This window comes from Festucalex cinctus, chromosome 3 (assembly GCF_051991245.1).
Source record: "Festucalex cinctus isolate MCC-2025b chromosome 3, RoL_Fcin_1.0, whole genome shotgun sequence".
NCBI classification, from domain to species: Eukaryota; Metazoa; Chordata; class Actinopteri; order Syngnathiformes; family Syngnathidae; genus Festucalex; species Festucalex cinctus.
In genome coordinates this window covers 27,289,740-27,433,918 of record NC_135413.1, presented here as the reverse complement: position 1 = coordinate 27,433,918, position 144,179 = coordinate 27,289,740, and the positions used below count along the sequence as shown (strand labels likewise).

The 144,179-nt window shown below is 38.6% G+C and overlaps 6 protein-coding genes across 15 annotated transcripts in view; all 6 read right to left on the bottom strand.

The window, feature by feature from the left end:
* The window catches only part of LOC144016312 (high choriolytic enzyme 1-like), a 4,137-nt gene extending 2,676 nt beyond the window's left edge, over nucleotides 1–1,461 (bottom strand). Inside the window, exons 1-3 of the mRNA XM_077517259.1 lie at nucleotides 1,282–1,461; nucleotides 154–199; nucleotides 1–19 (exon numbers count right to left, since the gene is read on the bottom strand). The exon at nucleotides 1–19 is cut by the window's left edge and continues 134 nt beyond it. Coding sequence (XP_077373385.1) covers nucleotides 1–19; nucleotides 154–199; nucleotides 1,282–1,353 — 137 coding nt within the window. The 5' untranslated portion in view covers nucleotides 1,354–1,461. The remainder of the gene's footprint in view (nucleotides 20–153; nucleotides 200–1,281) is intronic.
* Nucleotides 1,462–2,057: 596 nt separating this feature from the next.
* LOC144016310 (suppressor of tumorigenicity 7 protein homolog) lies at nucleotides 2,058–24,836 on the bottom strand. Of its 10 annotated transcripts, none has more exons than XM_077517251.1 (16): nucleotides 24,566–24,836; nucleotides 20,760–20,795; nucleotides 14,442–14,524; nucleotides 12,322–12,481; nucleotides 12,003–12,057; nucleotides 10,746–10,861; nucleotides 10,592–10,667; nucleotides 9,521–9,675; nucleotides 7,917–8,014; nucleotides 7,685–7,814; nucleotides 7,415–7,487; nucleotides 5,302–5,404; nucleotides 5,082–5,232; nucleotides 3,856–3,966; nucleotides 2,995–3,137; nucleotides 2,058–2,284 (listed from the first exon to the last, which is right to left on the bottom strand). In XM_077517251.1, exons 2-16 carry the CDS (start codon nucleotides 20,779–20,781, stop codon nucleotides 2,189–2,191), a joined length of 1,572 nt encoding a protein of 523 aa, XP_077373377.1. In that variant the 5' UTR covers nucleotides 20,782–20,795; nucleotides 24,566–24,836; the 3' UTR covers nucleotides 2,058–2,188. The 10 variants fall into 10 exon arrangements, with proteins under 10 accessions (XP_077373377.1, XP_077373378.1, XP_077373380.1 ...); XM_077517252.1 differs by having other exon boundaries at nucleotides 2,995–3,134; XM_077517254.1 differs by having other exon boundaries at nucleotides 3,856–3,948.
* Nucleotides 24,837–26,031: 1,195 nt separating this feature from the next.
* On the bottom strand, nucleotides 26,032–36,805 carry LOC144016309 (F-actin-capping protein subunit alpha-2-like). Its single transcript, XM_077517247.1, has 10 exons — nucleotides 36,650–36,805; nucleotides 31,899–31,962; nucleotides 31,179–31,230; nucleotides 29,755–29,818; nucleotides 28,311–28,517; nucleotides 27,643–27,722; nucleotides 27,477–27,555; nucleotides 27,333–27,404; nucleotides 27,181–27,243; nucleotides 26,032–26,953 (listed from the first exon to the last, which is right to left on the bottom strand). The coding sequence occupies exons 1-10, from the start codon at nucleotides 36,731–36,733 to the stop codon at nucleotides 26,810–26,812; spliced, it is 909 nt and encodes a 302-aa protein (XP_077373373.1). The 5' UTR covers nucleotides 36,734–36,805; the 3' UTR covers nucleotides 26,032–26,809.
* Nucleotides 36,806–46,840: 10,035 nt separating this feature from the next.
* Nucleotides 46,841–107,536, bottom strand: met (MET proto-oncogene, receptor tyrosine kinase). The gene is made up of 22 exons (XM_077517246.1): nucleotides 106,786–107,536; nucleotides 101,341–102,352; nucleotides 100,194–100,391; nucleotides 81,827–82,030; nucleotides 75,871–75,996; nucleotides 75,605–75,781; nucleotides 73,860–74,017; nucleotides 73,361–73,478; nucleotides 72,744–72,880; nucleotides 72,329–72,493; nucleotides 71,143–71,242; nucleotides 65,596–65,805; nucleotides 61,294–61,443; nucleotides 57,300–57,453; nucleotides 56,869–57,003; nucleotides 55,173–55,427; nucleotides 54,582–54,662; nucleotides 53,157–53,338; nucleotides 52,961–53,070; nucleotides 51,229–51,394; nucleotides 51,004–51,140; nucleotides 46,841–49,247 (listed from the first exon to the last, which is right to left on the bottom strand). The coding sequence occupies exons 2-22, from the start codon at nucleotides 102,349–102,351 to the stop codon at nucleotides 48,959–48,961; spliced, it is 4,263 nt and encodes a 1,420-aa protein (XP_077373372.1). The 5' UTR covers nucleotide 102,352; nucleotides 106,786–107,536; the 3' UTR covers nucleotides 46,841–48,958.
* An 8,559-nt stretch (nucleotides 107,537–116,095) lies between these two features.
* cav1 (caveolin 1) lies at nucleotides 116,096–127,472 on the bottom strand. Its single transcript, XM_077517245.1, has 3 exons — nucleotides 127,212–127,472; nucleotides 124,425–124,607; nucleotides 116,096–118,011 (listed from the first exon to the last, which is right to left on the bottom strand). Exons 1-3 carry the CDS (start codon nucleotides 127,245–127,247, stop codon nucleotides 117,670–117,672), a joined length of 561 nt encoding a protein of 186 aa, XP_077373371.1. The 5' UTR covers nucleotides 127,248–127,472; the 3' UTR covers nucleotides 116,096–117,669.
* A 2,554-nt stretch (nucleotides 127,473–130,026) lies between these two features.
* On the bottom strand, nucleotides 130,027–136,721 carry cav2 (caveolin 2). The gene is made up of 4 exons (XM_077517243.1): nucleotides 136,491–136,721; nucleotides 133,255–133,612; nucleotides 131,716–131,903; nucleotides 130,027–130,491 (listed from the first exon to the last, which is right to left on the bottom strand). Exons 1-4 carry the CDS (start codon nucleotides 136,493–136,495, stop codon nucleotides 130,431–130,433), a joined length of 612 nt encoding a protein of 203 aa, XP_077373369.1. The 5' UTR covers nucleotides 136,496–136,721; the 3' UTR covers nucleotides 130,027–130,430.
* Between the last annotated feature and the right edge of the window lie 7,458 nt (nucleotides 136,722–144,179).

Below are 144,179 nucleotides of genomic sequence, written 5' to 3'. Positions count from 1 at the left end.
GGCTCGTCCGCCGTGTGAACTGTCAACAGTGCGTTAGCTTGGCGTTGGGCTTGTCTGAATATGACCCATGTTTGCATTCAGGATGCCCGGCCAAAGATTAGCGTATTTATTTTTTATTTTATTTTTTTTGTATGACGTGTGAAGAGACATTACCGACGTCTTTGTTGGCCAGCCACAGAAGCTCAGACACCGACGCTTCCTGGAGCAATCAATCAATCAATCAATCAATCGTACATCAGTAATTTATATTATCAGGTTCAAATGATATTTGTCTCAAATATATATTTCAGTGGGATTCATTGCATTTCAACTCAATGTAAAATTTTCTTAATACTATTATTATTATTAGTACCATAATTTCTCAATTACACATATTCGTGTTTAGTTCATGAATATTAAGAAAAAAAAAAAGAGAGCCAGTGCATAAATAAAAATAAAGTTTTTAACATTTTAATTCATAATTTTCATTTTTTTTTTAAATGTTTAATTGAGCCCACCAAACGTTTACATTATATTTACTGTATTAATTTTTTGTTAACCCATCTTATTGAATAATTACTTGTAAATAAAAATGAGTAAAATAAACAATTGTACAAATACATATTTTTGGAAAGAGATTAAATAATTCAGTAATGAATTCATTGTAAATGACAAACTAAAGAATATTAAAACAATTTCACAAATCCCGTGGCTTTTGATGCACTGTATTTAATTGAGTAAGTTGTTAGAAAAATCTAATTAAATGATTGGTTCATTGATTGATGTAACAAGTAACATTAAATATTAGCAAAATTAACATTTTATAAATATTTCTTAAAATGTATTTTTTTTGTTATGTGCATTCATGTAATTTAAATAATTGGTTACATAATTTAATATAAACAATGGCTTTAAAAAAAATAAGACAATTTCTTGCATACAATATTTTAAATGGTTGATGCTTGATGGATTTATTTTAAATTAAAAAAAAGATAAAATAAACAATTGTGTATATATAAGTTAGTTTCAAGTGGATTTGGTTCCATGATCTTAAAAAAAAAAAAAATAATACAGTAACAAAAATGCTTGTAAACAACTTCACAATAAAAAATTTTTTAAAAATTACATCGTGTCCCTTTTAAGATTCATCACATGGAGTTCACGACTCTCGCTAAACGTCTCAACTTTTGCATCACAAACGTAACTGAAATTATACTTAAAGATGTTATTTACGAAAATTCCAAATCCAGTAAAACCTTGCCCAAAATGTTATTTCTTGTGAACACGCATTGCCTGACTGACCTGCTGCGTGGCCGAGCCACACCGACAGAAAACGAGCAGCGCGAAGACGCTGAAGAAGGTGAGCTGCGTCATGATGACCAAGAAGACGAAGACGAAGGTGTGCTCGCCCTTTAAAAAGGTTCCTCCAGCAACCTTGAACGCATACGGCGCATTCCCAGTCGCTCTGCTGGGAATCTGGCCTCTTGTTTTCTTCTATCAGCATGGCATGGAGGCTGGAAAGCAACCTGTGAAATTCCCACATTCTCGAGTAGATTGGGCAGCAAACCAGTAGGATGAACATGATTTACTAGTAATGGCTGCTTTTTTTTCCTACTAGTGTATGAAATTTCAGCATACTAAGTAGGACAACTACAAACTAGTGATGCTACTACTTGGGTCCAGAGTTTTTTTTAGTTGGGCCTAGTTATATATTATATTGGTCACAGTATTTAAATATTAAAATGGAATTGTGTTCTGGTTGGCTTAAAGTGGGACTAGTAATGGGAAAAAAAAAATTTCTGGAAAGACATAAGTGTGCCATAGAGGTGAATTGTGGACAAGAGCCGATCAGTACATGGACTCATAGTTGTATGTGGCTTTAAGAGGCGGGGTCGGGAGTGGTGTTACGCAACTTCAACGAGTGTCTGCATGACTGCGCCCCGTGTTTTAATGTTCTCAGTGAGTTCAAGAGCTGATAAGTGTATTGTCCAGGGTATTATAGTAAATAAGCAAACTGTAAAAGTAAATAATGTGGTATTGTGGGGGGGGGGGGGGGAAGTGATAGATGAACCGCGATATAGTGAGGGAACAGTTGTATTTTGTAATTTTTTTTCCATTTTTTTAATGATGGCAACTTGTTTTTGTACAACAAAGAACATTTTTAAATAATCCAAAAAAACAAAACAAAAAACAAAACCAGTCAAGTTTGTCAGATGCGTGTGAGCTGGTGCCAGAGGCTGGACGGCAGGATGCTCTCCACCTTCTCCATGATGAAGTTGAGCGGCGCAAACAGTGTGCTCAGGAACTGGAAACACATAAGTGGGAATTTAATAGAAAATAAATTATATATATATATATATATATATATATATATATATATACTTTCAGAATAGACGCTACAATATTACAGGAAATAGAAAGTCTGAATTTTACAAGAATATTGCCCTTTTATTTTACTAGGATTTTTTTTTTAAGTATCATGTCACAATCTTATAAAAATGAACTTCTTATTGAAGGAATTAACTAATTTGCTCCCAAAGACGTATTTATACGTTGTTGTTGTTTTTTTTCTAATGCTAGAGCATACAGAAGGAAGAGAATGCTTTAAGCAATGATTGTTATTACAAAAACGGCCAGCAGATGGCAGCAGAGTAAAAGAGATCAACCAGGGCCACGTGGCAAAAAGCTCTTTTCCCAACTGTTTCAAACGGATTTGTGAATAATGACTAAACTTAGCTACATTCTAATGCTAATTGCTGCAAAATAGAAACAGATATAAATTAAAAAAAAAAAATCCTGACTCTAATCTTTCTTTTGGTAGGTTCCATGTTTTTATAGCAATAGAAGACAATAGTCTATGGGCCTTGCACAATCAGTCAAAATCCAGTAAAAGAGCCAGGTGCGAAGGGGGTTGCTTCAGTGAAAATGGCTGGAAGTGAATGAGTTAATAAGATTGCATGATGGATTGACATTATTTCCCACGGGTAAAACATTTCCGAGTGTGTGTGTGCTAACCGCTTTGGCAAAGACGCCCATGAGTTCCGGAAACTGATGCGTGAGCAATGCCAGCATGGCGGTGAAGGAGCAGAGGCCGGCCGTGAAGAGGATGAAGAAGGGGAGCTCCTTCTTGGGGTACACAGACACCTCGTGGAACACTGCTTTACACGCGCACACATACATACACAAGCACAATGTTAGCTACGTGGTCACGGGGCTGGAAGTGGGCGGAGTTAGAGGACTATTTTGCAATTCACCATTTGGGAAGTCAATTACTCGTAAAATTTTCTGCTGAACCTCTCTTTTCAAATTCATCAATTGTCGCCTATTTGGAATTTTTTTGGGCTCTTTCTGTAATGCATTAGGATTCCTAAAAAGGGGCCACTTGCGAAGAGGCTTAGTTTGTGGCAGTGGTGGATGTTAAGAACTTAGCAGATGCTAACAGCTAGCTGCTTCACATAAGTTCTGTTACTAATTTTAAAGTTTTTGATTTATTTACTTTTTGTTGCGAGCCAAAACCGATTACAAGTCAAGGTACCACTTTTATATAAAAAAAATATATGTAGCCAAGCCAAAAGCGTCATAAAATGGCGAATAGGAAAGTAGTAATTGGTGTTATGGGTTGCTCAGTGACGACATACAACTCGGAATCCTCTCACTTCCGTTGCATTGTTTTTTGCAAATCAAGTTATGTGTAACCAAATTATTTTAAAAGAGGAATGTTTTAAGATTAGTTTGCAATGATATCAAAGTGTGGGATCATTGTTTGTGTACTTGCCTATATTAAAACCATTTAAACTGATGTGGCCCTAACCTCGACAAATATGGAGGGTTCACTATAAATCCAGCAATAATTGAAATTGTGTGTGTGTGCCTTACTGGGTAGCAGCTCTCTGTCTGCCGTCTCTGTGCAGATGGGATAAGGATAGAAGAGATGACCTTTCTCCAAAGGATACGGGATCATTCTGAACGCTACGCACATGGAAACGTCTGATGAGTGTTATTTATGTGTCGATGTTTGTACAGTGCATCCGGAGAGTATTCACTGGGCTTCAATATATTCAGATTATTTTGTTATGTTATAGCCTTATTTCAAAATGGAATGAATTCCCCCTCCTCCCATAAAATTATACAGACAAAATCTTGAAAAAAAAAAAAAAAAAAACCTCATTAAAAAATCACATGTACATACTGTATACTAAGTATTCACAGCTTTTATTTATTTTTTTGATGCAGGTTAGATCATTCTGGAAGCCCATTCCTGCCAGTGTAAAAAACTTGTTAGAAATATACGTCAGTGGGGGATTTATTTATTTATTTATTGTTATAATTATTTTTAGTTGAAGACCTTTTCTATCGGACCTCCATTTGGTATGCGCAAGCCATTCGTCTGGGAGCAAAGTCTGATCTGAAACAGTTTACATGAAGACCATGTCGCAATCAACGGGAATCTAAAAATTGATATTGTATAATTGTACTTCACAACATGTATTATAATGATGTGATTTTTTTTTTTTTTTTAAGATATATACAATAATTCCACGGTTTGTGAAACCATGTCTAAAATATTCTTCAATGATGATGTCCATTATGGTCTGCAAAGCTTCGTCTGTTTCACTCTTCTCGAACCGTGGGTTTTTGCTTTTGGTGCTGTAACTGTATTTTTATTTATTTATTTTTTTAAGGAAACGGGCTTCTGACAAGTGATTATTTATTTATTTATTTTTTTATTCTTCCACTGGCGTAAATGAGCTTCTGACGGTATTGGGGGAGGGGGAACTTTTTTTTTTTTTTTCCACTGGCATATATAGGCTTCCGAGGAAAAAAAAAATGTAATAAGATAAATACTCCCCCCCAAACTGGGTTTCCATAGATAATACACTGTTAAGATTTTAAAAAGTAAATAAATGAATAAAAAAAATAAAAAATTCCACAACCTTGGAAAATCTATCTGTGACCAGTTCCTCTTTCTCCCCCTGAATTTCATCCATGATGTGATGTGACATAAGGAAACGTGGAATGGGATTTTTTATCCAAGCGAATACATTCCGGATGCACCTTAAATGTTCATATAGCGCTCCCGGCTGTGCGTGTGTGAGACTTACTGCCCTCCCAAGTGCAGTGCAGCAGATTGAGCGCTCCCTCGACGCGCTTCCAGTGCTGCAGGTGGAAGAAGGCGTACGCGATGGCCTCGCTGTCTCCTCGCTTGAGGATGTGCTCCGGAGGAAGGATCAGACTCTTCATCTCCAGAAGGTACTGAGGGAGTCGCAATGATACATCAGAGTCAGTCACGTGACCACCAGCGTGACCGTGTGTGGGACTAACTTTAGGAACGTGAGGGTTGAACTCCACAGCTCTGTGAATGGCTTCTACTGCATTCATCTCTGCGGTGCTCAAACCTCGTCTCGACGCGGCCTCTGGAGAGAACCTGAAACGTACGCACACGCACAGCAGCAGTGTATAACGTTTGCCCGTGTACAGTCAGTGCCGCAACACCTGTCTAATCTGATTATAGTATTGTCGGGTGTTTTATCAATTAGGTCGTTATTATGTAGTGGAAATAATTCATGTACTGTGGTGTCATTGAATGCAGTTTCAGTGTTTAGGTGAATGTAGTCCTATTTAGATTAGTTTCATCTGGTGTAATGTCATGCTATCGTGGTGTTTACAGTCCCGACTACCACCACAAAAGTCCGCAAAGTAGCGACCATATTATTATATTAACTCATTCACTACCAGCCATTTTCAGTGAAGCAACCCCCTTCGCTCCCGGCTGTTTCACTGGATTTTGACTGATTTTGCAAGCCCCCAGAATATTGTGTTCTATTACTATAAAACCACGAAACCTACCAAAAGAAAGATTAGAGTCTCTTTGTTCAACAGGGAAAAAAAAGTACATTTGTTTCTGCTTCCATTTTGCAGTAATTCGCAATGGAATCGAGCTAAGTTTCATCATTAGCCACAAATCTGTTTAAAACAGTGGGGAAAAGAGCTTGTTGCAACATGGCCCTGGGAATCTCTTATACTCTGCTGCCACCTTCTGGCCGTTTTTTGTAATAACTACTATTGCTTCAAGTGTTCTCTTTAGTTCAGAGGCTGCATCAAATCCTTCTGTATGCTCTATAATTACAAAAAAAAGGCAGCATGGTTATATTTAAAATAAAACATATTTATACAATTTTGGGAGAAAATGACTTAATATTTCAACATATTTCAACTAGGGTTGTCAAAATTAGCAACAACAAGTATTAACTCTAAAGATTCATTTAAATTCTTTAAAGCGTTTTCAAAAATTAACTCTGTCTTATTGACTTCCTAGTCCGGCCTCCACGGGGCCTCGCTTCCCTTCTGGAGTGTGCTGCTCGCGGGGACAACCAAACCTGGAAGTGTAAAACTACCGGTAAGCCTGTTTTTTAATCGTTTTGTTCAACAGTTTTATTTTACAGTAGAAGAATTCTATTGAAGGATATTTTTTCATTCTAAATATACTTCCTATTTGATCATTTCACGTTAATTCCACGATTTTACTCAGGAAAAATATCTGCCACAAGCTTTGTAGAAAATAGTGGAAGCAAATGGAGAAAAATGTGATTATGAAAAATTGTGAGATTAACTAGTTTAAAAAAAAATTCTCTTGACAGTTGACAGCACTAATTTCATTGCTTCCTGCATATAATACCAAAATATATGCATGTGCGGCGCATGTACTGTTCTCGCCATCTTCATGTTGTACAGTACTGTACTATCTGTGCCTACCTGTGACTGAGTGCGTGTGATAAAAAGAGAGGCGTGGCCTGTTGAGAGACGTGAAAGTCAGCGAATGATCATGTCGAATTAGCTGGCTGTTAACTGCTTCAATGTTAGCTACTCTTGTGTTCAGCGACGCTGTCAATTGAAGTCATCAGCAGATTTACTGTACGTTCTTACCGTTTCTTTAAAGGGATACTTCACGTATTTAGCCCATTATAGCAATAAAAAGTTAATATTTTGTCCATAATTAATTGGATAATTTCATTATTTTTCACGTACAAATAGTACCTTTAAAAACACATTTTGCAACTTGCTGTCGACTGAAAATGACATCACAAGGGCTCAGGTAACCAATCACTGCTCACCTGTTTTCTAGGTTTGGACATGTGACATTCACAAGCTGAGCTGTGATTGGTTACGTGAGGTCTTGTGATGTCATTTTCAGTCGACAGCAAGTTGCAAAATGTGTTTTTAAAGGTACTAATTGTACATGGAAAAACAATGAAAATATCAAATTTATTATAGGCAAAATAGTGTTTGACTGCTAAAAATGGCTAAATAAGTAAAGTATCCCTTTAATAAAGCAATTCATTCATACGATAGATTAAAAGTGGGAACTACTGAAGGATTTTCTTGTTGTTGTTGATATATGTCATCGATCTGAGGAGTGTCGAGAGGCGCTACTCACTTGTCTGACACGGCTCTGGCTTTGAGCAAAGCTGCTGTGTAGCATATTGTTGCAGATTTGGGTAAACTAATATCTGTCACGCACAAACACAAAACACACACAAATTACTTTATTGAAGGGGAGGCATCAAGTCAATAATAGTTACTCAGACATTCCTATTTCAAATGATGTCAATTTTTTTTTGGTGTACCCCGTATATTGACACACTGCATGCTGTTATTTCCCTAATAACGCCTAATATGTCCTGACACGTGTCGCGCGTGTTCATACCGTCGTACTTGGCCAGTACGGCCTGCACGTCTGCGTAGTTTTGCAGCTCCAGCAGCGACTCCAGCAGGTTTTCGTGGATGTTGAACATACTGAGGAGAGGGAACTCCTTCATTAACTGGAAAACACACAACTGTTGTTACATGTAATAGCAGACAGGGGGCGACACACAGTCCAGCAGATACATCATGTATGCGTGTGAGCGTGCACGTGTGCGCATGCATTTATGACTTACATCTCTCATCATTTTCACTGCCTCTCTCGTCCGGCCAAGCTTTCTGGAGCACATGGCCAGTCTCCTCTTGATGTACACTAACACGTTGGTGTCTCTTCCTGAGGGAAAACAAAACACTTCCATGTTAAAAGGGTACACACAAATTAGAGTGTTAATTTACATTTCTTTCTAACGCGCAGTTAATGACCACACCCCTTGCTTGGAAAGCGTGTACTGGGGGAATTGCAGTCGCAACGCAGCAGACAGATCCACGTCACCAATTTAGTTGTAATAAATTTATTAATAATGCATATAATTGTGGTGACTGGGGTCAAGTTGTATTTTACAATTTTAAAAATGCGCAACTTACTTCATGATTAGATAGCTTTTAACATGAAAAAAAAAAATGCACTGAGCTGTCACCGTCTAACAAACGTAATTATGCCATCTAGTGGCAGAGAAGTGACCTCAACACAAATCAATATCATACTTGTTTTTTAACAATACAGTGCATCATGGTAGTTTTAACTGAAATTACTGTATCAATGACTAAAAGATGCAGCCATATTTCTATTAGTTTAACATTTGTTTCCACTTATGTTAACAAGAGTATGAAAACTTGGAATAAATATATCCATCCATCCATCCATTTTCTTGACCGCTTATTCCTCACAAGGGTCGCGGGGGCTGCTGGCGCCTATCTCAGCTGGCTCTGGGCAGTAGGCGGGGGACACCCTGGACTGGTTGCCAACCAATCGCAGGGCACACAGAGACGAACAACCATCCACACTCACAAGCACACCTAGGGACAATTGGGAGCTCCCAATTAACCTGCCATGCATGTCTTTGGAATGTGGGAGGAGACCGGAGTACCCGGAGAAGACCCACGCGGGCACGGGGAGAACATGCAAACTCCACCCAGGAAGGTCCGAGCCTGGACTCGAACCAGAGACCTCAGAACTGGGAAGCGGACGTGCTAACGGAATAAATATACTTTATTGTAAATTTAGAACATATAAAATTTGTGACTAATCGTAACTATTGAAGTCATGTGATTAATTACGATAAAAAAAATTTATCGCCTGATGCCCCTAATTTTTACATATAGTTGTAGGTCTGGAAAGCCTGCACACTCACACTTAAAAAAAAAACAAAAAACAAAAAAACAAGTATACCTTTCTGTAAAATGACCTTCTCAATTTCTCCCACACGTAATTGACATGATCTCGCTCATTCATCAAGTTTCTACGCCTATGACGTGGCAGCTAGGCTGGCTGAAGATCCAGAGCCACATTCAAGCAACATTATAACACAGGAACAACCACATCTGACACGGGTGCAACACTCCAGGTGTCACGTCAAAAGCCAAAAAGTTAGCGTTGAGTCTTGTTGGATAGCTAACTAGCGTTAGCTTCCACTAAGCACACGATTACATGATTCATTGCTTAGTGAGTCGGGTATTTGTCATTTCCGTCACATACACACAGTGCCTCCATTCGTGAAAACATTCCCCCCCCCCTCAAGTTTTAGGCTCTGTAAAATATGCCTGCTCAATCTTTTAGAACTCGCACCTCCAAACAGGCTCATTTCAGCAAGACAAGAAATAAAAGTGCGTGGCTACTCACTGTGCTGGGCCTCGTACTGCGTGCCGTGGTGCTGGAGCTGCTGGCTGCGCCGGTAGCATCCCTCGCCGGCTTTCAACGCCTGCTTGAACAGGCGCTCGGCCTCCATGATGGTGGTGGCCTCCTCCTCGGCCAGCAGGATGTACGCCGTCGCGCAGCTGTGCCGGAACAACAAGGTCTCGCTTGAAATAGCACTTTATAAGCGGCTGAATTTTAGCGGAGTGCCACAAGGTTGCGCGCTTCAACCACTACCGTTGTCATTTAATATCCGGAATGGAATTATTTTTATTAACCAGGGCGGGATGCTGAAATTTCGTCATCAAGGGGCGTGTAAAAAAAATTTCATACCTTGGCTTGCAAGTTCATTTTGTTCTGTGACCACGCTCGTATCTCAAATCATTATTGCCCATTGAAATTAACTCAATAAATCCCAGCCATTTTCACTGAAGCAAACCTTTTCGCTACTGGATTTTGACTGATTTTTGCAAGGACCACAGAATATTGTGTTCTATTGCTATAAAAACCTGGCACTTACCAAATAAAGTTGAGAGTCTCTTCTTTCATGAGGGAAATAAAGAGAGTATATTTCTATCTGTTTCTATTTTGCAGCAATTAGCATTAAAATATAGCTAAGTTTCATTATTATTCACAAATCTGTTTAAAACTATGGGGGAAAACAGCTTGTTGCAACATGGCGCTGGTTGATCTCTTATACTCTGTTACCACCTGCTGGCCATTTTTGTAAGAACTACCCATTGTTTCGCCTGTTTTCTGCAGTTGAGAGGCTGCATCAAAGCCTTCTGTATGCTCTAGCATAAAAAAAAACAAAAAACCCCAAAACAAAAAAAACAAAAAAAATACGTCTTTGGGACTGGTAATATTTAAAATAGAACGTATTTACATGTTTTTGGGATCAAATGAGTTAATATAAATGCTATTAATCCATTCCAACATTAGCATCACTTGTTCTTAATAATAACAGCACTTCACTTTTCTTTCAATCCAAGCTATGTCCATCTTTCTTTTCACTCATCCCTTCATCCCCAGAGAATAAATAGAAAAAGTGATACATACTCTTCCAGTTCCAGAGCTTCATGTGCAGCTGAGATGCGTGCTTGCGGGTTTCTCTCCCTCCACGCCTTCTGCATGACTGATGAAAACAAAAAGAAATCGACTTTTAGCGTCAGGAACGTCGGGAAAGGCACACTTAGAAAGAGCAGGCACTAACTGGCGTCGGCGGGCCGCAGGTGGTCCGAGTCGCAGGTGAAGAAGGTTTGGTGGTCCTGCGCCGACAGGTTCATGTCGTAGTACGTTAGCGGCTCTCGGCCCGTCACCCACGTGTACCTGAGGAACACCAGGACAGGATCGGAATGGACGCAAATTTGCTCTGCCGAGTGGCTATTAAAAGCTAACAACTGCACAGGTCTCGTTATTCTTCGACGAGTTCCATTTTATGGGTTGTGGTGCATTTTTAAGACAGTGTTATGTTGTTTGAAGCAATATAAAACCATTTTTGGATTCTAGGTTTTGGTTTATTTATGGTTTAAATTGTATAGGCAGTAATGCCCCCATGAGAATTTGATTCTCGATCAACCTTGCAATAAGTGAAATCAATTACTCATTGTTTTTTTTGCTATTGTGGCAAATTTCTGGCTCTATCCAAGTTGCTCATGTTGGTTCTTCCACGTGAAACTCATCCAAGTATGCCTTGACCAGTAATTTCCCTAAATCGTTCACAATGAGTTGCCATTCAATCCTGTGTTTATAAAGCCAAACATGTATTAAATACAAGACATTTTGAGCCCTCTATTTCGTGAGTGTAATTTCCCCATTAAAATCGTGACATATATGATCTGAAACATGCATTGCACGGATAATCCATTAGAGGGCAGTATCACCCAGCTGATGGCTTTTCCCGCGACCTTGCAAGATTACCAGAATTGAGAAAGAGGAGACATTTATTAATAGTGGGAAATGTTCTTTCTGATTTTTGGAAATACTAATATTTTTTTATATGTCTGTTATAAATGTATGAATTTAAAGCATTGTGACCTGATGTATCAAATATGACACAAATCAAAAGTCATATGTGAAAGTTGTTTTTCTGAAAAGAAAAAAAAAATTGTTCAAAAGGACCAATAAATACTGTATTTACAAAGAATCTTTTCTCATATATTTTATGGCTCAGGCTTTATGTTGTGTCCCAATACTTTTGTCCATCCAGTGTAAGAAGCAGAGCAGAAAGAGAACAGAGAGAAGGAAGGGATCATGAACAAGTGAAGATCACAACACTGAAAGATAAAACAAGAAGGGGGGACCAGTCGAGAATAAAACAAGCGAGCACTATTAGAGGGAACGTCGCAGGCGGCAAGGAGGATGAACGCCTGCGTGAAGGAGACTGAACATGAAAGAGACAACAGAGAAAGAACGAAAGGGAGAAAGAAAATGTATGTAAGATGTGAGGGGTGGCACTGCCGTCACTCACCGATTGTACTCGGCTCCTCGGAATAAATTCAAAGGGTTTCTCCAAACTTTACATTCTACAGAAGAGAGAGCGAGAACAAACATTAAATCCTTCTTTGAGCTGAAGAACGTGAACTAACAGATGTGTGTTGATCACAAAAACTGCTGCTTACTGCAATGTTTTAAGTTGCAACCATATCCAGGAATAAAAACACCAAAACCCTCATCTTAACTGAAAAGTACGAACATTCCAACATGTTATGCGTGTTTAAAAAGAAGTTCACCGTGTTCCCAGCACTAAAAGAAGTTGTGAGTAGCCAGCGCGGGTCGGAACTACTCACCTGACACACTTTGCCGACTGGAGTCAGCGTCGCCGTTGCTGGCGCTGGAGCTGCTGGGGGAGCTGCTGTCCACGCCGCCCAGCAGGGGGCGCAGGTGGCTCACAGACACCTGCTCGATGAAGGAGGTGCCATACTTCCTGAAGTACCACCACTCGAAGATCTGGAGGGAAGGAGAAGCAGCAGCCAATTAAAAAAAACGGGGCAGGGTCTTCCAGTTTTAATCCGGCACACCACAATATTAAAGTATATTAACAAAATAACCTTTTACACAAAGTACTACCTACATACTTGACCATTATCATGATGATGACCACCATTCATAAAGTACAGCAACGGAGTTGGCCTGTATGTTAATCTCAGGTGTCTATTACTTACAAGGCATTACTATAATATTTATTGCAATAATTTGGCCCCTCCCCCAAGTAAAATTGGTCACTTAAAATGCATTACTGTAAAAAAAAATTTTTTTTTCAATAATTTGTTGAATTATTGTGAATAACAGAAGTAAGAATTAGGAAATAATATTGCAGAGAAGAGTGTCCATTATTTTTATTATTTTTTTATTTATAATTATTTACTAATTTATTCTAAATAAATTTATGATAAATCAGAATGAAACACATACCAGTAACTAGCATACACATTTTAAGTGTTGAAAAAAAAAATAATAATTATCAAACAAACAAATATGGCCTGCACTCCTGCATTGAAATGACATCAGCATCAATGCAAGGTGGAGTTCAATTAGATGTGTGGAGTTGTAGAGCAACACGGCATCCATTAACGGAACGTTTGAATGCAGGGATGCTACATGCTAATGTCGTTAATAGCAGAGAATGCTAGAGCACTTTGCCCTAAGTGCACTCCTTGCAAAATGCAAACATAAACGCTTCTTCATCGCTCAACGTGAAACATAACGCAATACTCATACGCTAATAGGGTTGGGCTATATTGCCTTAAAGTAGCACTAAGGAACTTTTCAACCTTAATGAAATATTTTCATAACTTTTTTGATGAAACATCGACTTAAAACTAGTTGAATGGTGCCTTTGTCATGGCCTGAGGGGGGTTGTAATCCTTTTTTTACTGGCACTAAGCAACTTTGAGGATGGTCGGAACACTGCCACACAAAAAACTACAAATGTGCTGACTGCTTTATGGCATACGTCACTTCTCCCTTTCCCCATTCGTTCCAAAGACGTCTAAGACAAAAAAAAAAAAAAAAAAGAAAAGAAAAGAAAAGAAAAAGGGAAACTAAGCGGATAAAAGGAGAGTCAAGGATCAACATTAGCCCAGTTTTCACTTGCTGGCATGAGCTAAAAAAATAAATAAATAAAATAGACAAAATGTGCTTGTCCTCATGGGAAATGTGGTCTTCCTTCAGGAAAAACATTACCACTTTTGTCCATATGGTGGCGCTATAATCAACGTAAACTGAAAGTTCCTTAGTGTTGCTTTAAAACTGAAAAAAAAACAAAAAAAAAACTTACATTAATTGATAAATCAGATTAATCGGTCTGCTCAAATATATACGCCTTAGCATGTTTTAAAACGACATTAGACAAATTCGCTAACATACGGCAACTTGGTGATGTGTTAAGACGGCACCTGACCGCTCACGCTAAAGCAGAAGTAAAAACCTCCGTGAATTGTCTCACTTGAGCGCGTGTGAAGCTGAGCAGCCTGCAGGGAAACGAATGAGCCTAATTAACAGATGAGCTATTTTAAAGCCGCGCGGCGACACAGAAACCGAAGAGGTAAATAAGAACGAGCAGATTTGCTTCAGTAGTCGATTGATCGCCAGTTAATGGCAAGAAGCATACAGACGAACAATGAACAGATCGCCAATCAATCTGGGTATGTATACCCAGTCACAATTGTTTAATTATCCCCTCGTATTGGTTTTCTTCCCATTCACTCTCAACTGACCAATCCACAGACAGCTGAGTTCATGAACTTTCATTCATTCAACTCGTTCAGGTAAACTGACCAAATGGGACATTTCAGGTGAGATATTTTAGGTTTTCCGTTTCCACTTCTGCTTTACACTTTCAGTGGAAATGCACTGAAATGTGCACGGAAACTTGGTGCAAAACGATGTAAACAAAGTGCGTTCTTACCAAAATAAGTCCTGATATGAGGGAGGAGGTGCCCGTCAGAGCCACATAGAACTTGGGTGTCAGGGTGTTAAGAAACATGCTTACTGTGGAGAGAGAGAGGAAAGAAAGATGGCGGATTAGCACACATAAACTTTCAAAAGAAACCTTCTATGAGAGTTTAGCCTTGAAACACTTTTTTAATTGAAACTGATAGATGGGAATACAGTATGTGTTGCAGCGTTTCGAAAAGGTCTAATTAAACAATACTGGATTGTTGAAGTGGACATTAAGTTTAAAATTGTATCACTACATTTGAGACCATGTCTATTTTACTGGCAATACTTGGATTTTTTGTGCCCCCCTCACAAGTTCCTAAGATGTAGAGCATGTACGATTTGTCATTCGTCAAGCGGCGGCGAGGCCGGTCGGGACAAAGGCGGCACTCAGATGAGCGGCAAGCCAGCCTGGTTGACACGTGTGCAAACAGAGTGCAGCTGCTCGGCCATTGAGTGGCGTGGAGTGGAGCCTCTCGTCCTTTCAGAATGAACTCATTGATGACGAGTGACGAATACTGCTGCTGACTCTTCATCCTCTTTCAGTCACACAGTCAGTGGATGCTCCAGTATACTGGTGTTGTGTAACATAGTACTAGTTAGCGGCTACCTAGTGGTAATACTGGACTGGCTAACTGTTAGCCAGTTCAGTATTATTCCATCTACAAATAGACACTCTTCAAACATGTTTAGCTGAAATTTAATTCGCTCGTAAAACACTCGTGACTCGCATCATAAAAGAAAATGGCTTCCCTCAGTGCAAGCACTTTTTAGGGAAGAGCAAAATAAGTGTATAACACTTTTTATTGAACAAATTTAGGCTTTTTATGTTGTTAGCATGTTTTCTATAAGACTCTTAAGAACACATTAAAGTATTGTTTGAATTATTTTAACTGTATTTGAGCCTAGCATTTAAGTTTTAAAAAATGTCCTCTGTAGTGGACACATTATGGCTTAAAAATAAAAACTTTTTTTTTTTTCAATTTTCAATTCCTTTTTTTTTTTTTTTGAAGAGCTCAGAATTGTTCATTCGGTAGTCTTACCGATTCAACGTCTTGTCATCATTGCTCTTTTCCTTTTTTTTTTTTTTTTTTTTTTTTTTTTTTTTGTGTATGTGTGCGTGCGTTTGCGTGCGTGCGTTTGCGTGCGTGCGTGCGTTTGCGTGTGTGCGTTTGCGTGCGTTTGCGTGCGTGCGTGTGCGTGCGTGCAAATACGTATAAATTTATCTCAATTTTCAATTCCTTTTGCAGTTATTCCAGTTACTTCACAAAGATTGGGGAATATAAAAAATATACATGATTGGACAATATTTTTTTCCTGGTAGTCAGGAGGATATTGAGCCAACTGTAATGAGAAAAAAAAAACAGGGAGTAGAAACTTAACAAAAATGTTAACAGTGTTAGCATGACTTAACAGAAGCAACACTTCACATTAAATCATCACATTAGTAACAAAGTAATTTAGTCACAAAGAGTCTAATCAGTATCAACTACAGCAAGAATAGGGAAGAAAACAGGAAGTGGAAACCTATCAAAATACTAGTCAAAGTAGTCACAACATTAGCATTAGCACAACACAAACGCACGACAAAGTGTCAAAGGAGCAGAATCAATGTTTTTATGGTACTTACAAACCAGTCCCATGCTCATGCTAATGGGTATGGGCACAAAAAAAGGCAGTAGAATCCTACCAAAATAAAGCAGTAACAGCATTAGCATGCCTTGACAAAAGTAACACTTTGGTGCATCACACCAGTACCTTATCAAGCCTATCAAACAGAAAATAAATGTAGCCATTAGCTAACAGTGACAAAGAGCCAAATCGGTCTTTTTTTTTTTATTTACAAAGTTGTTCCTGCACATCCTCTGGTCTTTTGAAATCAACACTCCACTGGTGGCCTGCTACCATTGGCTCACTCAGTGCGAGTGGCATCAGGCAGAAGCAATCGCACGCTGCGGTGCCACCAGGAACCCGGCAGATGAATGGGTAACATGGACTGTAATGAAGTTGGGTGGGGAGGGGTGACTCCTGAGTTGTCTTTTTTTGCACAGTACGTAACCACGGCAACCTCCAAACGCAGCGTGGAGGCTCCCCATTGCTCATTTACACACACAAACGTGTCAAAAAGATTAGGAACATGCTATTTTTGTTATCAAGCCATCGCTTGGGCAGCTTCATAAGGCAACACTGTTCTGATATATTCACATCAAATCCATAAGAATATATTAGTATATCTTGCAATCAAACAACATTCATTAACAGCAGATCCAGTCGGCTATATTTTTCTGTAGTAACACAACACAATGCAAATGAAGTCAACGTTTCCGTGCCGTGGTCACGTTTACATGTCGCTTCGTGACATTCAACACTGTTTAGCCTCCATTCGTGTCCAATACATTCGCTTACTTATAAAGTAAGACAATAATCTAAATATGTAAATAAATGGCGTGGGGATGGGGGGGTAAACAACATTAGTCTCTATTACGGGTTAGATCAGTCAGGCAAAATGCAACACTGTTTTAATGTATTAATATTAGTCTATTTTGTTTAGTCTAAGCAACATAATGCAAATTGATTCAACTTTTCTGCGCCATGATCACGTTTATGCAAATGTCATGTCGTTACGTGACATTCTTGCATAACACAACACGCTTTAGCCTTCATTACAATCAAAAGCATTCTTTTCATCCTTGGACTAATAAGATGTATTATTCAGAGCATACATAAAAATGATGATGGTAAATGCAACTGGCCCGATCAGGTTTCTTTCCATGTTGCGTTGTTGACATTCAGGCATAACGTGGCACTATTTTTATTTATTAATATTTGAGCCAATTGGTCTGTTGTTTCGTTTGAATCAAAAATGCAAAATACTTGACCATGATCATGTTCGTTGTTGTTGTATGCTGTTATTATGACATTCCAGCAAAACATTTTGCCTTTATTAAAATAAATTATTATTAGGGGTGTCAGGTCATTAACATTTTTAATCGTAATTAATCGCATACCTTCAATAGTTAACTCACGATTAATCACAGAATTTTATATCTGTTCTAAATGTACAATAAAATATTACTATAATATAAGTTCCTTACACTTGTAAACATAAAAGTGGAAAAAACTAATAGATAGAAATATGGCTGCATCTTTGAGCCATTGATACAGTAATTTCATAATTCATAAAATGGAGTTGAAATAAAAAATGTACTGTAAAGTAAAAAACGAGTGTGCTATTGATTTGTGTTGAGGTTTTTTTCTGCCACTAGATAGCATAACACAATGCATTTTCTTTTCATATTAAGAGCTCCCAGCCATTTTCACAGAAGCAATCCCGTTCGCTCCCGGCTGTTTTACTGGATTTTGACTGATTTTACAAGGCCCACAGAATAGTGTGTTCTATTGCTATAAAAGCATCAAAAGAAATATTAAAGTCTCTTCTTTCATCAGGAAAAAAAAAAGTATGTTTCTATCTGTTTACGTTTTGCAACAATTAGCATTAGAAGAGAGCTAAGTTTCATCAGTTTTCACAAATCTATTTAAAATTGTAATTTAGCTTTTTTTTTCGATATGGCCCTGGTTGATCTCCTTTGCTCTGCTGCCACCTGTTGGCCGTTTGTGTAATAACTACCATTTCTGCAACCGTTCTTTGCTGTTGAGAGGCTGCATCAAAGCCTTCTGTATGCTCTAGCATAAAAAAACAAAAAACAAAAACGTATAAATTCGTCTTTGGGACATTTAAAACATAAAAAAAAAACGTATTTACACGTTATTGGGAGCAAATGAGTTAATATCAAGTAACTTGTGAAATTCTGCACATTTTTTACATTTTTAAATTCAACTTGACCCCAGTCTCCACAAATATATGATTATTGAATTTATGACTGCTAAATTTTGACGTGGACGTGCCTGCTGAGTTGCGACTATAATTCCTCCAGTACAAGCTTTCCAAGTAAGGGGCGGTCATTAATCACACGTTAAAAAAAAAAAAAAAAAAAAAAAATATTGGCTTTAAATGAACTGGGGGGTGGGGGTGGGGGGGGGGGTGATTCTATGTATCAAATCGAGTACTCATACTGGTATCGGTCATAAAGAGGGGGGGAAAAAAAGTGGTACCTAACATTGAGCGTCCCTAATTATCATGTCATGTTTTGTTTCAAAGCAACTTACAAACCCAATACACAATAATGATATCCTGTAAAGGAATGCATATTTGCTTTGTGGCACGCCACCGCACGGTTTTCCTTTATTAATATCCAATCCATACGTCAGTGGCTCCTCCTCTTCCTCTGAGGACTCGCTCCGCTCGCTCGGAGCTCACAAGACAAAAATAGCCCGAGTCAGCAGTTACCACAGAAACACGATCTCGCTCTCTCGGTGTTGTTTTGAATTTTTTTTTTCCTAGTTATTTATTTTTTTATTTAAAGGAGTGTTACCATGGCAACAGAGACAGATGCTCACTGTCATCTTGCTAGGCTAGCCAATGGCGGACAGCCTGGAGCACGCCTGGTAAGTCGTCTCGCCTTTGGACTGTGACGTGAAAATGGTGTCTCCCTGTCACAAGCGGCTGCCAATCAAACAATGATCGTGAGCAGGGGAAAAAAATGCCATTTATTCTAAGCGCTGGCGCGTGCCTTTCACGTTGCAGACTTATAAGTGTGTCAAGACGAGTTGCCAAAAAAAAACAAAAAAACAAAAAAACATACTGGTCACTTCATGATATTTTTCATTCAGGCAACTTCTCAGGCTACTAAATGACATCATGTAAAAAAAAAAAAAATGGCCAAAGTAATGTGTTACCAAAAACGGTGGCGTTTTCAGGTGACAAAAATGCTCATTTGCAGAAACTGACTTGAAAATATTTTCAAATGATTAAGTCTTTACACTACAAATCACAAATGCCAATTTCGTGACAGTTTTCAGAAAATGTCTTTCAATCCAATTTTAAAAACTTGCTCAATCAGGCGACGAAGTAACGGCATCCTTTAAAATGTGATCAAAACTTCTTTTTTTTTAAATCATAAATAATCAGAAATTGTTTGCACCAAGGTTATTTTAGTTAACTAAAACTAATGAAAAAAACTAAAATTCAAAAAACAATTTTGTTAACGAAACAAAATAAAAACGAAAATGCTTTTTAAAAAACGAAAACTAACTGAAACTACATTTTATGTTTACAAAATTAACTATAATTATAGCAAAAATGTCCTTCATTTTAGTCTTTGGTAATTAATTTAATGCTGATGATTTTAAATGTGATTTTAGATCATTTATTTTGATATTAACCGGAAAAAGGACGTTTGAAAGTGTCACACAGAAGTGATGTCATCTCGCAGCAGCCAATAGAGAAGCACCTTCAGATGACGTCATTCCCATGATTTTTTTTTTTTAAATATTGTACACAAGTCATACACATTTAAAAAAAAAAAAAAAACACCCCAAAACTAATACTGAAACTAACACTAAACTAAAAGAAAAAAGCAGAAAGTGTTTTCAAATGTTTGTTTTCAGGTTATAGAACGATGTGAGGGAAAATAAACGGTAAACGCAACACAAGAGTAATAATTGAAATTGTAATTGAATTTCCATTAATTGCACAGCCCTAATTGGTGGTTGATATTTTTAACTGAACCCAGTTCCCTGAGTATCACAAAAAAAAAAAAAAAAAAAAAAGGCAATGAGTATTCTCTACAGCAATATGATGGCCATTTTTTTTTCGACACTAAAAAACTCAATTTCTTCTTTTCCTAATTCTTGGCGCATTGTAATCGGTGGATATCCTTCCCATCCTCAGAATTATGACAGGGAAATTTTGTTATGATGGTACTTGGAGAGACATCAAAATAAAAGTGCAAAAATGACAAATACCGCCGGTAGGTGAGTTTACAAATACCTACAGATAAAATCCACAGGGAGGGGGGAAAAAAATGCAAATTGGTGAATTTTTGAAAAGCGAAAGTTGGAGCTCCAAAACTACAACACGTGTTTGGATGGGAGGCCACAGCATCAATTTAGTGGCCACACACCACACACACACACACACACGCACATACGGCACACACGGTAGACGGCGGCGAGTGGGAGAATGCGAGGCAAATCTCGGCGGGACCGGCGGCTAGCTTGGTGTGGCTAAAATGGTAGATCCCATATTTCTACCACCACCATGAAAAAGAAGAGGATGAAGAGGAGATGCACGACAGATGGGCAGATCGCGAAATGCATCTCTCCTCCCTCCGTTGACTTCAAACACGTAAGAGGCAGGACGACGGCGGCGACGGTGGTTACTTACGTGACGACTCTGTGCCGAACATGGCTGGATCGCGAGCTGTGATGGAGAGAAAGGAGGATGAGGAGGAGGAGGAGAGGAAGGGGGGGGAGGGTGACAGAGAGAGGAGGGGAGGAGGTAGTGAGCAGGCAAGCTACACAGCAGGGGTCATCAAAAGAAACACAATGCAGCCGCCCGCCAGACGCGTAAAACGTCCCCGATGCCAAAAAAAAAAAAAAAAAAAAAAAAAAAAATACAAAAGAGGGCTCCGGCGGAGCTTCACAAACGATCTCGAACGCCGACACTCCTCAGCCCCGGTCACATCCAGTTAGCGGCTGGCATGGCGCCTCTCTCTCTTTCGCTCGCTCGCTCGCTCGCGTCCATCCTTTTGCTTTTGTGCTGTCATTGCCCCCTCTCTTGAAGGAGGGAGATCGAGGGAGGGAAAGGGGGGGCGGGGGGAGCTATCAAGGAAAAAAAACCCGGGGACAGACGCCGAAAATTCAGTCAGACAATAGACACACGACACACACACGTGTGACGTCACAGCTAGGATGGATGGATGGATGGATGGAAGACGGGACAGAAAGGCATGAAGGGCAAATGGAAAGAAGTGAAAGGGTGAGAAACGAGGAGGTTCACAAGGATTACACAATTATTAAACAATCTACCATCCATTATGCGCGTGAAACGAAATATCAACGTACTAATAACTAAAACAAATTACGCCATTTCTATCAATTTCACAACCCGTTTTCAAATGACTCCATTTTCAGTCGGCATCATGTAATTAATTGAGCGGCCAAAGTGGCACAATTGTCATCCTTTGCACAAACTGTTTTCAGATGTTTGTGTTTTAACGCGACAACACGACGTGCCATGCAAACCAACAGCCAAGATGACAACCAATCATTGTTAGTAGGGCTGCCACAAACGACTATTTTGCTAGTCGACTAATCACCAACAGTAGTTGCGATTAGTCGACTAATCGTATGGTATCGTCAGCCTCCTTAAATAATTGCCCAAAGTCTATGGAGCTAAATATGGTGCAAAAGTAACTCGTAAAAAAAATTGTACCTGTAGAAAAATGTGTCAATTTGTATCTGTAAAAGGCGTGATTTGTACCTATAAAAAAAAAAAAAAAAAAAGACCACATTTACTACTTAGCCGTAACATCGCTGTAACAAAACAAACAAACCAAAACAAAACAAAAATTCAGGTTTATTTCCATTTTTTCCATTTGTGCAGTTGTAGCACCCTCTGATGGCTAGTTTTTTGTTTTGTGTAATTTAATTTTCATTAGGGACATTTTGGCCCTTCTATGTTTTAAAAGTTTAAAATCCACTCTTATGGTTATATGAAGGGGAACGTAATATGCTTGTGAAGCAAGTCAATCAATATGTGGAGGAACATTCGCATGTAAGCGCCTCAGTGTTGTTATTAGAGATTGGAGGTGGTTTATATACAATGCTGCTAGCTTCAGCGGCTGAATTTCCCAAAAACATCAACTCTTAATAAACAATATAGTAAGTCTATCTTAATTGTCAACATCTACCTGTTAAAATGCATTAGTGTATAATTGTTACTCTTCCTTTCACAGGCAAAAAATGCCTTTGGGGCTGATGTTAATTCCACCAGAGGTTCCCTCCCCAAAGAGGAAGCATGTACTAGGAGCACATTTTTATTTATTTATTTTTTTAAGCTTATGCCCCCTGTGGCCCAGCGTTGGTACTGAGTGTTTTTGTTTGCTCTCTCATTTTCCAACAACCTGGATAAACAAACACTCACACAGTAATTATGTTTCTGCACCATTAATAAGCACTTAAATCACATGGCAAACTTTTGAACAGTTTTCAAGTGTTTGAAGGAAAAGGCCAAAGTGAAGCAAAAACTTTCCATCCAGGCATAGCGTCTTGAGACTTGTTTGTTGGTCTACTTATGATGGACATGCTAGCGACCACTTGGAACAAGGCAGATTTGACTCTAAATGTGGCTAATAGCAGCTAATAACATGCGGGCACTTATAAACTGCAATTAGCATTGCAGGTGCCGGTGACTATTCGCCGCTAATGATGTCAGCCAGTGGAGTAGGTGCATGAGCGTGCCGAGTAAAAGCGCCTCAACACGTGAGCCATTAAAAAAAAAAAAGACTTGGGAACAATGGACCCTGGCTAATATCACACAATGACATGCTAGCTAGCAGTTGCCAGGCAACTAAAAAGAAGCACAAGAGGCTGGATGAGGAGGTGGCGGGAAGAAGAACATCGTCGGTTATGACGCCGACGTGACAGTTTAAAATGATAGCTGATAAATGATGTCAGCCATCTTGGACAGCTACCCAATAAAATGTTTATTTATTTGTACAGATTTTTATTTTTTATTTTTTACCAATTACTTGAATCGTACCACCAATGGAAAATGCTTTTTGGTGGATTCTTCACTGTTTTAATAATTTTTTGGGGTAAAAAAACAAAACAAAACAAAAACACACACACACACCCCACTAATGGTTAGCCAGCTAGCTACGACTATTAGCACAACTGACTTTACAGTTGCCTTCCACCAAGTTCTTTATTTGTCATACACAAAACAATGAAAATGATACTACCCATATTTGTCCGTTTCTTCATGGGAATTAAAAACACTTTTTTGGAAAATATAGTATGAGGTGTCGCAAAAGTTGCTAAATTGTTTTTTTTAAACAAGCTCCACTGTTCGCAGCCAGGTTTGTTCGCGTCAGCAGTGCACGTCACCGAAGACAAACTTTGAACTATAGAAGCCCACAAAAGAAAGAAAGAAAAAAAAAGGTTGAGGGCACCAAGAAGCTCAAGTGGGATTTATGAAAAACGTGTAAAGGAGGAGTTCTACACTAAGATGTGAAAGTGAACGAGGTGTTGGCGAGGAAGTGAAAGTTGAGTCAAAACTAAAAGTTCAACATTACACAGTCTTCAGCTCCATGCAGTTGCCATTCAGACATTTTGTGGTTTGTTCTATCATTAGAAGCAGTTGTGATGTGATGATTGAGAATGTAAAAGGAAAAAAAGTTGTTGCTTTTTCACAAAGGTGAACTTTAATATACTGTACTAATTAGCCGATGATGCTGTACTAAGTAGATTTTTTTTTAGGTGTCTTTTACTGTGTATTTATTTTTATGATGACTTTTGCTCCCTACATTTGAAAGCAACGTGTGCTTTATGCTCATATTAGTACATTTCAGAGTCTGTTTTTTCTTCTTCTTCTTTTAAGGGGTTGAGTTAGTGCTTCTACTTTTAGCAATCTTTTTTTTTTATATATATATATATATATATATGAAAACCCATACTTTTTGTTTAAGGACCGAGTGAACACCTTTGCCACATCTGCTTTTACATTTCAATATCTGAAAAAAAAAAAAAAAGACTCAAAACAAGACCTGCACGGTTAAAATATATATATACACATTACGCCAGTTTTCGAACATTAATTTAATTTCTGTGATTTCACGAATGTACAATAGTAGGCTGAATATGAGCAAATTGTTTTGCCATTTAGCTTTTTTTTATTTTTTTATTTTTATGGTGGTCAAAATGTTAGGGACAGCTGTCAAGTACCATACGGCAGTTTGACATTGTACACTACGTGTGTACGAAAACAACGCACAAACCGTACATAGTACACCTTTTACCAACACAGATGCAAACGATCATGCAGCATTTTAAAATGTAGTCGGTGTTGCTCCATGGCCATTTAAACTTGTGTGAGCTATCGAGCCGGCTAAGGAACTTGAATGTGTGGTGGAGTGGAGACGTACTGGCGGCGGAGGGGTAGATTGGAGGGTTATTTAAAGCGCTCACCTTTTCTTTTTTTTTTTAGTGCACCGTGGTTAGATGCCTATTCGTGGCTAGCATTTCTTCCCCCCCAAGTGGTGGCTCCTGTGGCGGCGATGGAGGATCCGAACATTTGTCGGGTATATAGCGGCAGGGTCACGGCTTGTATGCAGGGCGACGTGTCCGTTTGTCTGTGTGGTGTGTGTTCGCTGGCAGACAGGCTAACGTTAGCCAAGTTAGCAGCAGCAGCAGGCAATGTGGATGCTTGGTTCGCTCCCGCCCGCCATGTGGCGTCGCTGTGGGCGTCATTGTCGCACAACGTGCGGACTTTAATCGGCGTAAAACGTCAATACCGTCACGACCGTAGGTCACGACGTCACCCTCTTAAAATAACAAACAAAAAACAAACAAAAACAAAAACAAAAACGGACGAAACTATTAACTTAATTAGTAGCTCACTGAACAAAGGCTTTAAAAACAATCAGTATTTGTACTACTTTTTTTTTTTGATTGTATGTGAATTTTGTATATACCTCCTGGCACATGTTTGTTTAACATTGCACACAACGTTCTTTTTGTATAGGCCTACTTGTATTGTTGAATTTGGTCAATAAAGGGGAAAAAAAGGCGCTAACAAACAAACCTTTAAAAAAAACGGACGAAACTAAACTTGAACAATCTCCTTGTTTTGTTTTTTGTTTTTTTGATCGAGCTTAAATCATGTATTTATTCAGGTACTGTCCATTCATAAGGATAAATCTGAGTGTACAATGTTGTATTTGATTTAAGCTTTTTGAACGTTTGTTTGAATGTTGACTGCAATGTTTTGGTTTTTGTTTGTTCAATGATTGTAGTTTGCAATTTTTGTATTCAATAAAAAAAAAAAAAAGCTAAACTCGAACATTTCTTAACTCATAACCATTTTTTTAAGTCACAACCGTTTAAATCCTAAATAATATTTAGCAAAACATATTTTGATTTCTATTTTTTCACAGACATGTAAAATTACAGATGAAGAACTCAATTTTCTTTATTTTCACTTTTATCACTTGCATACTTTTTGATTTTTCACAGCAATGTCAACATTTCATAAAAGCCCAATGTGTACATTTTCTGCTTCAAACAATTTATTTAAAGTACACAATGGATTTCAAATGACAAATATGAAGTGGTAAGTAAACTCTGCATTGTGTTTAACCTTTTTCATTTGACTGTTAAATTTGTGCACAGGCATGTAAAATGACAAACGGTGCATGTCATCAGCATCTTTTTGGTTTTAATTCAATCTCAAACACTGCTTATTACCAAGTTGATGTATATGTATATATATATATATATATATATATATATTTTAAACCATTGTTTAAAAGGTACAATAGGGGATTTTAATTAGTATTTCAAGTACCTCGATTCCAAATTATATTCCATATTTTCCCATTAAAATAAACAATAGTCACGGACACTTATAGAGCACACCAGAAATTCCGAGACTCTTTGGATAGAAAATTTGTTATTTAATGCAACATAAATGTGACTGAGTTACAATGGATGTCATGGAAATAACCACCAAACTGACAGGATGTTTCATACAGGTATATATTTATAGTACAGTGTCTCTGTCTCTCTCTTTTTTTTTTTTTTTTTAAATTGTCATATAATACAGTTGGTCAGGTTCTGTCAAGTAAAAATAAGCACAGGAGGAGAAAATTGATACTTTGTTTGTTTTTACTTTTTATTGTAACTTTTGATATTAGATGCAGCGGGCAACCGGTTAGTGAAGCTTGTCGGGCGTTTGTAGACGGATGGAGGCCGTTCAGTCGGTCATGAGAGAAAAACGGGACAAGCAGTTGAAGAAGACGAAAAAAAAATTTTTTGGGGGGGGGTTGGTTAATCTTTTTTTGCCAATAAGAACAATAATTATTTTGTGAAAATTAACTAGAAATAATTGTATTTTTGCATACATTTTTGCCTGCTGTCTTCTTAACTTTATTTCCTATGTCAAGTATATATCTTTCCAATAATATAATGTCTGATATAGCAGGGAGGCGCATGTGTGTGTGTGTGTATGTGTATAAAAGAAAGGAACATCAATAAAAGAAGACATCCAATGAGTTAATTTGACATCTTGCATATTCTTTGTCTTCTCTAATTCTTTTGTACAAAGACAAATACAGCTATCCAGTCATGCAACATTGGTTTTGTGTGTATGTCTGTGTGTATGTGTGTTAGAGACAAAGGGGAAAAAGGGGGGTGTTAGTTTTTTTTTCCCATTTAAGCATTCTGCTGCATCTCCTTGCCGAGCTTGTAGCTCAAAATCTTGTTCCAGTCGATCTTGGTGCGCGTCACAGGAAGCTGGCGGCGTAAGGCTTTGAAGGTAGTGTCCGACATGGTCTGATAGTTCTCATTGATGGCCGTCTGTGCGGGATGACAAGAGATATGAGCGACGACTTGAGAGTTTTTCCGAGCTGTGGCTGTTTTTTTTTTTTTGCCTTGACTTAAGAAAATGTGTGTATTTAAATGTGTGTATTTAAATCAATCACATAAGCTTGCTTAATGCTAACACAATGAAAAACAGCTTTAAGCAACAGATATGTGAACACAAAGTACAAAGGCAAAATAAAATGCCAAGCATGACCGCGTACCTGATATTCACTCTCTGCGGCCGCCATGATCTTGACAAACCTTTCTGCAGTTGTGACCTCATTCTGGAAGGAGATAATTGGAAATAGAATATTATTTAGTCAGAGTGGACTGTTTTGGTGTCAGAAGTGGGGAATGAGACGGTGCCACTCACAGAAATGGCCATGGACTCTTTCACCTCCTTGTGGCTCACCAGCTGAACGTTGCCGTCCTCGTAGTAATGAACCTGCACGGACGGACACGGATGGCGTTAGGGGGCGCCAGAGTGCCAATGACGTTAGTTGACTTCCACAGTTACCTGGATCTTCATGATTCCTGCCACTTGGGTGGAGGATGGAGAGATGGTGAATTTCCATTCTGACCTCCAGCGTCCATTCCTAAGCACAAAGGGGGGGGGGGAAGAATGACACATGGGTTCCTGACAGACAACCGGCCCCATCTGCAGTTGAGTGAATATAAGGTACCAGAAGTTTTTGGCCTGAAACTGATGGCACTCGATGCATACGATGATGGTCTGATGCCCATCGATGGTTTTGCCGTAAATCTGAGGGGGGGGAAAAAAAAATTACATATTTGTTGGCAATATGGCTACTGTCTGAAAACTTCATTTTAAAAAAATGGTCAACGTGAGAAATGGTCTAATTTTATGAGGGGGGGGGTCATTTTACATGAACAATCTGATATTCATAATTTTGGCTAGTCACCACAATTCAGAGCACATACCTCCCACGAATATCTTGTTACTTTATGATTAAAAACTCAAAACTATGAGAAAGTGTCAATTTTCTGAGAAATAAACCTTTATATTTTGACAGGAAAAAAAAAAAAAAGAAAAAAAAAAAAGAGTATACATTTAATCCTAAGACATTTATTTGTTGAAAATAGTCAATAATACAAAAAACGAAAATCAAAAAATATGATTTGATCCTGATCATTAACGCAATAGATTCAGAGAGCATGTTAAAAAAAAAAAATTGTTAATAGAAATCTGCGATATGGCAGGGATGCAAATGAATAGTGAGGTAAGGCGCATGCATGTGTACCTAATCAAGTGTCCTGAGATAAAGCCTACATGTTGTGGGGCAAAAAGCAAAAGACTAAGCACGTTAGTGTAAATAAATAAAGAACATACGGTGCAGACTCCGCTGGGGTAGTGCTCCTTGACGTAAGCCCTGACAGCCGCGTCCACGGCGCTCCTCCACTCCTCCATGGAGACGTCCACATCGTGACGACGGGGGTCGCTGGCCTCCCTCCGCAGGTGGTCGAAGGAGAAGGAGGTCTTGTTCTTGGGGTCCAGGACGCGACCGTTTCCCAGATCACCGTGCTCTGTGATTAAGACCTGCCGGCGAGGACCGCACAACATGACTAAAAAAGGAAAAACTTTTTGTCTTAAACGAACCATTTATTCTTGAAAATATTGACTTTTTTTTTTTTTTTTTTTTTAAAGAACAAGATTTAGTCTTGAAAATCATACAATTTTGTTCCTTGAAATATTTGTTCTAATATTTTTTGTAAAGTACACCAGAATAAAAACATAAGCCCTCAAAACATTAAAAAAAATAATTTATTCTTGACATTTTTTTCCCCCTAAAGTACAAAAAAATAAAGTTTTACCTTGCAACCCCCCCCCCCCCCCCCCCAATAAATAAACAAATAAATATCATCATAATTTTCTGGAAAGGTTATAAACCTTAACAAACAAAACAAAACTAATATTACTTTTCCCTCACAAACATTTTTTTTTTCTTCTGGAAAAAATTTACTTACTTACTTTTACTTAATCCTTTTTATAGAGATATTTCTCCCTCAGGACTATTGAGTATTAATTGTACCCTGTCAATAACATACACATATACACACATATACATATATATATATATATATATATATATATACACATATACATATATATATATATATATATATATATATATATATATATATATATATATATATATATACACACATATACATATATATATATATATATATATATATTCCCCGCCCTAAAAAAAAAAAAAAGAAAAAGTTTTTTATATGATTTTTCTTGAAAATATTCAACTTTTTGACCTTATCGCTCAACTTTATTTAAAAAAAAAAATCCACAAGATTTTTTGTTTTTTTTTAATACAACTTTCATCTTAGAGGTAGTTTTTAATACATATTTTTGTGAAACTTTTTCCAGGAGGAATTTATTTTCCTTGAAAATTTAAATTACTCTTAAATTGTGTACCTGAAGAAATATTACATGAACGAGAGCAAAGTGAGGCAGACATTGCAACAACGTTGCCTGTACATCAACATATGAGCAATGCTGCTGGGAACGCGGGCGACGGGGGAATTAACATGTGGCGTGGGAACGCTGAGACATGATGACACATTGAGGTAATGCCCTGCAATCATTGCTGGTGTTGCCCTGCATTTGTTCAGCCACAAATCAACAAGCACCATCAAACGCAATAACGTCCTAAAGTCAGCATTGCGAACCATTTAACTCCACGAGTGTGTTATCACGCCACCTATTGGAACTTTCTAAGAGTACCTTTGGGAGTAAAAAAAGATTTTCAAACATTCACCTGGTCATCGTAGCCCTCAATTTTTGCGGGGGTAAACTGGTCCAAGTTGTACTGTGCAAATGCACTGGAAAGGGAGGAGAGGAAAGAACCGAATACAAATGATGAATAAATGCATACATTTTGCAAATGTCATTTTATGTTTGATACAGAATAATTAACGATGGCATATTTGCAGTCCAAATGGCATATTTTTTTTTCTTCTCGATTTGGATGCCCAATGGACGCTGACACTGTCATCATTTGTACAAAAGTCAGGTTAGCAAACCGAAACATACGCTGCATTCGAGGATGGTCGGAAGTCGGATATATCACAGTTGTGTTTTCCCAGTTCCGACCTGAAAGCGTTCAAGGCAAAAGTAAACAACCAAAATGGCAGATAGCGGTAAACCGTTTTTTATTTTGGTCCTCAAAACTCATTTCGACCTCCAGCAAACTTACCTGCTCACAATTTTGCTTCATTTATTGTTTTTATCTTATTTCATAAGCATTTCATACAGTTCAGTAGTTGACCTTATAATTTCATGCAGGGCGATAGTGGCAATACTGTCACGTGCGTTGCGTTACGCGGAGTTATGTTGAATATTTATGAATGAAGAGAGCTATCTAGTTTTATACTCAAGTAAATTGTGTTTTGCCATTCAGAATGACGTCACATTGTAGTCCTTTTTCCCCCCCCGACTTCACAAGTGGAATTTCCGAGTTCAAGGGGGCGTTCCCGTACACACTTCCTGGTTTGAACTCGGAAACTTCCGATCATCCTCAAATGCAGCAATAGTACTGTACTGAATAAGAACATAACATAACTTAATAAAACACAATGTAAAAGGAACTGCTTTTTTTTCTTATATATATAAAACACTGCTTTTTCAAAATGTAATAAAAATATACGACGTACTTGCAATAACGGCATACCCCGCCCTATATACTGCTGGGGGAATGGCATATACCGCCCCATATACTGCTGGGGGAATGGCAAGTTTGGGTTTCGTCACCATGACAAAACGTGCGAGAGTAAAGCCCAAACTGGGAATAAAGTGAGCACCCATAAAGAAAAAAAATTATTCATTTTTACTTATTGGGGATACTTTTATACATTGGGCCGTATATATGTTGCACCTGGAAGCATTACCAACACAAACTTGAACGAGCCATCAAGTGAGTTTGGCTTATCAGAACCTAATGCAACTCTGTGCAGCCAACAAATACTCAATGCAGCTCTGCTTCTATTTTGGCTTTCAAAGTTCACTTTAAAGTGTCTATGGATATTCAGCCAGATGTTCGGATTGTCTCATGGGCAGAGAAAGTCCGTACGGAGTAACAAGGAGATTCACGTTTTCAATTCAGCTATAGAAATAAACAAACTTTTCTTCCATATTGAAATGTATTGAGATGCAGCATTATAGCAAACGGGGGGGACCACTTACTGCGCTGCGCCTTCCCTAAGGAGATTGTCATTGTCGATCAGAATTCGCACATCTACAAACACAGCAAAGGAGGGGGGGGGGGGGATTAGGGCAAGGAGAGAGTGAGAGTCATTCATAGCAAATGAACAGAGTGGAACAGGGTGTAAAATCCCATAAAGATCCCTGTGGACAAAGTAACGACAGGGGATTGATTGTGTTGAAGAGTGCGCGTGGTTGCGAGTGTCTGTTAAGGAGAGATAAGAGACATTCACACGCACCCATATAGCCCACTACCGATCAACGGGCCCCTCCGGGCGCTTATCATGGTGGGATGAAGCTTTAATGACACTTCTAGCTCTCCCTGCAGGCTAAGCTTACAATTTATCCCAAACAACAATACATTAATCGCCGCTTTTCGCAACCAACATGTATCTGGGCCATAAATCATAATACGAGCCGGAACGCATCTTACTACTGTAATAGAGTTTTAACGTGGCAATAAAAAAGGTCCTAACTTTATTACAACACTCACAGTAATTGGAATTTTACAAAAATAGATTTCTATTTGAAAATAAAAGTTGTAATTTGATGAAAAGTCAATGTAAAACACCTATACAGCGGACACCTGCTTAGAAATGTAACACACACACGCGATGCAAACGACTCACTCGACAATCGTGCTATCCAAACTATATACAATAGGTGCAACTAACAATAATCATAAACAAAGCATAAACTCACCATTGAAAACTTCGTTAAACTCTCCTGGTGGGGCGTGAATGATGAAATTAGCCGCTATGCGCACCTGCAGGCAAGACACAAAATGGAGGTTCAGACACAAATGGCTCTCAGCTCAATATTATTTACTCAAACTCTTACACTGCATGCATGATGTAAAATATCTTTTTTGTTGTTGTTGTTGTGAAGTGAATGAATGAATGAGGAACTGAATGAAAGAAGAACTCAATTCATGGTGTTAGACAAGGCATGTCTCTACATGCATAATCTCGCCTTCTACATTTCTCTCATGCTGCTTTTGCACGACACTTCCTGTTTCTAGGTCACATGACAAAAAGACAATAGCCCCTCCCTCCCTCACATGGCCCTCAACCATAAAAGGGCATGAAAATGTGCTGACGAAGGTGGCGGCGGACGGCTTGGCCAGGTTCTTGCATGTCGGTGAACGGAGGAAGGAAGGTGTGGGTGTCAGTGTGTGTGTCTCGCAGGCACTTTTTCGCTGTGTGTCTGTGTGTTGCACAGCTTTTTGTTGTTTGGGTTCATTAGTTGGAAATCAAAGTGTTTGATATTTTTGGTCTGAAGTGGCAATTTGATGAAAAAGTTGTGGATTCACACCAAACAAACCACTAAGATGGACATTTTGATTTGAAGTGAAAGCCGGGGAATTTATATAAAACGAACCAGAAGTCGGACATTTTGATTTTAAGTCGGGTTGCTCACCAGAACTGTTTTTGGGACACAAATCAATTAAAAGACATTTAGGATTTTGGTTTGGAAAAAAGTCTCGAGTTCATCTAAGAACCGGAGATCGGAGGGTTTCAGTTTAACCTGGTTGGGCGCTACAGCCAGATCTGTACGGTTTAGAACAGACTACTATCATATTAATAAGTAATTCCATTCGTTTAACCAGGTAGGATTCTGGACAGCAGTATGTCATTAACAATGCCAATCGGAATAAAATTTAGGGCTTAGTGTCTTGCCATAGGACACTTTGACCGTAGACAGCTGGAGCCTAGAATTGAACCACAGACCGCTCAACCAAATGAAGCTCAGCAGACCAAGAAGTTAGAACCCTATTTGCTTTTGAACCACATCCTTAACTCGAGCCGGGACCGTGGTCAAGAGCTGCAAAGGAAGAAAACGCACAAGCGCCAACATGAAAACTCAACGCTTGAAAGCCATAGTCGACACTCGACAGTAATTCCTAGAACATTCTTGTGTAGAGAGATGCTTTGTGGTAGGTATTAAATCAGGCTTGGGTTGGTTTACACTAGTGCTTTGAATATCATTATAGTACTTAATGATACAGGCAAATGTAAACTTTTTTTGGGGAGCTGTGATGTCATTTACTTAAGGATTTTGCTATTCTATAGGGCAGGCCTCAGTTTCTATCCAAGGGGGCTGGGCTTTACTGTACAGTACGACAAATCCTACCAAGTTGTATCCAATTTTGACACTGCAAACACATCCATTGGGAATACAGCTGTAATGAGGCAACAGCAGTACCAGTGTTGGGACCAAATGAGTCTTTTGCTGTCTGACAAGTCAGACCAGAGTAAGTTCGGCCAGACAAGGCCAAGACAGGACGGATTTGGTAGATATTGATCTTGACGGAAACGATGGTAAGCAGTCACAATTGATCATAGACTTCTCACAACTACATCTGCACTGAAAAAAAATATAATCTTATAGTCAAAATATTAATGTTAATAACACCCAGAAATCAAGCTAAGCACTTATACCTTGGTACAATCCAATCAAAAAACATCTTATCAGACCTTTCCCCAAATTAATATGCATGACACTAATATATAAAAACATCAAACTGAGGGGAGAACTTGCCACTTTTTTAGTAGCTTGATCTCTTCCTGCGTTCATTTGAAGCCAAATTATTTAAGCAGATTTGAGAGGTTGGCTACGCAGACAGCCTTTAAAATGGGCGCGAGTAAGAGAGGTGGTTTATAGTTATTTATGAATATTAAATCGGCAGTGTGCATGTAGAGACAGATATGAGGGGGCTAAAAACCAGCTGCAGGCTAACATTATCTTGAACAGCTTGTCTGAATCGAAAGGAGAAATTAAGGACTTTTTTTTTTTTTTTAAATGACGACAGATGAAATGATTTCATTTCATCTGCGTTTTTTCATGCTGCTCTGATATAAATAACATCAAAGGGGAATTCTTAAGTGAAACCCAGACTGTGGGTTTGTCTGGCTCTTCCACAGGCAGATCTTAACTCCCAAAGGTAGGGAAAAAAAAAGAAGGGAATTTCAAGACAATTCTGAAGAGCAACACAATGAAGGGTGGTTCATAACAAAAGTAACATTGTAGAAAGCGTTGCTACGGATGCAATAGCACTGATGGAAAACTTTTTGACAACATTCCCACATCAAACCTGCCAAAACGTTCTGACGAGACACGTGAACTAACCTGACTTGTTCCGTTCAATTTTCTGGTACAAACAACATGGCTAGGCTACAATTTGATATGACAACACAATAATATCGGACCGGTATTGACAGTTCCGAACATCCAGACATTTCTGATATTTCCGCTTCATTTCCACAATATATTGTATTGCTTTTGCCTGTGTCTAGCATATAAACAAACAACGCCTATTGTTATAAGAGTCAAACTCATTTCATCACATTTTCAAATCCAAATATAATTCTCACAAATAAAATTACAATGATCCAAAGTCTAATGTTTTTCAATGAGCGGAGAGCGTCATTTCACCGAGGAAAAACACTGCATTCGAGGAAAGTAGGAAATCTGAGCGATCCCACGCAGATTGTGTCAGTTCTGACCGACCTCAAAAGTATTAGATTTCAAATGCACAATGTCATTTACAATGACTGCTTTAAACAGAACAAAGAATGCATCGGAATCAGGCATCTTTGTTGTTTACATTTGCCTCAAAACGCTTTGAGGGCGGAACTTGGACACTCCAAGTGGGATAAATCAGACTTCAAACCCTCCTCGAATGCAGCGTAAGACCCGCTATTTTGACTTGACACGTAATTTCGGAATTGTCAATTGCCTTTGCCTGTGACTAGCATACAAATCAGGCAGATTGTTATAGTATTCTATTCAGTTATAGTAGTTTTGAAATCAAAATAATCCCCACATATCAAATTACAACAATCCAAAGTCCAATGCTTTTCGATGGACGGAGAGGGTCATTTCACCGACTTGTGACGTAAGCCAATACGATGCTAACCGGAAATACTATTCGACAATGCGCAGTACTGTTAGGTGAAATACTGTAGGATACAATACAATACCACAGGATATTATAGGACTTTATGATATCCTTCATTACACTAAGATACTGCTTGTTATTTGGGTGAAGTTTTGTTTCTTTATAACAGGTAGACGAGAAGTCCTTTTGTGATGCAGTAATGTTACAGCGCAAACAGATTGGCTCACCAGCTTCCTGTTGTACACTGTGCGTATGTGTGTGTGTTTTAGCTTCTACTTGCCACCAGGAAACATCCACCCCCGCCAATAATGTGCAACACCTTTCTCTGCATCATCTTGGCAAGTTTACCATCCTACTTTAACAGAATCTTGTAACGCTGCTGTTTGCCCAACACCAATCAGCCAGGGACTATCACTAGGCTATCTATTCTTCTGCTAACCACATTTGGGCACCATTTCAGGTATTTAAAAAAAACAAAAAACAAGCATACAAAGGAGCATTTTCCAGCAAATACTTTTAGCTATGTTTTACAAAAAAATGTGGGTGATTGGATTGTACTTTGAGTGTCAGATAAGCTTAGCTGCTATTTGAGTGAAGTGGGGGGGGGGGGGGGGGGAGACGCAATTGCAATTCAGTTACTGTGATGTCCATGCATGTGGACAAGGAGAGCCGCAGGTGCAATGCACTTTTTAGCCATTTATTTAACTGGACAGTCAATGAGCTGCTGTAAGCCACAGCTCACACACAAATCTGGTTACAGCTCAGGAGATCACTCACTAGGCCACGCCTCTTAAAGGACACACATCCAACACACAAATACTACAGTACGCAGGAGTTCGTGGAGGTAGATGACAGTTTCTGTTTGTTTGTTTTTTTGGTTACTCAGCCACTCTGTTTATTAAAGCCGGTGGTTTGCAAATGCGACCACCAAAACACGCAATAATATGCTTCGATGTTTAACTGAATATTTAAGCACGGCACCTCTTTCAAACTTCATTATAACGTCGTGACTTGTTCGCTACACATATAATCAACTTGTTTTGACACGAATGTTACTTAATATGTTGATTTGTGTCACAAATACTGTCGAAAGCGTATAAAGCAGAAAAGCGGCATCAACATCAAAAGGGCGTGTTAGTAAGTGCAGCTAACTGATAGCCACCGAGCAGCTAAATGCTAAACTAAGCGAGCTCACGGAATTTTGGCATGCAAAAAAACTTTGCCAAGACAGACAACAACCAACGAGTGACGCGTTCCGTTCAGCGAAATAATGCGCGATATGTTATCTCCACAGACTTTATAACGCCAACACTAGCTCCTATTTTCAGCCAGCACCGTACAAGGAGTCTCCGTTTGGAGCTTCGCTAAAATGAGCGGAAGTTGAGCTAAAAATAAGAAGAGCGGCGGCGTCAGGCCCGCGAATTCCAGTCGTCTAATAAACACGGTCGTCATTCGAAGCACGCCCAAAACATGGTCAAGTGCCACCTGGGAAAGTCGTCACTCGTCTAATCCTACGTGTGCTTTGTTTGGCTCATTAAAGAAGTCTTAGTACCTTTTCGTCGTTGCTTAACGGCTCGTCTTGATCCGCCATCTTTTCTTCCGGCACCACCAGCTTGTCAGAGCGCCGTGACGTCATCCCATGGGTGGTTCCCCTCAGTTTCGTGTATCAGCTCAGAGTTGCGCGCGCACCGCTACCGTACTTATAATAATAATAATAATAATAATAATAATAATAATAATAATAATAATAATAATAATAATAATAATTCTTCTATGTGTCTATAATTCTTCTTTCGGACGTCAATGTTGTTGCAAATGATGTGATGTGATTGATGTAAACTGTAATGTGTCCGAAAGGAAAAAATGAATAAACTAAACTAAACTAAACTAAATAATAATAATAATAATAATAATACATTGAGTGCACTTATATGCCCTGCGATTGGTTGGCAACCAGTCCAGGGTGTCCCCTGCCTACTGCCCAGAGCCAGCTGAGATAGGCGCCAGCAGCCCCCGTGACCCTTGTGAGGAATAAGCGGTCAAGAAAATGGATGGATGGATGGAGTGCACTTATACATATTCATAGAAATGTACAAGAATTGCCGGTGCAAATCTCGCGCGGCTGGAGGTGGGGTGGGCACATCTTCCCTCTCTGCGCTGCTGCCCGGTGCCGGTTTCCGGGGGGGGGTGGGGGGTTCTCGCGGGGGGCCGGGTTCGCGGGGGGGGGGTGGCGGCCGTCGGGGGGGGGCGGCTTGTTTGGGGGGGGGGTGGAGGTATGGGTGGGTGGGGGGTTGGGTGCTGGGGGTCGGGGTGTGTTCGGGGGTTTGGGGGTCGGGGGTGGTGGGGCCTGGGTCGTGGTGGATGGCGGGTTTGGGTGGGGTGCGGGGGGGTCGTGGGGGGATGGGGGCTGGGGACCGGTGGGGCGCTGTGGGGGCCCGCTGGGCCTCGTTCTGCGGCCTTGGGCTCGGGGGTGTGGGCCGGGGCTGGGGCGGGGGTGTTCCGGGTATTTGGGTCGGCTCGCTGACCGGTGTCCGCTCGGGTGGCTTGGGGGTGGCCTTGGTGCTGCCGCGGCCTGGGGATTCCGGGGGGGGTGGGGGGGGGGGGGGGTGCTCGCTTTGCTGGACCGCGGTTGACGGCTTCTCTCTTTGGTGGTGGTCCTTATGCATGCCAGATCCGTCGCACCAGCATCTACTGAAACTCAACAGAAGTACCCTCTCCCTCCCACAGCCCCTTGAATCAGTTGGTGCTGGTGTCTGTGGTTCTCACTTTTCTTTATCTATCCTTCCCTCCTTCCTCTCTTTAGTTTTTCCTCTGGTCACTTGAGATCTTAATTTATTAGAAGTATGAGGTTTCTGGGGTTGGCATAAGACTCCGGTTTTGTAACCACGCAGGAGGGGTCTTGTTGGTGCTGGACTTCACTTTGATGGATTGGATGTACTGGCTTCTATTGATCTCACTCTGCCTTATCGATCCTTCCCTCCTTCCTCTCTTTAGTTTTTCCTCTGGGCTCTTGAGATCTCGCTAAATTTGCTGGAATTTAGAGGCTTCCGGGGTTGGCGTAAGACTTTGATTTTGTAATCATGGGGAAGGCAGGAAGTGTTTGGTCGGTGCTGGATGTCACTTTGATTTACCTTTCTTTTCTCTTTATTTCTTTTTTTTCTGACCTTTTCTCTGGTCTCCTGACCATTTAAATCTCACGACTCTGGCAAGATTCTGAAGTACCTGGTTAAGGCGAAGGGTAATGGGATATTTATAAGGTTTTAGGTGAATGAATGAGTATAAATTTATACGTATTTGCACGCACGCACGCAAACGCACGCAAACGCACACACGCAAACGCACGCACGCACGCAAACGCACGCACGCAAACGCACGCACACATACACACACACAAAAAAAAAAAAAAAAAAAAAAAAAAAAAAAAAAAAAAGGAAAAGAGCAATGATGACAAGACGTTGAATCGGTAAGACTACCGAATGAACAATTCTGAGCTCTTCAAAAAAAAAAAAAAAAAAAAAAAAAAAAAAAAAAAAAAAAAAATGTACAAGAATTGCAGTGTTTTTTGGTGAGACTATTTCGAGATTTAAAAACAAACACACGAATCTTCAAAGGAAGTCTAAACAAGGCAGTCACTGGATGAAAGCCAGAATATATGAATAAATAATCGACCTGAAAAGAAAACAAGAACATACACGAATAAAATGGCGAAAAATATATTAATAAATTGTAAGTATTTTAAAAATTCCTTTTCCAATCACCTTGTAGGTTACGTGCTTCCTTACGTCCAGTTAAGAAATGAGCGTCTTTCTGTCTGTCTGTCTGTCTGTCTGTCTGTCTATCTATCTATCTATCTATCTATCTATCTATCTATCTATCTATCTATCTATCTATCTATCTATCTATCTATCTATCAAGTTAGAGTGCGAACGCAGACTAACTTCAACTAATTCACTTCACTTCAAATCGTGTATTATTTAAATTAGATTTGTATAATTATTTTAATATGAGCATATCCAATAAACATAATACATTTAAAATAATGTTGTATGATGAATTAAATAAAAATCAATTGAAGTTTCTACCCTGTCAGAGTCTTCAGTAGTGCCGTGATTGTCCACTAGATGGGGGTATACGAAAGGATTTTTGGAGGCGCTCGTTTTCGCCAGACAAACATGACAAAATTGTAATTTAATACAACAGCACAGTCACCCAGAAGAAAAATGAGCTGTGATTGGTCAAATGTCATCTCAGCAGGGAGTTCAAAGAAGTTAGTCATAAGTCATGAAGATGTATTGTCACCTGTATTCCTTAAGACATTTTTCTCTGCTTTGAAATGTTTTTGTTTTTTGTTTTTTGGCCACTTGATCACTATTACGCCTAAATACCTTAGCCTAGTTTAAATTTATTATGACAGTCAACCACTGTTCAACAACACTCGACAAGCTCCATGTGTAATCTTTAATCTCACAATTAGCAAATAACACGATACGATATTTACAACATGATACCGCACTATGACACTTTGCTATATGATACCACGAAATATGACGTTAGTATTCCTTTCGGTGTGCCCAGCTTGGCCACCAAGCGGCACTATAATACTGAATATAGATAGTCATGCGGAGTTGCAGGCACATACAAAGTATAGACTTCTTCTGCTGCTGCTACAACTATAAGTGACTCAGTAAGATGCTGTAACATTCTATTTCTGGAGAGGATAAATAATATGTATGTTATTGTTATATTATCTTTTTATTATCTGTGACAATTTGTGTTTGAATATCTATCAATTCTAAATTTGCGACGATTGATACACACCGTTAGCATGTCAATGGCATTTTGCATCGCTTGTTAGCATTAAGCTAATCAGACTTTGCACAGGTTAAGTTATGTTTTAATACACAGCATTCTAATTATTTTTGTTCATAAACTTCAACTGGGAGCGGCATTATACAGTTTGACGCTTCTTTTGGATAACTTATTTAATATTTGCCAAATTGCTGCTCATTGTGAAGTCAGTTGAATTGAGTTCACTGCAACCATAAAGTGCTCGTGTCTTTTTTTTTAGCGCTCGCAAGTTAAAACAAATTTCGGCTTGAATTACGTATCTTAGGAAATGCACAAGTAGGGTGACTCGCATCTCAAGGAACCATCGTATAGTTGTATTATGTATCCATACAAATGTCTACTCAATATTACGGTACACTACAATACTCAACGATAGGCTATGCCATTGCTATGGCAACGTAACATGTAGTTTTCTTCATTTTTTAAAAGGCATTTTTGTTTTTATTTGAATGGAGAACATTTTTTTTCATTTTTCAATTTTGGCTTTTTTTTTCTTAGCTTTCATGAATATTGTGTGGTGTTGTTTTGTATCACATAGCATAGCATAGTATAGTATAGTGTTGCATGTTATTGTATCACATAGCGTCACGTTACATCTTATTGTATGTTATGACTAGTTGTGGGGCAGTTGGGTGGAGTCGGTGCCTCGCTAGGGGGCACCTCCAGATGCCACTCGGGTTGCCTGGCAACCGAGCTGGGGGATTTGAAATGACGCAGCAAGCCGGAGGAGGTGTTCTAGCGGCCTCAAACTTGAAAATATCCCGCGGATTGCGGCCAAGGGACTCAAAGCAGCATTGAGGACTTGTGAAAGGGGACCACTGTGACTCAGCGTCAGCCTCTGCTGAGTCATGTCACTATTCCCGCCTGGACAATCATCACCTCGAAGTAATATCAAAGACACAGCAGAATGAAGTGTGAGGTTGAAAGACTACAGTGTAACTTTTTTTTTTTTGGGTCTCCCAGAATGTCCTTGGCAGCACTTGCGAGCAGATAAAAAAAAAAAAAAAGGCGGAGACACACCTGATAGTGTTGAGACTACTACACTAACAGAAAGTAAGCTTATTAAAAGGTGAGTAAGAAGCTCCAATGTGACAGATTGATGCATAAGCAAGATGGTGTCTTTTATTTCTACTGAGCTCACCATCTTCTTGGCGTTAGTCAGTTTTCCAAGAAGCAAGCAGACGGAAAAAGCGCTGCAGACCTCGTCAGGATCGCTCATTAGCGGTCAGGAAACTCAGATAATAAAGTGCAGACAAAAGGCAAAAACCCGATACAACCTTTGTCCGCCAGCGACTTCCAGCATCTCCCTGAAAAATCAATTGGGTTCTTACTCTGATGTTTGGAGGAGCTGAAAATGTGTTTCACGTTTTTAAAAAATAGCATTTTACAAACCGTTCTGTATAACACAAGATGACATGGTGAAAAAATTATCTTTTTTTTCCTTCTCCCTTTTTGCAAAACTGAAATAAACAAACACAAATACAGTACATTAACACGGTGTTGAAAATGTCTGCCTAACAATGCTTTCTAGCTACATTAGCATACACCTGTCCCAAAATGTACAGAAATAAAGTACACATTTTCACACCATGAAGTGCATTTTTACGTTATTAAGAACATATATTACACAAAACATACATTCTGAATTAGAATAGATAACATAACAAATAAAAGTATGCTAACATAATCAGTGGAGTTAGCAAACTTCAGGGTCCGCTAGCATAAGATGCTAACGATTGTTAACGTCGTAAATGACTCGTTTTTAATACTTTTTTTTTTTAAGCAACATTTGCATTCCCAAAAACATACAAATTAACTTGTTATAACGCTTTATAGCTTATGGAAAATTACTTGATGTGATAAAACTTAATATGGTATTATTGTATAAGATAAAGTGGAGTAGCAGTACTGCATGATGCCATACAAAAAAATCATATGATAAAATGAACTAGTGGTTTACGAAGATATGACACAAATAATAATTCAATAGTAGGTCCAGCTTCACTGTGTCTTTCTGTGCGTCTCACTTTTGACAAGATATGAGAAGTCATGAGTGGATATGAGAAGTTGTGAGAAGATATGAGCTCTCATCAGGGGTCCGAGTCTGACTGCACTCCCGCGGAATTCCTGGCTGCGTGTGCCCACACTCCCTGTCCGTTTTACACTTTCGGATGAGTGATGGTGGAGTGATTCAGGTGTGGAAAATCAGACGGGCCCACTTGAGGAATGTGAGCTGACCTCATGAGAGGAGCTGCTCAAATGGCACCAAAACAACTCAAAACCAAACCTCAGGTTGAATATGATGTGATGTGATTAAAAAACGGTATGGTATGATAACATAAGATACAATAGTTCCTAGTATGGTACAGTGCAGTACAATATATGACACGGTAAGACAATGCACAATGTGATACCCTGCACTTGCACCGCGTGCCAACAGGGGGCGGTGTGTCAGCATAGGTGTTTTTGTGCGTGCGTGCGCGCGTGTGTGTTACCACCCGGTGCCATCCGCCTCCCTGCGTTCTCTCATGCCAAAGCCCATTAACAGCTTTAAATGGGTGCACGTTGACTCAGTAGGTCAGAATGTTACTTGACATTCTTTTGGTGGCTGTATCTGATGATAACACACAAACGCGGCGTGTCGACGTGTGTGCATGTGTGCGTGAAACTGTATCCTAATTGATTTATTCATTGCTCATCAAGTCCAGCAAGTGTGCTTTGCTCCACAGGTTTCCATTGGCTTAGGAAAGCTTGTATACGGTCGACTTAATCAGCCAGTCCAGTATCTCATGCTGCATTCCATGAACATGAAAAGTTGGAAACATCCAATCTCTGGCCAGGAAACAAAAGGTTTTGGGAAATTGATACGCACCATCAAACTGTGTCTTTTTGTACAGTATCGTACCACAACCATATCCACCCATATCATACCATACTACTATATCTTATTATGCCATATTACTGTATATCCAACTGTATCTTATAATGTAACTATTTTATGGTATCATAGAGTATCAAACCGTATCTTTTGGTAAATATTAGATGTTAACATTTAATTTTGTAATGTCGTAGTTACGTCTGAATTGAGTTCGAGTTTCGACCTTGTAGGCCAAGCGTAATTCTATGTAGGTAAATATTAGGGGTGTTAAAAAAAATCGATTCGGCGATATATCGCGATACTACATCGCGCGATTCTCGAATCGATTCAATAAGGGCAGAATCGATTTTTTTTTTAGGATTCACACCTTGAGCATGGAAGAATGTTATATGAACGGAACATTAAGCCTTAATATTTTATTTTAATGCTGTTCAAACATGAAACAGATTACAACCTCTATAAGACTGAAATTTCAGATAAATAAATAATACATTTTCATATAAATCTTACACTCTACAAGCTTACTGATTAGTATTTTCTAAATTTGAATGAAAAAAAATCGCAACAATCGACTTATAAATTCGTATCGGGATTAATCGGTATTGAATCGAATCGTGACCTGTGAATCGTGATACGAATCGAATCGTCAGGTACTAGGCAATTCACACCCCTAGTAAATATGGTGCAAAAGTAACTCATAAAAAAAAAAAAAAAATTGTACCTGTGTAAAAAAAAAAAAGTATAAATTTGTATCTGTAAAAGTCGTGATTTGTACCTGTAAAAAAAAGAAAAAAAAAAGAAAAAAAAGTGTACGTAAAAAAAAATAAATAAATAAAAATGTACCTGTATGGTAAAATGGTGCAAAAATCACGTGACTGCACAGCAGACTTCTTTGACTACAAGTTGTCATTTCTACATGTATGAATCATGACTTTTACAGATACAAATTTACACTTCTTTCTACAGGTATTTTTTTTTTTTTTTTTTTTTAATACAGGTACAATTTTTTTGCGTAACTTTTTTTAATGTACAGATTTTTTTTTTACGTACAATATTTTTTTGCTTACAAATGTATTTTTTTATAGTACACATTTTCTTTTTTACAGGTCCAAATTGTTTTTACAGGTCCAGTTGTTTTTTTTTTGTTTTTTTTTACGTACACATTTCTTTACAGGTACAATTTTTTTTTACAGGTACAAATCACGACTTTTACAAATACAAATGTACACTTCTTTCTACAGGTACAATTTTCTTTCTATCGGTACAATTTTTTTTTATAGTACACATTTTCTTTTTTACAGGCCCAATTTTTTTTACAGGCCCAATTTTTTTTCATACACATTTTTTTACAGGTACACATTTTTTTTACAGGTACAAATCACGACTTTTACTAATACAACTTTACACTTCTTTCTACAGATATTATTTTTTTCTACAATTTTACAGGTACAATTTTTTTGCATACATTTTTTTATATACATATTTTTTTAACATACATTTTTTTTACGTACAAATTTCTTTTTTTTTATTTAAAAAAAATAAATCTTTTTTTTTTCTTTTTTATAGTGCCTTTTCCAGGTTAAAATCGTCAGCCATGTTTTTTTTTCCATTTACATTTGATTCTACGCTTCAAGTATGGACCTGTTAACTTTAACTTTGTTTCCCAGATTTCCCAGAAGTCACGAACGCACCACGGTTGGCACACTACCTCCTCACTCCATTTTAAGCACACACACACACGCCACTGTTTTCTTTGCAGATAGGTACACACGATGTGGGCGAGTGTGTCACATACCTCCGTTGTTGATCTTCTTCATCTGATGTGGGCGTGTCCGCGAGGATCATGTGACACAGGTGTAAAGAAGGAGTCGAGCGTTTAGCTAACGGCTTTGTGTGTGTGGCCATGTAAACAACACTCGGATGACGACCACCGCTCTGTTGTCGTCGCTCATTGTTTGTGAAGGCCTCCGTAAAAGCGCTTTATCTTCTTAACGTCACCTGCAAACTGTTGTAAGGTGAACATATTGATTTTGAATGAGGTCCAACAGGATGTTTGCCGTAGCTGGGCTCAAAGAGCGCGGTGGTGTGGCGCAAGTTCTTTGGTTACAACTACTCATCAATAAAATGGAGCCAGTTAAATGTTAATATTGGATACCTTCATGTCATAATGTCAGTTTGTCTTAAAAGAGCACCTGAGAATGGCCGAAATGAGATTAAAACTGATTTTGTCCCTAATTGTTGTGAAAATTCAGGCATCAAGAGGCTACATGTTCAAAACATGACAAGTGACGCTCCCAAGTTTGTCTTTGAGGGAGCATTTTGAATTGAGATCTAAAATGGTCGCTTCAATCTAAAATGGCAGAATTCCTGTGTCTTTTTGGGCATCGCTTCTTGAAATTGTATTTTTTTTTTTTTGTGATCTTACTCTGAATTAGGCATTAGAGTCTGACTATGATAACCGTGAAAAAAAATATATTGCGGTTTCATGGGATGAAAATGACAGCAAAAACGAAATAAAAACATTGAACACAATTTATTTTAGTTTTAAACAAAAGATAGAATATTAGTACAGAAGAAACATGTATCGTCATGTTAAATAATTAATCGCTTAATTAAAAAGGCTTCTTTATCAACATTTTTTTGGCCGCCAAATTTGACCTATATGTTACTTCTTTCGACATTTAATGTTATGAGGACGTCAACATTTTTTGATCCACTGCACATGCTCATCCTTCTAATCAGTTAATTAATTGCATAATTTAATGTCATGACTGGGTCATGCAAGAGTTATGTTTAGTTCATGGAAGAGTTATGTTTGGGTCATGCAAGGGTTATGTTTGGGTCATGACCGTGTGGTCAAGTGTCTGTTTTGAACTGATGCAACCAGCATCTAGTTTCAACTGGTCAGAAGCTATGTGATGTCAGGAATCTTTAATCTCTTTATCTGGTCAACAGCCAATCAGATAATTCCACGTCAGTCCTGTTACCCACATGTCTAGCTACAGCCAATCTGATCGATTCGCTGTCTATGTAAGCCTGACTGAGAAGTGTTTGTTTTGTCGGATTATTCCTCTATTTCCCTGTGCATCTCCACAGCCCAAGTTAGCTTAGCATCTCGTGATTCAGACCAAATTTCGTATTGCAAAGTCAAATTATCTTCTGGGGATGATTTGTCAAAACATGCGAAATAAAAAAATTCAAATTTCTCCAACCAAAAATGATTCCTGTTGTCTGATATGACTTTTTCCAGACTGAATTGTTGCCTGTCTACTCCTGATAAACATGCCTACCAAAATTCATGTTGCTCAATGAAACTGGCTCCGGGGGTTGAATTTTTCAAAACATTCCCGTAGGTGCTACAACGCTCCTTGGAAATGAGCCTAAAATGTCCGCTTCAAACAAAATGGCAGACTTCCGAGTCATTTCAAGCATGGGTTTACTTGTAATAGACATGCCTACCAATTTCATTTCACGTTGCCAACTGGCTCCGGGAGGAGAGGGGGGGGGTTGAATTATGAAAAAAATGTTAGTACATACCTGGACATGAAAACATGCATCAGACAAGAGCCAAAAGGCCTCAAAGCCACTGTCACGACTCGCTTACATCAAACAGGGATGTGTGGGGGAGGAGCCTGTCTAGACGCTACCTGCGGGGGGTTCATAAGTCAAGAGAGGTCAAAATGAGGTCATAGGTTGGAGGTTATCCACAACCAATGGGAAAAGACGGACGCTTATGCGAATGAACACAACAGCAGGCATTTGAGTCCCAACAACCACTTTGATGTTTTTGTTATGCCCCCCCCCACCCTCCCACACACACACACACACACACACACACACACACACCTGCATGATTGTCAGCGCATGATTGCGTATGTGTCTATCAGGCCCACAAACTGCGAAAGGAATGACAGCCGCCATAATTCACACGCGTGTAACTACACGAAAGTGTTTCTGCATTCACCTGGAGGACAGGTGTGTTCACGCAAGACATTCAATTAGAGCAAGAAACGCATGCACGTAGGAAACTCGTGTGGATTTATTTGTGACATCGCGTAAGAAGATGAACATGTACCTCCAGGCTTGTTTTGACTCTCACCCACTCACTCACACACGCACGCACAACGTACAACACAAAGCACACACAGTCTGCACTTTTTTTTCCACAATGAAAGTGGCTAACGTCAGGCTAAACATGACTCGACGTGTTTTTATTTACAATATGGCAGTGAGTTCGTCGTCAAAATGTCGCCGCTACAAGTATAATACAGACGTTTTCTTCTCAGAGCAAACATTCAGTCTGTCGATGTGGCAACTTAATAAAAACAAAACAAAAACAAAACATTTGTATTTATTTTTTACAATGTACAACTAATCTTGGATTATTCTGTTTATTTGTCATTTTTTGGCCATGCTGCTATTTTTGAAGGTTATGTGATTTTTTAAGTATGGCCGCGATTATTTTGATGATGACCGAAGAAAAATGTTTTGTTATTACAAATCATCTAATGAATATTTTTAGAAATGAGAACAAAATCACAAGGAGGAATTTTACGGAAGCGTAGAGCTGCCAATGTGGAGTAAACATTTTTGGCTGCCGAGTATGTTCGAATATACTCGCAAATATGTTCGAACATACTCGACTGCTGTGGTAAGTGGTAAGTGCGCAAGCGTAATACCCCATTGCATTATGGGGCGAAAAAAATAAAGTTAAAAGTTACGAATGAATACTGTTTTTTTGTCTACTTAATTTTCTAATGAATTGGTAATGTGACCCAAATGCCTAAAAAATGGGGTTTTGTTTTCATTCGCTCATGCGCAAATAATACCCCGTGGCATTATGGGAAGGTATGCTAACGTTGTAGCATGTAGCCTACAAGTATGTTCGAACATATTTGCGAGTATTGTCAAACATATTTGCGAGTATGTTCGAACGTATTTACGACTCTGTTCGAACATATTTCAATACGTTTGAACATATTTGCGAGTATGTTCGAACGTATTTGCGAGTATGTTCAAACGTATTTACGACTGTTCGAACATATTTGCGAGTATGTTCGAACATATTTGTGAGTATGTTCAAACATCTCGCCAGCCAAAAATGTTTACTCCACATTGGCAGCTCTACGCTTCCGTAGAATTTGTCTTTGACGGATCCCTGGAAATGGCCAAAATTAGCCAAAATGGTTTGCCTCAAAACAAAATGGCCGACTTCCTTTGTCTTTTTGTACATGGTTTCTTGAGACTTTTTTTCTTTGTGCGTCTACTAATGACAGCCTATCAAATTCCTTGTTGGCAAGCTCCAATGGCTGAATTTTCAAATAAAGAATCTTTAATTGAGACTACAGGACATGGCCAGAATGAGCCTAAAATGTCCGCTTTTTTTTTTTTTTTTTTTTTGTGAGTGGACATGTCAATCAAACATAAAAAAAAAAAAAAATCCCAACAATTTTGCATCCCGCATCTTTTCTAGCGTACTTGCCTTAAATTTTTTTAGCAATCTGACGAAATCTTCAGTTCGATTTTGTCTTTGAATGACCACTACAAAATGAGCCTAAAATGGCTGCTTCAAACCAAACTGGCAGAATTCCTGTGCATTTTGGGACATGGCTTCTTGAAACTTTTTTGTGGGTCTACTCATGGTTGACATGGCTACCAAATCTCATGTTGCTAGGCGAATCTGGATTTAGGGGCTGAATTTTCAAAACATTCCAAGGGACAACAGTTTCGTCTTGGAAGAGTTCCTGTAAACGAGCCTAAACTGACTGCTTTAGACCACTTTTCTTTTTTCTTTTTTTTTTGGGGGGGCTGCTGATGACAAACGTGCGTACCAAATTTCATGTTGCTAAGTGACACAGGCTTCACTTTTGAAAAAGCAAAGAAAAAAAAAAGTCTTGAGAAGATGAACCATTGACCATTGTCTTGTTTTTGTCACAGAGCTGCAACATTGTTGTTTTTTTTCACGCAACATTATTCACATTAACAAGAGCGACGTTCTTCCTCAAAGTCTTCCGACTTCCTCCCAAAAACATCCAGGAAGTCAACAAGTTGAGACGATCAACTATCTATGTACATTAAGAGCTCGTCCTCTGTCCAGTGTTGGGACACAACAGTAGTTCTTTCCCTCGCAAATCGTCAGGCGCAACAATCCCGCTCACGGTGGCAAAACAGGAGCGGGTGGGGCGTCGCCAGCGAGGCGGAGGTGGAGGGTTCGGATGACGAGGAGGAAGAGGAAGCCGGGTCGGTGGTGGCGAGCAGGGACGGGTAGGGGCTCATCTTGTCGATGTTGACGTAGGTGGTGTTGAGCAGGACGTAGTGTTCGCCGCTGAAGCTGGAGAAGATAGCCGAGATGCTGGAGACCAAGTCGGAGAAGGACGGACGGCGCTCCGGCTTCGGGTGCCAACACTCCACCATCACCGTGTAGCTGCAAGCAAAGTTCAATGTGAGACCAAACAAAAACATGATTGTCTTCATCAGTTTTTGGCTCATGCGTCGGGAAACGCTCGCCCGTCGGGAGCGGATCCAAAAAAAATAGCCTTTTGACAGAGAAGGGAAGACACGTTGCAAATCTCTGCTGACTTTGACGCTCCCGCCTGATTGATGGGCCTTCCTGACGAGAGTGGCTGGAATGCCGACGCGATGGGCGCTAAGCGACGAGTCGAGATAAGGAAACACGACGAGGGAAAAGAAAGCCGGCGTCCGATTTCCAGGAACAGAGGCGGTTAAGAAGAAAAAGGTCGGTCTTGGCCAGCAGCTGTCATGTCATGTTAGGTTCACGTCGCGTATTTTTGCTTGTCTGCTTCTACAAATCAACACTTGAAATACTGTCTTTGCTTTGAGAGGGTTTCAAAGCTTCACTAAAAGTAAGGTCAAAATGTCATTTTAATAAATCACACTAAGTTGTACCTCAAATTAAGAGTCTTGATTAGAGCCTTCCAGATCTATAATTATCTTTTTTTTCTTTTCTTTTTTTTTTTACACTTTGTATGACAACGGAATATTCAGCAAATTAGACAGGTCTGAAATTTGCATCTTTTTAACTTAAAAATTACATATATATATATTTTAAAGTTCAGCCATTTTAAAACAAGCTATTTTTATTCTTGTTTTTGCATGTATTTTTTTTACAGTTGTAAACTTTTAAAATAAACTTTAATACATTTTATTTCTCTTTAAAATGTAATTACCTATTTTTTTATTTATTTAAAAAATGTATTTCCATCTTGTTTTTAACCTTTTGTGCACAATTTATTTTGTTTATTTTTTAAAAAACATTTGAAACTTACATTAAAAAGACATTCTATTTATTTTAAATTGAATTATTTTTTTCTTTTACATAACTTTTTTTTTAATCTTAATCGTATTTTTATTTCATGCATTCTTATTTTAGCTAAATACAAAAAAGCATTACATTTTTATGCATTTTCTTTCAGATTTTTTTGTTTTGCTGTAAAACCTAAAAAAAAAAAAATCAACAATTATTTTTAACTTTTCTTTTTTTGCACAAACATTTTTAAATAAGTAAAGAATTATTTTTAATTTATTGGGGTTTTTTTTGTTTTGATTTTTGTTTTTTTTAAGGGATACTCAACTCATTGAACCATTTTCACCAGTGAAAAGTTAATATTTTGTCCAGAATGAATTTGATAACTTCATTATTTTTCACGTGCAAATAATACCTTTAAATTTTCGACTTGCTGTCAACTGATGATGACATCACCTGTGCTGAGGAAGTCGGTAACGGCCAATCATGGCTCACCTGTTTATTGGGTTTAGTCAGTAAACTGAGCCATGATTGGTCGTTTACCTACTTCCTCAGCACAGGTGATGTCATCATCAGTCGACAGCAAGTACAAAAATGACTTTTTAAAGTATTATTTGCACATAAAAACTAATGAAGTTACCACATTAATTACAGACAAAATATTAACTTTTTACTGCTGACAATGACTCAGTGAGTCAAGTATTCCTTTAAACTTTCACGTACTGTATTTTCATGTTTCTTTTGATATGGACTGGTCCAGCCCACAAATAGCAAAAATCTACGTATAATTGATAGCCAGCATAATTGCATTAAAAAATAAAATAGATGCGGGGGTCCACTGCTTTACCTTTTTTTATTTATTTTTATTTTTTTTATTTTTTTGTCAATAGGAAGGGATAAGCAGGATGACACTTACAGGGAGTCGGGGCAAAACTCTGGCTGCAGCAATCGGCGCCCCTGCAGGAGGAAAATGGTAATGTCGAATGAGTTGACATCTGAGTAGGGCGGCGCCCCGCGGGTCATCAGCTCCCATAGCAACACGCCAAACGACCACTGAGGAGCAAACGCAAACAAATGTCAAAACACGTGAAATTCCTACATTTCGTTTCAATCGCGTTAAGGTATGAGTGTGTTTTTGTACCACGTCAGACTTGGCGGTGAACTTGTGCGTCTGCAGGCTCTCTAGCGCCATCCACTTGACGGGCAGCTTGACGCCGCTCTTGTTGTGGACGCTGTAGTACTCTTTGTCGTAGACGTCGCGCGCCAGACCGAAGTCGGCCACCTTCACCGTGTAACTCTCGTCCAGCCTGTCGGCAACAGAAGAGAACGCAATTCATTCAGAGCGCGCTGTCATAACAATTGTTTTCAAAGTTAATAGGGACTTAAAGGGATACATCACTTATTTAGCCCCATTATAGCAATAAAAAGTTAATATTTTGTCTATAATGAATTTGTTTTCTAGGTTGGGTCATGTGACATTCACAAGCTGAGCTGTGATTGGTTACCTGAGCCCTTGTGATGTCATTTTCAGTCGACAGCAAGTTGCAAAATGTGTTTTTAAAGGTACTAATTGTACATAAAAAATGAAGAAAATATCAAATTTATTATAGGCAAAATATTAATGTTTGACTGCCAAAAATGGCTAAATAAGTAAACTATCTCTTTAAACTTGGCAACTTACTTGTTGCATTCATTTAGATTATTATTACAGAGGTGATAATTATTTTCTACAATTGTATCGAAAAAGTTGTACTGATGCTTAGAAAAAGGATTTGAAAATTGCAGTTCAGAAATTGTATGTAATTTTCACACATGGCAAATGGATGACTCATGGATAACTCATGATATAATAATAATAATAATAATAATAATAATAATAATAATAATAATCATCCAACCAGACGATTTTTTTAACACATTAAACTTCACATTACACTTGAAGCATCCCCCTGACCACCAAAATAAAATTGGCAATAAATCAGACCATTTTCCTCTGATTGTTCTCTCTGTAAAGTTAACCAAATACTAAGGACAAAGGAATGTAAAACAGTCAAATGTTTACTTATAATTCATTCAGTTTGTTAAAATTTGTTTCTGGACCATAAAGAAGTCATTTTATTCATTATACAGTATATATATCTTGAATGAATTGGCCTCTAGATCGGAATTTTATTCTTTATTCTTTCTTTATTATTATCCAAAAATAATAATAATCTCACGGAAATGCTCATCCAGCCTGTTGGCACAAAAGAGAACGGAAATATCTACACTTATATATATATATATATATATATATATATATATATATATATATATATATATATATATATATATATATATATATATATATATATATATATATATATATATATATATATATATATATATATTTCCTAAATGGCCATCAAGTTTGCTGATATTTCCGTTAAATGTATATGCATAAATAAATAAATACATTTGTATTTAATTGTAAAAAAAATTTTGCATCCGTTTTTATTTTCACTTTCAGCCATTTATTTAGTCATTTATTTATTTTTAATATTGGCAGTATGGACCAAAACTACCACAATTAAAAATAAATAAATGACTAAATAAATAAATAAATACATAAATACATAAATAAATAAATGACCAAATAAATAAATAAATGACTAAAAGTGAAAATAAAAACAGATGTGAAAAATCGAATTCAAAAATTAAATATAAATGTATTTATTTATGTATATATTTTTTGTTCTACTCATTTCCATTTATATTTATTTTTTGGATATCATTTTGACATTTTTTTTTAAATGATTTTTTATTTAATTTTGTCAGTTTCGGTCCTCCATATACTCTGTTGGACCAGTTTTGGGTCATACGTTTGGACTCACATGCAGTTCCTGGCCGCCAGGTCCCTGTGGACGAACTTCTTGCTGGCCAGGTACTCCATCCCTCGGGCCACCTGGAGCCCGAAGCCCATCAGGTCCTTCACCGTCGGGTTCTGCGGGACCAATCAGCGACGTCACACGCACACACCGCCTCTGACTCAACTGGAGGCCGGAAAAACCCCCTTTTTGCTGTTCTTACGTGGCTTTCGTCGCGGATGAAGTTGCGCAGGTCTCCGTGCTTCATGTAGGGCAGGACCATGAGCGGCGAGCCCTCGGGCGGCAGGCAGATGCCCAGCAGCGACAGCACGTTGGCGTGGCTGAAGTCCTTCATAATGATGCCCTCCTTCAAGAACTGGGTCACCTCCTCCAAGTCCGTGATGCCTTTAGGGAGGGGGAGGGGGCAAAGTAAGCACCTCTGTAAGCAGGTCAGCCCGTCTGCGTGAAATGATGGCCCAGCAAATAGAACCCTCCTCCACCTCTCCGTGCACTCATGGCCAACAACGAAGTGCTCTAAAGTAGCGACACCAATTGCACATTTTGCCAATTGAGCAGAATTTATATGAAAATGGGACACGAAGAATGTAATTGCTGAACTTGAGGTCCTGTGTGGCCTTTGACTGGTTGCCATAGCGACTGGAAGAAGCCTCCACGTGGAACAAAAGGCAACAAAGGGATGAGGGATCAAAAAAGGTTGTGATCCCAAGGGAGGAGACCTCATCCCATCCCGTTCTCTTACTGTCATCTTTACGAGATTAAATTCCTCACCAGGCCACGCTAATTCATCACTTTTAGACCCACCCCCCCACTATTAAAAATAAATAAAGTCATTCTCCGGTAACGTGATTGCGACGTCGTACTTTGTTTGATTGGAAATCTCGCTGGGTTGGGAACAGAATGTCTGTTACTGTCTGCTTTGTATGATATATAAATATGTTACATTTTGGGAGATTATTGTGCAAGCATCTGCGTCAAAAGGTAATCCAACAAATAAAAAAAAATACGAGTAAATCAGTGTTTAAAATAAATCATTAATTGACTAATTGATATCAAAAGTTTTGCCGAAAAACCAAACATTACAATGTAGCCAAAAAAATGTTTTAAAAATTTATTAAAAATTGAAAAAAAAAATACTAATTTCAAAATGCATTTTTAAAAAGTGAAAAATAAATAAATAAATAAATGCGTGAACATAATAAATGTGAATTATATAATGACAAATAAATCGTTACTATTAATTTTTAGGGTAATTTTGTATGTAATGTGAAAATAAATATTTAATATAGTACACCATCTATATTTGTTTACATTTTTTTATTTGAAAGTTAATGAAGAAAGTTTAAAACTTTTTAATATGTACTAAAAATAATAATTAAAAAAAAAACTATACAATAACTAAACAACAATTATGTCATTATTCTAACCAAAAAAAATATACAAAAAACAAAACAAAATTAAAATCAAGTAAAAATTATTTGGAACAGAATATGCTTGGAGAAGTAAAAAAAACAACAACAATTTTGCATGGAAGTTCATAAAAAAAAAAGAAAAAAAAGAAATCCAAATTGTAAAAGTTGTGAAGAGTTAAAAAAAAAAAAAAAAGAAAGAAGAAGAAGGAGGATCTTACGGTTCAGAGACTTAATGGCACAATGTTGATTCTGACCGTCTGGCTCCAGTAGAGTTCCATGAAAGACGCATCCAAAGTGACCTGTGGGAACACATCATATTACATACATTTAGGAAATCATATTCACATCATAATTAACATCCACGCAACTGCAATGCATATTGACATCACATTTCATGTTCATACACACAGCATGCGACTCGATTATGACTGTGCAAGGGTAACTCAACACCAGGCTTTATTCATTAACACCCCCTCGATGAATTATAGCCGCCGCAGTTTGCGGGCATGGAAGTTCTCAGGGGGGCGGCGGTGGGAAAGAAATGAGCGCGACGTTCCCCTATCACGCCGTCGCAGATGGCCGAGGGTGTCGGGTTGCGAGCGCCGCAGGAATTAGTCGCGGTGAAACCACGGCGAAAATTGGAGGCTCCTTTTTCCTTCATGGGCTAATCTCAAAAGCTAAGGAAGGGCTGGAGGAGGCGGGGTGGGGAGGCTTGTTGTGTTGCGTGCAAATTTGACCCATGGACGGCCATCTTTGAGTTGTCAGAGTGCCCTAGTTCTGCTTCTCTTAAAACCCGAACTTGTCCTCACCTCTGCCGATGATTTGGTTGAGGTGCAGCAGGAGTCGGTCCTGGGCGATCACCACGTGCTGGACTTCGCTCAGCAGGTCGGGATGCAAGCCGGACAAGTCGATGTGGACCGGCGCCATCAGCAGAGGCGACACCAGCTCGCCGTCCATCCCCAGCCCGCGGGCCAGCGCCCCCAGCCGAGGCGACAGCAGCTCCCGGCTGGACCCGAATAGGATGGGTGCGGCCCGGCAAGTCTCGGGACGCTCCATGCCCTGGTCTATGGGGGGGGGCAACCAACATGGAACTGGATCACTTATTTATGATCAACGCCACAATAGCACAATAGAAATAAATGGACTAGAAATTAAGGTGTGAATTACTTTTTGAGGCCAATTCTGATATTTGGCAGAATAAAGTTCTAATATCAGATTAATCGGCCAATTCATATAAAAAAAAAAACCAAATACTGTATAATGTATAAAATAAGTACTTTTTGGTACATAAACGCTTTTAACGTACAAGCAAACATTTCACTGTTTAACATTACTTTGTCCGTATTTGGTTAACTTTACAACAAAGTGAAAAGTCAGGAAAAATCGGCTGATTAATTGACAATTATTTTATTGTTTTTATAGCTTATGTTGTGATCTGTTAATGTGCACAAAAAAAACTGCAAGAAAAAAAAAAGCATATTTTTGCCGATTTTTTTTAAAAAGAGTTTACAACGGTCGGTCGGGCCACATGAGAAATTATCAACTCTACTAATATTTATTTATATGGTGTTTTACAGAACACACACCATAAAACATTAACAATAATACATTCATAGCAAACAATCCATAGAGTAAAAAAACAAACAAACAATCTACAAAAAATCAACTGATTTTAGGCAATTTTAAAGGGATAATATCGGCCGATTTAATCGGCCAGTGGATTAATTGGTCAGGCCCTACTAGAAATAATCCACAAATTTAAGGAAAAAAAAATCTTAAAAAAATAAATAAAAAATCAGCCAATTTCTTGACAATTTTATAAAGGCTAATAATGGACAATTAAATCAGATGGTCAAATCATCAGTCAGGCCCTGCTAGAAATAATTCATAGAGTTTAAAAAAAAAAAAAAAACCTGAAAAAGAAAAAAAAGAATGTTTTTTCCTCCCAATTTTAAAACCTAAAATCGGACAATTAGTGCCTACTAAAAATAATCCATAGAGTGAAAAACTAAAATTGAACTTTTGGCCTTGGACAATACAACCCAACTGAACTAGTAGTAGTAGTAGTAGTAGTAATTTTAGTATACTAATCCATTGTGTCAATAATGACAACTGCTTTGAACATTTGGAGCCCATTTAGCTAGACGAGGAGGCGAGCTAGCACAAACATGTTGAAACAGGTATGGATGATGTCATATTTGTGTGTGTGGAGCCTCTGTTGGGTTCATCAGTCCTGAGGGGGTACGCGTGCTTGTGCTATTAGCTAATAAGCTAAAGTCATGTTCCTGCGCACCATTGTAGACGGATGAGATCATTGCAGTTCTCGGGGGTCAGGTGAGGAGAGGGCCATTTCACGCCGAGGAAGACGTGTTCACTGGCAGAAGCTGGAGTTCGTTAACCGCTAACTGCTATTGTCTCTGTCGTCTACTTTGCGTCAAAAGCAATTGTTTTTGTTTGGTGAATGTTTACGAGCGGTGCAGCCGATAGCGGGAAGCTTCCACGTACCCTCCAGCAGCGTACTTCTGTAGTCCACAGACTCGTGAGACACCATTTCGTTGGAGGGACTGATGCTTCTGGCGCTCGCAAGCCTGTCCAGATGCTGGATGTCACCGCGGCCGTCATACCACACCTCGGAAAGATCTACAAGAAAGGAGGTTTTGGAGGGAAGAAAATAGGAGGAACATAATTATTCAGTGAAATGTTTTGGGTTTTTTTTTAATCTAGAACAAAATTTTCACCAGAATTTGATGACGATAGCACTTTATTTAAAATTATTTGTGAAAATTCCCATCGACACAAGATGACGGTTTTCCTGTTTTGCAATGCTCATTTCCGCCACCTACAGGAGCGGAGGGGACCACGAGCCACTATTACCTTTCTTTATTTATTTATTTATTTTTTGCTGCTAAGCTAGCGCAGAGTGAAATCCGCCTCACCGTCAATGCGCTTGTTCCTGCGCCACATGAGCAGCGTGGCGAGCATGAGCAGGAGCAGGCTGACCAACACGCAGCCCACCACCAGACCCGTGTAGTCCTGTTCCTGCGCTAGCGTCACCTTGCCCAGGTGACGGATGGAGTCGGCCTGCCGCCACTGGAACAGAGAGATTCGTATTTCTCACTTTTGTGTGCGTGTGTGTGATGTAAAAATAAATCAAAGAAATACAATGAAATTATATATTAAAAAAAACAACAACAAGAAATTCCAGTTTGTGAGTGAATGTTTAAAATATTTTTTAATATAAAATTCTTTAAAAAATAGTGTGATTAAGCTAATTTATTTTGATTTAATTACCAATATATGAAAATGTTTTCTTTTTAATAATACAAAAACATTAAATGAATGAACCAATTCCTCTTTTATAAATATTGACTGGTTCATACATATTTATATATATAAATATAAAAAATACAAAAATAGCATGATGGAAAAACTATGAAATCAATTATATAATATAAATAAAAATATAAAATACATTTAAAAACAAATTTCACTTTTGTGATGATTCACAAATTTTTTGTAATACTTTAATTAATTAATTTACTTTATTTGTAATACATACACAAACAAGGCAAGAGATGAAAATTTCATATATAATTTAGAAAATATGAAAACATAAATATGATTTTATATTTTAAAAACAAAACAAATTCCAACTTATTGTGATTTAGTGGTTATATTAAATTATATTATTATTTTATATTAAATTATATTATATTAAATATTGTTTAATTAATTAAAATTGTTCATATGTTGTATTAAAAAATGTAAAAACTACAAGGATAATAATTTCCATGGCACGTTATTACTTAAAATTGCTAAATCTGATTGAATGGTTTTATTTGGTTTTATTTTTGAATAAATAAACAAGCAGTGTTATGCTCCTTGATGTGATTGGATGAATTTCATCAATTATTTCTTAATATGATTCGAACTCGAAGACAAAGTAAACTATGAAATTAAATAACAGAATATCATCCATATCAGTATGACTGAATGGTTTGCACACATGCAGTTTTAAAACTATACAAATCATTAAAAAAACTGCAAACAAAAACAAACAAGCAAGCAAACAAACAGTAGTCCACCTTAGTGTGATTGAATGCTTCATATGGAGCAGTTTAATCTTGCAAGGTTTGATCCCCTTGAGCCTTACAGAGCCAGCAATATAGACAGATTATTTATACACACACGGACGCACACGCACACAAACACGGAGTTATCCGAGGTCAGATTACATCAGTGATATTGCCTCTGCTTTTATTAAGTTTAGTGGATATGAGGTTACCACTTTGACTTCAGAAATGTGTGTGTTTGTGTGTGCGCGCCAACGCAGCTAAAGGATATTAGCCTGGAGACAAATAAAGGTCTTCTGATAGCGTCGGCTGGGAGCATTTCCGGTTTGAAGTCTGCTTTTGTTAGCTTTGTGCTAACTGCGCACTTTATGAAACGTCATATTATGCTCAATAACAACGTGGGTATGGGAGCAGGAGGTCAGATCATGCATGGATATTACACAACAACTAAAAAAAAAATACAATTTAAAAAAAAATGTGTTCAATTTTGAACTGCTTTTTTCTTGAGCAACTTTTTTAAAAATACATATTTTTCTTAAATTAATCTCTGAGTGTTCCTAACTTCTGCTCGAATAATTATATATTTTATAATAGAAATATATATTTATACTATGCTGAAAAGATGTGGCTGGCCACCATTTTATAACGCAAATTACTACCCCCTACAGGACAAGAGGGGAAAACCATCCAATTGTTTGTTACGTTGAATGTTCCCAACACCGTTTTTTGTTTTCCACTAATGAGTAATCAATTTAATTACTCTTTCAAACATTACAGCATTTTCAGGATGAAGGATGGACAACCGCCACTTCAACGTCATTGATGTAAAAGGCAAGAAGAGGCAACAAGTTTTAGTAGCGAATTAGGACCACATTGTTGGCGCATCGCGATTGAATGCTGCTATTGCTGCCTTGGCCACCAGGAGGCAATATAAGAAACACATGCAGGCACAAATAAAGAAGAAGAACACTTCTATTACTACTGCAAGTGATTCAGACAAAAGAAGAAGCTGTAATTCGTGATTTTCTGTGCAAGATAAAGAATAGATGCCCATTATTGTTGTTATATCCGTCCGTATGTATTGCTACAAAGTTTCTGTTCAAATATCCGTTGCTCAAAAGCTTCGAAAGCCATGAGTGTGGATGCTAACCATTAGCGATTTCCAAATGTTAGCATATCTTAAAAAAATATCATTAATGGTGTATATGATACTTCCTTTTGCATAGTGATTTTTTTATGCTTGTAGATGATACCTCATTGAAATGTATCTTAATTCCATCCTGTTGCAGTTCTAATACAGTTTTTAAGTTGTCTGCCTCACTTTCATGATCTGCGACGTAAGACGAGATTTACACGTCTCTGTGATCGTCTTTATTGACTTTTTTTCTCCGTCATTCCTTCAGCGTTCTGCCTGCTTTTTTACAGATGGCTTGACATGGTAAAAGCCTCCGTGAGGAGACGTGACGAGTGAAAGGCTTCAGCATCCGGTGTCTGATCTCGCAATAAAAAAAAAGAAAAAAGAAAGAAAGTCCAGCGTCGCCATGGCAACAAGTGACTTGGGGGAGGGGGGGGGGGGTGTTAACCTAAGAAAACATAACACAGAACTAAAAGTACAACCTTGGGTCACAATATTGCACCATAATGATATTTTCAATAGGAATGTTTCAACTAAATCATAAAATCCTATTCAGTTTATTATATTGTGCTTTTTAGTGTCAAACATTAAGGACTATTATCACTTTGTAAAAATATATTTTTTTAAAATAATGTTTATGTGAAATGATTATGGAAGGTCAAAAATGATGTAAATATTTTATTTTATTTTAAATAAATGTATCCTTACAACATTACTGTGAATAATGCACTTCCAATAAAGTAATGTAGAACCAGTCGCTGTTTTTATGTTAAGTAGAGTTGTCAGCATCTGCTAAAAATAACTAATAAACTAACTTGTAATCTAACAGTTACTTTTAAAATCAAGTAATCTGTAGAGGACTCAAGTTACTTTTAAAAACAAGCAAATAGTAACTTTAAAGTTACTTGAAAAATCAAGTAAGCAGGAAAGTAACACTTAATTTCATATTCAAGTAATCACTAAAGTTAACAGTTAACTTTCATAATCAAGTAATTAGTAGTGTTAGTTACTTCTAAAATCAAGGACTAATCAATGAATAAAATAATTTTAAAAATCAAGTAATCAGTAAATTAAGTTATTTTCATGATGAAGTAATTAGTAAAGTAATTTAGTTTTAAAATCATGCAATTTAATCGGTAAAGTAGCGGTTACATTCAAAATCAGGTAATTAGTAAATTAACCAAGTTACTTTTAAAGTAATCAGCAATGTAACTAAGTTACTTTCATAATCAAGTAATTAGTAAAGTGAGTTAGTTACTTTTAAAATTAAAAGACTAATTGATAAAGTAACAGTTACTTTCAAAATCAAGTATTACTAGAATAACTAAGTTACTTTTAAAATCAAGTAATCAGTAAAGTAACAAAGTTAATTTCATAGTCACGTAATCAGTAAAATAATTTCGTAATCAAGTAATTATAAAGTGAGTTTGTTACTTTTAAAATCAAAGACTAATCAATGATGTAACAAAGTTACTTTCAAAATTAAGTAAATAGCAAAGTAACTAAGATACTTTTAAAATCAAGTAATCAGTAAAGTAACAGTTACTTTCATGATGAATTAATTAGTTACTTTTAAAATCAAGCAATGTAATTGGTAAAGTAGCAGCTACATAAAAAAAAAAAAAAAATCAAGTAATCAGCAAAGTAACTAAGCTACTTTCATAATCAAGGTGTCAGCAAAGTAAGGTGTTCAGTTTGAAATGAAGCAGGGCGGTGGCTGACCTCCACCTGCAGCCCCTTGGCGGTGGCCGCCTGCAGCTCGTTGGGGACGGTGCACTCCAGCGTGTTGCCCACCAGCGTGAGGCTCTCGCAGCTGCGGTTGGACACGGTCAGCACCTGGCACTTCATGGCCTCGCGGTCCATGCGGTCGCCCTGGCGGGAGCGACAGGGTTACGCGATTCGGTTTGCCGACCAAAACAGCAGCACTCACACAACTCCCAGGTGTGGTTTTCGTCACTGGGAATTATAATTAATTAAAGAATGAACAAAAAAAAAACTAAAAAAATAAATTAAAAAAAACCAGTAGGCTACACAAACTTTATATTTCAGTATAAAATCAGGAGATATATGCATAAAAAATCATTTAAAATACATTTTATTGCACCAATTTTAGCAACAACAACAAAAAAACTATTTCAAACTAAATATTACAAGACTCTTAAATGCTAGACTTTTGGCATCTGCCCCGTCTGCAGTTGAGTAAATAAACATACCACTAAATATTCAAATGAGGGCAAAGCAAAACTCCCATTGAATTATCACCATGGAGACAAGTTGTTGTTAGGCTTATTATAGTCTGGCGACAACACACCAGTCACTCTTTGCTCCTTCTCACTTTCTTACTCACTTTTGTTTTTCTGAAACTTTCCGCACACTCGTGCACGTGCACGTACGCACACACATGTAATAGCCAAGTGGCATGCTTGTTTGAGTGCAGCAGAAGGCAATAAAAAGAATGATCACATTCCGAGCGTGACAGCTCCGGATTTCCAGATTTGACACAGAGTGGAGGCTCGCACCTGTTCTCATATGCACATGTACTCTCAATAAAAGTGTTTTTGTGTGTGTGTGTGCGTGTGTGTGTGTGCTAAAAACAAATTAAGTTAGCTTTCAAACAGTTGCATTTCATTTGTTAACGTTATTTTAATATTCCTGCATTAAAAAAAAATTGATTAGATTTACCTTCAACATAAAAAAATAAATGATATGTCAAAAGGTTATTTGAAACTATTGAATTTTTGATTTAATACATAAATAAATATTTAAAATAATATAAATAATGTAAAAATAAGATAACACTTCGATTATTAAAATAATATTTTGCAAATATTGTCCACAAATAATAATTAACATAAGTTGAAGTTTAGTTTATTAAAAGGACAGTGTGCAGTAACATTAAAAAGTTTCTATCTGTAGTCCTCATAAAATAAAACATAAATGCATTCAATATAATAAATAATAAAGAATAATTAATAAATAAATTACATAAATGAAAAATTAATACATGTAATGAAAGTAAACATATTTTATATATAACTTAATTAATATTGAATTCTAGAAGAAGATGGATGAAAGGATGTAAAATATTGAACAAAAATAAATTAAGAAATATTTGTAAATAAATATTCGACAAAATCACAAGTATTGAATAAATAAAAAAAAACAAATAATGAAAATATTAAATAAATATATCTAAAATAATAAATAAATCCCTGAACAAAATGCATGATAGCTACTGTAGGGAAAAAAAATATAAATACTGAATGAGTACAGTCCTAAAAAATAATTATACCAAAAATTTAATAAACAAATGATATTTTCTATGCAAATGCATGAAATTTGCATGGAATTTTCCTGCCGTCGCCGATAACAAGTTTGTTAGGGAAACTGGCGGGGGACTGTCTCCACCTCTAAATAAAGTGTCACGGTGACAAATGCCGGGGAGTCTCCCATCAAGCGCCATGCCAGAGTTCCTTCACGCCACTCACGGTCGGCGTGTGTTGACCACTGTGTTTATGTGTGTCAAGTGCTCAAGTGGCAAAAGTTTTCAAACCCGTACAGCTTCTTGGAGGAAAAATGATGCTGGTAAAAGCAGAAACACTGATTCAACTCCTGCACCAGGATCCGAACTATGAAACTGAAGATGACGAAAGGCCCGGGCGGTACGTCATAAAATACCAAAACTTGAGGAAAACTTCAATTTCTGTAAAATGTATGAAGAAATTGCCGTATAATTACCGTATTTTCCGCACTATAAGGCGCACCGCGTTTTAAGGCGCACCTTCAATGAATGACATATTTTAAAACTTTTTCCATATATAAGGCGCTACAGTAGAAGCTGGGGTTACGTTATGCATCCATTAGATGGTGCTGCGCTAATGGGAATGTCAACAAAACAGTCAGATAGGTCAGTCAAACTTTATTAATAGATTACAAACCAGCTTTCTGACAACTCCAAAATGAATAAAGAGCTGTTTTATTATTTCCTCTGAGGTAAAGTATTAGTATTAGCTAGCGATCCAAGATGGCGGGATCTTCTGCGCATGCGCGTCACCGATCGTGCAGGGTCACCGATAGCGTCTTGACAGCGAGACCTGTTGCGGCTCAATATTGATCCATATAGAAGGCGCACTGGATTCTAAGGCGCAGGGTCAGCTTTTGAAAAAATTGAAGGCTTTTAGGTGCGCCTTATAGTCGTGAAAATACGGTAACCAAGATACAAATCCCACTCAGTAGCTCAATTCAACCTTATCAGATGCTGCTTGGTTTGTCTGAAGTTCGGCTGAAATAAAAAGTAGTCTCCACCGAAGGGCTGAAGGAAAGAGTCACGCCTGGGAATTAAAAAAAAAAAAAAAAAAAAAAAAAAAATCCAAGCTCTGAGCGCAGCTGCCTCGAAGCGTCTGCTGCAGTCAGCTGAGTAAAATAATACAAAACAAAATAAAAGAATAAAGAAAAAAACCCTGGTTTTATTGTGTTAATTCATTTGACAATGTCAAGCGTTTTGACCTTGGCAGCAACAACAATACGCTCATAAAGGTTGGGTCACTGAGACAGGACCAAAAAAAAAACAACAAAAAAACTGATGGGAAACAAACTCCACTTCCTGTTTTTATTTCTGTATTGTTTCCTTCCCGGTGTGACCCAAACAGGCGCGCACGTGGGAATGTTCGCAAGCGTGCATGCAGTCAGCCGCAGAGTAAACAACAAACTATCTTAGCATTCTGACATATTTGGCCAACTTGTAGTTCTCCTGACAACTCACCAAAACTTTGTTTCCACGCTCCAGTCACAGGCAAAGGCGATTAAATTATTCTTTCACAATTTAGTGGGGTCTGTTGTGTATAAGTGCTTCAAATTTGGTAACAAATGGAAGAATCTGTCTTTGAAGAACATCTGCAAAAATGGGTCTGCTTCAAACCAAAATGGACAAGTTCTTGTGTGTTTTCGGACATGGCTTCTTGAGACTTTTTTGTGAGTCTACTCATGATAGACATGTAGACATGATAGACATCTTCAAATTGGATGTTGCTCAGTGAAACTGGGTCGGGGGGCTAAATTTTGAAAAGGTTCCTCCAGGGGTGAAGTATCTTTTGAAATTAGCCTAAAATATCCACTGCAAACCAAAATGGTAGACCTGTGTCTTTTCAGGCATGGTTTTTTGAGACTTTTTTGTGGGTCTAATCATGATGGTAATGTCTGCCAAATTTGATGTCGTTAAGTGAAACTAGCTCCAAGGGCTGAATTTTGAAAACATTCCTCCAGTGGTTAAGTATCTCTTGAAATTAGCCTAAAATGTCCACTAAAAACCAAAATGGCAGACCTACATCTTTTCAGGTATGGCTTCTAGAGACTTTTTCGTGGGTCTACTCATGCTACCAATGTCTACCAAATTTGATGTTGCTCAGTGAAACTGGGTCTCGGGGCTGAATTTTAAAAACGTTCCTCCAGGGGTTAAGTATGTCTTGAAATTAGCCTAAAATGTTCACTAAAAACCAAAATGGCAGACCTCCTGTGTCTTTTAAGGCATGGGTTCTTGAGACTTTTTTGTGGGTCTCATCATGATCGTAATGTCTACCAAATTTGATGTAGCTAAATGAAACTAGCTCCATGGGCTGAATTTTAAAAATGTTCCTCCAGTGGTTAAGTATCTCTTGATATTACCGTAAAATCTCCACTAAAAACCAAAACGGCAGACCTCCTGTATGTTTTCAGGTATGGCTTCTTGAGACTTTTTTGTGGGTCTACTCATGCTAGCAATGTCCAGCAAATTTGATGTTGCTTAGTGAAAATGGGTCTGGGGGCTGAATTTCAAAAATGTTCCTCCAGGGGTTAAGTATCTCTTGAAATTAGCCCAAAATGTCCGCTTCAAACCAAAATGGCAGACCTCTTGTTTCTTTTCAAGTATGGCTTCTTGAGACTTTTTTGTGGGTCTACTCGTGATAGACAAGTCTACCAAATTTGATGTTGCTAAGCGAAACCAGCTTCAGGGGCTGAATTTTTCAAACATCTCCACCAAGGTCTCACCTTGAGCTCCACGACACTCTTGTTGTCCTTGGACGTTAACTTGGGGTCCTGGAAAAGCGGATCCTCCACGTAGATCAGGTCCCACTGGTCGGTGGGGTATCCATCCAGGATGAACGCCACCTTGGTGACCACCGGCGGCGGCAGGGCTAGCTTGGCCAGGGAGGGCGTGGTGCACTGAATAGAAGTGTGGTTCTCGCCGTATACACAACTCTGAATGTTGGAAAGGTGCAGAAGAAACAATGAATATATGTTTAAGACAAGTACAATCAAGTAGATTAGAAACTACCTCTACTTTAATGTACTTTGCCAAACCGCAAAGAGCAAAAAACACCTGTCTGAAAATGTCTCGCCTGTTTTTGCAGCTAAAACAAGCTTTTTGTGACCCTTGTCCAGCGGGAAAACAGAAGGACATTTTGCCCCTGCGCCAAGTAGATGGATAAAGAGGTCAGTTTTGTCGTTGGCGTCTTTGTCCTGTCAGGTGATCCACTTGCCCCATTGTTGATATTTTCAATGCACAATCGCGCTCAGTTTTGAGGCTAAACGTTCGCATTGTGAAAGAAAACACTGGCTTTTCTCGCAACCGGCCCAAACGGACGGTGCAGGAACCTCCACTGGTGTCGGAGAGGAAATGTGAAATCTCTTTTATGTATGTGGGAAAGTAAAGACGGACGGAACATTCCGGCAGATCCCCTTTCACCCCTTTGGCCCTAACTCTGCGTTTTTTTTGTATCTTCACGCGCAGGTGTTAGGAAGACTAACTTTCCATAATGCATTGGAAATCACTGGTAATACAGTAAAAGTACATATGTTAGAGCGACCTTTTACTACGGGCAGCCGACTGTAAGGTGGATGGATTATCCTGGCAAAGTGGAAGTGCTCATCACTAAAATCACTGAAACTGAGTCTCAATTAAAACACTTGTTCAGTACAGTATACACTCCTATATGCACACTCTAGTGAAGCATGTAATATTATACTATCAACATCCTCGCCCTGCTCAGCATGGTTCGAGGCATCGTCACCCAGCAGGTGCAGTAAAAAAAAAAAAAAAAAAGATAATACAACTTTAAGTGTTGACACGTCACTCTCTGTGGGGTATTCAAATGACCTCCACCAAGGCAAGGCGCAGCACTCAGCACTCCTCCGGGGAGAGCGGGAACTTCCAAAACAAGGCTTTTAGCTTAACAAATGAATGCGGTAACAGCGCAAATAGACAAAACAGTCCAACACTTTTCCCATAGGAAGTGGGAAAAGTCATCCGTCCCGGGTCAAACGGTGGCCATCGGATCGTGCGAGCGCGCGCGTGCGTGCGTGCGTTTTGTGAGTGTGATGACATGTTGTAGTACGTGTGTTTGTTTGCCAAATTCCCAAATTATCTCTCAACAGGAGCCCGGTGACAGATAAGATCCCCGCAGAGCATAGCAGCACGTCCTCCACACAGACTCCTGCAGGCAAACACACACTTGCACACGCATGCACGTGTTTTGCCAACTCTTTGTGAGCCACCACTTCTCCTTACAAGTTACTTTTTGATTACTTCCTAGCCAATGTTAATTCCTGGTACAGACTACAAGTTACTTTTTGATTACTTCCTAGCCAATGTTAATTCCTGGTACAGACTACAAGTTACTTTTTGATTACTTCCTAGCCAATGTTAATTCCTGGTACAGACTACTTTTTTGGTTACTTTTTAGTTAACCTCAAGGTACTTATTGGTTATGACCAAGTTAGAACTATGAGGTGCAAGTTACTTCCTAAGTACGGTAGTTCAAAACTCAAGTTACTTCTAAACATGCTTGCTTCCTGGTACAAATTACTGCGAGGCATAGTTACTTTTTGGTACAAGTTATTTTGAGGGTTACATCTTACCTTCAAGTTACATCTAGGTGTTCATAACTTAGGGGTATAACTTACTTCTTGGTTACTTAGTTAATTTATCAAGTTACCGCTCGGAACAAGTTACTTCTTATTACCTCCTACTCCAAGATATTTCCCAGTTCAACCAATCCTCTTGTTACTCCATAGTTACTTCCAACCTCAAGTTACATCTAAGTACTGCTACTTCTGCTACTTATGTTAAGTAAAATAACTTCCTGTGGAAAGGTATTTCTTAGTTACTTCCTCTCTGAAGTTACTCGTTAATACAAGCTATGTTTTAGTTACTCTGTTGTCATTTACAACCTCAAATTACTTCGAACCAAAGTTACTTTGTGGAACAAGTTACTTCTAGGTTACGTCAAGTCAAGTCAAGTCAACGTCTTACGAGACTTACTTCCAGGTGCAAGTTACTTCCTGGTCTACCGGCCTCAAATTTCTTTCTGGTACCAGCGAAGCTTAGCTACTCTGAAGTTACTTTCAACCTCAAGTTACTTCTAAGCTGTGTTACTTCCCGTTACAAGTTACTTCCTGGACAAGCTTGGTTTCAGTTACTCACTAGTTACTTCACTAGTTATTTGCTCATACAAGTTACCTCTATGTTACTTCCCAAGTAAGATCTTAACTTAAACATGGTTCTTGGAGAAACTTACTTTTTGGTACAAGTTACATCTTAGTTACTACATGGGGTACATCATATCAAGTTATTTCTCTGTGCAACTTAATTCCAGATAAAAAAAAAAAAAAAGACTTCCTGGTTATCTTTGTGTAAGTGCCTTAGTTACTTTACTGCATGTAACTTAATGCACTCACATACACAGTGTAGTCATGTTAAGTTGTAATTGAAGCATGCTTGTGCTCGCATGTTCTCGTGCGGTAATGCTGAATTGGACAATGGCGGCGTTTCCAGGAGGCCTCCGCAACAAAGAAGAAGAAGGTAAAAGGTCTTGTTAACGTGGAATGTTATTGAGCCAATAAAAAGTGTCTTTTTCCTTTCAAAGATCTTCAACGGCTTGATTGGAGCGCCAACTGGAGCGTAACTCAATACTTGGATCATCACAAATTCACATGCAGGGGAACCTCACTCACTGGACATTTCAATAGGTACACGGAAACAAGGACGTCTAATGCGAATATTGTGCAATTATGCAGAATTAATGAATTTGGCAAGTTATTTTTCAATTATGTCACATTGTATTTTGTAATTAATTCATTCAGAGATGCAAAACAATTTTTTAAATACTAATAACAATTCAGTCCTTCATGGATTTCACTGCTTGAAAGGCAACAATAATTGTGGCACTATAATTGTTTCATAAAATGTAATTAAGACAATAATTTCACATTTCAATTAGCTTGTTGACATTTTTCTGTATTTAATGACAATTGATTTAAGCACAAAAAACCCCTGCAGATTTAATTCAAATCAGCTTTTTTAGCCGTCAGTGGAAACCCGGCTTGACGCGCTCTCACGCAGCCCGCTCATGTGCGTGCGTGCGTGCGATGTATAAGTAGTATAAAGTGTGGCCGGTGGAGCTGAGGAGATCCAGGACATCCTGAAGACCTCGCCGAGCTACTGGACTTGAATGACAAGCGCAGCAGACGTTTCCTGTCTTTTGCGCTTGTCCCGCCTTCCATTGAACTTCAGCTCTTTTCCGTCCACATCAACACACCGGAGTCTTTTCTCCTCCAAGTGGGCGTGAGGACGTCTGATGACAATTCCATGCGCCGCACGCGTTAGGCTACACTTCATTTCCTTTCCTATTACTATTCATCTTCACAGGCTTCTGCGGGAGCTTCTTGGTGCGAGTAATTACTGTAAAGTCTGAAAGTCATTTGACAGTTGGAATGGGTGGGGAAACCACAAGGAGTCACCTTAGACCTTGGATCAAAATGAATATGAAGAAAGACATCTTACTTCCTGCTATATGTTACTCCAATAAACCAGTTTATTTCCTATATTACTTTCTAACCCCAACTACTTCTAGGTGAAAGTTACTTCCTGCTCCAAATGACTTCTTAGTTACTCACTAACTTCAAGTTATTTGTGACTTCCTATGCATCTTCATATCCCATGTTACCACTTGGTCGAGATTACTTCCTGGTACATATTTCTTCTTGGTTACTGTGTAACCGTTCTGAGGTTGGATTTAACTTTTTATTCGCATAACATCTAGAGGCGTAGAACAAACTTGACTAGACGAGAAACAATGAGAATGCATCGAGAATCACTAGACAGCAAGCCCCCTTGGGCTGCGGAGATGCACAGAGGAACCGAGGTAATAATCCGACAAACACACACTTCTCGGTTTGGCTTAAATGGACAGTGACTCGAATAGATTGGCTATGGCTAGACATGTGGGTAACAGGACTGACATGGAATTATTTGATTGCCTGTTGACCAGATAAAGAGAGGTAATGACCCAAACATAACCCTTGCATGACCCAAACTTAACCCTGGCATGACCCAGTCATGACAATAACCTCAAGTAACTTCCAAGTTACTTCCTCAGTTACTTTATTACTCCAAGTTACATTGTGGTAGAAGTTACTTCCTGTTACATGTTCTTGGTTACTTTCTAGCGTCAGTTACTTCCAGCAGCAAATTATTTCCTGCTTACAGTTACTTAGGGTGACATACTAGCTTCAAATTACTTATCGATTACTTCATGTTTTACCCTAAATTATATGTTTGTGTAATTTTTTTTCTGGTAAAAGTTACTTCAACGATAAACTCAAGTTACTTCCTGTTACTTTCTACCTCTTCCTTCCTAAAAGACGTTACTTATTGGTTACTTTCTGACCTCAAGTTACTACGACGTTACTTCCTTGGTTACCTCCTTTACGCGGTTGAAGTTACTTCCGAGTTACTGTATTTCCAGGCACAGTTTACTTAATACTTCTAGTTAGTTACATATAGGCCTACTGTAGTTGCAAATTACTTTTGAATTGCTTTCTAGTCTCTTCCTAGTTACTTACTAAGTTACCAAATGGTATAAGTAAATTACTGTTATAAAGTAGTTCTAGGTTACTTTATATACTCAAGTTACTTCCTAGTTACTTCCTCAGTTAAGTCTTACTAAGTTACTAAATGCTATAAGTAAATTACTGTTATAGAGTAGTTCTAGGTTACTTTATATACTCAAGTTACTTCTAGTTATTTTCGACATCCAGTTATTTCTAGGTGCATGTTACTCTCTTTTAAGAGTAGACTCTAACCTCAAATTACTTCCAGGTTACTTACTTGGTACCTTACCCTATGTTAACAGGTAACCAATCAGATGACAGAATAATGATGCTATCATCGAGGCTGTGAGGAGGAATTTGAAATCTAATTGGTTGAAGAAACAGTCCCATTGCTATTTTAGTTTAAATTACTTCAACCAGCGCTACTTATTGTGAAGGCACTTGGAAGATTAGATTGACATTGAAAAACTTACATACTGAAATCTCAAATTTTAGTGGACAAAAAATGAATGAATAAATAAATAAATAAATATGTACTGGTACTTATACTTGTAGGTGCAACAGTTGCTTCCTGGTAAAAGTTATCTACATGATATTTGCATCTGGAAGTAAGTCACTTTGACTTTACTTTGAGGTAAAGGCAACTTCCAGGAGTTGGCAAGTACCACATTGAAGTTACTTCCGCCTGCAAGTTATGGTACTCACCACATGGAAGACGACAGCGTCCTGCCCGGTGGTGACGACCATCTCAGGCTGGAGGCCCGACTGCAGGAAGAAGCCGTGAGCCGACAGCGTGCAGCCTCCACTGGGGGAGGACAAGCGGACGTTAGCGTTAGCATCATTGTAGAGTGGAGATACGTGAGATGCCCAGAGGGAGTTTCGAGCTGTTAGCGTTAGCGCTTTTAGCCGCTAGTCACCTCCCACGCGCTTCCTCTTCGGGAGCTGTCAGAATGTCGCGTTACATTCACGCTCAGCGAAAGTCGACTTTTTTGATGAAGAAAACAGACCACGCATACAAAACAACATGAATTTAAATAAACTTAAATATGAAAAGTAAAAAAGATAAAAGATCTAACTAGAAATAAAAAAAAAAGTTTTGTTACTTGGACACGACAAAACATTTGTTCAATCAAATTAAACAAAGTTACATAAACCAGACAATATGAAAAAAATAAATATATAACAGTCAATAAAAAATGAAATGACATTGAATTAAAACATGAAATTAAATGTGAAGATAAACTTTTTTAATCTATCTACTTTAAATATAGTTGCTTGGAGGAAAAAATATATTTACTTAAATATAATACAAAATAAAATATAGAAAATATAAAATTACATTTAATTAAATATAATACAAAATAAAATAAATAAAACATAGAAAACATACATTTAATGAAATATCAAATTAAATAAACAACATAAAAATAAAATCTAATTAAATAAAATTAGGTGAAGATATAAAACAAAAAATATTATATAATAAAATAAATGTCAAAATAAATTAAATTCAAACTAATACAAAATACATTAAATTACAAATACCATAGAATTACTTTAAAATAAATGTAAAAATGAATTCAATAAATTCAAATAAATGGTAAACAGGTTTTTGTCAGTAGGGCTCCAAAAATATTCACTTTATCCAACTAAATTTCACAGTTAACAATTACCTACATCAAACACTAAAATCATATACTAAAATAAATATTAAATTACATTCAATCTGATTTTGTAAATTGAACATAAAAATTAGGTTACAATTTAAATTAAATTCAATTTGATTTAGTCAAGCACCTGTTTTGTTAGTTAGATGGAAATTATTAGATTAAAATAAACTAAATTTAATTCCTTGGCAGACGTTGTAATCCAAACAATAAACGCGTGTCACCTGATGAAGGAGCGTGACGGCTGGATGCTGTTGATGAGGGGGTCCTGGTTGTATGTGAACAGCGAGGGGGCGTGGCGCTCCACAGAGTCCACCGTCAGCTTGACGGGCTGCGCCGACGGGACCGTGTGCGCAGGCGTCTTGCACGTCAGCATGTTTGGCGTGAAACTGTGGGCGCCAAGTTCAACTTTTAGTGCTTCGTTTGCTAAAATCCCAAACAGCGGGCAGATTACGTGCGCTGTTGGAAGCAGGTGTGAAAGTGATGGAAGGCTGCCATATTGAAGGGAAAATTTGAGAAAATGGAATTTGAAGTGATGGAATAGGAAGTGTTAATGGAAGTGGCAAGCAAATGAATTGTGCACCATTTTTCCCCACTTGGTAGACGCTATCGCAGTAAATCAGGTCATTAATTACTCACGTCTGCATTATACAGGCCGCCTTGCCCACAGTAACTTCTTGTTTGTTGCCGGCGTCCAGGAAAGATCCCGTGATGGTCAGCATGGTGCCTCCGGACTTGGGCCCGAACGTCGGGAAGATCTTGTCGATCACCGGATCCTGGATTCAGAGATCACGCTTAAAGGACCGGTTCTGGATAGAAGTTACTTCCAAGGTTACTTCTTAACACACATTTTAGTGTTCCCCCGCTATATCACGACTTTTGAAGCAATCAAGCACCAACCTCCAAGTTACTTCAAGGCCCAAGTCACTTAGCTTGGTTGAAGTTACTTTTGGATGAAGTTATTTCTGCATTGAGTTCTATAAGTTACTAATTCTTTATATTGAGACTTTTTTTTTTTTTTTAAGTGTATTCAGATTACTTTTATGCAAGGCTGGGCTCGCACAAAAAAAAAAATCGGCCGTGGCATTTTGACTTAGGCCCGCTGGCCCAGTCCGACTCTTGCCTAACATGTAGGAAAATGATCATTGAAAAGCACTGCATCGGCCCTAAAAGACACCGGCCCACCGGGCGTCTGTCCTGTATGCCAGATGGCTAGTCCAGCCCTGCTTTTATGGAAGCGCGCCAATTCCGCTTACCACGAAGGTGAAGGCGGCGTCCATGTGCGCGACCTTGTGTCCACTGGTGACCTTGACGGCGTGTCCCGACGGGGTGAAGTTCGCAGCGAAGACGGGCGAACACTGCATCTCAGTCCACCTAAAAACACAACAACACCCCCCAAAGACACAAGACTCAGTATGCTCCTAATCCAATCAACATCATCACGTTCTGGAGGAATGCAACTGAGAAAGACTGCCAAGTGTTTTTAGTTGTGTTTTTTTGTTTTTTAATTGGTGGGTGGATTTTTTTTTTTTTAAACAAGAGCGGGAAGTCAGGATGCTGAGTTCTTTTCCCAGCAATTTTCCACTTAGCGCAGTCATGTGCTGAATGTGGAAATCTGGGATGGGACGGGGGGGGGATGGGATTCTGGGGGGCTTCTTAACATTCCTTCTTTAACACACACAATAAGCTCCATTAAAGCTGCTCCTATAGGACCTCTTTGTCGCATCAACACACACACAAGCACACACTCCAGACCTGTTGAGATTGTCCTGTCTGGGAAGTTTGCAGGGGGCGCCGGCCAGCTCCACGCTCACTAGCGACGCCTTGAAGCTCTCCGTCCGGTCGAAACCGAAGTTGTGGCCGCAGATGGTCACCACGGTGGAACCGCGGAGAGGTCCGGATGACGGAGAAACCTGAGAAAACATATTCGCGTCATACACCTTGGCTCTTTCTAGAATCTTGGGTCAAAATGAGCCCAAATTGAGTGAAATCACGAACCCAGAGCAAGGTCCCTTAATTTGTGGATAGCATCTTCAAAGGCACAAAATGGAATGTGCATATAATCCAAACGTCAAGAAAAATACTCAAATGTTTTAGTTGGATGTGATTAGCTTGTGCCGGTGTTGCTAATGTTGCGTGCTTAATGTTGGATGCACATTCCGTCCCTGAAAAGAAGATGAAAAGTGTTTTCTCAGGTTGTTTCGCCGCCGTAAGGAAAGCAGCGGGCGTGTAGATCTTCTGTCGGCGCGGACGACGCAAGAACAACACCGGCGTCGGCGGGGAAGCTCCATCGGAGCTGGAAGCGGGCCACGCAATACGACTTGATGGAATACTGTCCAAACACTTGCACAAGCAGCATTCCACACGCGGGTCATCTGAGACGGTTGGGAACAGACTTTGTGACGGCATCACGCCGCTTCGCAGCACCCAACACACATCAAACACGGACAGGCATGACACACATGCGAGGTTGCGCACGCACACGGAAGAACTCCATTTTGTGGTTGCCATGGTTTCCTTCTTCTTGTGTTGCATCTCAGTACAGGTTACTTACTCTTACTTCTACTGAAGCTGTGAGTTACATCCTATTACTTGCAAGTTACTACCTCAAGTTACCTTCTGAAACATATTGCTAAATTATGTGCAGATACAAGTTACTCCACGTTACTTGTGGTTTACTTACAAGTTACTTCCTGTTACAGGTTGCTACTTGATTACATTTAGGTGCGGCTTAATTTTTATACCCAATTACTTCTTTTTTTAACGAGTTACTTCCTACTTCAAGTTACTTTTAAGTGCAAGTGACTTACTGTTACTTTCACTGTAGGTGCAAGTTACATCAATGTACATGTTGTTACTTGCTTACCTTACCTGTAGCTGCAAGTTACTCCGTGATGATCCTGGGTTACTTAAGACCTCAAGTTACTTTCTTGTTAACGTCCTTAGCTCAGATTTCTTGGTACAAATGACTTCCTATTACTTATGAACTCAAGTAACGTTCTAGGTTACTTATCTTAAGTTACTTCTAAGTGTGAGTTACTTACGTTTAGGACCTAAAAGTACTTCAAGTTACTTCCTGCTACATTATTTCGACATTACTTCCTATCTGGAGTTACTTCCGGGTGGAAGTTACTTTTGCTTTTAGGTTACTTCCTACCTCAAGTCACTTCTTACCACAATTCCTGGTATAAGTTCTTCAGTTACTTTTAGGTTAGTTCCTATAGGAAGTGACTTACAGGTTACTCTCACTACCTCAAGTTACTTCTTGGTACATGTGTTACTTCCTGGTACAATTTACATCTTGGTTATATCCCACCTCGAGTTATTTCTTGGTAAAGTTACACCTTATTATTTCGAAGCAAATTACTATCTTAAATTACTTCTGGATTACTTACTACCTCAAGTAATTTATAGACTAATCCCAGTTACTCCCTGTAACTTTGAGGGTACTTTCTATGTCAAGGTACATCCAGGTGCAAGCTACTTCCTGCGGCAGTTACCTTGGTGATGATGGGCGTGCAGTAGTCCTGCGTCCAGACGGATGGGGCGTGGCACTGGTGAGCTCGGGTGCAGCGGCCGTCGCACCAACCGCACTCCGTCACCCGCGACGACAGCAGACAGGAAGTGCAGGACGTCAGCTGACCACAGCCCGGGCCAATCAGGGGCACTTTGGTGATCTGGTAGAATTCAAAATGCAGTATGTCATCGACCAGTTACAACGTGGAACAGATATTCCTCACTGTCAGTTGAATGTCGATGACATCACCTTGTTCCCAGTGGCCACAAGCAGTGCTCCGCCGCCCTGGCCGTCGAGCAGCGCCACTGAGGACGTGACGGGTTGCGAGTCCAAGCGCAGGTTGACGTGCGGCGAGGCCAAGCGGGAGAAGCGCACCTGGAAGAATCGCGTGAAGTATGAAAAACATGTGGGAGGCTCTTCACCACGCAATCAACGCATACAAACACCCACACGCGCGCTGGGAACACAAGCACTCTCATGTGTGCGATGTGTGTGACGAACAAATACACGCACACACGCAATAGAATTTGACCAACATTTACAGGAGCAATACTCTTCTAAGATCTGTGTCAGATGTTACATTCAATGTGGAAAATAGCTTTCTCCACTATATATCTATCATCCATATTTCCGTCCATGTACAATGCTTTGCAAAAGTATCAACCCGGTTGAACTTATTGACCTTTTGGCACATTTCAGGCTTCAAATAAAGCTGGCAAGTATTTCTTGTGAAGAATAAGCACAAAGTGAGATATATTTGTGAAGTAGAACAGAATATATATGATATTTTCAACTTTTTTTTTTTACCAATAAAAAAAAAAATGAAAAAAGTGAAAAATTATTCACCCCCTTTTCTCTCAGTGCTGCCAATTGACTCCAGAACCATGAAATAAGGCTGATATCGGGCACATCTCAAATAATAATAATAATAATGATAATAATAATAATAGTCTTTATCTATTAATCAATCAATTGATCGGTCTATCAATCCATCTATGTCCATTTAAACTGAACAAAAATAAGTGAAGAATTTAATCTTTGCTTCATTTTCACTAATGCGTCTAAGTCTGTGTTATTAACTCTTTTACTGCCACACGTTATCAAAAAAAAAATTAATATGACAAAGGCATTTTGATCATTCACATCATCCTTGAAAAAGTTACATTTCATAAAATTTCGTCATGTTTCATTGTAATTTCATACGCCGGCATCCCCATTGTAAAGAGATGAAATGCTTCCATCTGCTGGCCATAGTTAGTGTTTTTGATTCCACAACCTATTGACCAGGCAGTGCTGCATTTAGATGTTGCACTGCCCAATGACTTAAAAAAACAAAGAAAAAAAAACAACAAAAAAACACACATCATAGTTGACGTTATTTAACGTTTATGGCGGCATACGTCATGATTTTAAGAATCGTTATTAAACGTTTTTGGCATTCAAAGAGTTAAGCACTTCTTTGCTGAGATCATCCTCAAAATACTGATCAGACAGCATGAATGTTGCACTACAGTAAAAGGCCACTCTAAAATGTGTAATTTTACTGTATTGGGAAGCCGAAAGGGCCAGAAAACAAGTTTAAAAAGAATGAGATTTGAAAGAAAGATCTTGTGTTGTGAACTGGCGACCTCCCGACCACCTGCGCCGGGCCCAAAACGACAAAAAGACGGCGGGAGTGTCGTTCTTTGTTTGAAGCTGTCAGCTTTTGCTGTATTTCAGTTTCCTGCTCGCACGGACTCTCCGCCAGCGCGCTCAGGAAACATTTCTCCCCTCGGCTTCGCTCTGAGTCCACTGTGGGAATAACACAGCGGTCGCACTGTTTGTTCGGCAAACACCAGCCCCCCTCTACGCCTCCTCGCAACCCCCCCGCCTCCCTAACCCGTCTAATACAATAAGCTGTAATTCACACCACCATTAACTCCTCCAGGCGGCCATTATTCTCACTGTCGCAAAGCTAACGTTGAACCGCTGGGGAGGTCGCACACTTGACAATGTGTGTGAGAATGAGGAAGTATGTAGACAATCGCTTCCAGTCAGAAAACATCGCCGCCGCCCCCCCTCCTCAGAAAAGTCACCAATATATGTATTTTACGCAATAGCTAGAGAAACAAACAAACAAAAGACATTAGCTCACCTTTTTTCTTAAGTCAACCCCGAGTCATCGGATTCGCCAAATGACACTAAAATGGGACATATCATGACAGGGCACACAAAAACACAGAAACTGAAGAGGGAGTCAGCCATTTTGGTTTGGAGCTGGTATTTTCGGCAAATTTAACTAAGCGCTTTGCTTTTGTTAAAAATGTGTGAAGAAAAAAAAAAAGTGAAACATAAAACTAAACGATAGCCTCGGTCATAAGTTTCACTGATTGTCACAAAGCACCCATAGCGGAACAGTGAGTCGGCCATTTTCCTTTTAAAGTTGCCATTTTGGGTAAATTCCAAGGTTTGTACTTTGACAAAACCCCAACTCGTGAATACGCACAAATAAGCCTACATCGGAAGAAGATATACTGTATAATAGTTCACATTAGTACTCTGCGATCCTGTTCTAAAAGCTAAGCATTGATGGGATATTGTGATTTCGTAGGAATACAAATGTAAACACTGGCAGAGATGTATGTGAGAAATTGTTAACATGATCAACATCTTTACATAAATGTATCATTCATTCATTAATTAACTATTTGACCGCCAAAAACGTTTAATAACGATTAGTAAAATCACGATGTATGCCGCCATAAATGTTAAATAATGTCAACGTTTTTTTTTTTGTTTTTTTTAATCAATAGGCAGTTCACCGTCTGCAGCACGTGCTGCCTGGTCAATGAGTTGTGGAATCAAAAACACTCACTATCTATGGCCAGCAGATGGCAGCATTGTATCTCTTTTAATTGGGCTCATTGCGTATGAAATTACAATGAAATATTATGAAAATCTGATCAAATTGAACGTTTTCAAGGATGATGTAAATGATCAAAGCCTTTGTCATATCAAAGTTTTTTTTTGATAACGTGTGGCAGTAAAAGAGTTAATTAAAAAGTGTGTATCGAACTGGTATCCCTTTGTGCGGCCATCTTGTTTGCCTGTACGAGATAATGTGGGCTTAGCATGACAGCAAAAGATCATTTTGAAGGTTCACAATGAAAGTGACAACTAATGCTATTTAGTAATAATAATATTCCTGTTGACATTATTGTGTTGTACAAAACATTATTATAATAGTTTAATATTATAAATTTTTTGTGTGAATGCTGAACTGTATATATTCATGCATGAATATATTACATTACATATAGTGAAAATATGGCGAGGAGAAGGCGAACGAGCTGACGTGTTTAGTTGAAGCACAAGCAAGCTGGAAAGAGGCAACAGCTGCACGAAAAGGGCGGGATGGCACAGCCAATGGGAGAAGGCGGGAGTGGTGGGTCGCGGAGCAGTGGGGGGGGGGTTCACGCTGATCAACACGTTAATGGCCGAGCGGCGGTCTTCGCTGACACGTTCCCTCGCACGACATTCCCAACTCAGCGAGGGTCCCGTGCAGCTGTTGCTGTGTGATTTTTCTCCAGCAGCTGTTCCTTTCAAATGAACTGTCCAGCCATGCCACATGCAGGGGCAAAAGTATTGGGACAAATAAAGATTCATTGCTAAAACAATCAATCAGAGGTTATTTTGCTTTGAAGCCGCAATTACAAGCTCATTCTGGACATTTCTTGGTGTGGTGCAAAGATGGACGGGTTTGAGACGTTTTGCATTACAGCAACCAAATTGGAAGAACATATATCTTTGACAAATACTGCTACAATTTCAGAACTCAGAAATAACCCAATTTTGGTCAAAAAATGGATTGACTTGGGTCAACAACAACCCCCCAAAAAAAAATTGTGTCAAACTGGGTTATTTTTGACACAGAAGTTTGAACGGTGTAAATTGTGGAAGCTTTTTGTTTTTGTCATTGAGTGTGGGCGGAGCATGGCTGCAAAGACAGTAGCTCATCATTGGTTCAGTGGCTCAAACCAGAAGATTTGGAAAATTCAGCTCCCAAGCCATGCATAAGTAGTGCCACGAAAAAAGGGTTTCAAGAAGTCAAGCCTGAAAAGACACAGAAAATCTGCCATAACTGCACTGTTTTTAACTGCTGACTAACGAGCAGATGTAATTTGAGGCAGGTGCCCAATTAAGGAAAGGAAATTGACCGGGTGAGTCCTTATTTTCTGCTCATAATGAAGTGATTCCATATTTATTTCCCTGCACTTGCTCTATAAAAGTAACATTTACTGACCAACACAATGTTTTTTCTTCATTTTATTTAGTGTTTCTGAAAGCCAATATGTTGCACTTTGGAATGACCTTACAACTGTTTCATGCTTTTTATCTGAGTTTGATCTACGGAATAAAACGTCTGAGTGAGTGCTCGTCCAAGACTGGTGATTTCATACTTTTTGCCCCTAAACCTATAATTTCACTTAGCAAAATGAAATTTGGTAAGTATAAGACATTTTAGTTGGCAGCTGACATTTTAGGGTAATTTCTCTGTACCCCTTACTTGGGAAATTCCACCTCGTAAGCCAGTTTCACTTATACAACCTGAAATTTTGTAGGCATGTCTACAATGAGTAGACCCACAAATTGTGTGAGAAGCCATTCCTGAAAGAAAAGCGGCAATTTTTACTATTTCCAGACAAACTTTTCAGTGAGATTTTTGTCCGATTACTCGGAAATCTAGCACGTCCACTCGACAGATGGGGCAGCACCAAACATTGAAGTTTTGACTATTGTGTGTGGGCATAGCACAGCAGCAAATGTTTACGATTTGCCGTGCAAGACTGTACCAGAACTTGCAATGACTTTAACAACAGTGACTTGTACTTCCTGACTTAAATGCGTTAAAACGCTGAAAGAAAGGCAGCAGGTGCGAACGCCAACAAACAGCTGCTCTTTGTGCACGCTACACGCCAAACATGGCGTGAGTGGAGCAACACGGGAGCCTGACTGAGCAGACGTCAAGCTGAGGGGCTGTCATCAACAAAAACTGGATGAGGGTTTTGTTGTTTGTTTGTTTTTTTTTCCAATGAAACATTTCCAACTCAAGTTGGAAACTGAAGTCCCTGGAACGAAAAGGTTCCAATCAAATATGTCCAGCACCGCAGGACCTGTTCCAAAACCTTCTCGGAAGTACTAAGCCCCCAGCAATGACTTTTTTTCTCCCTGTAAACTCATGCAATAACTAAATTAGGACCGGTGCCTTTCTTCAGTCCAGATACATCAGCAAAGAAATAAAATTTTGACGGCAGTTCTAGCGTCCAAACATACAACGGCGTATTAGGGCCACATATAAATATTTTTTTCGAGGGCGGGGGCAATATTCCGGGGGAAAAAAACTTCGAGAAAGTAGCAAATTTGTCACTTTCTAAATTTGAAAATTTACGAGTTTTTTTTTTCTTGCACATTTGCCACTCTCAAATTAGCAATTTTTTTTTCTCAGAATATTGCCCCCACCCTCTAAAAAATACATTTATATGTGGCCCTAATACTCCATCATACAAACCCAATGGGCCTCATTCAACCAAAAAAACAAAAAACAACATATTGGTCTATCACTAAAGTCAACTACAATTCCCAAATGACTGTTCGACCTTCCTTCTGTACGGCCAAAGTCATACTGAAATAAATATTTAAAACGAACCCTGAAAGCTCATGTATGATATTAATTAGGGATGTAACGATAAGGGCAATATCGTGACATTGTGATATTAAAACTACCACAATATCGTCGTCGTCATGTTCATGATATTTAAAAGCAACACATCTGTTAAAAAAAAGTCAGGGTGATTTCCATTTGTGCAGTTCTAGCACCCTCTGATGGCTATTTTTTCTTATTTTTTTTAGTGCAATTGAATTTTCATTAGGGATGTTTTGGCCCTTCTATGTTTAAAATCTACGCGAATCGTCAGATGAAGCGGGAACGTAATATGCCTGTGAACTGAGTCAATATGTGAAGGAACTCAACGTGTGCGTGCATTATCAAGTAAGAGCCTCAATATTAACTCATTCACTCAATATTGTGACCCTTTTTTAAATATCGCCAACCTCCCCAAAATATCGTGATAATTATCGTATCGTGAGCTTCAAATCGTGATAATGTTGTATTGTGATGTTTGGATATCGTTACATCCTTAATATTGTCAAAAATGACAGGTGGCACCTGAACGAGGCGTCCGTCGGCAGTTCCCAGGAAGGCGACAGCGTGTCCGTGGACGGGCAGCACCTTAATGGAGGTCACCAGGGTTCCCGTGAGCTCCTTGTGCCAGTACTCCAGACGCTGCACAAACTGGGTCACCTGCAGGCGGTATTTGCCCTCCTTGCCCTCGTGGATGCCCTCGTGCGGGTCGCACTCGTCCGATGAGCTCTGCGGAAAGATGACGGGGCATCAGAACACACAAACGTATGGGGTTTGAATTTTCTTAGCTGTCATACAAGTGAACGAAAGAAGTAAATCATTAACGCAAGCAAAAGTTCCTGGAATGTTTTGTCTTGTTGAAACCTCGCTCAATCAGTGTTGTTGTTGTTGAATTCAAGTGTATTGTTAAAATATATTTTTAAGGTCAATTATTAAATCCATTGTTTAATTTCTTTGGCATTCCTCCCTGTGGTGGTTGACCGTCATCCCTCGCAGTGTGGACGAACTCCTCCTAGGTGCCTTTCCTTACAGGGTTCTTCTGTGCCCCACCATGGGATATGGGGGGAGGGGGTTCTTTGTATTTGTATTATGAATGTTTTAATTGTTCAGCACTTTGAGCTGCATTTGAATGTATGAAAGGTGATATATAAATAAAGTTTGATTGATTGATTGATTGATTGATTGATTGATTGATTGATTGAAATAAATCATGCACTTTAAGGATTTTTTAAATTAAATTTTAGTATTTTTTAAATCTATTTTTCTTTTAAATATTTTTCATTAAAAGCTTAAAAAATATCACAAAATATGCCCCGCTAACTAATAATTGGGATAAGCGGGTATAACTAATTGATAAATATTATAATACAATAACATATTTTTTATTTTTTAAGAATTATTATAACATATATTTAGATGTTCCCCAGCTATATTGTGGTTCTTTTGAACCCCCGATATATCATGTTTTTTAAGCCATCTTAATAAAATACTAAATCAAATCCCTCCCTGTGAAGTCCTTGTTGCAGTTTGGCTCCACACAACTTGTTCTTGAATATTCTTTACAATCATACATGTGCAAAAATGAAATGACTGTTAATATTTTTGAGGCTAAGGTGTTGTTTTTGTCACTGTGGGCCTCCATTGCTCTTTGACATTAAAGCCCGGCATATCCCCTTTCACGCGAATGTCTACGGGCGTGAAAAGCGAAACCCAATCGTGTTACCGTTGTAGTCGGGACAATAGCGACTGGTTAAGTGCGGGGTGTACGGTGTCTCACACGGGCACCCCGCGGTGACGGGACACGGTGACGGCATGCTGAAAAAAAGCGGGAGTGAGCGTGGAACACTTTGGACAGGCACCATCAATCAGTCACATGACAAACCTGAGAGAAATGTGAGACGTTCAGGTGCAGTTGCACACGATATGAGAAGTCAAGATTTACAACGAGCTAATGAATATTAAACATAAATGAGCAATAAGCCAAATAAATGGAAGTCCAGAGATCCCGTCGTCCTAGTTATGGCAAAGAGGAAGCGTGTGACATAACCATAGATCAGGAACCTACAGAAAAAAATACCCACTCCATTGTTGTGCTGTTCAAAGTGCTCTGATACAGCACAACCCATGTTGAACTATGACCTTTAGACCATTAGCCAAATCAAAGGTCATAGGTTAAAATTAACGATGGAAGGCATGACCTGGGAATTCAAATAAAATTTTCTAAAAAAAAAAAATCTGCCCTAAAGGCAGTCTCCTTGGCGACATGATATTTGGTGGCTGTGCCAAGAATGACTGTCATGCCTGAAAATAAAACAGGAAGACGGCCATTTTCCCCCCAGCGACCTGTTCAGAATCATTTTGACTATTTGCAAGGGTCCTTAAAGACAAACTTGTCTGAGATGTTTTTTTTCAGCTGTTGCTAAAATTTGAAGCGTATATTACACGTGCGATAGATGACGCTACATCGTGAAACTCTTGAATTTGAAGGAGGTCTGCCATTTTGGTTTAAAATGGCCACTTTAACGGAAATATCCATGATCATTAAAGACAAACTCATCAGCTCTGTAGAACCTAATGAAACTGTAAAAATTCAGCCCCTGGAGTCAGTTTTACTTAGCCGTATGAAATTTGGTAAGCGTGTCTTATCATGTGTAAACCCACAAAAAAGTCTCAAGAAGCCTTGCCCAAAAAGACACAGGAAAACTGAAATTCTGGTTTGAAGTACAGGAAGTGTGCCACTTTGGTTTGAAGCAGCCACGTTTGGCTCAATTTGGCCAGCCCCATTAGTCCGTCAAAGCTGAATCTGTCATTTGTCTGTGCTGTAGGTTGCCCACCCTTCCTAGATCAAGGGTTCTTCCAGTACCTGTAAGCCCGCCCCGTCCAATTCGTGCATCCGTGCAGAGGTCATGATGCAGTGAAGCTGACAAAACAAGCAAAGCTGTGGTGCGGTCAAGCAGCCAGGTCAAGGACCTTAAGAGCCCCCCTTGTGGGTCATTAATGATTAATGAAAGCCGAGGCCCACTGCTCTGAAGGCCATGACTAAACACAAAGAGATGGGGGGGGGCGCTACTGGGTTCTACATCAAACTCCGGTTCTGCTCACTGCGTTCGTTCGACGCTCCAGCAGGCGCAGACACAACACGAAGCTAACGGGCCACAGCCACGCTCTTGGAATAGTGACGTTTGCCGGCCATTTCCCATGATGCATCAGAGTCCAGCGCTCCGTTACGAGCGCAGTCTGATGAAAGACAAGCTAAGCGGGGCTTAGCGCAGCTCAGGAGGCTTCACACAACCTCCCCCAACGTATGAAAGCAGATATCTTCTAGTGTGATATTATATCACAAGGGATGGTTGTTTAAAAAAAGAAAAAAAAAAAAAAAAAGGCCCGTTGCACATTTTTATTGTCTGGACAACAATGCTATTGATTTTCTCACACAAGATGGCCGTAACATCGGCGGTCAAGGGTCCATTTCAGCGCTGAAGCAGCCTCTCATTTTTAACGTACATCTTGACCTGTAGTCGGGTACTATTTCTAATGTTAAACTGCTAACAGGCTAACAGGTGGTCTGCTAACAGCAAGATAGCAACCTGAGTACGGCAAAAGATACGGTAAATCCAAAAGGGCTTTTATCTTGCCCTGAAGTTGGGTACTACTAGTGCTAATGAAAAGTGCTAAAACGTGAACATGCTAACAGTTGTTATACGAATACAGAAAAAGCTACATAGCTACCTGAGTCGCTAAAGTGCTGAAATAGATCTTGCCCGGTAGTATGCTAACACTTGGTAAACTAACAGTGAAAGATAGTAACCAGGATAGCGAAAGCGCTAACAAAGACCGATAATGATTTGACACCACTTACACGCAAACAGGTGTCATGCTAACATATAGGAACGTACCTACCTGAGCAGGGACCCTGCTAAGGTCCATAAAGATCTATAAAGATTAAATGTAAAGTTACAGCAGTAACAGATGCATCTTATTCCGTACTCGGATGAAATTTCAAATGAGAATTATCGGTAATCAAATGCTAAAATGCTTACAATAGGTATGCTGACGTTCTTGAACCAAAATAAAGTCTGTGCCGATGGACCCACTGAAATGGGTGACCTTTGAACTGGGGATCAGTGACCTGGAGAGGTTGCTAGCTTGAGGGCATGTGCGTGAAAGTGAAATGAATGCGTGTGTCCACCTGCATTCCCTCGACACACGTCCATCTGCAACTCGACCCTCGGAGTTGTACGTGCGCATTTGTTGCGGCACGTGTGCCGCCACTGTCATCAGGTAGTGTCAGTGCAGGAACGCCGACAACGAGGCGACGGTGCCCTGCCCTGATGGCGCCAATGCGCGGCCCGGCGACCCAACAGTGGCCCGGGCTCACGCACAAAGTGGCCATCTGTGTGTCCTGTAGACAGCAATGCCTTTAGCGAAATGTTGCTAATTTGAAGGATTTGGTGCCGGCAAGCTTGTTAAGAACAACAACTGCTTGTCGCTAGGCAGAATTCAGCAAACATAAGCATTTTTGCCCCATTAAATAGCTATATAGTGTGTTAGCTTGTCCGTTAGCAGATTTTTCAGTTAGCTAACTGAGCTAGCTCAAAGTCAAATGTTGTTTTTGTTAAATATGACTTTTGTAAGAGGGATTTATCTGCTGGAATTGTTACGGATGCGAACCCCCTGCACTGAAATAAATGACGCTATTCTCTGACAACCAGGAAATAGACTGCTAACATGCCAAACACAAATAGGGTGCACCATCATTTTTTATTCACGGTGTACCGAATGAAGTGACGGGTGAAGAATATTGACGCTGCTGTAGGGACTCTTGAGTATTCCGGAACTTTTCCATACGCATACTTTCCGGCAATGTGGAAGCAAATGAGCGATGTCAGCAGGTCACTGACAAAAAAATAAATAAAAATTGTTCTGCTTGGGAGCGTTGAAATCGTCCTGAGGGCAGATCCATCAAACACTCCTCAGCCAAGTGCACTCCTTCATTCATTCATTCATTCACTCTTTCATTCGTTAATCAGAGAAGCATGTGATCGTCATTAAAAATGAACCTCAACTGACCCCACTCCAAACCCAGTTGTGCTATCATACATCATCACTTGGACAAACAAGTCAGAACTACAACAAAGAACCAACTGTTGGAACCAGAAGCAAGAACCACGTAGAGAACAACTAGAGCTAGCAACCTGATCCGGAATTTAGACTATCAAGAATTAGAAGCAAGATTTACAAGTCAGAATGCATCTAGAACCAGTCGTCATAACCAAAAGCAAGAAACCACAGTCAGAACCAAAATGAAGAACTATCAGAACCCGATATTGGAACCGATGTGAGAGACAGAATAACCACCATCAAGAGTCACGAGTCAGATCAAACAAGCAGCCAGAACAAAAAGTTAGAACCAGAAGCCAGAACCAGAATCCAGAACCAGTGGACAGAAACAGAATCTAGAACCAGAGTTACAAATCACGAGCTTGAACCAAGAACCAAAACCGGCATTGAGAGCCAGAAATGAGAAACAGAAGCGAGAGTCAGAAATTCAAGTCAGCTGTTAGAACCAACAGCCAGCAGGCAGAACGTGGCAAAAGTGAACCAGAATCTCGAACCAGCAGCCAAAAAATATAAAATAAGTGAATCAACCAGAAATTTAGATCCTGAGTGAACATGTTGAGCACATTTGGAGCGGATCCAGAACCGTGTGACACCTAGACAGTGAACGGGGTTCGTGTTCTTCATCTGATTTTCACAAACGAAATCAGAAGAGGAGTTGGAAAGGCCGATCAAATAGAAGAGGGGCTGGCAAAGTGATTTCAGAGCAAGTGCAGCGTGAAACAGCCCTAAGACATGATTGGTCAACTGTTGCGCACCAAAACAGCAGCACAAAGCGAAACGTCGAAAGTGAGATGAATAAAATCATCCACTTCTACGAATCATCCCTTCCCTCCAAAGAAGTCTCTCATGATGTTATTGTTCAGATGGACATGAAAGAGTTAAGAGCCTGCTTGATCTCTGACGCTAACCAAAACAGCAGCACAGTACATATATTATTGCAGTGTGTTCTATTTCGTCCCTTCCCACCGCCATGTCGTTTACATGATCCTGTTTATGCAAATGAACACCACAGCTACTGAATGTTTTCTTTTTTTTTTTCTTTTTTTTTTCTTTTTTTAGCACAGACTTTTACATCTACATGGGGTTACCTGGAACTAATGTTTAAACAAATGACAGGGTGGGCTCAACAAAATGCAAAACATAAAACGCAAATGAGAATTAGTTCTCAAACATTTTTACCTGGTTAAATAAAGGTTTAAAAAAAAAATCTCCAAAGATAGATCGTTGGATGGATGGATGGATGGATGGATGGATGGATGGATAGATGATAGATGGATAGATGGATAGATGGATAGATGGATAGATAGATAGATAGATAGATAGATAGATAGATAGATAGATAGATAGATAGATAGGCTGGTGGGCAGACGGTCCTCTGTCGCCAGTTCATTTATTTTCAATTTATTTTTACCTCCTATAGTTTTCTGACCTTCTACACCAGTGCTATCAGAAAAATGTTTGTCCACCCCCCCCCCCATGTTTTCAACTTACCAATTCATAAATTATAACTGTAACTGTCAAAACCAAATATATTAAAAACTGATGAATTAGCACATAGTTAGCTAGCTAGCAGATAGATAGATAGATAGATAGATAGATAGATAGATAGATAGATAGATAGATAGATAGATAGATAGATAGATAGATAGATAGATAGATAGATAGATAGATAGATAGATAGATAGATAGATAGATAGATAGATAGGCTGGTGGGCAGACGGTCCTCTGTCGCCAGTTCATTTATTTTCAATTTATTTTTATCTCCTATAGTTTTCTGACCTTCTACACCAGTGCTATCAGAAAAATGTTTGTCCCCCCCCCCCCCCCCCATGTTTTCAACTTACCAATTTATAAATTATAACTGTAACTGTCAAAACCAAATATATTAAAAACTGATGAATTAGCGCATGGTTAGCTAGCTAGCTAGCAGATAGATAGATAGATAGATAGATAGATAGATAGATAGATAGATAGATAGATAGATAGATAGATAGATAGATAGATAGATAGATAGATAGATAGATAGAAATGAGTTTCTAATTATATTTGCCTGTGTGTGTCTATCTGTTCATTTATGGAAAGTGGCAAAAAAAAAGTTTGTCTTCTTTTTATGAAAGTGTAGCATGAGGAAAGCGAAACCTCACAATTTGAAATTTGTCTTCTTGTTGGGAAAGTGTGAAAATGATGTATTCTTTTTAGGAAACTGCAACATTGCAGTTTGTCTTCATTTTAGGAAACTGGAACATGTCTTCTTTTTTGGAAACCATAACATGCGTAGTTTGTTTTCTTCTTAGTGAAAGCGCAACATCAGCAGATTGCCTTCTTTTTCGGAAGACGGCGTTTCCGTCGAGCGTGAGCCCGACTCCTCCAGAGGATGAGCAGGATTAAAGAGGAAGAGGAGAAGGAGATGAAAGCTAAGGATTGTTTGGGATGCGTACGTGTGTGTGTATGTGTGCCTCCATTACTTGAGGGTGCGCGCACACACAAGCACAAACACACACACACAGAAGGGGAGCTGGCATTGTGCTGGGATTACGTAGGAATGAGATGTCTGCAGCAGATGTTTGCCGGACTGTCAAAACATGCACCCATGTGACCTCGCACCCCGAGTGTATTGAATCCGATAGCGTTCAGAATAACATTCACCCAGTGGAGACTATCCGAGCAATGTGATTGGTTGAGAGGTAACGAAAAAACTTTTACTTGAGTAAAACTTAGTCGTCAAATATCCTCGGGTTTGTTGCCCTTAATTGCGGCTTCATCTGCAAGGCAACATTTCCATCATTTCTCATGTCTTCTTTCCCACGTATGCGTGCGTGCGCGCATGCGAGGCTTTCAATTAGTAGCTGAAGTAGAAGCTCGGCGGCCGCAGGCCTGCGCGCCGAGCTGGACTCTGTGATTAGGAACTTTTTCAAAGGGCAGGAAACGACAGAGATCCCGTGTCAGGGAGAGGGCGACGTGACGTGGGCAAACTTGATTTTGGAGTGTTGGTTTTGTTTCTTCTTCTACTACTCTAACGTGCGTATACCAACTAGGGATGCACGATGATGCTATTTTCAACCGATACCGATAAACCAATCATTTAGAACGTGCCGATGTCGATAACCGATAAGTAAGCCGATATTGTTCGATTCCTACAATAAGTCTAACATGTAAAAAATATATTGAAACATTGTGCAAACTTTAGGCAATGTTTCAATGTATGTAATGCACCATGAAGCTGAATTTTATTGATATGAGCCACAACAAATGGACCAACGTGGCATGTCGATTATTATTGCCCGATTTCTTTATTATCTAGTTTATCTGTATGAAATCAAATTGGTTGCTAATTGCCAATAATTTTCGGCCAATTTCTCTATTATCTGGTTTATCTTTATGACACTAAATTGACAATTTCCGATAATTATTGGCAAATTTTTCTATAATCTGGTTGATCTGTTTGACGTCAAATTGGTTGATAATTGACGATAATGTTCGGCAAATTTCTTTTTCTGGTTTATCTGTATGATGCCATATAGGTTGATAATTGCCGATAATTTTTTGGCAAATTTCTTTATTATCTGTTTTATCTGCATGATGTCAAATTGGTTGATAATTGTCAATAATTATCAGCAAATTTCTTTATTATCTGGTTTATCTGTATGACACCAAATTGGTTGATAATTGCCGATAATTATCGGAGGATTTCTCTATAATCTGGTTTAGTTTGAAGTCAAATAGGTCGATAATTGCCGATAATTATCGGCCACCGATATTATCGTGCATCCCTAATACCAACTCATTGCGATGGAAAAACTGCGCCCCCTGGTGTTATTATTGGCAAACAGTTTGCACCCCTAACCCAAAACTTGAACTCTAACCCCCCAAAACTAAGCCCCTAACATTATTTTTTCATGTGGTTGCGTGTCTGGCTGCTGCTCAATTCCCCAGCGAGGTCGACAGCTTGCAGCTTGACCGCTTAGCGAGTTATCAGTGGAACAAAGATAACACATTTGTCCGTTTGTTCTTGGACAACAAGAAAGAAAGCGAACACCCGGGTTTGATCATTAACCAAACGGTGCCATGCCGTTAACTCATGTGGAAGAACAGCCGGGAAATGCCTGCGGACATGAAAAAAAAAAATGAAAAAAAAAATCGGACAAAAAGTGAATAGTCGATATTAATCTATTGATCGATAACATCATCCGCTAACCATTAGCCAACAACGGAATTTAGTGGAATCTGATTGGACACTTCTTTTTCTACACTCTAAAACAGTTGGGTCAAAAATAACCCAATATGGGTCAATAGTGACTTTTTTTTGGGGGGGGGGTCAATCATGGATGAAGTGAATAACCCACAAAACAACCTAATCCCATTTTTTTTTTTTGGGTGTTCATACAAAACAACCCAAAGTGTTTGGTGGGTTGTTCATTTAACCCAACATTTTGGGTTTATATAAAAAGCCCATTTGTTGGGGTTATTGTCAAAACAACCAAACCAGGTGGTTTGTTGGGGGTTAGTCATTAAACCCAAAAGGTTTTTTTTTGGTCCCGAGTTGACCTATATTGGATTGTTTTGAGTGTATGAGCTTTTAATTCCAATATGTCCAAACCATCAATTGACAAAAGCTTTAATCAACTGCAATCAACATCAGGTCAGAAATGACCCAATTTGGGTCAAATATTGATTGATCTACTATTCGAGTCAATTTGACCAAACTTTCTTTGATTTGTTGTAAAAAAAACAAAAAAAAACAAAATTGGACCGTTTTGTATAAAACGACCCCAAAAATTGAGTAATTTAGTACAAAACATTCCAAAAAAAAAAAAAAATGTGTTGTTTGATTCAAAACAACCCAATTTTGTTTTGATTGTTTGGATTGACATACTGGGTCATTTTGTACAAAACAATAATAAAAAATAAAAAATAAAAAAAGTGGGTCATTTTGTACATAGTAACCCAAAAAGTTGTCATTTTGTATTAAAATAAATAAATAAAAATAAAAATAAATAAATGGGTCGTTTTGTATTAAACAAGCCAAAAATTGGATCATTTTATATAGAATTGCCCAAAGGATGAGTTTTTTTGTTTTTTGTTTTTTTTGGGGTTTTTTTTTTGGTTTTTTTGTGTGCACAAAAACAATCCAAAAGATTGGATCATTTTGTATAAAATAACCCGAAATATTATTTATTTATTTAGTTAGTTCGTTATTTTTGTACAAAACAATCCCCAAAATTGGGTCATTTTGTACAAAACAATAATTTCAAAAAGTGGATCATTTTGTACAAAACAATAATTTCAAAAAGTGGGTCATTTTGTACATAGCAACCCAAAAAGTTGGGTTGTTTTGTATACAAAATAATCCAAAAGATTGGATCATTTTGTATAAAACAACCCAAAATATTAGGGATTTTTTTTTCATACAAAACAATCCAAAATATTGGATCATTTTGTATCAAGCAACCCATAAAGTTGGGTCAAATTGACCGAAGTAGTAGATCCGTCCATTTGTGACCCAATTTTTTGTTTTCCTTTTTGACCCAACAGTTTTTAAGGTGTGCCAACACTTACAGCATTCACACACGTAACCATTTTGTTTAGTGTAACTGCGTAATCTCACATTTACAGTCGCGGGTATTTTTCAGTGTGCGAATGTAGCGTGACCTGAGATGGATGCAGAGATGCGACGAGCGGAACAAAAGCAGGACAGGACGGGACAAGACCGGGATAAGCAGACTCATTCTTTAGCGCCTGCCGAGGAGCCGCCCGCACCGCTACCCTGTCGTCAACGCTGGCACGGCACGTCGGGGCACGCTCGGATCCAAAACCAAAACGCCTTAGCAACAGAGCACCCTCTCTTGCCCCACACATACGCGCTCAAAAAAAAAAAAAAAAAGAAAAAAGTCAAAATATTTATAGCATGTAAACCTGCAAATTAAACAAAGGTGCTGGTGCACCACCGTTTTTGGGATCGCATAAAAAAAAATGTTTTTATGTTCATTCCTTTTTCCAAAATCAGGAAAATAATTCAAACTGACACCACACAAAATTCACAATCGTAAATTAATTCTGATTCACTTATGGGATTAACCTCTAACATCAGAAAATTGGCAACTATATTAATCATTGTTTTTCAAAGTAAAAGCAGATGTTTACAAATGTCTTTTTTTGAAAAAAAAAAAAAAAAAGGTAATCAGTTTCTGCTAATAAAAATAGTTTCCAAATTAATAATTCATAATCAAAATACTTATTGATTCATTTGATAATCAATTAGTTGTTGAGTAATTGTTGCATCACTTAATTTAATCTAAAAAAAAAACATCAACACAAAACTAATGAGGCAAATGTTTCCCCACTGCTAAATTGTTACGCAAGTCAACGCGCGCGCACACCCAAACACCGCCTACCAAATATTATTACAGTTAGGCGTCATATTTAGCGTTAAAATGTACACATACTGTAAGTGGTCATAGAAATCTCTGCGCACCCCCGAAAAAAAGGACGCTAATGCGAATAAAGGCATTACGTTTAGTCTGCAAGTTCAACTAAAACATCACATCAGTTTTTTTATGATTGCTAAAAAGCTACGAGCAAATTAGTGGTGCGCCACTGCACACCACCTGAGAAAAGATCCCGCAAATAATGACATCACGGTTAGTATGCAAAAGCAACTAAAACCCCCACATCATATTCTCACGATTGCTACAAAGTTTAACGTCGTACGGGCTTTCCAGGTGTGCGCGAGGTGACTATATAACATGCTCATCTTTGCTCATGAATGAGATAGCGTCTCGGTGAGGAGCACACCTGCTTTCCGGGCTCGCAAACAAATCTCAATGACGGCGCAGTTGCGGGTGCGAGCACCAGCGCGCCACCCTGACGTACACACATTCCCAAAAGTCCACTAAAAAAAAAAAAAAAAAAAAACATCTCCACGTCCACATGCGAGGTCAAAGCGGCGATCGGATTAGCATGGATCGCAAGAAAAAGCAGCAAATGCTGATTGGTTTTAAATTCAATCTCTCAACTGATTGATTACACGGCGCCCCGCGTAGTAGGAGTGGTCACTTTTTGAGCGACGGCCATTTTAATTAGGCCGCCCCCGCGTTTCGCCAGCAAATAGACATAGCACATTGATTTCACGCCGGCTACCATCATTTCTCATTATGACGAAAACGCAAGCGCGGCTGTGATGTATCGGACCGCCGTGCATCCTAATTGGATGAAATGCACATAAGGAATATGAATACACATTTGGAGGCTTCACATTTGACACCGCACGCGTACTAGTAGCTTGGCTCGAAAAACAAACATCATCCTTAACACATTCACTGCCAGCCCAGCAAAAATGCATTATTTGACGTCTTTTTCCGTCAATGGCAATCAATGAGTTAAGATGAGATGTAACCAAAAATGACGGATTTTTAAGCAAAATTTGCCTTAAAAAAAGAAAAAGGGAAAAAAGGATGCTGCAATATAATCACAAAATATATTGGCACATTGTGTTTAAAACATTCACTGCCAGCCCAGCAAAAATGCATTATTTGACGTATTTTTCCGTCAATGGCAGTCAATGAGTTAAAAGGGTAGTTAAGTCAGAAATGTTTGTGACAGCAATGTGTTATTTGCCCACCAGTAATCTTGCGTTTGTGCGATATCAATTAATCAGCAAACTCCACCTGTTTTTATCTAACGGGGTGGCCATTTTGTGACTTCTTGTCGACTGAAAATGACATCACAGTGCCCAAAGGTTCAGCTTACGAATGTCACATGACCAAACCCAGAAAACAGGTGAGCTGTGATTGGTTGATACCGTTTTTGCATGGGGAGTTTTTTTTTCCCTCACCACAAGTAACATTGTTAAACTGTCAAAATATTGCAAAAAGAAGTCATTTTTATTCTGTAATATTGCTTTACATTTTTTTAATTTAAATTATTAGAATTTGTTGACTATTTTAATTATTTTGTCCTCTGTTTTAAATTTTAAAATGTAACTGTAGCGTCTTTTACCGATTTTCCATGAATCCTCAATGAGTCATCATGTGACCTACATGAATATGATCCATAATAAATAAATAAAAATAAACATTTTAATCCAACTCTTTGATGACATTTTTTATGTGCTTATTTTCCCATTGTTGTTATTTTTGCTGTTGTAGTTCCTGGAATTTATTTTGAAATGTGTGTTAATTCATTGTGTTTGACATTACATACTTTTCCACCAAGACTTTGTTTTAATAATCATTTCATTAAAATAAATAAATACATACATACATACATAGATAAATTCATAAATAACATTTTCTAAATTTATTTTACCTTTTTATTTTATAAATAAAATAAATAAATAAATAAATAACATTTTCTAAATTAATTTTACCTTTTTATTTATGTATTTGTTTATTTAAATAAATAAATGAATAAATAAATAACATTTTCTAAATTAATTTTACCTTATTTATTTATTTATTTATTTATTTAAATAAATAAATAACATTTGCTAAATTAATTGTACCTTTTTATTTATTTATTTTTTATTTTTTTATTTACCTAAATTATCCTTAACTTTATCTAGCTTTGGTTAAAAAAAAAAAAGTTTTTATATAAAAAAAAATAGTTAAATTTTTCTCTTTTTTTTAAAATGATTTTAACTTTTATACTTCAATTGACATTTGCTTTTTAAAAACATTTTCTTAATTTATTGCATTTTTATTTCTACTTTTTTGTATCTTAATTATCTTTCTCTAAATTAAAAAAAAAAAACTCTCTTATTTTAACCCACTCTTTTCTTTCTTTATTTATTTGACCTTTTTCTTTTTCACGCAATTAAATGCAAGTTGCGCTCGTCTGTTGTCCCAACATGGAGCAGTGTGTGCGTCATCATTAAAAACATCCATCATGCACTGGAATTAGGAGGCTTGCTGGCGATGACAACCACCACTTAAAAAAGTTCAAACGCGCTCTTTCCGCTGCGCTTTCAATGCTCGCCAGATTCCTACTGGGACTTTTTTTTTTTCTCTCTCTCTGTCCAGCAGCAGCGGCAGCGAGGAAAAAAAAAAGACGAAAATAAGCTTGTGTGCGCTGGAGTGTTTGAGCTCCAGACAATCTTTATGAATTTATGAGGTCGCTTATCATATATGAGGCCAGCGACTACCTGCCAGATGCTCGCCCGACGCCTCGTAAACAGGAGCTGGCGCAAGCACCACTACTCACACTCTGTACTTAAGTAAAAGTACACATACTCTATCCATCCATCTATCCATCCATCCATCCATCCATCCATCCATCCATCCAACCCACCCACCAAGTTCCATCCATCCATCCGTCCACCCACCGACCCATCCATCCATCCATCCATCAATCCCTCCATCCATCCACACACCCACCGACCCATCCATCTATCCAACTATCTATCATCCATCTATCTATCCATCCATCCATCCATCCATCTACCCATCCATCCATTCATCCATTTATCCAACTAACATCCATCCATCCATCCATCCATCCATCCATCTACCCATCCATCCATTCATCCATTTATCCAACTAACATCCATCCATCCATCCATCCATCCATCCATGCATCCATCCATCACTGTAGTAGACTATTACATGCTGACCATCCATCCATCCATCCATCTATCATCCAACCATCCATCCATCCATCCATCACTGTCGTAGACTATTACATGCTGACATCATCCATCCATCCATCCATCTACCCATCTATCTATCTATCATCCATCTATCTATCCATCCACCCATCCATCCATTTATCCAACTAACATCCATCCATCCATCCATCCATCCATCCTTCCATCATCCATCCATCCATCCATCACTGGAGTAGACTATTACATGCTGACCATCCATCCATCCATCCATACAACTATCTATCATCCAACCATCCATCCATCCATCCATCACTGTAGTAGACTATTACATGCTGACATCATCCATCCATCCATCCATCCATCCATCTACCCATCCATCCATCCATCCATCTACCCATCCATCCATCCATCCATCCATCCATCCAACTATCATCCATCCATCCATCCATCCATCTACCCATCCATCCATCCATCCATCCAACTATCATCCATCCATCCATCCATCCATCTACCCATCCATCCATCCATTTATCCAACTATCATCCATCCATCCATCCATCCATCCATCCATCCATCACTGTAGTAGACTATTACATGCTGCGTATATACGGTATATTCGTTTGCATCTGAGGCGTCTGACTGACTGGCTGGCACTAATAATGATAAAAAAAAAAGTCAAACGGCCTCACACTTAAAGCGCGATAAAAGCTCAATAAAGAGTCAAAGGGCCGTCGTTAAGATGATCCAGCAGAGCGGCAGGTGTGCAGCTTGGCCAAGAGGAACTTGCACGTAAAATCCAACCGCTCACATCCTTGTAACGTCTTGACGCCGTCAAGACAGAAGAGCAGCAAAAGAACGATAACAACATTGCATTTGATTTTGACTTGTTGATTGTATGATTTTTCAGTTTTTCATTTAGAAATTTGATGTTGGTGCAGCACCTTTTCTCTCTTTACGTGAGTGACTTTTTTTTTTTTTTTTTTTTTTTTTACTTTTTCAATTTTCATAATCTGTAGTTTTAATAATGGTGCAGTATTTTTTTTCACTTTTTCTTTTATCATTCCTGATTTTTTTTTGTTTAATTTTATTTCTATTGGTACACCTCATACAATATATTTAGGATTTTTATATTTCATTTTTGTGTTTTTTTATTTTTTGCTTTAATTTTGACTTTTTTTCATTTTCACTTTCACTGATTTAGGACTTTTTTTCTTCCTTTTTTTTGTGATTTAAAAATGCTTTTTGTTCACTTTTTGTAGTCTGAAAATGTGGATAATGGTACAGTAATCTTTTTTCTTGCAAACTGTCATCAGTGGTGCACCTCCTGAAATTAATTTCTATTATCTGAACCACTTTTTTTAAAGTTTGTTGAATAATGTTTTAAGATTGTTAGTTTGTAACCTATTTTTATTTATTTTTCTTCCTCTGAATGTTAACTACTGTTTCTTGATGCTTATGTGTTGTCTTTCCTCGTGTAAAGCACATTGAGTTGCCTTGTGTATGAAATGTGCTATACAAATAAACTTGCCTTGCCTTGCCTTGCCTTATCCTCACAAGGAGTACCCGAAGAAAACCTGACTAGTAGTTCTTTGGTTCTTAACTTTGAATTTCAGTAATTCCTAGAATTCATTTTCACTATCTGTCTGGAGGAAATCAAAGCCTGGATGGCTTTAAATTTCTTGAACTTCAATGAGAAGCACAGCCTCAAACCTGGTTATTTTTTTACTGCACAACCGATTTATGTTTTATGTACAGCACGTTGTAGACAGCAATGCCTGTTCTTAAAGTGCCTTATAAATAAAGTTGAGTTGAGGTTTTCTGAAACCTTTTCACGCATCCATGCACTGATAAGACACTAGTTAACACCAATTGATTGTTTTTGGGAGTATGGTTGGGGGGGCTTCTTCAGTGTCGCAAGTGGCTATAAATGTCTGCTGTAAATAAACAGTATTGTCAATAGTATTGGAACGCCCCACTGGACCTTCGTGACAGGGGCGTCGTCCAGGTCACATGATCGATCCAGACAGCAGCGGCGAGCTTTGGCCGCAGTCCGTGATATTTTGTCCTAAAATGGACGCTTTAAAGTGAGCAAAGAAGTGGAAGGGAAAAAAAAAAAAAACAACACGAGGTAAGTGCACCAAATATGGTCGATGGAGCCGACGCCGTTTGCACTTTGAACTCACAATCGCTCGCTCTTTCATCCACACGCGTCTTAAGTGGAAAAATTCCTAAATTCCATCCATGCGATCAAGGACGAGATCCCGGAAGATAAAACGGCTATAAAAGGATTTGGGAGTCCTCTCAAGCTACAATGTAGCAGCACATAAATAAGCATTTTAAAAAAAATACAGCAATATACATACAATTTCAGTATGTTTTGCATCAAGCACGCACCTTTTGGAATTGGCAAAATTATGAAACCTCAACTGTAGACACTAGATGGAATTAAGGATTGGTACACAACACTTAAACAATCAATCAATAATAATAATAATTAAAAAACAACAACAACAATAGGAATTTTGAATACCATTCCTTTTCAGACTGATACCAGTAACAGTCAGATTGTTTTTGCCATAAATATAGGTGGCTGATTTTGGCAGCCTCCATGAGAACCTCCATCCATACATTTTCTTGACCGCTTATTCCACACAAGGGTCGCGGGGGGTGCTGGAGCCTATCTCAGCTGGCTCTGGGCAGTAGGTGGGGTGCACCCTGGACTGGTTGCCAGCCAATCGCAGGGCACCATGAGAACTTCATACATTAAAATAAGGCTGGTATTTGGCCAGATAACAATACCTGGTATCCGTACTCATCCATTCTTACAAATAAATAATAAATCTTGTTTTTTTTTTCCTGTGGAAACAGTAGAGGTAATGGGAAGGTGATCCATATGTTTTGTGAATTTTTTTTTTTTTTTTCATCAGTTATGAAAAAAAAAAAAAAGACCAAAAAAATTACAAAAGATTATCTAAAAAATAATGAATAAAACATCCGTACACTTATTTTTAAAATGTAAAAATATCGGACAAATTCCAAACTGCAAAAATAAATTCCAATGGAAATTTCCAAAAAATAATTTTTTTTATATATATTTTTTATATCACGCAAAAAAAATCTGTAAAAATGAAAAGAAAATTTCAACATTTATTTCCATCCATCCATTTTCTTGACTGCGTATTCCTCATAAGGGTCGTGGGGGGGTGCTGGAGCCTATCTCAGCTGGCTTTGGCAGTAGGCGGGGTAAAAAGTAACAACAACAACAACAACAACAACAACAATAATAATAATAATAATAATAATAATAATAATGATAATAATAATAATAATTAAGAAGATTTTTTTTTAAATTTAAAAAGAGATTTAAAATCGAATTTTACACCAATAAATTTGGATGTAAATTCCAGATTTGGAGAGAAAAAAAAAAAAAAAAAAAAAAAAAAAAAGCAATGAAATTTGGAAGGAAATTTTTCAAAACCTGGCAATTTCACAAAAACATTTATATTAAACAATGCTTAAATTCTCCCCCTCCCAAAAAAATAAAAAAATAAAAAATTGTGGGAAAAAAAATCCACTGTTAAAAACGTAAACGTTTGAACTGCAGACATTGCATGAGGTCGCACAAGAATGCAACAAGAGGTCGCAGGTCAGACAGTATCAAAAACAATATTAACTTGTGAACAGCTTTTGTTTTTTTTTGGTTTACCTTAATTGTGCTTACCTGGCATCAGAGTTGAGCTTGACTGCTTTTTTTGTTATCTCTTACCAAAGTAGTGTTCTACTCTTTTAAAACAAACAAAAAAGTGATGGGAATAACTGTCACGTTTAGTTAGCAAAGTTAAGGTGGAGAGTTTATTAACAGTGGTTAACTGCATTTTGCACTTATGTGACAAGTCTATTAAGCTGGTATCTCACCAAGCCACGAATGCTCGCAAATGCTTGTGAATGGAGCAAATAATGAGTTTTTTTTTTTTTTTTTTTTTTATCAGGGTTTGTAAAAGGTTGCCACTTTTTCTTGCCACAAAGACATCTTAAACATGTTCAAAGTTCTTAATGGATTGTACTGAACCTTAGAGTTTCTCCTGTCAGTGTCACATTATTTTCGAGCAAATGTATTTTTGCCATGGAAGTGTTGCACAATCATTTGCCAAGCGATCCGGCAGTACTCACCACGTTGTAGCAGGCCCTGCCATCGGAACCCGTGAAGTGATACGGGTCCACCGTGTTGCACTTCTGCATGTACATCCGGAACATGTTGTTCAGGTGTTTGATGCTCATGACACACACGGCCGAGTTGGCGGTGGGCTCGCTCGAGTCGGGCTTGCCGCGGGCGAAGGCGGCGAACAGCACGTCATCTCCCTCCTCCACCTTAAAAAATAAATAAATAAATAAATACAAATGAAAAATTTGACTTGACTAATTTAAAAAAAAAATTATTGTATATAAATAATTTTAATAGAAATTTCAACAATAAATTTGGACAAAAATCTCAAACATTTTAAACAAAAAAGATACAGAAATAAAATAGGATGGAAAATTTCAATTATTTAAAACAATAAAAGAAACATCAAATACCGAAAAGAAATTGGACAGAATTATTTCGTATTTCATTTCATTAAAAAAAACAAAAAAACACTTATGTCTCAATTTGTTTTTGCAATTTTTTTTTTATCTGTAATTCATATATATATATATATATATATATATATATATATATATATATTATATTATATTTTAACTATTATATATATATATATATATATATATATATATATATATATATATATATATATATACAGTATATATATGAATTACAGATAAAAAAAAATTGCAAAAACAAATTGAGACATAAGTGTCCAAAATCTGGACAAAAAACAAACAAACTTTCAGCTGGAAATTTTCAGTAAAATCTAAAATCTAATGACATTTGGATTAAATGTTTTAATATTTTGTTAAATAAACAATTAATACACACACACAAAAAACTTTTCAAATGTGGAATTTTCAAATGTTTACATTAATTTAATTAGTAAAAAAAAAAAAGAAAATTGACAATAATTCCCAAAATTTCAAATTGTAAATCTAATTTAAAAAAAAGATGAGGATTTCCAAAATTTCAATTCAAATAAGATCAAATTATAAAAACAAAACATTTCACAAATTTCAACGTAAAAAAAATTAATAAAATTAAATAAAATAAAATAACTCAAAATACAAAATATATGCTGAAAAATATGGTAACAAATTTTATATATATATATATATATATATATATATATATATATATATATATATATATATATGTAACAATAATTACCTTGAGGTGTCGCTGCAGCTCCTCGTCGTCGCCCACCTTGGCCACGTGCGCCGCCTGGAGCAGGTTGAACACGTTGTCGTCCTCGGCCGAGCGCCGCCGCCGCCTCTTATCTGTGCTGATGCACTCCAGCGGCAACTCCACGTAGCGGCGGATGACCAAATCCGAGGAGCACATGCGAGCGATGCGCGTGTGGAACTCTGGCGAGTCCCGGCTCACCTGCTGCACCGTCAGGAAGTACGTGAAGGGCCCGCTGTGGAAGGAGTGAACGTAGCGCAGGTAGTACTTCCCTCGCAGTGACGGGATCAGATCCATGTGGGACAGGCCAGAGAAGAAGGTGAACCCGTCCTGGCTGGTCTTCATCTTCCTCAGGGAGAGGGTGCGTGGCCGGGCCGCGTCGTCGGGGGGCTTTCCCGAATCGGGAATCTCGGAGTTGCCGGCGAAGAACACGATGATATTGCTCTCCACGCTTAGCACCTGCGAGCCTGACGGGCCCACCACCACGTCGGCATCAGCCGGCGTCCCCCTGCCGGGCGCCACCTTGTCAGCGAAGCAGTACACGTCCTCGTCTACCGTCTTAGGACTGATGTCGTCGTCCAGCACGTGGCGTCGGCAGACGCCGTTGTCCGCCGAGCCGCAGCTGTACAAACCTTTGTCGTACATCTTCTCCACCACCAGAGCTAAATTGTGGTTATCCACCTTGCCGCCGGCGCCGCCGCCGGACCCGCAGGACTCGTTGGCGAGCAGCGGGCCCGTGCGGTACTCGGACAGCTTGGTCAGGTTGGGTGACAGCGCATAGATCCGGTTGATGGCGCCAACGTAGACCACGCCGTCCAGCGTCACTATGTTCTGGACCGGGAAGTCGGCGGTGAACGTCGGGAGACGGTGCGCCGACGAGAGGTTGACTTTGGACGACTCAGGGGGTTCGTTGCACCGGCCGTCGGCGCCAGATGACCACACGGACCAGCACAAAAGCGAAATCGCATGAAGCGTTTGCAGGAAGCGCAGGCTCATCCTGATGACAAAAGAAGACAAACATGTAAGATGCAGGTGGAACACTAAAAGTATGGCACAAACCAGCAGAGCTGGACTAGCCAACTGGCATACTGGGCAGTTGCCCGGTGGGCCAGCCACTTTTGGGGCCGATGCAGTGCTTTTTAACTATTATTTTCCTACATTTTATCACAAGAGACTGGCCTACAGTTTAGAAGGACCAGTCCATTAATATATTTTGAATATAGATAGCAAACTGAAACATTATCAATAAACATCAGTGGTAGAACAACATGCTATGTAACAGTAACAGTCTTAGGTGGGCCTAAGACAAAATGCCAGGGCCGATTTTTTTGTGCCAGTCCAGCCGTGCAAACAAGTACATGACTAAAAATGTGGAGGACAATAAATTGAAGAGCACAAAAAAGTGGAAAACAAAGTCGACCATGAAAAGAGATCAAGTGGAACAAAAAAGTGAACACGAATAAAGGAGATGGAGGAAATGAAGAAAAGCAGAAGCTAAGCAGTTGACTACAAAAAGTGAAAAACTAAGTCAACTATTAAAACAATGGAACACAAAAAAAGTGGAACACAAATAAGAGGAGCACAAAAACAGAACACAAAAACTGCCAAACTGGAGCATTAAAAAAAAACAAAAAAGGATGCACAACAAAAAGTGAAATGCATTAAATCGAACAGAAAATGTGCAAACAAAGAGTAACGTAAACAAAAAAAGTGCAACACAAAAAGTGAATCCCGAAAATTGGAACACAAAAATAACGGAGCACAAAAAAAAAAAACACAAGAAAGCGGAGCAGAACAAAAATTCTAATGTAAAAACTACAACCCAAAATACATAAAAGAGAGCAGAACATTAACCCTGTGAACTACAAAAAAAAAAAAAAAAAAGTGTAAGAGTACAAAAAGTGGAGCACAAAAAAAGTGTAACACAAAACGTGGGACACAAAAGTAGTATGTCAAAAATAGCGGAATACATGAAAATGGAAAACAAAAAGTGTACATTAAAAAAGCGTAATACAAAAAAGTGCAACACAAAAAGCGGAACATGAAGAGTGGCGCACAAAAAGAGGGAAAACAAAAAGTGGCACACAAAAACAATGCAAAATATGAAACAGTAAATCCAACAAAAGGAGGAAGACAAAAAACAGGATGCAAAAAAAACCCGAACAATCACAGTACAAGAAGTTCAACCCAAAAACTGAAAACAACAAAAATGGAGCACAAAAAAAAGCAGAACAAAAACAAAATGGAACACAAAAAGTCCACGACCCAAAGAGTTGAATACAAAAAAAAAATGGAACGCAAAATAAGTGAAAGACAAAAAAAAAAGTGGACGCAAACATGTGGAACACACCAAATGGGATGCTTAAAATGACATGCAAAAGGCCACAAAGTGGAGCACAAAAAGTAGAACACAAAAGAGGACCGTAAAAAGTGGGCCGGCAAAAAGTGGAGCACCCAAAAAATATTGAACACAAAAGAGACCAGATGAAAAAAATGTGGAACGTGTTTAAACACTGAAGGATCTGAAAGAGTCCCCAGTGTGTCTCTTGACACGCTTGCGAGTACGTCCCTGCACTCGTCGGGCCTGCAAGGGTCACGACCTGCTCAATCATAAGGCTTTCAATCCCAATTTTCCAGCTTGTATTCACCCAAACTGTGCGGCAAACAAACGTCATTATGTGATGGCGCGATGTCATGGCTGTATGAAAGCGCACACGTCAGTGTCCCATCTTTGCGGGTTCTGTGTGAAAGGCACAAGGGGATGCATGCCAGATCTTCTGTTCCGGCTCTGATGTGCACCGATACGGAAAAGGAAGTATCAAAGGTGGGACGGTAGCAGTGTGTTGGGACATTTGATAATGCCGGGACAGGCCATTTCACACGGTCTCTAATGCTGACATCTAATAATCTATGTGATTGCAGGTTACCGGGTCACTGTGTGAAAATGCACACGAATTACTGTCAAGAGTGGATTCTGTTATGCCTCCGATGCGACCACACAAAATCAAAATTCTAATGAAAAAATTCAGATGGAAATTTTCAATTTTTATTTTAATTTTGGAAAAAATTTCAAAACCAAATTAGGGAAAAAAAAAATTCAAACAAAATAAAATCTAATTAAAAATTAAATTAATTGTCCATATTTGATTCAAAAATTATCTGCAAATTCCCACAATTTCTATGAAACTAATTACAAAATAAAAAAAAAATTTTTTGAAAGAAATGTGCAGAATAAAAAAGCAAAGAACAATTTTCAATATTTAACACAAAAACTCTAAAAGAAATTGTAAATGAAATAAGTTCAAATTCCTAAAACATATTTTTTTTAAATGCAATTTTAAAAGAATTTCATCTAGAAATGGTCAATTTTTAATCAGTTTTAAAAATCCAAATAACAAAATTCGGATGAAAAACGATGAAATTACAAAAAAAAAAAAAAAAACAATCTTAGATAATGAAATTTCCAAAATTCCCACAAAAAACATTTAAAAATAATTTCGGCCAGAAATGATAAATTTTTAATCAAAGCTTTAAAAATCCAAATAATAAAAAAAATTCTGATGAAATTACTAAAATTACAAATAAAAAAAATGATGAAAATATAAAAAAAAAAAAAAAAAAAACTTAGATTAAGAAATTTCCAGAATTCCCCCCAAAATCTAATTTAATTTGGATAAAAATTTTCAACATTTTGGATAAAAATATGAAATTGTTGATTTAATTAATTTAATTAATTCTAATATGTCATATTTAATTCATTTAAGTTTAAAAATTAAAATACAAAATGACATGCAAACAAAAAAAAAACTGTGCGTAAGGTTGTTCATGATACAGGGACGGATGCTCACTTCTCCTATCGTGTCGAGTTGAAAGCAATTGTTGCTGTCAAGCATCACACCAAAAGCTTATCTTACTATCTTATTGCAGTATTACCATATCGCTGCGTGAAAGCACAATGTCACATTCTGCCTTTGCTGTGTTCTGTGTGAAAGGCGCATGAGGTTACAATCATTTTCCAGATGCATCAATTTTTCAGGGAATTCTGTATGAAAGGGGCTATCAAACCATACAAGCGCTTTGCCTCTGGGGAGCATTACGACAAACTCAATTAAAAGCAAAGAGGCGGGAGACGGACCCTGGTGGGATGTGATAAATCACCCGGCGACTCAATAGCGGCACGCGGGGTGGGTGAAAGGGGACGTGGGGGGAAAGTTGGTGGGCGGGGGCGTGGGGGTTTGAGCTTTGCGGTGCTACTGTAGTATTTTCAAAATGTGAATTTGCACGCCGGCTGAGCTTGATGTGGTTGCGGCACGTGCGGCGGCGGGAAAGGCATCAAAACAACAGCAGCACATTAGCTTAGCATGCAGCGACACAGATGGATCCATGCTGTCTTTATGTGTGCTTTAAATACATGTCAAGATGAGTTGGGGCCCCACGTGGCCATTAGGAAAATAACAAGCCTGGTTTTGATCTGATTTGAATATTTAAATGTCAGTCGCATGAGAACACACGCACATCACACAATGGTGATGTCCATGTTTAGATGTTGGGAGGTGGGGCAAGGGGGTGGGGTGGGGGGGGGGGGATGGGGGGCACAGACTAGAGGGCCCCAGACCATCAATATGGGTTGTTGACTTTTTTTTTTTTTTTAAAGGAAAACACCCACAACCAAACAAAATGCACCCAAAGAGGCAGTTACTTGAAGGAAAATAAAATAAAAATATAATTACATTATGATGCACATTTGTGCCAAACCCAAAATAAAACGCTGCAGCCATCAAACGTTAAACAATTTATTACAAATATACAATTAACTCATTCACTGCCATTGACGGAAAAAGACGTCAAATGATGCATTTTTTTTGCTGGTCTGGCAATGAATGTGTTAATGATGAAAATAATATGTACTCTATAGGCATGACAGTTGTTTGCATGCAACAAAAAAAGTACTTATTGTATACATGCATGTCAAGTATGAAAAATATAAAGTATACCCTGCCTATACATGAAACCCTTAAAGTGAAATGAACTCACATTATTCTTGTTTTTACATTAACCACATTACTAAAGTTTATCAGGGGCTACTTTAACTCTTAGAGAGGCAGAGGAATCACTTTTACTGCTAAAAAGTGAGTAATAGTATCAGCATAAAAACTTGGGAGGGGGTGCACCTGCAAAACTCACACACGCGCTCGCACACAATAGTAGTGTAGCAAAGGCACAAAAGATGTGAAAATGCTGCGAATTGAGGAGGAAAGTGAGTCATGCAGACACACTGACGCGCACTTGCATGAGCAGCAAAGGCGTGCACGCACGCGCACGCGCACACGCTCACAAAGCCAAGTCAACATGTTGATTGTATACATTTAAAACGATATCAAGTGGGATTATCAATGATCATATTAAGGCGTAAAGCGGCGGTAGAGTCACCTGTTTGCCGGCGTTCAAATCATATTCCGCCGCAAGAAACTTCTCCAAGTAAGTCCAAACAGATTCAACTTCGTCCAGGCGTCCTCTTTCTTTCTTTCCTTCTTTCTTCTTCTTTGTCTTCTGTTTTTTTTTTTTCGTGACGAAAAAGTAAACAAAAACAGTGTGGAGCTTTTTGGGCGAGTGAGGAATGAGCGCGGATGCGTGCGCGCAGCCGACGCGATGCTGCCGCTTTGCCGCTCCGCTGCGTGCGCGCTCGCCTCCCTCCGCACGCGTCGCCCCGAGCCACGCCCACGGCGCCGTGACGTCGGCAGGTGGCCAGCCCCTCTTTTGGTTCTCTGTTCAGGTGAAACTTTTCCCCTATAACAGCTCTCTGTTGACTATTTTTTTTAGTCACTTTGCCTTACATTTACTTTTACAGCTTAACTTTAATTAAAATAGTGTTACTCTAACGTTTTACATACCACTTTAAAAAAAAAAAGCTCTCCACCATCATGATCAACATCGATAAAGAACCATAACAGGCCACTGTAATGTTACATATTAATATACGTTTATTGTATAAAACAGACTTGAGTTTTTTGCAACAAAAATCCTGCCATTTAATTTTAAGCGGCCATTTTGGGGGTCATTTCCAATTCTTTCAAAGCCAACTTTACCTTAACATTGTGTCCCCAATTCAGACCCGAAAGCCAGTTAACAACAAAACGAAATTTGGTAGGCATGATCATGAGTAGACACACACAAAAAAAAAAAAAAAAAAAGTCTCTCAAAGACATGCCCAATAAAACAAATGTAAAAAAAAAAAAAAAAAAAAAAAAAAAGGAATTCAGACATTCCAGTTTATAGAGACCAATTTTGGGTCATTTGGTTCATTCAAAGCCAAACTTTGGAGATTATTTTTTTTTTTGTCTTGATTTAGAAATTCAGCCGACAAAAGTAGCTAGCTTCACTTGACAACGTGAAGTTTGGCAGGCATGTCATTCATTCATTCATGAGTTAGTTGACCCACAAAAAAAAGTCTCAAGAAGCCACGTCCGAAAAGACACAGCAAATCTGCCATTTGAGTTTGAGGTGGCCAATTTGGGGTAATTTCTGATCCCTTCGAACCCAACTTGAGCAACATGAAATTTGGTAGGCATGTGCATTATGAGTTGCCCCACAAAAAAAGTCTCAAGAAGCTATTCACAAAAAGACACAAGGAGTCTACCATTTTAGTTTTAAGAAGCCATTTTGTGGTCATTGCCCTTTTTCCTTCAAAGTCAACTTTGGTAGACATGTGTATCATGACTCGACCTACAAAAAAAAAAAAAAAAAAAAAAAAAAAAAAAGTCTCTCAAAGCTGTGCACCAGTTTAAACTGGCCATTTTTGGGAAATATCTAGTTCTTTTAAAAACAAACTTTTCCTAGAGATTTTGTCTCAATTTATTTGATAAATTCAGCCTCTAAAGCTAGTTGCACTTAGAAACATGAAGTTTGGCAGGCATGTCATTCATGACTTGACCCACAAAAAAAAAAAAAAAAGTCTCAAGAAGCTATTCCCAAAAAGACATAAGGAGCCGACCGTTTTAGTTCTAAGAAGCCATTTTGTGGTCATTGCCCTTTCCTTCAAAGTCAACTTTGGTAGGCATGCGTATCATGACTAGACTCACAAAAAAAAGACCCACAAAAAAAAAAAAAAAAAAAGTCTCTCAAACCCGTGCTCCAGTTTAAAGTGGCCACTTTTGGGTCAAGAAGCCCAACAGACACAAGATGTATGCCATGTCAGTTTGAAGAGGCCATTTTCAGTTCATCTCCAACATTTCCAGGGTTCCTTCAAAGCCAAACTTGTCCTACATATTCTTGTCCGATTGCTCCACAGCTCGGTTGACGGTTAAACGCTTCAAGCTAACTTGAAACACAGCGACAGCGATTGTCATTTCCTCTGCACCTGACGCCGGCGTCCACAAACTGAGTCACACGCGTAGCGACGACTCGCTGGGCCGTAAATAACGAGCTGCGTGGCCGCGGAGCGTCGTGAATCACGGCCAAACATTCCTTTGTGCCACTTCCTGAAAGAAAGCAGGACAGCTCCAAACGCACACACACGCGCATGCGTGCACGCCCATACACCTACACAATCACAGTCTCCACGAGAGACGATGACTGTCGTCATGTGTCGAAATGATTGACGGTTTCGTGTAAAATGACACATCAACACTAAGAAAGTAGTTTCCTCTTTTTTTGTTGCTTTTTTTGTTCACTGACATTCCTGAGAATTTCCCTCAAACATTACAAACAATCATTCATACAGAAAAAAAACAAAAACATCAATGAATGCTGAAAGACAAGCACGTCACAGCAAACTCACAGGTTTATTTCTATCTAGGGTGCCCCCTACTGGTGAGCAGTGTCTTTTTATTTTATTTTATTTTTATTATTATTATTATTATTATTATTATTGTTTTAACCACAGCTTTCGCGCCAATGCTGAGCCTGAGACACAAGCATTAACACGCTTGTGCTTCACATTTTCGACACAGGAGTTAGTGTGAATGTTTGTCTCTCAACATTAAAAAGGCAACGATTGTGATTGTAAATTTCAGTGTATTTCAAACTATATTAATGTGAACGCCGATCTCCCGGCCAGCATTGGCGCAACATTTCTTTTTGTTGCACAATGTTGATGATTGTCTCTCAGCATTCAAAAAGTGCAATTGTTGAAAGGTAGTGAGTATTGTGAATGACAAATATTGTTGTTTATATATATATATATATATATATATATATATATATATATATATATATATATATATATATATATATATATATATATATATATATATATATATATATATTTCATGTCTGTCTCTCAGCATTCATTCAACATTTTGATTTCCAACAGCATTAGTGTGATACAAATGTTTGTCTCAGCATTATTGTGAAACAGACTTTATTTTCCTTATGTTATTATTTTACATATAGAGTAATACCATTTATGTGAATGCTTGTCTTTCATCATTAACACAATATTTGTATTTATCAGCAATAGCATTAAGGTGAACATTCATCTCTCAGCATTCACCGTGTACTAACTGTAGCTTTTTTTAACATGACAGTCCGATCTTGTGTGTCAGCAGTCATACAATAACAATATATATATATAACAATATATTACCATTAAAGTGGAAGTCGACCATAAAAAAAATTCTTAACAATAATATATGTGACCTCACTAGTCTAAACATGACATTCTGATTAACACAGTATTACATTTGTTGAAAATGAGTTATGAAGCAAAATCCAGCCATTTTCATTTATCTCAGGGAGCGGCCATTTTGCCACTTGCTATTAACTAAAGATGACATCGATGTTGCTCAGGCAACAACCAATCACAACTCACCTGTTTTCTGAAGCTGAGCCGTGATTGGTTGTTACATGAGCAACGCTGATGTCATCTTCAGTCGACAGCAAGTGGCAAAATGGCCGTCCCCTGAAATGGATAAACACGGGTGGATTTTGCTGCTTAACTCATATTTAACGAACACAATATCAACCATAATACCATATTTAGACTAGTCCATCTTCCTGTCCATCTTCTGCTCCTTTCTTCCCACTCCTCCACTTGGGGGCAGGATTTTGTCCCGAACCCGAAGAGCACTTCACCACGCTTTTCCAGCTCAGTCACACAGTTAAGTTTTGGTCAATAGATGTTAGTTAATTAACAATCTAGCTTCCCTCGAGGACAAAAAGTGCACATCATTAGCGGGAGTGCCGAATGATTGAAGCGCACGTCCAGTGTCAAAACAAGAGTGGGTTGTTTTATGACAAGCTACGCTAACATTTAGCTCTGGATTAACGTGAGTTAGCTCAGCGGTGTTTGTTTACAACAACAATACCGCCTCTAAAATACACAACTAGCCCGCTAAGCTAACACAGACAAAAAAACAACCTCCCTTTTGCCTGACGAAGCCCCCAAAGCTAGCGTCAATAAGCAACATAAAATTAGGTATACATGACTTGACTTATTTAACATGTTTTCGAGCATAGCGCTCCCACATAGCGGTGGACGCTAATCACTGGCGTTGCAACGACGAGCCAAAACTGTTCATATTTTTCGTGTCAGGCTGATTAGAGGGCACGGTTTAGCTTGGCCTCGGGGCCCACACACTGACAGACAGTTACGCGCGCGCGTAGGGGTGTGTCTTGCAGTGTGTGTATGTGTTTGTGTGCCCAATGGGTGTGTCAGTGTGGCTCTTGCGGCCATGAGCGTTGTTATGCTTCGGCGTGGAACGGGGTTGAGAAGGAAGAAGGACGACGAGGTCGGAATGTGGAAAAGCTCGTAATGTGGTACCGGTTCTGGTTCTAACGTCGCAGCACGGAGTCCTGCGACCGCAACACCTGCAATGTGACAAACTATGCTCACAATCTATTTTTTGTGCGTGCAGCTGGCCTGTCATAATAAACAACGTATGAGTCACGTGCGTTACAACGTACACAACACCTTGCATGGCAGGACGTTTGTTTTCATGAAAAGTACAATATGTGTGGAAAAAATTACATGGTGTTGTCTGTATTAACTATTGCTGTCCAATGAAAAGCATGTGCTGTATGTTCATGTACTTTTGTAAATTCAATTTTATCACGTGGTTCACACCCATCAAAACAGACCTTTTCACTTTTCAGGCAGATTTTTTTGGGTTTGTTTTTGGGGGTTTTTTGTTACTGTAACATTAGAAGACACAAAAATTTAATGACTTCATAATGGCAGTTATAGTTAATACTTAGAATATCCCATTATTAATATGATCAGTTGTGAATATCAATGTTTAGCATTAAAATTTTCACTGTATAATGTTTTTTATAATTAAATTAAACATTCCATAATTAAAATAAATAAGGGACGTAAACATTGGTATAAAAATTAAAACAATTAATAAAATAATAATAATAATAATAATAATAATAATAATAATTATTATTATTATTATTATTATTATTATTATTTTATTTTTATTATTAATAATAATAATGACATTAAAATGTAAAAACAAAATTCAAAACGTAAAATTGTAATTAAAAAAAGATTCTGATTTTTTCATTCGGTTGTCATGTTTTCCATTTTCCAATCACTAATTTTATATTTATGCAAGTTAATCTTTAAAGATGTAATTATTACACTTTGGGATGCATGAGTGTATGTACTATAATGTGAATGAATGAATTTACCTATTTTTTTAATATTAATATTGTATGTATTTTTTTTAAATAACATATTTAACGTATACATTTTTAAAAATAATTTTAAAATTGTAAAAAAAAAATTAAGATGTGAAATTTTTTATGTTGACAATTAAGAGCCTTCATGACATCATTATAATTAATGATTAAAATTGTACAGCTTCTGTATATAACATATACAATCAGTTAAAAATAATTGATAATAACCTTGGCCTGACATTTGTTGGTGACCAATCCCATCCAAAGTCGCCTATCATATGTCGCCTCCAGCTCACCTGCAAAATTGATGAGTCCAAGCACTATAGAAAATGGATGCCTTTTCATTCATAATCATCCGAAAGTCACACGATGTGGCAATTTTGACTCTGCTGCTTATCCCCCCCCCCCACCATCTCAGTCACAGGAAATCAAAGTAACGTAATGGCGCACATGACAGGAAATGACTGGGCCTTAGCACCCGCACCTACGTCTGCATCTGCCACCTCACCTCACCTCACGCCGGAGACATCAAATGAAAGCTGTTCATCTCGTGCAACATCTTCAACGTCCAAGTGATGGACTGATTGCAGCGGATATCAGAAGAGGACCACATCAACCCCTGGAAAGGAACACAAGTACTCAATGCTTGGCACTAAATCGACAAAGGTTTTGCGGCATGCCTATTTAGTCAATCAAGAGACATTTGGAACAACTATACATGTCCAACTTTTTTACGACTCCACCATTTAAGCGCAGGCATCTTACATGACATTGTTAACAAATGAGTTCCGTTGCTATTCTAATGATTAGAATAACAACTCTTTTGTTTTGAATAGAAAGATTTCCATACAGCAGGAACAACCCTGAAGCGTAACCAATTTTGCATAAAAGGCCCAGAAAAACTGTTTTGGGAAAAATTGTGGTCACAAACACGTTCAAGCTGGAACTTCAAAAGTTGAACGATACAAGCATCGCATAGTGGAAGTGAACTCAATTCGGCACACGTCAAAGTATGCGACAGTTTGGCAGATATTGGTTCTTTTTTTTTTTTTTTTTTAATAAGAAAAGAAAAAAATAGCCTTGAAGCTGTTTGATGCCACTCCCAGACAAAGTTTAAAGTCAAACTATGCATAAAGCAAAGAGAATAACCTGTTGTGAATGTAAAACAGCCACATACATATAGTTTGGCCTAAGGAAAGTCCGCTTAGCTTAATGCTAACAAACAATGCAAAACGGCAATTGACATACCAACCATGGTTTTAGCAGCTATTTGAAAAACACACTGATAATGTAAGAAGGCTCACAAGCATGCCTGGCCCAAACTGCGACAGACTGACTGACGGAACGCATGTAGCGCTTTAGTGTGAAGCACAGAGCACTTTCTTTTTTCTTATTGTTAGTTAGCTGGAATGTTTTTTTTAGCTATAGTATTTCTTATGTATGTATTTTATGTTTATTGGATTAATGCCTGTTTTTTTTCAACTTGCTCGTATGCCACTGAATTGCCCCTGGGGGACAAATCAAATGTTTTTGAACTGAATTGAATTGAATTGTATTATACTGCCTCCCAGTGGCCAAAGCGGGTACACCAGAAGGAGCAGCACAATGAACTGTATCCTTAAAACATGATAAATGCACAAAATTGTATTTAATTATCATCATCATCCTCATCATTATTATTATTATTATTATTATTATTATTATTATTATTATTATTATTATTATTATTATTATTATTATTATTATTATTGTTAGTATTATTATTATTATCATTTTCATAACTATTACATGTTTTTTTATGAAGTAGCCTACAATATTAGAGAGTAGTAGTTTTCTTTAATAAAAAAAAAAAAACATAAATACAAACATTTATGTTGTTTAGGCTGGAAGATTAATAGCATTTCTGTTTATTTCAACTGGGAGAGAGGTTTTGATGTATGAGTGAGGTACAACTTACAAGCATGGAATAAATTAAACTGTATGTTAATATGGTAAATGTGTGTTTAAACATTCCCATCCTATGTAAAAGCAACATTATCCCTTTAAAAGACAATGTTTGCTATTAAGAGGCAACTAAAAAGTTACAGTGGACTATACTTATTTTTTATTTTATTTTATTTTATTTTTACCCAAACAACTCTTGGATAAGTGGGGATATACCACCAATCAGGTTTACACAAAAAAAATCTAAGTTGATGCTGTTCCCCAAAAATTTCGATATATTTTTTTAAAATATTAAAATATGCTAAGAAAAAAAAAAAAAAAAAAAAAGTGATTACCAATATTTGAATTCAAGGGCAAGGCAAGTTCATTTGTATCGTACATTTCGTGTACAAAACAAGTACCTTACATAGAAAACATTACAGAAAAAGAAACTTGATATTATCCAAACACTGCAATAATCACAGTAAAAACATTTAAAATAATTACAATTAATATGATTAAAGAAACAAAGATTCTTGTTCGGTTTGCTTTTAGGATTAAAATAAAAAGGGTGCTGAATCATGAGTATGCACTGTTGTACTTTTCCAAAAATTTTATTTTGTATTTATCTATTTTATCCACTAGAGGGAGTTGCTTCATTATGAAATAAGAAACACTACCACAAGCATTTTTTTTCTTTATCTTTGCCACCTCGCCACTGCTTCTCTATCCCAGCATGTGATGTGAAGAGTTATTTGTGCTTTTATGATTATGGTTATCGAATGAATCTTCTGAAGAGGAAAGAAGAGAATGAATCAAAAATACAGTGGCGGTGTAAACATAAGAAGATGTCTTTATGTTGAGTGTGAGAGTCAGTGTTTGCCCTCTGGCCATAAATCAACGCCATTTCATGCTACCAAAATCAACGTGGGGACGTTCACATGGCCTAAATGTCTTAATTATTATTTTTTCTTGAATGTGTGACATGTTGGTCAAAAAAAATCATGTTACATGGGGTAAACTACTCTCAATGGAGAGAGTACGCTGGATGTAATTTACATTTCAGCACGTCAATTGTTTAAAAAAATAAATTAATAATAATAATAATAATAATAATAATAATGATAATAATAATAATAATAATAATAATAATAATAATAATAATAATAATAATACACGTGTTTGGAAGTCCCTGACACAGCATGTTTGGATTGAATACACAGACATTTGCTAAATTTACAGCTTTTAGCTAGCAGGTTAGACGCTGCAGAAAGTTCTGCTAAAGTAGTCAGAGAGAACCCAACCAAACATTTTATTTTATAATTACAGTATGTGTGGGGAATTTCTTTCCGCAAACCTGATGTTGAATGCAGTGGTGGTCCTACTTTGAAGCGCCCACCTCACCACAAACATGGAGTTGACCTGACATACCTGCATCAGATCAACAATGGGCGACTCCACAAGGGGACGCAAATTTCCCACACAAACCCCAATGATCACTGTACACTAACTACATCCGATTTATCTCCAGTCCTCACCCACAGTTAATTTATTTTATTTATTTATTTTTACAACTTTATACAACTTAAAAAAAAGCTCACAAACTTGTTTTAAAACATAATTGGTACCTTGATTTACAGGTGCCACGACCGATTTTTTATTTTATTTTATTTTGCTTTATGTCACGAGCAAAAATTGACAAAATGCCTTTTGTCAAATTGATGAACTTCAGACACTTGCACATATCTAGTGTCTTTTGCTGCCATTTTCCTTTTTTTTCAGGTATTTTTTTTTTTCAAACAGTATTTTTATCAATGTGTTTTCTTAATTTTTTTTTATTTAACAAAAGTTTGATATGTTGTAACATAAAACAACAATTTGGTTGCTTTTTTTTTTAAACAAAACAATATACTATATTTCAAAATTGTAACATTTTCTCTCGTAACTGTTGGATGTTAAATTCATTAACAGAAACAGTGACCTCAGTGAAAACAAACTGTTGATATGGACTTTTTCTAAAAAGACAAACAGCCTATTGAGTATTGATGTTGCAAAATTAAAGATGCAGTGTGAAACATTTTGTTGAAGAGACAATGCATAAATTGTTTTTGCCATCCTGTGGTGAACTAATAGAATTGCACTTTTATAAAACAAAAGACAGTCTATTGATGTCGACACACTCACACAAACACACGTGGTCATACTCAACTTTAATGTGCACAGCATGATATTGTACAAGTAAAGGCAAGGAAGGAGGGGAAAAAAACTTTATATATATAAAAAAATATCACCTTTTGAGCCTCCTGTAAGGGGAACAAAAACAGCAGGTAGACCGAAGGAGAGTTAAAAGCGTGCAAACATGAAAAGCTGAGCGCTCCCCTATTCAGATGGGGACGTCACATTGAGTTTTTAAATGGCGACACAAAAAAAACACTTTGTATGAGCTTTTTACAAACTTTCCAAAAAGTTGTTAGTTCTTCACGAAAAACGTTAACGCGCTAACCACAACAATGTTTTTCTTTTGTATGTGATAAACAAAACTCTTAAGCAAAGCGAGTCCAAGTCAAGTCTTTACAAGAAATCAGTCAGCACCTAGCTAGCGAGCAAACTAGCAAGCTATACGAAGCTAAAACAAACAGACGCTTGCAGGCAGCGACATTCAGTTTTATTGCGTATTTTTCACGTTGATACGCAATAATGGAGAGTCTGAGTCCCAAGTCTGTGCGTGTGCGTGCTGGTATGCTAGTTAGCCGCTAAGCTTAGCCGCCCCAAGTTCTTCGCATTGTCAAGCAGGAGGCTAGAAAAGGTGAATTGTGAACATTTATTTTTCAAAAGATGAAGAGAGTGAGTGTGCAGCAGGTGGCGTGTTGGTCTTGAGGGCGGCGGACGGCGAAAAAAAGAGAGGAGGGGGGGGGGGGCGACGGGTTCAGTGTGTCGGACTGCAGCAAAGCCAGGTTGGGGGAGGAGGGACGGGGGGTGGTTTTCGGAGGTCACGGGGGAGACAAAGGGATCAGCGGTTGTTTTACTTTTGTGCGGTGTCAGCCGGATTCAGGCCGCCGCCGAGCTAGCGCTACGACAACCGTCTCTCCACCAGCAAACATGAACAAGGTGAATGTTGGTTGGTCTAAACCCGGTACACACATAACGAGACCCCAAACGTGACAATAAAAAAAAACAAAAAAAAAAAAAAAAAAAAAAACACAAAACCACAATCAATTGTCAGAGTAAAAGAAGAAAACGCTCGGTTAGCTGCTAGCTGACCTGCTAACTCGTTAGCTTACATTGCGATTGATGGCAGCTTTGGCTCGTTTCTGTGGCAGTATTTTAGATCGTAAATTCTTGGCTGTGATTGTACATCCATTGAGCTTTTGATGAGCCGAATTTCACATTCACGCAAACGTTATGGCGCCCCACATTCAGATACAGTGACTTGCTAGTACACTTCTGTTGCACATCTGATATTATGTACGTCGATAGCCGGTTTTGTTCGCAAGGGGGCGGAATCAGGCTAAAAATTGTGCATGTTGTCTTAAGCCCCTTTCTCACTGTGACTAATCTTTGGGCTTTTGTGTACACCAGGATTTGAATAGATCAAAGCATGAAGGAAATGTAAAACACAAAGAAATACCACACCCCTCCCTGTCCCTTAGCTTGAAATGTCCAACCTGTAAGAATGTCCTATCAGAATCTGGCCCCACCCTCACCCAATCTACCCCCCCCCCCCCCCCCCCAATGAATTCCCATGAATCCTCCTCCGGATGGCGCCTACACCTCCTTGATGGTGGTGATCCGCACGTTGCTGAAACACTTGCCCATGGCCTCGAAGAGCGGGTCGAAGAAGGTGTGCACGAAGATGGAGTAGACGCGACTGACGCAATGGATCTCGATCAGGTAGCTCTTGATGCAGGGCACCACCGCCCAGATGTGCACGAAGGAGAGGATGGCGAAGAAGATGCCCCACACCAGCGCCAGCGGGATGCCCACCAGCGCCGTCAGCAGGCGGTAGCACCAGTACTTGGTGACGGTGAAGGTGGTGAAGCTGGCCTTCCACACGCCGTCGAAGCTGTACGTGCCCGCCGGCTCGGCGATCACGTCCACAAAGTCCACCTGAGGAATTGAAGAAGACCAGTGAGAAGGGACTTTAATTCCATCCTGCGAGAGAAAAACGCACTCTTAATAGTTATTATGTAAATATTCTTTGAGCCAAATGTGGTCTTAATATTGTTTTCAGTTTCTCTTGAGCGGTCTGGCATTTCCAAAATGATCATCATGCCCATTTGGGAACGCTGAAGGTCACGTTGAAGCGTCAACACAAGACAGACGCTCCCTCTACTTTGTGAGCTCACTGTCAATATTTATCCTTCTCAACCTTGGAGATCTCGCAGTGTTCTCGTAGAGGCAACATTGCAGATGAACTCCAATTTCCAAATGCCTCTGTCAAGCGGATTAGACTTAGTTAGCTTAGCACAAACTGGATGACAAAAACATCTAACATATTTTTAGATAAGAACACTCTAATACCACTATCAAGTAAATCCATCTTAGTTTACCTAATTTAACATAAATTTGGTAGAATTGTGGACCTAACACAAATGTACACTACAATAACATTTTAGATTAAATCCTAATGCCTCTGTCAAGTAGCCTACGTTAGCATGAGGACTGGCTTAGCCTAGCTTAGCATAAACAGTAAACAAACTGTATGCTATGAGTAGCTAATGCTAATTCAAATTAGAACTATTAGTCTAAATGTCACTCAGCATGTACACAATGCTAATATTCCAGGTTTTAGGTGGCACTCCTAATGCTTCTACTCCAATAGGTAAATCCAAATGAGTTAGCCTAGCTTAGCCATGGAACTGGATATGCGAAAACAACTAACAATCAAGACTGTATATGTAAAATATCTAGTGTAAAAAAACTTAAACAACAATAAAACTTGTGATTAAAGTCTTGTTTCCACCGTGGTTCTATTCACTATAGTATAATTATCCCACATTTCCAATATAAAAAAAAAAAAAAAAGGTGTATACTGCCCCATTTTCCGCACCCTCTCATTTGTGTACTCGACTGTAGTAAAGTACGATTCGGTATGAGGCACTTTATCACTTCCCACTGTGTAAGAGATTAAAATCTCATCTTTTAAAATAGTCTCAGTTAATTTAGAGGTTCATGGAGCCACTCTCTCTTAAAAAGTATCAGCAGCGCTATTCATAAGAAAACTTTTTTTTTTTTTTTTTTTTAATTTATTCACTTTAAAGCTCTTGTTAAAACAGGAGTGTTTATTTGGAAAATTCAGTGACTTCTTTCTGATGTGTGTTGTTGTTCCGGAGTTTTTAAGAGGGCAGACTCGAGCAGTGTAACAAATGAAAAATTCCCCGTGAATATCAGCAACATCTAAACAGTTTCTTCTGAAGGCCAATTAGAGTCTCGTGGAAGCGTGTGACCACCCCCTGTCACCCCGGCAACTTTGTTATTGCGCCGAAAACAAAAGCGACTTGCTATTCTCAGAGCGCTATCTTCAAACAAAGTGGCACAGAAGCATGTTAATGGATCCTTGTGTTGCTTTGAGAGGCTTCACACGTCACAGGAAGTGCCGGCTCAGGGCACATCCTGTTTCACAATAAAATAGTGACAATGAACAATACGCAATAAGCAATAAATCGTCCACTAGTGCTGTGTGATATGGCCTTGAAAATAAAACTCAGTCAATTTTTTTCCTCACATTGATGGGGTAGTAAAACAAAAACAAAAAAAAACAACAACAACATGAAAACTACACCAGGAAGTGTCAGAGTCCAGATTCAAACCACAACCCTCTGAACTATGAGGCAGACATGCTAACTTCTACCCACCATGCTGACTTTCGAAATGTCTATTTTCTGTTGTGCTTTTCCCCACAGGGGTCATGAATATACTCGTGTCAATCCCAGATAACTACATGAGAGGTGGAGTACACCTGCCTGGACTGGTCGCCAGCTCATGTCAAGACATGGACAAACAATTGACTGGTCTCCAGTGAATAAAGGGTACATGTAGACAAATAACTGACTGGTCGCCAGCCAATGTCAGGGACCATCTACCCAAACAAGCATTTGTTTTTAGCTAATAGCATTAAACAATCAACGATGAACTGGTCACCAGTCAATGGCAATTCACATGTACATAGCAAACAATTGATTGGTCGCATACAATGGTTCAGCACATATGCACAAACAATTTATTGGTTGCGATTTTTACAAAACTTTATTTAGTAAAATCCGACCTCCCCGTCGGGGAATCGAACCCGGGTCTTCCGCGTGACAGGCGGAGATACTGTCCACTATACTAACGAGGAGTTGCTAGCAGAAGGCACGTCACTTATAGATAAACAAACGACAAGTCGCCATCTAATGGCATGTCAAATTAGACAACTAATGGATTGGTCATCAGCCAATGTCATAGATACAATTTTCATTCAAGCTAACATGTTGCTAGCATGTTTTTGAAAGTTGCTAAATGTAATTTTTTTTTGTGTTTTAATTCAGCTAGTTCGAATTAGATTTCGAGTGGGTTTGTTATTATTTTTTGGAAAATGTTTAGTTTTAGTTTTTATTCGTTTTAGTAGTCTTCGATTTTCTATAGCATTTTTTTTTTAAAGTAATTACTTTAAGTACACTTTTAGTACACGATACTTAAGTATCGTGTACTTTTCATCTATTTTTTTCCATCTATTTTTCAAGCATTCTCATTTTCTCAATTGTAGTTATTTCCTGAATTTTCATTAACTCATAACCGACGCAGGAAGTCCTCGTCCCAGATTCAAACCCTAAACCTATCAACTGCGTGCACCGTGCAAACCGCTCGTCCACCGTGCTGCCCAACCATTGTCACTTTTTAGTCGCTTTGAGCGCGTTTCACCAGCAGCTTCCACAATGAACAAGCGGCCCGCCTCAAAGATCTTCTATTGAACGCTAGCGGCTGCTCTGGGCTATGGAAAGACCGCGTCTGAATGGAAAGTCACAAGCGAGTGAAGTGAAGCGGCCCGCGTGGTTCCGTGGCGGCCCGCTGATTGAGACCAGCTGCGGAAGCTGTGGCTCCCTTCAACCAGCCTGTATACTTTGTTGTGTGTACGTGTATAGCTTGCTGGAAGGGTTTCCCTCTGTGTGCGCGTGCGCGTGCTTTGGCAGAGTTGAGTCAGTGACCTCAAATCGCCAGGCAACCGACGTGGAAAACTTGACGTTCCCGTCCGGAGGTTGGGCGGCGAGCCCAAAAGGTGTTCCTCGCCTCGGAATTCTTGAGTGAAGGAATTCATTTTTTTTGCGTGGTTTTACGCACAAAATGGTAGCCTAGTGGTTAGCATGTCTGCCTCGCACTTGAAAGATTCCGGGTATGAGTTTGTAGACACGCCTCCATGCTTCTCACATTGCTAAAAAGAAGCATGTTGGCTTCATTTTAGACTTCAAATTGTCCTCAGGTGTGATTGTGAATGGTTGTCTGTCGATGTGGTCGATTGGCTGGCGACCAGTCCCGGGGTGTACCCCGCCTCTTGGGTTACATAAAGATTTGTATGACATGTAATTAGAGACAGAGTAAGGAGTGTAATGAAATGTTTCCACTGGGGATGTTAAGATTGTGGTCTGTTGTGGAGGAGGTTGGAGAGTCTGACTCATTTGTCATGAGAAGCAGAACAGCAAAAGAAGACTTCTTATCGTTTTGACACGCAAGCAAGATATGATAGATGTGTGTGCATGTGTCTTGCAAGACCACTCGCTACCTTCTAGTTTGAAATATTTAGCAGGAATATCATGAAGTGCCCAATTAGTTTTTTGTTACGCCCCCCAATTCTCCGTCGTGACGATAAATAGTACCATTTGTCTATAAAAGTGTTGTAATACTTTTGCTCATTCTTTGACAATGAGAGCGCCACTGCCACCTACTGTAGTGGATGTGCAATTACACTTTGCGTGCGTAACCGTAATACAGTATTACGGAGATTGCATTACAGAAAGAGGTGTACTGGTGTATGAAAATAATCATAAGGTTCTGAAAATTAATGAAAATATTGCAATAAAAAACATATATACAATGTTACAAAAATAAAAATATTCTACAAGAAAAATTAGTATGAAAATAAAGTCGTACATTGAATACGCAAAATGGCAGTTAAAAGATAAAAAGACTTGAAATCATGAAAAAAATTGTATGAGAAAAACAGATTCTAAAAAAAAGTTCAGAAAATGTAAAAAAAAAAAAAAAGATCGATATACAAGAAAAGAACATCCACCCATATCTGAACTGCATGCTTATCTTCACGATGGTCGCATACAGTATTACAAAAATAAAAACATTTGACAAAAAAACAATATTGTGTATATTATGGAACTAAAGTCACAATGTTCCTAAAATTATAATGCCTATAATAATACTTCAAAATTTACAACAAAATATATAATTGCTAACCAATTTTTATGAATTACAACAGTGTCCTGCAATCGTCCAATCGAATTGCGCCTTACCAATCATAGCCACTAGGGGGCCATATATTTCAATGGCGATGACGTGCATCAACACGTGATTTTTTTCTCTCTCTCTCTCGTCATTCCATCTTGTCGCAAATTTGAGCTGGATGAACGTTTCAAATCCAACATGAGCTAATTTAATTTTCCACTTGTTATTGTTTTATGCATGTTATTGTTTCCATTCCAAAATCCAATCAGTATGTCTTGTGACAAATGACAGTGTGACCACCACGTGAAAGTTGACTTAATCTCGTGATACAATGTCACCACGCTGCAGTTTTCGCCTCCATGTTGGCTATATTGAAAATTCACCTACTGGTTAAAAACTCACCTATTTGCTGTTTAAGAACTCACACCAGAGCCCAGTCTAATATCTATGTATTGCTTTGCCACCAACTTGTGGCATCTTGATGTCGAGGAACTATGTTGATGTGAGTTTTTATAGACTGCTGTAATAGAATAGTAGTGCTGTGCTGCCATCTTGTGGTATTTATAGGCAATATGTATTTTTAAGGGGCCGTAATTTATTTTTTTTTATTCATGATGCGGTTAATCATTCATCAACTCCCCCCTCTATGTTCATTTAAGCAATTTTTTATTTTTATTTTATTTTTTTAATTACACTGTAATGCCCTCAAACGTGAGAGCAAAGACCCGAAGAGTACTCTGAAATGGTAAAATAGTTTTTTATTTTGAAATTTTGAAAGAATAATTGTGGTAGGGAAAAGTTGAACAATTAATTAAAAGTTGGAATTGGTGAAAAAAAATTAAATATTAGAGGAGGAAAAAAAAATCATAATTTGGTGGGACTTTTATTTTGAAATTCTGGGGAAAAAAATACGTCAAGGATTACGTGAACGGTTCAAAGATGGAAAGATTTGAAATGGTCAAAAATATTAAGGTACTTAAAAGGTACTTAACTCATTTGATCCCAAAAACGTATAAATACGTTCTAGTTTAAATGTATTATGTTTCCCAAAGACATATTTATTTATTTATTTTTGTTTGTTTGTTTGTTGTTGTTTTTCTGGAGCATACAGAAGGCTTTGACGCAGCCCCTCAACTGCAAAGAACAGTTGCAGAAATGGTAGTTATTACACAAACTGACAGCAGGTGGCAGCAGAGCAAAGGAGATCCACCAGGCCATGTTGGGGAAAAAAAAAGCTCATTTACTCACAATTCTAAATAGATTTGTGAATAATGATAAAACTTAGCTATATTCTAATGCTAATTGCTGCAAAACGGAAACAGATAGAAATATACTTCTTTTTTTTTCCCTGATGAAAGAAGAGACTTTAATCTTTTGGTAGGTTCCATGTTTTTATAGAACAATAGAACACAATATTCTGTGGGCCTTGCAAAATCAGTCAAAATCCAGTAAAACAGCCGAATGAATGCTGCTGTGAAAATGGCTGGGAGTGAATGAGTTTTAAAAAGATCAATCCATGCACGGGTATTAAAATGACATTTATTTTCCATGTTTGATTTTTGCAATATGTTTTGGTGGAGTTCAAACAATTTTACAATTTTAAAACGTGCGCATGCATGAACTCTTTTGTGTCACAAAATGTCCATCCTGCCTGGGAATGTATCCTCCGCGTTCAATGACAAAGCTGCTGTCATTAATGTGGTCACGTGGTCTGGGAGCAGAATGGAAATATAGCGGGGTGTGGCTATATGAGGATACACGCCATGTTCACACAACATGGATGGGTGTTTCCCAACTTTTCCAGACTTTTCACGCACACACGCTCATACACACACGCACCTCACTCCTGCCGGCTGACAACAGGTGGCGCCACTCCACCACTCGCTTCATTTATTATCGGGCGCAAAACTCAATGAAATAAATAAATCAACAAACAAGTTCCACAGTGGAAAGAACTCACTTCTCTAAAAAACAGGAAATTGCTCATGCTTTCCTCTTGGCTGCGTTTTACCAAACTACCCAGAAAAATATCTCTCAAATTGAGGTGACCGGTGACGTCATATGAAGAAAAAAAAACACATGTTCCTCACCTTGACCACGTCGTCGTTGATGTGCTTGGGGTCTCGGTTGACCAGGTCGATCTCCTTGGTGTGCACGTCGTCCGTCATGGACTTCTCGTTGAGGCTGTCGTTGTCCATGTCGCCGTCCTGCTTCTTGTTGTTGGGCTTGTAAATGTTGCCTTGCTTGCGGATGAAGGGCGAGTGCACAAACTCCTGCGCGAGACGGAGACGGGAGTGAAAAAGGACGACGGCGGCGAGGAGGAGGAAGGAGTGAGAGAGTGGAGTGCAGTGGCTGCACGGGGTGGAGCACAGCCACACCCCTCAAAACAGCCGCGAGGGGTCCTCACCACACTCTCGCACGCTTGGACGCTTGGACGCGCGTAATTGCGCACAGGGAAACACCACCAAGTGAGTATGCAGCATCCAGAACAGGGGTGCTCAAACTTTTTTTTCAGGACAGAAATATTCAACCCCCCCCTATTATCCTAACGGTACCACAAAACCCCAAAATCATATAAAGATTACCAAATTGCCTCTTGAGGGAGGAAACTTGTAATGTTCCAATAACATATTCAGATCTTCTTTTATAGGGCAAAAAAAAAAGAAAAAAAAAAAGAAGTAGTAATGTTATGGTGATAGAATTGTACCTCACAAGATTTAAGTTGAAATGTAAAAATAAATAAATAAATAAAAATAAAAGAGTTTGGGAGAATATAAATATATTAAAGTTAAAGCACGGACATAAAATGTTGTAGATTATATTAAAATATGAGGGGGAAAAAATCGGGCTGTTAACTAGGGATGTAACGATATCCAAACATTACGATACGATATTATAACAATATTGTGGGGAGGTTGGCAATACAAAAAAAGGTCACAATATTCTAAAAAAAAAAAAAAAAAAAAAAGAGCTAATAAAAAAAAAACAATATTTTTGTATAATACAGCAATGAAAAATATTAGAAAAATATTATAAATATTTATAAAAATATATATAAATAGAACATATACATATATTGAGTAGTGTTGTTCCGATACCGATATTGGTATCGGCAGAGGTGCCGATACTGCATTAAAACAGTGGTATCTGTATCGGTGAGTACTAACAAGTAACATGCCGATACCAATATTTCCAATGCTAATATAGGACTTTGGATGCAGAATCATGTGTCTTGCTCATGCACGACGTTCACTGATATGTGATATGCTCACTGCATGCCGATCTAAGATCTCCTATTGGCCCTTGAATGCTCTGAACCAATGGCAGGACAGATTTTTCATGTTGAGAAATAAAAACCTTAGGTATCGGTATGGTATCGGCATTGGCCAATACCGCAAAGCTGGGTTTCGGAATCGGTATTGGGAGCCAAAAAAAATGGTATCGGAACAACACTCATATTGAGGAACTTGCTAATGCACGCAACATATTGAGTTTCTCCACATATTGAGCATATTACGTTCCCCTTCATCGGACCATTTGCGTGGAATTGAAACATAGAAGGGCCAAAACATGCCTTGTGAAAATGTAATTGCACTAAAAAACTAGCCATCAGAGGGTGCTAGAACTGCAGAAATGGAAATAAACCTGATTTTTTCAATAAATTGCTGCTTTTAATATCGTGACATGACGATGACGATATATTGTGGCAGTTTTAACGTCACGATATCACGATATTGCCGTCATCGTTACATCCCTACTCAGAGTGAAGTCCAAATGTTACAAAAAAAAAAAGACTTATTTCCAAAACAAGACGTCACGATAAGAGAAGATTGTAAAAATACATAAAACTGTCATTTACAAGAGTTGTAAAGGAATGAAAAAATATTATGAAATGAAGATATCAAGATCCGACAAAATCAGTTAAATAATAAAACACATAAAATCAGAATTAACAAGATCGTTGTAAAAGTAAAAAAAAAGTGGTGATAAATTATTATTTTTTAAATATTAATAGAATCAAAATTTACTATACCTGTTTTATGATACCTGATATACCCGAGATGCCTGATACCTGTACAAAAACAGGTATCGTAAAATAAAGTTCTGAAAATTTGGTGATTCTGTGAGCAAAAATAACAATTTTATTTTACAAAATAAGACTAAGACTTATTTCTTATCTTTACAAGGAAGGACGTAGCCTACTTTTTGGATGATGTGAAGTCAGATGTTGAAAGGTCAAACCATATTAAAATAATTGGACTTTTCCGAAACCTCACAGGAATTAATTGCATATATGATAACAAATTCATATTTTTAATAAAAGTTGTAGTTGTGTCATGTTTTGAATAAAACCTGGAACCTTTCAATGATAACATTATGTATCATCAAAAATTAGGAAGTTCCTAATAGGCATCTTAAGTATAGGGTGCTTACCACACTTTGAGAATCACTTAATCTCGACGGTGTTTAAAAAAAAACAACATAATTTTTCTTGCAAATGTTTCAAAAAGTAGGCTGACCCAAGAGCACGTGGCTAAAAATCAGCGCGTGATAGCTCAGTGGCGCCTGTGCCAGTTGGAAAGTGACGTCATCTGTTGCGCGCGCGTATGTTTGTGTAGTCGCGTGTGCGCGCGAGCGACATTAACTTAAGTTGTGAATACAGCGTGCGCAATTTTCCGTCTTTTACGCACGTAAAATCCACGCGCAAAAGTTCCACACAGGCGTTGAAATGTTGCACTTTCGTGCTAATGCACACGCGTCGTGGGTCCTTCACATTCAGTCAGCTGGTGCGAGAGATCAGGTGGTCACACCAAAAAAAAAAAAAACAGACGCAACCATATAACGCGCAAAACACAGAAACGCAAACGCAAAAGTACCTCCTCTGGCTCGGTGCTCTTCAGTCCTCCAGCCATGGTGTGGTCCTTCTAGCGCCAAAATAAGAATCCGGCGGCCGGGAGGCGTGGAGGTAGATTGGGGGAAGAGGAAGGAGGTGTGTGCGTGGGGGGTTCCCACGGTGATTTATTCCCGACCTTTCTCCCCCCCCCCAGCGAACGTGATTAGAATGTCTTTGCAGGAAGCTTTGGCGAAGCTTTCAGGCTGCAGGAGGGAGCGATGTGATGATCTCTGATTTGAAAACGTGAGTGCGCGTGCGCGCGGAGGGTTTCGGGAGGCGTTGGTGTGGCGTGGAACGCGCAAGGAGGCAGAATACAAGCGGCTTCTTGTCGGCCGAGAGGTGGGCGGTTAATTGGGAGCGACAAGGTGTTTATATACGCGCCGTTCAGCACAAGTCAGATCAAGTGGCACCCGACACTTTGCAGCATGATGGGGCAAATGGAAAAAGAAAAACTGGCACCGGATGGACTTTTACCAAGCTGCATAAGGGCTGCATTCAACAACAAAATAGTACAATTACACTGGTGCTTTGAGTTACGAGTTCACCCCACTCGTATGTCAAGTCAAAATGTGCTTTTTAAATGAATTCAAATGGCATTAATTTGTTCAAACAGAACTGAAACTTAATAAAAGAGAATGCAAAGACAGCTGCCCATTTCTTTCTGAAGAAAAAGTGCGCTTTTCTGGAACCATTTTAAAAAATAAATAAATGAATACGAAATAAATTATCTCTTTCTTCTAGCTTGGGCAGAACTTCAGTGTCAAATAAACATAAAAAAAAAGAAAAAAGAAAAATCCACAATAGCTGGTTTGTTGATGATGTTTAATACACTCTGGACGTTCATTCACGCCACCAATAAAATACTTTACAGTATTGTGTAAAATAATAATTAATAAATAAATACATTTTGATACCATATTTGCAAATTCTTACGTCATCACGTATAGCTTTCCCTGATTCATTCAGTTCTAAATATTTACTTGGTCCTATAGAAGCTTACTGTCATGACTGGGTCATGCCAGGGTTAAGTTTGGGGTCATGCAAGGGCATGACAGGGTCATGTTTGGGTCCTGACCGTGTGGTCAAGTGTCTGTTTTGAACTGATGTAACCAGCATCTAGTTTCAACTGGTCAGGCGCTATGTGATGTCAGAAGCTATGTGATGTCAAGAATCTTTCATCTCTTTATCTGGTCAACAGCCAATCAGATGATTCCATGTCAGTCCTTTTTCCCACAGCCAATCAGATCGATTCACTGTCTATATAAGCCTGACTGAGAAATGAGTGTTTTTTGTCCGATTATTCCTCTATTTCCCTGTGCACCTCCACGGCCCAAGTTAGCTTTGCGTCCCGTGATTCTTGATACATTCTCGTTGTTTCTCGTCCAGTCAAGGTTGTTCCGCACCTTTCGATGTTATGCAAATAAAGAGTTAAAATCTTATTTGTGTCTGCGTTTTTGGGATCCAAAACTAGAACACAACACTTACAAAGCACACACATAGTGTCACATCTTATTTTGATTTTGCTTGTTGTGATAAACAAGAAAAAAAAGGCTACTCTTATGTAGCCACGTTATTCTGTAGGAATCTGCACTATATACAAATACCCAAGCTTAGAAAAAAAAAGTTCGAAAAAAGTAGCCCTGATATTACGAGAATAAAATCATAATATTATGAAAAAGAAATATAATATTTGAAAGGGAACAAAATGAAACAAGAAAAATATGTTGAAAAAAATGTTTATGCTTACCAGTAAAGTATTTTTCTTTGAAAAAAAAAAAAGTCACCGAGAAGAAATGATAGAATAATCATCTTTATTTATATTAGTTTAATGTTCAGAATCAGACAAACACAATAAGCAGCCGGTGAATGTGCAACAAGCTTGTCCCCCCCCCCCCCCCCCCCCCCTTCATATTACAATATACAAATACAACCAACATAATATTGTTTCAAGAAAAAAAAAAGTTGATCTTTCCGAAAATAGACTTTTTGAGATTTTTTCATCAGATTTTTGAGGATGCAATTTTCCAAGATAAAGTATAAGTATAAATGCTTTCTAATTTAAGCTATTGACGAATAATGCTGACCATTGTTTTTATTAACAATCACAATAAACATACAGTAAATACTGCGTATAAGTCCTAATAATTGCAAAAAATTACCTGTTTTTGAGAAGAAAAAAAAAGTTATGATGACAAATTCTGATTTTTTAAGAAGAAAAAATGTTATTTGAATACAGAAAAAATGTCAGAATCTTTACAAGAACAGAAACAAATTTTCTCAGCATAAAAAGTCGTAATTAATATTAATTAGGTTAATATTAACCTAAAAGATTAATAAGGGAAGAAAACCATATTTCAACAAGCGAATGTATTTTTTAAAAATAATATTCTATATTACTATTCTAATAAAATATTATTTGCCCGGTAAGATGTAACGATAAGCGCAATATTGTAATATCGTGATATTAACACTGCCACAATATCGTCGTTGTCATATTCACGATATTTAAATGCAAAACATCTGTTCAAAAAGTCAGGTTGATTTCCATTTGTGCATTTCTAGCACCCTCTGGTGGCCAGATTTTTAGTGCAGCTTAATTTCCATCAGGCATCTTTTGGCCCTTCTGTTTAAAAACTACACTAATGGTCAGATGAAGTGGAACGTAATATGCTTGTGAAGCAAGTCAATATGTGGAGGAACTCAATGTGTGCGTGCATTAACAACATCACATAATAATAATAATAATAATAATAATAATAATATAACATTGCTGTTATGTACAAAAGCACAATATTGTGTTGTTTTTTTGTTGTTTTTTTTACAATATTGTGACCTTTTTTAAATATCGCCAACCTCCCCACAATATCGTGACAATATCGTATTGTGACGTTTGGATATTGTTACATCCCGACTGGTAGCACACTTGCCTAGGCAACTGCAATATGCTATTAGGCTAACACATTTGTTAAGATGACACCACATAATAATTTATTACACATTATTTTGAAGACCCCCAAAGCTGACTCTGGCGGAAGAGGTCCAAACACGTCCATTTTGGCAACATCTCCACGGAGACCCGAAGACTCCATCCTGTCTGCGTACCGCTCGGTTTTTATTGGTCCACGCGTTGGACGTGGACAGAGGACAAGCTCCTGCCCAGGCTGCGGCAGAACGGCGCCACAAACGTGTCCGTCAGGCTCCTTCACACCACCTGCAGGGACGGCAGCACCACCAGGAAGCTCCGGATGCTCGGCATCACCAGCCTGCGAGGGGCCCAGAAGTTCAAAACGGTTGCGACGGGCAAGACAAGGCGGTGATTTGGAATAGAATCTGACATAAGATGGCTGAAATTTATGCTCGAAACTTGGACTTCCTGTTTGCTCGTCGAAAAGCACGGCCGCTCCAATGCGTTTCCCGTCTCCCCCTCGACAACTTCCTGCCTCCAAGATGGCCGCCAAAGAGCCGAAGAATGTCCCACCCCGGTGGCGAATAGCATGTCGAGCATCCTGTCTGTTTTTCCCTCCTCCCTGCTCAGTGGAACTTTTTTTTTTTTTTTTTTTTCGGCACGTTTGTGCCAACTTTCCTAGGGCTCACTTTTTGGCAGGTGACCACGAGTGTTTCCCATCAAGGAGCGCTCTCTTTGGGTTAGCTCGCTAGCTCATTAGCTCGACGCCTAACAGCATCCAGGTGGCCTGTGTGATGATGTCATCAGTCGGAAAAAAAAAAAAGATTCATGATCGCAGAAGTGTAGAGGGAAGGGCTCACTATTTTGCAAAGTGACATCATCTGTATAAATAGCTTGTGTCAATGTTTGCCTTGGGAGATTGAGCAAACATCCCATAATAGTCTGCTGGGCTCTTTAAAGCTCACTTTCATTTTTGCGTGCGTTCCCATGTTCAAACATCTATTTTTAACACAGATGACAGCGTTTAGCGTATTAGCTTAGCATCCGGTATCGTAAAATCTATCACTGTATCCTTTTTTTTTTTATAGCAACTTTATTCCTGTAATTTACAAAATTACATTTTATTTCATAATATTACACTATTGTTCTTGTAAAGTACAAATTTTTTTTGTAGTGTCACAACAAATTTTGTGATTTTATTCTTGTAATATCACTTTAGAAAATATATATATATTTGACAACTTTAAATTTAAAACATAACTTTTTCACATAATGTGCATTAATTTTCAGAAATTTACAACTTTCAACTCAAAACAAAAAAAATATTGCAGTGCATCCTTTTTTAAATAACATTATAACTTTATTGTTATATTACAATTTTTGTGTTTAATATTACAAATTCAATTCTATGAAAGCACACCTTTTTTTGTTGTTCTACTTTATTATCTAACTCTATTGTCTCGCTCTTCTTTTTTTTTTTTTTTTTTTTTTTTAGATTTGATGAGCAAGCTTATTTGTTGTGTATATTCTCATCCTCGAAAGCCAAAGAAAAAGCATCGGCCCAAGCGTGAGGTTCCCCTACCAGATGTGTACGAGACTGAGGACAGCAAAGACGAGTCCGAGGAGGAAGGCGAGGGGCACGGCCAGCAGCGCCCCGAGAAGCCGGTAGAGGCCCAACTTGACCACCTCGAACGTGGCGTGGCTGCAAATCCACACCCGGTCCACGGTTCGAACCGACTCCGGCTCAGCGATGATGTCATCGAAGCCCACCTGACCGGAAAAAACAAAACAAAACAAGAAAAACAAATCAGTGATTCCTACTTTGACTTTAGCAACAAATGTGGGTGTGACGTCACTGGAAGATTTAAATCCGACTATTTAGATACACGCATGTGCCTTTAAGAGGCGGGACCTGGATGTTGTGTGAGCATTTGGGTGTGAGCTGTGGCCGACAGCAGCAAGAGCGTGCTCATTGTGTTCAGGTGTTTAACTCTCCTTGTTTAACGCACTTCTCCTGGCAATGAATAAATTGCACGGGCATCTGTAACTCTCCTTTCTCACATGTGCGGGCATAACAGTAAGAAACCCATAAACACTATAATGCTATACTATAATAATATCCTAAATATAAAGTGTAACATAAAATACCACTAAAGAAATTAATTGACTGTACAAAATTATGACAATCATCGTCAAAAGGATTGATAAATAATTATTTACATTAGTACAGTGTTAATTTTAATTTGCAAAATATAAAATGTAAATTATATTGTAGAATTCTATGCAAAAAAAAAAAAAAGGCATCCAAGTTTTTGTGCACATTTGTCGGCCTATTTGGCAAAATATATTAAAGTACTAAAATACTACAGAAAATGATTATTTACTTTTTTTTTACACCTATATTTTAATTTGAAAAAATATTGGAACATAAAATACAAAACATAATATAAAGTTGCTAGAGATAGAGGCTAATAATAATAATATGAATATGAATATTATTAATAATATGAATATGAATAAAATAATAAATAATGTAATAAAAATAAAAATAACATTTTATATATGACCAAAAGACATTTGTATATTTCTTGGGTATATATACAAATAGTCAAGATATTGTATGTAATGTTATGATATGATCATCATATTTATTTTATTTTACATATTCCCTTTTGTAAACAAAAACAAAAATAAAAATAAATATTGAATTAATATTAAAAAAGAATTAATATTGTGTACATATATATAGGTGTGTGTGGGCTATTTATGTACATATACATGTACATATACACAGTATATACATATGTATTTAGGCTATTTACGTATTTATATACAGTATATAAAGTAAATGTATTATAAAATATTGTAGAAAAAATGAAAATGTCTATTTTTTAATTGCAAAACAACAGACAACACAACTTTCTCAAATATAACGAAAATGTCTATCTGTATTTCTCATCACGGCTCGGCAATGACGTCATGGAAGCCCACCTGACCCGACCACAAAAACGAAACAACCCCCCAAAAAATCGAAGTGATCGATGACGTCACTCTCCTTTGACTTCCGCATAGTTACTTGAAAACAATGGAAGGTTTTGTTTTGTTTTGTTTTGTTTTCTACCTTGAGGTGCGCGTTGACGTCGTCGGGGTCTCGGTCTTCGTGCGGGGACGCGAACACGTGCCCCTTCCGTGACAGGATGGGTTCGATAGACCTGTTGAATTCGTCCTCGTCCATGATGATGCTCGTCTCCGACTTCTCCTTCTCCACACCCATGTCGGCTCTCGCTCGCTCGGTACCAGTTGAAGTTGGACTTCTGCTTCTTGTGGTGGTTCGAGTGCGCAGTGAGCGAGCTGCTCCGCTCGTATGCAGCAGCAGCAGCAGCAGTAGCAGCAGACAGTCAGTCGGGCAGGCATGCAGGCAGCACCCCGCCCCGCGGACTGGAAGCAGCGTACGGGGTCGACGGCGCCACAACAAGCTACTGTGCGTGTGCAGTCACTCAATGACCATTTCTAAAGTACAGTAGCTATTCATACTTTGTACTTAAGAAGAAGTACTTTTGTTTTTTATACACTCTCAATTAGAGGTGGGAATCTTGGGGCACCTCACGATTCGATTGCGATTACGATTCAGAGGCTACGATTCGATTATAAAACGATTATTGATTTCCCCCCAGGCAGCAGAAAAAAAACAATGTATTTTGGTGCTTTTAATGTTTCGTACATTAGTTACAAAAATAGTACAAAAGTCCTCTCAGGCCTAAATAAACTACTATTTCAGTATCAAGTTAACAGTTCAAAACAGTAAATAAAATACTCAAGTCCTCATTCTGTAACAACAGCTTTCAAGTATATTCAGTCTTCAACAGAATAAAACATAGCACTGAGCAAAAATATATTATTTTTATCCACTCAAAAGTGCACTGAGATATAAATGAAAGACAATGTGAACTACTACTTCAATACAAATGCCTAAAAAAAAAAAAAAAGAAGTGCTTTCCTGCTTTTTAAGTTGTGTAAAGATGAACATGTAAACATTAAAGTTTCTCAGAGGTACAAAAAAAAAACCCTCAAGTGCTTTTCTGCTTTTTAACTTGTGTAAACATGAACGTGTAAACATTAAAGGGATCGTTCGGCTTTTTTAACATGAATCTCAATTTGATCCTCACCTCCCGTGTGTGCGATCAGCACTGACTTCTTTCTGACAGCGTTCGGTGACACGCGTTCTGGTTCGACGTTGGACGGGAAGAAAATAAAAAAGAAAATAGTCCAGCAAGATGGCTGGGGTCTCGGAAATAAAGCCTTTTTCTTCTAAAAACTATTTGTTTTCAAAAGCGTGATACATTTCCATCACAATACTCTTTTCTGAATAAAGTCAGACGCCATTACCGCCAGCCACTACTTTTCTGTTCGTTCGTTCGCATCACTGCGCGGCGCCCTGTAGAACGCTAACCGACGCACTGCAGCCAGCTAGCTGATACTTCCGCCTCAAGTTGTTTGCCTTTTCGGAGCAGGTCTGATGTCACGAAGAGGTGGGTTGGTCAGCTCAGCCATGCTTGTTGTTGTTTTGAATGTCGAGGCGTGAGTTGTGGATGTGTACTCTCGGTCCGTCCCATTAAGCGTCCCGAAGACCGCGCGCGCTACTGCGTTTCAGTTCCGCGTACTTTCCGCTCCGGTCCACTTTTAGTTTCGGTTCCCTTGGCATATTTATATAATCGGAATTTGGACTTTTGTGAATCATTCTCGATTGTTCCACGGCCGAATCGTGAATAATCTAAGAATCGGAAATTTTGCACACCTCTACTCTCAATGCTTTCGTTACATTTTAGTTCAACTTACTTGTATTATGCTAATACACCATTTTAGATAGCTAGCTAGCTAGCTAGCTAGCTAGCAAGATAGATAGATAGATAGATAGATAGAATCAAAGCACTACGAGGATTGTTGTCATACCAACAGCTCGTTTGTTGTCACGTGACCACACAGCCCTCCATAAAGTGTGTCACTTTGCATGTCATTTGTTTCTGTGGCATGGTTTTGTCCACAATCTAGAACAAACTTTGTGTTTGGGTGGGGTGGGGTTGAGGGGGTAAAATTGAGCCACCAATGTTGTGAGTGACAGCTAAGCAGAAATACATCAACCAAACAAACAGTCATTGGGAACAATAGAAGAACGCGATCCTGCTGGATTAACACAGCCTGCAAGCGTGGACCCTTTTGCTATCTGTTCAAAAATCGCCTTAAATATGACTTCATATCAACTCAATATTATGTATCACTCAAGACCAACACTTATTTTCTTAAAGGGCCGGTGCAGTGTGACTAAAGTGAAGGTAAAGATGTTCCGCCCACACAAACAAACCATCCAGCACAACAGTTAGCCGACGTGATCCGCTACACTAACACTCCTGATCAGCCCCAAGGGGACCAGGAGTGTCTCGACATGTTTTCAGAAAAATGTTCAAAACAATTGGAAAGACCTTCAAGAGCCACTTTCACACTTAGCTAAGAAAACGACGTTAGCTAGGTGCTATGTAATATCAATCCAAAAGCGAAGTGTCGTGCCTTCTTTTAACGTTTTCGTCTGCGATGCTACATTAGCTTAGCATTGTGATTTATTCACCTTTGTAACTTGTGTAATGCTGCTTCTAATTTCTCGTACAGAAGAATTTTAGGATTTTATTTTTTAAGCTGCGGAGGCTTGTTTGCACGCCGAAGACCTTCTTGAGACGGCGTGCCGCAACCCGTTTAATCAGTCAGACAGTCAGTCAGTCAGTCAGTCCTCGCGCCGGCCTTCCATGGCCCCGGGACACAACACATGCCTTCATTTTCGTCATCACCTTTGAAGCTTCCATGATTGGGCCACGCTTGTTAGCTTGCGCCTGCTGTTCTTGTTTCTTTTGGAATGTTCGGAGGCTGTTTGTGTTGCAGCAACAAGATTATGAAACCAAATCATGGGAGCAAATTCTTGCAAAAGTTCAATGTTTTTTTTGTTTGTTTGTTTTTTTGGAGGGTGGGGGGTCACACTGTCTGGACATGCAATACTGTAATTTTGTACCATTTTGAAATGATTTTAGATACAATGTAGCTGGCAATGTAAAGTTCAAGTAAATAAATAATAATTTAATGCCTGTCAAAATGGAATAATTACCATGCTTCAAAGCATCACAAAATAAATCATTTAAATAATTTAGTGTAATAATCTCATTAAGAAAATGAATGATGATATGGAGAATGTGAGGTAAATGAATCATAACATCATCATGATTTGGAGAATGCAACATGCGTCGGATGCGTCATTATAGCCTGTCACTCAACCACAATTTCCATGAAAAACTTTCATGCATCCTTCATACTCACTGCATTCCGGATCCTCACACGCACGCACGCACGCACGCACTTATGCACACTTGTTGCAGAAGTCTGTTTCAAAGATGTTCTCGGTTGGTCCTGCTTCAGTCAGTCAGCCTGGGGCAGACACAAGAATGCAGTGCAGGGCCTGGCTGGCTCTCTCTTGGCAACAACAGCGAGTGCGCGTGCGCGCGCGCGCAGAACGAGCCTATCGCTGGAATGTTCCGCTTCATACAAAATAATAAACGCGGAGAGAAAATCAGAAATCAATAGATGATGATAAACGTGTGATTGTGATTGGAGGGCACATGCTGTACAGTAAGGAAGATAAATGAATGAATGAATGAATAAATAAATAAATAAATAAATAATACCTTCCCCCCCCACACACATACACGGGCAGAGTATTTTTCCAGCAGCCTCCCATGTCGGCGTGTGAATGCTGCTTTGACTTCCACGTTGTGTGATGGTCTCCAAGCAGCACAAAGCTTCTTTTAAGACCAAAAATGTGAGTGCGCTTTTGAAGCGTCCACTTGTGAGGAAGACGAAGGGCAAGCGTGCCCAAATATGGCAACACGTGAGTCTTCCCCCCCCCACAAAATTGATTTTGAACGGGATATTGTTTGTGTTTTGGACGTTTCTTTTGTGGTAACCGTGGCAACGTTGTGACAAGTATGCGATTCCCGTTAGCCAGATGTGGGCGGAGTCCTGCTGAGGGAGTGGCGGCCATCTTCTCCTCCTCCTCTGAGCAGGCCGCGAGCTGTCACGGCTAAAAATGTCCCGACTTGCTCTCTAATTATGAGTCATCATTCCGCACTCACATACTCGCTTGCACACGCATGCTTACATACACTTGCTCACTCACACATACGGAGACGCAAACATTCACACACTTGAACAGACATTGACTTGCACCACTCTCTCATTACATTCACTCTCGCATTTTCTTGCATACTAGCACAGGCACAAACTCACGCACTCACATACTCTCTCACAAAAACGATCATTCACTCATACTCTCACACTAGTTCACATACACGTACTCGCCCTCTCACACACATTCACTCTCTCGAACTCTTGCTCTCGCTTGCATAATTGCACAGGCACACACTCATGCGCTCACACACTTTCTCACATAAACACGTGATCACATTCATTTACTCATATTCTCGCACAGTCATTCACATACACGCATAGAATCTCTCTCTTACACACACATTCATTCTCTCGCAATCTCTCGCTCTCTCATGCATACTTGCGCAGGAACAAACTTGTTCAGGCACTCACATACTCTCAGTTATACTCTCACATTCATCCACTCACACTTGCGCTCTCACACTTACATTCACTCTCTCGCATTCTCTTGCTGTTGCTTGCATACTTTCACAGGCACACACTAGCTCATGAGCTCACACTTCTCTCTCTCACATAAATACTCTCTCAGGGACATTCACTTATACTTTTGCTCTTTCATTCACAAACACACTCACTTGCTCTTACTCTCTAATAATACATTCGTAGACTCAGTCACACAGGATTGCTGTCACTCACATTCAATCACTCACGCTAACATTGAAACACGCATTTGCACGCAAATCGCATGCAATTGCTCATACATGCACACAAACTCTTACATATATAACGAACTCACACAACTCTCTCATATACGACACTCACTCACTCACTCACTCACTCACTGTTTCTCTCCTGAATCACAAACACATAAAAACTCTCAAAAATTCTTGCTCTCACACACATGCTCTGTCTCACAAATTTGCTCACACAATCACACTCTTGTTCACGCACTCAGTGTATCTCACACATTCTCACATACCTTCACGTGCACACATGCACACACACCCAAATGTGTCATGTACTGTACTGGCACATAAAACACAGGTGCAGGTGTCCCAATACTTTTGTCCATCCTGCTGAATTGTTTTTGGTGCACTTCTCTATCAGTTTCATTCCAGGATATTTATGGCGCTTCCTCCATGGAGTTTAGCTTGGCGCTTTTCCCAAAGTATCAACCTCTCGCATTTTCTGCGGGGTGTCCCAGTACTTTTGTCCCTTTACACTTTTATCAATTTTGCAACATTTCTGTGTCAGAGTTAAAGAATTCCGCCACATGTGTCACAATACATTTGCCCCCATTGCGCATTTCTGAGAATCTCAAGCGAATTCCCACACTTGTGTATTGCGCTAATTGGTCGGTGAAGCGGGGAGTGATGGAGAGAGTGTTTTATTATGGCAGTCGGGTCTCCAAGGAAGCATCTCCAAGGTTTCCGTCCGGCCCGCTCGCTGCTCCTCCGCCTTATTTGGAGCGAGCGCTTGCTGAACGCGCGCCAGGAAAGTCTACGTCCACCGACTTGACCGGGATGCTGGGAAGGAAAGCGAGAGAGGCAGCGAGAAGAAGAAGAAGAGAGCGCTTTTTATAGAACGCCATGCACTGCAACGTGTTAGCGTCGTAAGTTAGACGGTGGTAACCATTACAGCGATTCTCATACGAAATCAGGGAATCCCAGAGAACCTTAAATCAGTGTGCTAGCAATGTTTTAAATCACATTCAGCAGTATGAAAGAATTCAACCACTTTTTTTCCCCCCATAGGAAATAACGTGTCAAGTTGTTAGCCATTAGCTGTCAACAGTGATGTTATCACTGTTAGCATTCCAATAGTTGATGTAGTATCCGACCGGGGGGGCCTGAGGGTCCCCGATAAAGTCTCCACTTGCAACAATGACAGCAAAGTGCACACTTCCTGTTTGCTAGCATCAATTAGCCGGGCCATTAGAGCATGAATAAAAGCAAACACGCACAAACTCGTTATCGGTGCTACTACACACTTCCTGGAAGTTGGGCGAATGTGCGCGCGCTTTTGTGTAAATTCCCTGCATTGTGAGCTCATCACTTGAAATGCGCATGCTTTTATTTTGTTGAATCAGTCGCCATATTCATGTGAATATTCATAGTTTTATTTTGTAGAATTTAAAAACTTAATTACGTTCATGCTTTTGTTTTGTTGAATCAGTCACCATATACATGTGAATGTTAGTGCTTTTATTTTGTAGAATTTAACAACCTAATGACGTTCATGCTTTTATTTTGTTGAATCAGTCACCATATACGTGTGAATTTTAGTGGTTTTATTTTCGTAGAATTTGGTAAGCTAATGACGTTCATGCTTTTATTTTATTGAATCAGTCACCATTTTCATGTGAATGTCCGTACTTTTATTTTGTAGAATTAAACAACTTAATGACGTTCATGCTTTTATTTTGTTGAATCAGTCACCATATACGTGTGAATGTGGGTGCTTTTATTTTGTAGAATTTGGTAATTTAAAGAATCACTCATGCTTCTATTTTTTGTATAATTTGGTAAGCTAATGCTGGTTATGCTTTTATTTTTGTTGAATCAGTCACCGTATACGTGTGAATGTTCGTTTTATTTTGTAGAATTTGGTAAGGTAATGAATCGTTCATGCTTTTATTTTGTAGAATTTGGTAAGTTAATTAAGCGTTCGTGCTTTTTATTTTGTTGAATCAGTCACTATATGCTGAAAATTGTGCTTTAATTTTGTAGAATTCCCTAAACTAATTCCGTACATGCTTTTATTTTGTTAAATCAGTGGCAGCTGCATTTCAAGCCACGTCGTTCCATGCTGCTCACTATTTGGCAGAAGGATACTACTGGATAGCATTGCATGCATTTATGTGCTGCCCAGAATTTATCAGGTACTCTAGCAGATGTTCTGAGGACACACCCAGCAGGTCTCCCACGTAGCGTTAAGAACAACAAGGGAGAGGTCGCCTCCTGACGGGTCGCCTCTTTTCCCAGGAATGTTGCGCACAAGCATGCGGAGGAGGAAAGAGGCGGCGGATGACCTCTGAACCTGCACTTGACTCTGTTCAAAAGTCAGCAGCTCCGCCAAAGGGCTCCTGAAAACATCAGCACCATGCCTACAAAATAAAAGCATCAACACTATACAAGTTTCTAGCTGCTAAATTGTGAGCACCGTGCTAAAGTGATGAGTCAGCAAAATAAAAGCATGAATATCGCCACTTTACAACGAAAACCTCAACAAAATCAAAGTGAGAACTCACTGAGAAGTTCTCCACTTTATAGTGAGAGATCCAACAAAACAAAACAAAAAAGTGCTCTTGATGATCCGTCTCTTCCTGTGTTTGGACACAGCAGCTCTCTTGCATAAAGTAGTGTAAACTTTCATTGCTTCCTGTTCTTTTTCAACTGCCACTCGGATGCTCCATTTGTGTTCAAACACTAAAACAAAGCTCTTCAGAGTTGGAAAGCGGCCCATACACTCAATATTTCACTTTCTCTCTCAAAAAATAAATAAAACTAAACTAAAAAAATAGACGTCATACGACTTTCCTCTCAGTGACTCACTCTTGCCCTGTGTGTCCCATATGTAGCTGTGCACATGTTTACCTACTATTTATTGGATCTAACAAACTTGAACAGTAACACCAAAGTGATGTCACACGCACACACATTCCCCTCAGCTGATGTCAGTGGGAACGCTGCCGGGCTGGTGTGCTGCCCATGTTTTTTTGTTTGTTTTTTTTTCAACTCCCCGACTGGAAGATTGTCGTGATGTGGTTGCCATGGTGACGGAAGGAACTCACAGTTTACATAAAAGCCTTCAAAAACCACCAACAAATTCTTCAAAATGTTATTAGTAAGAACACTTAACAGAATTGTACTTTATAAAACATACCTTAATAACAATTAAAATTAACGTAAATAATTAGTGCATCATTATTTCATATGTTATCAATTCGCCATCGTGTGTCTGGTGCGCATGTCTTGGCCACCAGGGGGCAGAAAAATGTGGACATCCACATGTAGAATTGATGACGAAACAGAAAAAAATAGTCGCAAGTGCTGTAATATTAGTCGTTTTTGTTTGTGTTTTGTTTAATAACAGAGAAAAAAAATGTCGGTATTGGTATATTATCTGTCTGCAATATTTAGAACGTCCACAATATCAATGCTAGTTTTGTTAGCTCATCTATGGTGTTAGCATTAAGCTAGATGATTTTTGTGAGGCAAAGTATGAAGTTGCTCTATATATACTATAGAGCAGTATCACGATTTGTAACAATTGTTACAAAATTGAGTTTAAAAGTATTCAGCTGTCAGAATGTGCGACCTCGGGTAATGGAGTCATGGTTTCAAAAGAGGGTTTCAAAGGAGAGTTTGGCTTCCAAGCAGGGTCAGGATTTTTAACAGCAGTTACAAAATTGAGTTGAAAAATTCAGCTGTCAGAATGTGTGACCTTGGGTTTGACGTTTGAATGGAGCCATGGTTTCAAGGAGACTGACTTCCAAGCAGCGTCATGATTTTTAAACGACAGTTACAAAATCGAGCTGAAATATTTAGCTGTCAGAATGTGTGACCTCAGGTTTTAATGGATTCATGGTTTCAAAGGAGGGTTTCAAAGGAGACTTTAGTTTCCAAGCAAAGTCAGGATTTGTAAGTTTACGGTAGTTACAAAGTGGATTTGAAGATTCAGCTGTCAGAATGTGTGACTTTGGATTTTAAAACAGTCAAGAGTTTCAAAGTAGGGTTTCAAATGAGACTTTGGCTTCCAAGCAGGGTCAGGATTTTTAACAGCAGTTACAAAATTGAGTTGAAAAATTCAGCTGTCAGAATGTGTGACCTTGGGTTTGACGTTTGAATGGAGCCATGGTTTCAAGGAGACTGACTTCCAAGCAGCGTCATGATTTTTAAACGACAGTTACAAAATCGAGCTGAAATATTTAGCTGTCAGAATATGTGACCTCAGGTTTTAATGGATTCATGGTTTCAAAGGAGGGTTTCAAAGGAGACTTTAGTTTCCAAGCAAAGTCAGGATTTGTAAGTTTACGGTAGTTACAAAGTGGATTTGAAGATTCAGCTGTCAGAATGTGTGACTTTGGATTTTAAAACAGTCAAGAGTTTCAAAGTAGGGCTTCAAAGGAGACTTTGCTTCCAAGCAAGGTCATGATTTTTGACAGCAGTTACAAAATTGAGTTGGAAATTTCAGCTGTTAGAATGTGTGACTTTGGATTTCAAAACAATCGAGTTTCAAAGTAGGGCTTCAAAGGAGACTTTGGCTTCCAGCAAGGTCATGATTTTTGACAGCAGTTACAAAATTGAGTTGGAAATTTCAGCTGTCAGAATGTGTGACCAAGTTTTAATGAAGTCATGGTTTCAAAGGAACTTTGAAAAGTGGTTTTACAAGTTTCCACTGTGTTTTAAGTTTGTGGCAGCTTTAAAACTTCTAAAATATTTCTTTATACAGGCTCAACATAGCTGGTTTTCACTGTACAGTTAGTGTTTATTATTTTTCATCAAGGAGACAAGTTCAACATTTCCCGAATCATCCGTCAAAATGTTGCTAATCCGTCAAAACTCTTCAGTAAAAATATTTGGACATGTGGCACAGGGAGCGAAATGAAGCATGATGCCGTCCGCCACATGCGTACGGGAATTCCGCCCGCCTTGGAAACCGGGGGGAGAGTTTGTCAAAAGGGCCGACAGGGAAACCCTCTCATCGCAAGGAATTCCTTCCAAAGCCACTCACCGCCGCGCACAAACACATCAAAACGCGCATTGACACACACGCTGGCTGACACAATCTCACATCTGCTCCACCAAGAGGGAAAACCTTGGGAGAGGCCACGTGGAACATCCAATTCAGGGATTTCCTCACACGCCCTCGTCCTCGCCGACTAGCGTGTGTTCCGGAGACCCCCGCCCCCACCCCGGGCCAAAACGACACCCCAGAGAGGGTCCTACTGGCCCCCGCCTAAAGAGGCGGGAATCAGCTGGCTGCTTCCGTCTATTGTTGGAGCAAGGAAAAGAATATCCCGACAAACATCCCAGATGTCGAAAGCAAAAGGCCGGAATGTTGTCATGCTTGGAAAAAAAAAAAAAAGTCACAAGAACATCCTTTTGCCAGTGATACTGAATATAAAATATAAAATAGCTTGAGCAAATTTAATCATGTATCAAAATAAAGATGTTTTGCCAATTATACTCTTGCTCTTAAAGATGTCATAGTTCAAAATTTAAAAAAAAAAAAATCCAATTTGATCATAATGGTAAATAAGGCACTTATATAGCACTTTATCTACACTATGTTGTACAAAACGCTTTACCAAGCTTCATATTTACCTTTTTGAAAACATATCGGAGTGTACAATAAGGTGGGTGACGCGCTAACGCAGCTGCGTCAACCTACGAAAAGGTTTTATTTTAGTTTAAAATAACTTACTTCAACTTCCAGGATCCTTCGCCATACACTGGCCAACGGGAAGACCCAGTGTGTTTGTTTTTTGTTTGTTTGTTTGGTTTTTCCATTTTTAGTAAAGCTTAAAATAAATATCCGTGTTCCGTCGTAACAGCTAGCTAGTGCTAAGCTAACCTAGGTAGGTTGTCTCCGGTTTAGCGTGAAAGTTTGCAAACTCCTTTCGTGCTCGGGCGGCGTCAACCTACGGAAAAGTTACTTTAGCTTCCAGGATCCTTCACCATACACTGGCCAATGGAAAGACCCAGTTTTTTATTTTTTATTTTTAGTAAAGCTTACAATAAATCCATCCGTGTTCCGTCGTACCAGCTAGCTAGCGCTAAGCTAACCTAGGAAAGTTATCTGTTTAGCGTGAAAGTTTGCAAACTCCTTTTGTGCTAG

Coding starts and splice junctions, on each gene's coding strand:
- cav2 (XM_077517243.1), bottom strand. Junction 131,904..133,254: donor ACGTCAACGCGCACCTCAAG/GTAGAAAACAAA, acceptor TTTTCCGGTCAG/GTGGGCTTCGATGACATCAT. Junction 130,492..131,715: donor CTCAGTCTCGTACACATCTG/GTAGGGGAACCT, acceptor GGCCCCTCGCAG/GCTGGTGATGCCGAGCATCC.
- LOC144016309 (XM_077517247.1), bottom strand. CDS start 36,733: ATGACGTCACGGCGCTCTGACAAGCTGGTGGTGCCGGAAGAAAAGATG. Junction 31,231..31,898: donor GTTTAACGAAGTTTTCAATG/GTGAGTTTATGC, acceptor CTGTGTTTGTAG/ATGTGCGAATTCTGATCGAC. Junction 27,244..27,332: donor AAGAGTCCATGGCCATTTCT/GTGAGTGGCACC, acceptor ATCTCCTTCCAG/AATGAGGTCACAACTGCAGA.
- met (XM_077517246.1), bottom strand. CDS start 102,351: ATGAGCCTGCGCTTCCTGCAAACGCTTCATGCGATTTCGCTTTTGTGC. Junction 82,031..100,193: donor GCAGGGCCTGCTACAACGTG/GTGAGTACTGCC, acceptor ATCTTTCCGCAG/AGCTCATCGGACGAGTGCGA. Junction 55,428..56,868: donor CAGAAGTACGCTGCTGGAGG/GTACGTGGAAGC, acceptor CCCCCCCCATAG/ACCAGGGCATGGAGCGTCCC.
- LOC144016310 (XM_077517248.1), bottom strand. CDS start 20,781: ATGTTCGGCACAGAGTCGTCAC. Junction 9,676..10,591: donor GAAGCTCTGGAACTGGAAGA/GTATGTATCACT, acceptor GTTCCGGCACAG/CTGCGCGACGGCGTACATCC. Junction 5,405..7,414: donor GCCAGAGCCGTGTCAGACAA/GTGAGTAGCGCC, acceptor CGTACGTTTCAG/GTTCTCTCCAGAGGCCGCGT.
- cav1 (XM_077517245.1), bottom strand. CDS start 127,247: ATGGCTGGAGGACTGAAGAGCACCGAGCCAGAGGAG. Junction 124,608..127,211: donor AGAGCACCGAGCCAGAGGAG/GTACTTTTGCGT, acceptor CGTCTCGCGCAG/GAGTTTGTGCACTCGCCCTT. Junction 118,012..124,424: donor TCAACGACGACGTGGTCAAG/GTGAGGAACATG, acceptor TCAATTCCTCAG/GTGGACTTTGTGGACGTGAT.